The sequence below is a fragment of the Meles meles genome, chromosome 6 (assembly GCF_922984935.1).
Source record: "Meles meles chromosome 6, mMelMel3.1 paternal haplotype, whole genome shotgun sequence".
Lineage (NCBI taxonomy): Eukaryota > Metazoa > Chordata > Mammalia > Carnivora > Mustelidae > Meles > Meles meles.
The window spans coordinates 88,335,259-88,479,437 of NC_060071.1; the positions used below are offsets into that span (position 1 = coordinate 88,335,259).

General features: G+C 37.7%; 1 protein-coding gene across 2 annotated transcripts; it reads right to left on the reverse strand.

Moving 5' to 3' along the window:
* Positions 1-775: 775 nt before the first annotated feature.
* Positions 776-98,400, reverse strand: BAZ1A (bromodomain adjacent to zinc finger domain 1A). 2 transcript variants are annotated; one of them, XM_046008212.1, is made up of 27 exons: positions 98,194-98,400; positions 97,536-97,706; positions 85,173-85,451; positions 59,434-59,577; positions 49,704-49,805; positions 46,909-46,996; positions 43,578-43,712; positions 42,694-42,793; positions 41,834-42,000; positions 39,453-39,548; positions 38,445-38,583; positions 37,017-37,163; positions 31,861-31,956; positions 31,509-31,733; positions 29,553-29,718; positions 29,178-29,291; positions 25,899-26,023; positions 21,194-21,790; positions 19,420-19,583; positions 18,553-18,707; positions 17,442-17,590; positions 8,565-8,812; positions 8,246-8,472; positions 6,423-6,895; positions 4,268-4,410; positions 2,238-2,325; positions 776-1,790 (listed from the first exon to the last, which is right to left on the reverse strand). In XM_046008212.1, exons 2-27 carry the CDS (start codon positions 97,646-97,648, stop codon positions 1,594-1,596), a joined length of 4,677 nt encoding a protein of 1,558 aa, XP_045864168.1. In that variant the 5' UTR covers positions 97,649-97,706; positions 98,194-98,400; the 3' UTR covers positions 776-1,593. The 2 variants fall into 2 exon arrangements, with proteins under 2 accessions (XP_045864168.1, XP_045864167.1); XM_046008211.1 differs by lacking the exons at positions 31,861-31,956; positions 98,194-98,400 and having other exon boundaries at positions 97,536-97,663.
* Positions 98,401-144,179: the final 45,779 nt, after the last annotated feature.

The following is a 144,179-nucleotide window of genomic DNA, read 5'->3' on the forward strand; positions in this document are numbered from 1 at the left end:
CAAACTTACCAAAAGTTACAGTTGTGAACATATTCCTGCAAAGAATCCAGAGAGTTGATCATCTCAAAGATGTAAGAGAAAGACCTGAAAGAGGGGTAACTACCGAATAAACAAACCTAATTAAATGAGAATATGGTATTGTCAAGATTTAGATGAGCAAATAGAGGGATGACTCTACTGCCTCCCAAAAAGTCCTGGGGAAGACATTGCCTTCCTTCTGCATCCTAAAAAGGAAGAGCTATTCCTATGAAACTGGGGCCCCTGTATATCTTCCACACCTAAGAAATAGAAATTTCTATTTTATTTAAAAATGTCTGAGTGGTGGGAGCCTGGGTGGCTCAGTGGGTTAAGGCCTCTGCCTTCGGCTCAGGTCATGATCCCAGGGTCCTGGGATTGAGCCCCACATTGGCCTCTCTACTCAGCAGGGAGCCTGCTTCCCTTCCTCTCTCCTCTCTCTCTGCCTGCCTCTCTACCTGCTTGTGATCTCTGCCTGTCAAATAAATAAATAAAATCTTAAAAAAAAAAAAATGTCTGAGTGGTGTTTTTTTGACCAGGTAGGCATATTCCAAACCTCCTTTCTTCCATTTACTGAGAATCCCTGTCACAGGCTGTTACTGTTCCTAATGGGAGGAATCTTACTCCTCCAAGGGTTTGGGCCGAAAAAGATGCAAATCCCACTGCCATGGAGACTCAGGTACAATAAATTAGTTCCTATCGTCGGTATGTATCATATGTAATAGTTCAATTCCAATTTTTAAAAATTCTAGATTCAGAATACTTGAAAAACACGTATTATTTTATTTGTACATTTAAAAAGTTGTACATAGAAACTTGTAATACAGTTCTATAAAACTGGAAGAACTGTCAGGGAAGAGGGAGGGTGTTACCTTTTACTGATTGATCATGAAGGAAGTTAGAGAAATAAAACAAAAACACAGTAAAATGTTTAAAAAAATTAAAGAACATTTTCCAGGTACAAATTTTATAAATACAAAACAAATTCACAAATTATTTTGAATGCTAAATAAATATCTAGTTAATAAACTCAGACTTAATACCTCCGGCCAGCACTGGTACAGCACTGCAAGGATATAAAATTCGATTCATTCATGTGTAGTGTTGAAAGAATGTGTTCATTAAACAATTCTTAGACATATATACTTTTCTAAACTGTGCTATAATAGAAGATTTATCTGTATACAGAAGATTTATCTGTATACAGATAAATCTTCCTTCATATCACTTCTAAAAAAAATCAATGACAAAATAAATCACAGGTGAAAAAATATTTTCAAAGATATTGGGACACATGAATGATCTCAAAATGTACAAAAACCTCTGTAAACCAGTACTGTATCCAATACATCTATCAAACTTATTAGATACTGAACAAAACTGTAGCAAAGGAAATCTTTCCTACATTCTCCTGAGTGCTTAATATTAAAATTGAGAATATAGTGCAGGCCACACTTCAGTGTGGTCAATCAGTTGTTATTGCTTTATATATATATATGTCTGCTTTAGAGCATGATTTAATGTTCCATTTTCATGAACAATCTGTTTTCCTCAAATACATCCTTTAGAAGGACAAAATTAGATTCGTGACTTTTTTGCAGCTGGTGGTGTGCTAACTTGATCCACATTCCCAGGCGTGACATGGAGTCCAAGTTTTTGAGCCTGAATATGAAAAAATGCTTGCAGCCTAGTTCCAGCTTTTGCTTCACTTGTGTTACGAGGGTTGTACTCAAAGCAGTTTGAAAACATTAACTCAATATCATCGATAAATTCCGCTAGAAAGAAAAAACCAAATGAAATTAGAATAAAAATACATAATTTATAAATCTAATTTTTTGTTTATATGATATCTGGAAATGTCATTAAGAAAATATAAGCCCACTTTTTTGCTTTAGAAATTGAAGCCTCTGAAACAAGGTAGCAGATCTAAAGCTCAAAACTGTTTAACTACGAATGCTTTAACATTGTTCTACTGAAACTATGCAATTATGTAATTAGGAATGTTACATAATTACTCAGAACTTCTATTAAGGTCAGATTCTACAAAATATCTAACTCATTCAAATCCCTATTTCTTCCTTCATCTACACAGACAGCATTTTAGAGACCTCTTGGGATCCCATCTACATAATCACATTAATATACATCATTTAAATCACAAGAAAACAGCTGTTACCTCTTTAAACAAAAATAATTATCAGAGAAGAACATAAATTACTTACATGCTAATTTATATTCACATTTGTTCACTTTTTCACGAATTATATTTAAGGCAATGGGCTTTTTGATGATGTCATAATAGTCTGGGACCTGTAAAATAATTCAAATATATCTCTTGTACAGAAAATTTATCAGAATGTGCTATGGTGAGTGGTGGGAATTGTGTAAGACTGATGATTCACAGACCTGTACCCCTGAAGCAAATAATACATTATATGTAAATAAAAAAAAGAAAGAAAGAAAAAGGAAATTTAATCAGAGATAAGTGGTGAAATATGTGAAGGTTCTGCACTTAAAATCAACTGAATATTAATTTTTGAATACTATTATTCCATTAAAACCACTTAATATGTTTCAGTCACTATAATGTTATAGAAGCTTATTTGATACTATAAAAAATGACAGTTTATTGTGAAAAGAAAAAGCTTATGATTTTGCTTGTGTGCTCTCTATTTCTCTCCAAAGAGATACATATATGTATCTATAAAGTTATTTAATGAGCATTATTGCTTTTGTAATAAATAATAAAATGTATGTAACAAAACTTAGTTCAGCACAACAACTACTCAGGAAAAATAAGAGTCAAATGGAGATTTAATTTTGCAGGATGCTATCCAATGGTAATTAGTCCTTCACATTTAAAAAAAAATATATTTTATTATTTGACAGAGAGAGACACAGTGAGAGAGGGAACACAAGCAGGGGGAAGTGGGAGAGGGAGAAGCAAGCCTCCTGCCGAACAGGGAGCCCGATGCGGGGCTCCATCCTAGGACCCTGGAATCATGACCTGAGCTGAAGGCAGATGCTTAACAACTGAGCCACACAGGCTCCCCAATCCTTCACATTCTTCCTCTAGAAATCTCAAAGCAGAATTTGGAAGGTGTCACTTTTCATTCAGAAACCTTCACCTAACACACCTGACAAGTGAGACCCTTTATAATCTACTTGTGCCTCTCTAACGCACCTTTTATTCCATTCAAACTACCCATCACTTCCCATATTCTCACTTCTGGGACTTTAACTTATCATGCCCTTTTCATGAAATGTCCTTATTCCATTTCTCACTGTTGAAATTTCACCTATCTTTAATGACCAGACCAAACAGTTCTTCCATTAAAAACTTTCACATTCCTGCTATTCCCACCCTCTGAGATGCTCAAGTCAATCTCCTTTTCTTCTGTACTTCTGGAAGTCCATTAGAACTTTTATTACTGGGGGAGGGGGGAACTGGGTGATGGGTACTAAGGAGGGCACAGGTTGTGATGAGCACTGGGTGTTCTACGCAACTAATGAATCATTGAACACTACATCAAAAACTAAGGATGTACTGTATACTGGCTAATTGAACATAATGAAAAAAATAAAAAATTAAAATTAAAAAAATTAAAATATTAAAAAAATAAACTAATCTGATTCTATTAAAAAAAAAAGAACTTCTATTACAGCATTATCACACTGTCCTATCTGCTGCAGCTCATGACATTCTGCCCCACGTGTATCAATAACTCCAGCGCCATCTCAAATGCCTTAGTGTGAGGCCATCTCTGTTTCTACGAGTACCTATCTTTCACATCAGTGTTCTTACGCAGTGAGATCTCAGCATCAGCATCATCCCAGACCTAGTGAATTAAGAACTCTGGGGTGAGGCCTAGTAACCTGTGTTTTAAGAAGCTCCCTGCCCCCAGGTGATTCTGGTGTATGCTGAAGTTTGAGAACAGCTGTTTTATGTAACAGAAATACCAAGAATAGTACACAGTTGAATTCAATCTACTCATACTCCTTACACAGAATAAACACATTAGAGCCATGTCAACATACTGTCACCATGCATGAAAACTGGTCACAGGGTTAGAGGGGACTGAGGAGAGCATGCTCTCTAATGGCCTCTTTTTCAGTGTGGAAACTGACTTCCAAGTGTTTAAAAAAACAAAGTAAATAGTGACTAATGGGTGTTTTGGCTACCTCAAAGTTGCCATGCAGACTAAATCAGATCATACACACGACTACATTTGATCAAGTGTAATAATATTACCTGGATTTTGGAAACGAGTTTCAGAAAAGGCCAGCTATCATCATGGCGTACCAGTTCCACAACGAGCTGTTCAAAAGCAGACAATTCATGGACGCCTCCTTGTCGACCAGAACTCCTTCGATTCAGGGTCAGAGGAGAGGATTCTAAATAAATAATTAATTTTAGGTGATGACAAAGCAAAAATATTTGATCACTACAAGCTAAATGGGTATATAAATGCAACCTAAATGCAAACAGAAAATTGACATTCTATATATGCTGAAATAAACTAACATATTCTGAAACATGAAAATCTGAACCAAATATTCACTCTTTCCTGTTTTAAAAAAGACTTTATATTTATTTTATTATTTTTTATGATTATTGATTTTTTTAAAAAAAGTTTTTATTTAAGTAATCTTTACACCCAATGTGGGGCTTGAACTCATTACCCTGAGATGAAGAGTCGCAAGCTCTTCCAATGGAGCCAGCCAGGCACCCCTAAAGATTTTATTTTTAAGTCATCTTTACACCCAATGTGGGTTTCAACCTTACAACCCCAAGATCAAGAGTTGCATGCTCTACCAACTGAGCCAGCCAGGTACCTCACTATTTCCTTTTTTGATCATAAAATTTCCAAATTAATTAAACATTCATTGGGAACATGTTGTAATATGAAAGAAAATTCCTAGGACATAAAGTTTATTTTTTGCCTATTTCATTAAAAATATTTTTTCATTATTTTTTTCAATAAGCAAGCAAGCAATTCTCCAGAATTTCCTGAAACACATCCTCAGGAAAGCAAACTCTTCAGATCTAGCAAGTAGGCCTCTTTAAAATTATCTTGCATAATAGAAATGTAATGCTCAACAATGAAGTAAAAGATTATCTTAAAGATAATCTCCCTATTTATTTGGGGGGGGGGGAGAGCAAGTTGCGAGGGAGGGGGGAGCTGAGGTAGAGGGACAAGTAGACTCCATGCTGAGTGTGGAGCCTGAGGTGGGCCTCAGTCCTGTGACCCTGGAATCACAAACAGCCAAAATTAAGAGTCAGTCCCTCAACCGACTGAGCCACCCAGGTGTCCCTCTTATCTTAATTTTTTATGGCAACTTTGTTAAAGCAAAATGCTTTCTCACAAAACCTAAGGTATATATAATGAAATCTCAAGAGTATGAATTAGCATAGTTCATACTATGAATTCAGGTGTTTAAATTCTCTGCGTAAATGTAAATACATACATTTCCCCCTCCCCCTTTGTCATTGGAATCAGGTTAGCAATTTTATAAATTAATTAAAAACTTTTTTTCTTGACAGAGTTTTTGAGAATACAAATGTTTTAGGTATACTGTGTTTCCAAATAGCTTGAAGTTCAGGATTGGGCAAAAGCAAAACAGATAGATAAGGGGACAGGAAAAGCTAAATTAGATCTTGGTGCCAAGTTACCTGATACAACACCCTCCCACCATCCAGACAATCTGGTGATTGCATAACAGACTGTCTTCCATTCTTTCACCCGTGAACTCCTTAATCCTCTCAAGTATTTGAATAATGCAATACAACCTCTCTATAGTTCAAGGAACAGTATCATTTCTTATGTCTAATTTCATTTTTTGGAACTATCAAAGTTTTATTACTACTGATATTAAAGGAAAGAAATAATAGAATTGAAGAGATCAATATAGAGATTATTGTTTGGATAAAGATTACTATAAACAACAATTATCAGAATTAAAAAGCCGATGCTCACTCCCTAACAATATTACTCTCCCATTTTTCCCCTCCCCCAAATTCAGTATGATAGGAAACTTCCCAAATAACCCAACGTAGCTTGTCTAGATGATTTTGAGTATGTGTATTTTAAAGGAGGAAAAGAGAATGAAGTGTTATAATGTCTTCTACTGACACTACTGAAATGTTGGCCAAATTTCTCCATTAGAAACAGGATGCTGCAACTTTCTCACAACTACCTTACTAGAAAAATACTCGTATCATTTACCTTATTCCCCCAATTGCTGTCCTTTTGATGAATATTATGCTTCAGGCCACGTTACTCCCTAGTCACTTTGTCTACTTAAGTGACAGCCTTTAAGAAATGATGCAAAATGTCTCCATACTCAATCTCCCAAATGATTCTATTTTCTTAGGTAAGAATAATTTAAATTAGCCTTTTTCATACCTGTAGATTGTCTTTTCCTTCCTCTTCTCTTGGATTCACTATCTTGGAGCGAAAGTTTTGGAGTAACATTTAGAGATCTTGACTTGTCACCTGACTTTGTGGCAATGACTCTGAAGTTAGGGAAGTTGGGACTATTTTCTGGTGTATTATTAGCACTCTTCCTGCCTCTGCGTTTTCTACGAGGACTAAGTAGTTCCACAAATACATCTGCTTGCAGTGGGCCGTAACTCTGGCGAGTAGAACGACCGGCAATTCTTAAAGATTTAGTTTCTGTTGGAGGAGCAGACTTTATCTTTCTAAGGCTTCTACCACTGGTGGTTTTAGAGGAAACAGTTGTTTTGGGCGTACTCTGCTGACTCCTTGAAGTATATCTTCCAGGATCTTGTCGTTGGCCACGACTTGAGAAAGAAGAGCTAAGTCTCCCTCTTGTTTTAATTGGCAATCTAACCTGCGGTCTTCCTCGTTTTGGTGGGCTGTAAATATTGTTAGAAAATATAATTATTGTACAGAGAAACAATGCACGTAAGATTATTTCTATTCCCCTTGTTCTACTATTCAGCCAGTGAGTTCTACATACATTTCTTTGGTGTCCTTATGCTACAGGACACTATCACTTTTCACTACCATTGATGCTGAGGTAACCTACAGGTTTGGTCAAAGTAGGCCCTAAACCTGTCCTGAATACGAAGCTAAGAATTTCTTTGCCATCTTCTGATTCTCATGGTAAAATACAAAACTAGGTTCAACATTTTAGTAAACTCTACCTCCAACATGGGGCTAGAACTCATGACCCTGAGATCAAGAGTTACATGCTCCACTGACTGAGCCAGCCAGGCACCCCTAGGTTCATCCTTTAATTGCCTTTAAGTTGTAGACAAGGATGAAACAACCCCAGTAAGCCTCTTTTTATCCATCTGCCCACATACCTGGACTTCCAGTTTACCTAAAATATTTCCAAGAATTTTCTAAATTCTTTATCATCTTTATGTCTAACACAAATACTGCTCTTATCATCTATAGGGATGACGGCTCCTACTAGGTGGAGCTAGTAAAAAGTAACAACTTGCTTACAATAGATGGGGCAGCTCTCTCTACCTATCCTCCGCAGACTGGCCGTTCTGTATTTTCTGAGTTCAAAGCTGCCCTTGTTTTATATCCACTTTCCTGATCCACATGAATGGGGTTCAAATGTTAAAAAGGTGGAGAGGTCTTAGGGGCAAATAAGGGGGAGAAAGCTCTAGTGCTGCCATAGCAGGAATGACCAGGCCCCCACTCCACCCCATTCATTTGGCCTGGGTGCACAGCTTGCTAAATTGCAGAACACCTGGTTATAGGGTGGTATAGAGGTTGTTTCTGGGGGCTAATGTGGAAGGAATAGAAGAATACCATGTGCTTCCTGGCCTTTCTCTCTCTCTGTAGATGCCAAGACCACCAATATTTGAGGATAACTCCTTGAGAAAGCAAGAGAGGCACTGGGAAGCTGCATTCATCTTTATATCATGAATATCCTTTGGGACGCTTATTTGCTGCTTTAGGCATAAAATTAAGTAAAAATCAAACTCAGTGGGTCTGGATTGGGATTCCTGTCCAAACGTGAGCTCATATTTGATTTTATGACCTGGTTAACTCACATAGGTACTACATTCCCTTAGGAATAACTTCAAATTCTTAGAATACTAAAGCAAGGAAAACTTCGGGCCACCATATTACACACCAGTTTTAAAAAAGTTATGGGCCCCAATCATTCCATTTGTATTTGAGTAGTCAAGAGACTGTTTAGCTATGACTCACAAACTCTCATTCTGTTGCAGGTTAGGACTTACCTGACTTCTTCCTCTTCTTGAGAATCATCTTCATCTTGTTCTATCTCATACTCCTCCTCCTCACTTTGACCCTCTTCATCATCATCATCAACTTCATCATCCTCGTCTTCCATACTGCTTTCCATCTCTTCATCACTTTCCAAGGATGGTCTCTGTCTAGAGGAGAGTCTTCTAGAACGTTGCTTTGGCCGACACTCTGGACAAAACCAATCTCCTTCAGGCACAGTCTGACAAGTCACAGAAATGATCATTAGTCATCTGTCACTCAGAAGTCAATCACTCAATTCTAATCTAAGGCACAGAAGAGGAAAAAAACTACCTTGAGCTTTGGTCGAACACAGTAGGTGTGATGACCCCGATCACAGCCATCGCAGAGTACCATGTTTTCAGCATCACCCTTCTTTCGGCATATCTTGCAACGAGCATTCAATATAGATTTAGACCATATCACACTACGATCCAAGGTGGAGAGATGAAGAAAGACTTGGGATAGACTAGCAGAAGCAAGGAGAGACTCTCTCCAACGGTCCAGGACTGTTTTGTAAGAACGTCCACTGTCACTGGCATCTTAAATGACAAGGTAAAGTGATTTAAGTTTCTAGACAAACCTTCAGATATCTCCTAGAGTTATTTTCTTGGTATCTTAAACAGGTTAGACTTTGAAGTTCTAAAACTTAACAAAAAGATCATGTTGATATTAAAAACAAAAACCTCATGTTAAAGAAAATATTTGCTGAGCCACATCTTATTTGTGACATAAGGAATTACTTAAATCCATAATTCAAAACTTCAGGATTCCCATTGTTAAAAAAAGAAAAATAACTTAGTAATATGTTTTCAAACTTGTCTGACCTGACTTGAAGAACTAGCTAAATATGATTACAAGCCATTTACTATCCATTTGAGTCAAGAATATTGCTTCCTTTTTTTGGATAAAAGATGGACTGCTCTGGGGTGCCTGGGTGGCTCAGTGGGTTAAGCCTCTGCCTTCGGCTCAGGTTATGATCTCAGAGTCCTGGGATCAAGCCCCACACTGGGCTCTCTGCTCAGCAGGGATCCTGCTTCCCCCTCTCTCTCTGCCTGCCTCTCTGCCTACTTGTGATCTGTCAAATAAATAAATAAAATCTTAAAAAAAAAAAAAGATGGACAACTCTCTAAGTTAAATATCAATCATATATGATTTTTTTGGGAGGCTGATGAAAATTTTCTGAAATTAGATCGTGGTGAATGGCTGTACAACTGTGAATACACTAAAACCCACTAAATTATACACTTCTTAAAAGGATGGATTTTACATATGTGAACCACATCTCAATAAAGCTATTATTAAAAATATCAATTATGTAGAAATGCCAACTCTATTGTCTTCTATCTCTAAGAAAATATTTTTTTAAATGAGGTAAATTAAAAAATGCTAATATTCCATGTTTCCCAAAAGAACTTTCAGTACCAATATCTACATAAGAACATTTGAAACTTCCCTTCATTAATAACATCATTTTTTTGTCTTCTGGACTAAAAAATTTATTAAAAGTCATTTGATTAGGGGTGTCTGGGTGGCTCAGTTGGTTAAGCATCTGCTTTCAGTTTGGGTCATGATCTCGGGGTCCTGGGACTGAGCCCTGCATTAGGCTCCTGGCTTGGTGGGAGCCCGCTTCTCTCTCTGCCTCTGCCTGCTGCTCCCCCTGCTTGTTCTCTGTCAATGAATGAGTGAAATCTTAAAAAAAAAGTCATTTGATTAGATGGCATTAACTAGCCAGTCTATCATTTTACAGTAGCATGTGATTTCTCTCTTCAATTAATCTTCAATTATTGCTAACACATTAGTTTTCCTGACACTAAACTTAATTATGAAGGGACTACCACATGATGTCAAAATTCTATAAGGTATGTAGGACTTCATATATAGTTTGTTTCTATTATGACATATTTCCTACTATTATCCTCAAAAAAAATCCTTTTGGGCAGTAGCGTAATGGTTAAGGGAATATAGGCTCTGGAGTCAGTCTGCTTTGAGTTAAGTACTAGCTCCCCTACGTGGGTGAGCTGCGTCAAGTTACTTAACTCCTCTGTGCTTCAGGTTCCCCAACAGTAATATGTATATACCAACTACCTCTGAGGGCTGTTGGGAAGATTAAGTGGGGTAATATACACAAGACAAGTAAAATGCCTGTCATGGAGTAAATACTGTTACTGTTATCATTATTCCTACATTATACTGTTCCTCCTGTGTGCCACAATTTAGAAGATAGGAGAAGTCTATTCTATGGTCCCTATCTTTAAGAAATTTTTTATATAGCTGGGAGAACACAGGAGTTGAAGTCATAAAAGAGCAGACCTGCCAAACACTAGTAAGTCTTGAGCTCCTATTTCTTGGGCAGGATGAGAGAGAGGACGTGAAATCTAGGGCTCACCCAATGTCTTAAATCCTTTCTGAAAAGCTAGAACTCCAAAGCTATATCCTTAAGCATCAGGGTGGAAAAGGGTACCAGGAAGGAAAAAAGAAGTAGCTAGGAAATCTGCTTATCTGGACCTTGAAATTGGGTGGAAAGGGAAAGTAAATCTACCCGAGAACATGTAACTATAAGCAATGCACTGAACAGTTTAAAACCTGAAAAAAACATAAGATTTTTAAAGTGGTCCAGGTTGGTAGTGACCTCAGGTGAATGACAGGAACAAATACAAATCTTTGCAAATTCTCTCTGAAGAAATTTTCATAGATCAAGTTCTGAGGAATGAGAGCTAACAGTCACACCCACAATGCACATGTGGAAACAAAACACTACAGGCAAGAGCCAGCAGAATCAGACCCATAAAGACTTGAGAGATTCGAATTAGACACAGAATATCTTAAAACATATTTAAGAAATAAATGTTTTGAAAATATAAGTAACCAAGCAGTTTGAAAAAGCTTAAGAACCTCCAAAAATAACTGAGAGCAATAACTCAATGGGAGAGGGAAAAAATGAAAGGGTCAAAAGCTCTCCAGGCAAAGCTAAAAAGAAATATTAGCAAAGTAGTAGGAAATAAATACAGTAATACAGTCCATTTGATTTATTTCCACCCTCTCATTTTGTGTTTTCTATTTGCCATGGTTTTTTGATATAAGGCTTCATGAAAAGTTCTGGCCTGGGCAGGATCTCTAAGGAAGGAGGCAACAAAAACTGCTAGTTCAAAGATCTTGAAGAAATCTTCCTGGATAACTCAAGAGGACATTCTTATTAGTAAGCAAGAAATAAGGCTGCATACGGGCCAATGTGGAAGGGTGGAAGAAAAGCCAAACTGTGAAGAGCCTTTGGAACCTTGAAAGTCAGTATGAATGATTTTTTTTAATTTTTATTTTTTTAACAATAACCTTCTTTAATTTCCATTTCATGAATAATTTTGGTTTTTTTTTTTTTCCTGGAATGCTACTTTTATTTTTTTTTTCCATTTTATTTATTTTTTCAGCGTAACAGTATTCATTGTTTTTGCACAACACCCAGTGCTCCATGAAAAACGTGCCCTCCCCATTACCCACCACCTGTTCCCCCAACCTCCCACCCCTGACCCTTCAAAACCCTCAGGTTGTTTTTCAGAGTCCATAGTCTCTTATGGTTCGCCTCCCCTTCCAAATTTTTTTTTTTAATAAACATATAATGTATTTTTATCCCCAGGGGTACAGGTCTGTGAATCGCCAGGTTTACACACTTCACAGCACTCACGATAGCACATACCCTCCCCAATGTCCATAGCCCCCTCCCCCTCTCCCAATCCCACCTCCCCCCAGGAACCCCCAGTTTGTTTTGTGAGATTAAGAGTCATTTATGGTTTGTCTCCCTCCCGATTTTTAACTCAAAGGTTGGTGAAACATTAAGGGTTTTGATCAAAGAGTGTGCTTTAAGAAAATTAAACCAATAGTAGCCCAAGATCCAATTTTTATCCCACCTACTTTTATTTATCTATTATTATTATTATTATTTTAAAATTTATTTATTTGACAGAGAGAGACACAGCAAGAGAGGGAACACAAGCAGGGGGAGTGGGAGAGGGAGAAGCAGTCTTCCCGCTGAGCAGGGAGCCCAATGCTGCACTCAATCCCAGGACCCTGGGCTCATGACCTGAGCTGAAGGCAGACGCTTAACGACTGAGCCATCCAGGAGCCCCTCCCCGCTACTGTTAAATGGATGTTCACATTTTTTTTTTTTTTAAAGATTTTATTTTTATTTATTTGACAGAGAGAGATCACAAGTAGGCAGAGAGAGTGAGAGGGAAGCAGGTTCCCTGCTGAGCAAAGAGCCCGATGCGGGACTCGATCCCAGGACCCTGAGATCATGACCTGAGCCGAAGGCAGTGGCTTAAACCACTGAGCCACCCAGGCGCCCCGTATGTTCACATTTTTATATAGTACCTAAATAAGGATGAAAAAGAATGCATACAACTAATTCCATTTTTCTTTTAATTGTCTTGCTTCTTCTTCAGATTATAAAACTCTCAAGGGCAGAAATATCTTGTTTCTCTTTTATCTTTCATCATGCTAGCACAAATAAATTCCTCAAGAAATTAGGATTAGGATTTTACTAATATGAAATAATGGCAGAGTCATATGATCAAATATTACACTGGGAAATTTCATATTGTTAACTGCCACTACATAGTAATCCATGTGACCATGCTATGCAGGTTTTTCCCGGAGATAAAACAATACAAAAACTCCCACCCTATAACTCTCCCTACACTAATAAAAAGGAAGAAAAAAAAAAGCTGTACATAAATACTATATGCAAAATAAATAAACAAACCTCCATCACTGTTCCTCTTTTTCACTAATAACTTAAGTATATTAAGATTCACAGTGTCAAATTTTTATATACCAATTTTTAGAAAGTTTCATTAGCTGAGGTATGCAATGTAGAAGAAAAATGCTAGGAAGATGATATTGTTTTATAAGCTTGTTCCCAATCTCATTCCTTTCCAAAAAAATTAAATTCAAGGTTTTCTGTCAAAAGCTAAATATTCAAACTAGTACTCAGCAATACAGAGAATAAAACCATAATTCTTTAAAAAGACAGAATTCTTTAAAAAGTTAAGAATTTACCACCACTCACACTAGATTGATCTGCCTCTCTCTTTTTCTTATCCTTTTTTTCCTTTCTCCCCTTTGATCTTTATTAATTTGTTATCTAATTTCAAATTGATAAAGTTACAGGATTTTTTTCATAGCTTAAGGTTTTACCATAAGCATGAATTTATAAATGATGAAATTACCAACCTAAGCGAAGAGTTCTCACATATCTTATCTAAAATTATTCAAATATGCGTATCTTCAAATTAAAAAAAGCCTAGTTTTGGGGCGCCTGGGTGGCTCAGTGGGTTAAGGCTTCTGCCTTCAGCTCAGGTCATGATCCTAGGGTTCTGGGATCGAGCCCCGCATCGGGCTCTCTGCTCTGCGGACAGCCTGCTTCTTCTTCTCTCTCTCTGACTGCCTCTCTGCCTGCTTGTGATCTCTGTCTGTCAAATAAATAAATAAAATCTTTAAAAATAAATAAATAAATAAATAAATGCCTAGTTTTACTAATGTGATTAATTTCTAGAATAAAAGAGACATCCTGAGGAAGGTGGAATGTAAGTAGAATTCTTATTTCTTACTTGCTTCCTCAAGAAACTATAGTAATCTCTGAAACTAAACTGGGAAAATTCCTACCACCATTAATTTGCTATGCTGAAAAATAATAAAAAAATGGAGAATTTTAATATATATTCTATCTCAAACATTCATAAAGCAGAGTCCCCGTTTCTTTTCCAGATTAAGGATATTCTTGATTACCTTGCTCTAAATATTTAGATTATCTTGAAACTCCAGAGGCACCTCTATCTCTTGTCCCATTCAAAACAGATCCTCCAAAGGCTTAAACATAATACAAAAAGTGGGACGCCTGGGTGGCTCAGTTGGTTGAGCCACTGCCTTCGGCTCGGGTCATAATCCCAGAGTCCTGGCATCGAGTCCCATACCAGGATTCGCCTGCTTTGTGGGGAGCCTGTTTCTCCCTCTCCCTCTCCCCCTGCTTGTGCTCTCTTTCTTTCTGTCAAATAAATAAATAAAATCTTAAAAAAACAAATATAATATAAAAAGCTACAAACATCAATTATTCTATTAGCTTTTTATGGGGTAACAATGGTAGATGATAATATTCATATTATAAATGATCAACATCTAAACTTTGATCAACATTTACCACCAAAGTTAAGTTGAACTTTTCTTATTTCACCTTTTTTTAAGACCTCAAATTGAAATTGTTTATTTTATATCCCTTAGGATGAAATTAATGTTCCAACACTCCTGTATACAAACCAGTGTAAGGAACACTATAGCTCTCAGCTCTCATAGAACCTACTAAATGTAAATTGCAACATCTCCCAGCATTAATTTGTTCTCTTTATCTAGATATTTAATGAGATATACTCATGAAAATATGGACACACTAAACAATTTGATGTTTTCCCCTTGAATTTATAACCAACTTTAATCAATGGCAGTTTCAGAAATGGAAAAATCAGCAGAACTGTCTTTATCTCTTTTGGAATCACAGAATTAATGAATAGTAGTGAAATATTTGTAAGGGCTACCTAATTTACAAATAACTTTTTAAAAAGACTTCATTTATTTATTTGACAGAGAGACAGTGAGAAAGGGAACACAGCAGAGGGAGTGGGAGAGGGAGAAGCAGGCTCCTCACGGAGCAGGGAGCCCAATGCGGATCATGACTGAGCTGAAGGCAGACTCTTAACGACTGAGTCACCCAGGCGCCCCTACAAACAACTTTTAATTGAAATTTTAATTTTAGTAATTGTAGATTCACATATGGTTGTAAGAAATAATAGAGAGGGATCACTTGTATATGTAATTCGATTTAGACACAGAAAGTATTTTTTTTAAAAGACTTTACTTATTTGAGAGAGAGACACACAGATATTGATAAAGATGGAGAGAGTACAAGCAAGAAGAGGGAGAAGCAGGCTCCCTGCTCAGCAGGGAGCCTGACCTGAGGCTTAATCCCAGGACCCCAGGATCATGGCCTGAGTCCAAGGCAGACAGATGCTTAATCAACTGAGCTACCCATGCCCCAAGACACAGAAAATATTAAGAAATATTGAAGACTGCGAAGTAAGAGTGATATAGAAAATACAAACTAATATTTTTGTGAGCTATGACCATACATGTTTATTTCCACAATTGCTACTTCCAAATCTGAAAAGTGAGCTGTTGAGCTCATAGTGGAATTACCAATTTATAAAAATATGAATAGGTTTTTTGTTTTTTTAAGATTTTATTTATTTGACAGAGGGAGAGAGATCACAAGTAGGCAGAGAGGCAGCAAGAGAGAGGAGGGGAAGCTGGCTCCCTGCTGAGCAGAGCCCGATGCGGGGCTTGATCCCAGGATCCTGGGATCATGACCTGAGCCGAAGGCAGAGGCTTAACCCACTGAGCCACCTAGGCGCCCCAAAAATATGAATAGGTTTATTAGAACAATGAGATACTGGCCATAAACTTTTCAATTTTAAAACAGACATTTTACAAATATATTCATATTCTGACAGCACCATATATATATGACAACTGTTCTTACTATTCAAACAAGGTAATATTCAAATAATTTAAAAAACATTTTAGTCTATTTAAGTTGCTCTTAATGTGAGACCAAATGGATATGGTTTCATTTATTTATTTTTAAAGATTTTATTTATTTGAGAGTAAAAGAGAGCATAAGCAGGGGGAGGGGCAGAGGAAGAGGGAGAAGCAGACTCCCTGCTGAGTGGGGAGCCCAATGTGGTGCTTGATCCCAGGAACCTGGGATCATGACCTGAGCTGAAGGCAGATGCTTAACTGACTGAGCCACCCAGGTGCTGCAAGATAAGGTTTTAAAAACTTTCTTCTACCCCACTACTGAGATACAAATTAACTTGAATATGGCGGGTTATAAAGTAACATATCAGAAAGAGCACACAGAAATAGAAGCAGTTATGAGTTATGATATGAAAATTGATCTGGAACTCAAAACATATTTTCCTAAAGACACAATGATTATGTTCCTAGATTAGTACCTAAAAAGATATTTCATAAATTGCTAAAAACACGATCCAGATTGTATCCTCTAACATCCTACCATAAATTATAGAGCATTTCCTCATTTACGTACCTTTAACACTTGGTATTTCTGACTTATTGCTTCTTATACAGTACTCAGGTTCCAATCTGATTACTGTTATTATTATTTTAAAGATTTAGTTACCCATTTTAGAGAGAGAGAGCATGAGAGGAGGGAGAGGTAGAGGGAGAGAGGGAGAGAGAATCCTCGAGCAGACTCTCCGCTGAGCACGGAGCCTGAAGTGGGGCTCAATCCCATGACCCTGAGATCATGACCTGAGCTGAAATAAAGTAATCCGCTCAACCAACTGAGCCACTCAGGCACCCCAGTGACCCACGTTATTTAACCATACCCATAATGGTGGACATTTAAGTAGCTTCTTTGGGGTTCTGTTTTAGATAACAAATATTCATATATAATTTTTGATTATGCAGGATCTGGCTAGTCACAGGTTTCGATAATCTTTCTTTTGATAAAATACAAAAGAAAAGACTGACAGAAAATTAAAAAGACAGTCATTAAGATGAGTACTTAGACTAAAAAGTACTTAAGTACTAATTTTTTTTGCAATTAAAAAAAATTTTTTTTTAATTTTTTACCTTTTTTTTTTTTAAAGATTTTTATTTATGTATTTGACAGAGAGAGATCGCAAGTAGGCAGAGAGAGAGAGAGAGAGAGAGGAGGAAGCGGGCTCCCTACTGAGCAGAGAGCCCAATGTGGGGCTCGATCCCAGGACCCTGGGATCATGATCTGAGCGGAAGGCAGAGACTTTAACCCACTGAGCCACCCAGGCGCCCCAAAATTTTTTACTTTTTTAATAAACATATAATGTATTATTAGCCCCAGGGATACTGGTCTGTGAATCGCCAGGTTTATACACTTCACAGCTTAAGAACTATTAAAAAAAAAAAAAACTCACCTGAAACAACCTGTGTTTTGGAATGAAAATACAATCTCAAGTTTTTCAAATTAGCCAACTGTATTGTGTCAGCCTGTGAGTTTCTATTAAAGGGCAATTTTAGAATCCTTTAAAATAGAGCTAATATTTGGAAGTAGAAATTGGTACTTACCAAGTGGAGCTTTGAGAAAACGTCGCTCAATGCCCTGCTCTATCTGAAAAAGTGCCATTGCCAGATAATGAACCACGTTACTCACTGATTGCGGGGTACTTGCATTAGTTGAGACAGTACTTGGAGTTTCTGTTTTTATGCCCAAAAGTCTATAATGAAAACATGGAAGAGTTTATGATACTTAAAAACACTGTTAGGTAAATAAAGCTTGAGTCCATTCCTCTAAGTGCTTACTTACACGTGTGTAAGAAAGAGTTTCCTCCATCTCACAGATCACATAAGCCAGTAGGAAAAGGAGATATATACATGAATCAAGAGCTAAACTAAACACCAGCTCATTTACTGAGGTCAGAAGGGCAAATATTTGGAGGGAAGGCGGATGAGACAAAGCTTAGGGGAAAGGTTTTAGGCAGATGACCCAGTGACAGGCCTTTAAGATAAGTGTCCCAGGCAGCTGCAGCTCCCTCTTTCTTTTTCTCTTGCTTCAGCTTTTACTGGTTGGGACACTGATAGCTGCCTCCTTAGTTCCTTAGCCTCCCGTCTTATTCCCTTTGCAATAAATCTCCATGCTGCAGCTAAAATGATCATTTACATGTACAAACCTATTCGCTCAAAGCCTTCAGTACTACATCTTCCCTCCCAGGGTCGTATCTTCTTTTCTTTCCAGATAATAAACTCTTTAAGAGGAGTTACCCAAAAATAATTCTGAAAGTCAAAGTATCTGTCTATAGCTATAAAGATACAGATTCTGATTAATAATTCATAAAATATTTAAGCCTACCACAATTTACTGTTCTCCTACAGAAAAGAAAATGGATAGAATAAAGTTACTTTAAAACCTTAAGTTCAAAGATTTTTATTTTTGAACCTGAGAAATCACCATTATCTTAACTAGCTGTCTTTTGGCTGCACTAGCACAAAGTAGAGTAAAAGAGAGCCTGAGGTTGAGGAAAATGAAAATGTTCATTTCAGTGGTTACAAATATTAAGAGTCCTCATGGTAAGATTTTTAAAACAGTTTTTTAAAGAAAAAGAAAGATTTATTGAAAAGAATCATATAACTGAAGTAGCAAGGAAAAGTGACAGTTACTTTAGAAATATCCCTTTTGTACCTGTCTTTTACTATGACCTTCGCTTGCTCATCAATTTCCATCTCTTCTATGTTTTCATTCACAGTCTTAATGATCCCATTTTCCTTGTTTTCCTCACTTAACAGCTCATACCGTCCACTCTCTAATGCTGATCTCCAGATGTGTCGATCTGTAACCTGTAACAAAACCCAAATTTACCAACCTGGAAAAATGGCATATGTGGTTCCTAAGAAGTATGAGATTCAATGTACATATGAAAAATTCATGAATATTCTAGAACAGATTGTAAATCAAAAAGGGATCTAAAAAGAAGGTTACTAAGTGGCCAAAATGAAATACGTATCATTCATAGATGGAAGCTTTAGCACCTCACTCTCTATATAGGGAAATCATAAACAATTCTAAGATTGGTCACCTAACAGTAGCAAAAAAGTGACAGATGATAGCAAAGGAATGAACGGAACACACATATCAAGCATGAATTACTTACAGATTTTAAAAAGGTAACAAAGAAACCAATAAACAAACCAGACTCAGCAGAGCAGGCAGGAGCTAGTCAAGGAAGAAGAAAATATCCTTACACATTTTAATATCTTGGATGAAAATACCATAAAACAGATATTTAAAAAATACTAAAAATTAGTATTAAAAAGGTCAATTACATTCTATAAATTCTGTTTAAGAAAGCAGATAGCCATATAGTATGTTTAAGGAAGATCTCTACCCATATATAAGTATTTTGGTACAGGGGACAAACTTAATTTTCACAAAAAAATATAGCACTCCCATGTATTTATTCAAAACACACATGCTTTGCCTATACCAAATAAATTAATATGACCAAAACTTTGGTAATTAGGTAAACTAAAAATGGGAACAGGTACAAACCTTGATTGCTCCTAATGTTCCTTGGTAGATTCTGTCTTCAATATCCAAAAGAAAATCTCTCAGCCTCAATTCAAGCTGTCTTTCTGCAGACATCTGAGCTGAATCATATGCAGTGGAAGATCTTCCCCGACTATAAGTTGGTTTGCTATCAGTTTGAGGTTTGTCTGAAATAGTTATCAATACCTTTATTATGATTTTCTTACTAAAAAATATAATGTCCCCAATGTGATTGCTATGATCGTGAGATAACTGATATAAAAACACCTACTAAATCCTCAAGTGCAAAAAATAGGGGGGAGTGGAAATGTTTGCACATCAGGTATCTGATAAGGAACTCCTGTCTAGAATATCTGAAGAACTCTTACAGTTCAATAAAAAGACATTCCAATAAGAAGAATAGGCAATGAATGGATATGAATAGACTTTTAAGGAAGACATACAAACAGTCAATAAGGCCATAAAAGATGCTCGACATTATGAGTCTTTAGGAAAATTTACATCAAAACCACAATAAAGTACCACTTCATACCTCTAAAATGGCTAGAATCTAAAAATCAGACAATAACAAGTGTTGTGAGGACGTGGAAAAATTGTAACCCTCAGACACTACTGGCAGGAATACAGAACGGTGCAGTTGCTTTGGAAAACAGTATGGCCATTCAAGTGATTACACAGAATTATCCCATCACCCAGTAATTTCACTCTTAGGTATACACCCAAGAGAAATGAAAACTTATGTTGAGACAAACACCTGGACATAAATGTTGACAGCAGCATTATTCATAACTGCCAAAATATGGAAACAAAAGCAATATCCATCAACTAACATACGGTTAAATAAAATGTGTTACATATTTATATACTGGAGCATTATTTGGTTATAAAAAGGTATGAAGTACTGACGTGTTACAACTTGAATGCACCTTGAAAACATTATGCTAAGTGAAAGTCAGTCACAAAAAACCATATATTGTATGACCACATTCATACAGAATGTTCAGACAAGGAAATTTACAGAGACAGAAAACAAATTTGGGGTTTCTTTTTGAGGTGATAAAAATGTTCTACAATTGTTTGATGGCTGCACATCTGTATGTAATGAAAACCACTCAATTGTACACTTCAAATGAGTGAATAGTATGGTGTATGAACTAAACTCAATAAAGCTGTTAAAGAATTGTGATCTATACTTTTTGATCCTGAAGAGAACTAAAGTAGTCATGACAATATGTCCCTAAATTTAAAAGTTCTTTACCCAGAGACTCTCGTTTAGTAATAATGAAAACTTATACCCCAAAAATGCCTTACTGCTTTCTCTTATCTGTTATTAATGAACCGGCCATCATATAGGAGATGTTGCTGCCTGATCTGCCCTTGCAGCCAATCTCCAAAGAAGTGATCACTAAGGGAACCTGTCCCTAAACCCTTAGCCAAAACCCTCAGTGACTGCACTCTCACTATCATATCAAATGCCTAAAATTAAGGTTATCCTTAGTGCCTTGGTTATTGGGTCTACTGATCAGGGAATGAGATCAGGAAGAGTATGGATCTTTGTGCACTGCCTTTCCTCATAATCCAAATGGAACCCAGTGAAATCTAGAGAACCTTGTTTCTCTAACTGGTAAATATTCTTTAACTTGAAAACTGAGAGCACAGTCCAAGTGAAAGAGGAGGTGTTTTAAATATAGCTCTAAGACTTTGACAGATGTTTAAACCTAAACTGGAGATTATGGGGAGAAAGAAAGAAAAGAAACAATTTTCAATGAAAGTTTACCTGAGAAATGAAATTTCTCTTCAGAAAAATGGGCTAGCTGTGCACATATTCTGCTCTTCTCTTGCAACAAAGTTTCTTTTAAGGCACTTTCTCTATGTCCTCTAGAATTAAGAGCTTCGATGAGCTGGTCTAGTTGTTCACAAGAACTGTAAAAGCACCACCGATTTGGCTTATGCACTGGTTTTGGCAGCTGCACAGAAACATCACATGGACCCTGGTCAATGTTGGAGGTAGATTCAGACATCAAAGACTCTCCAGTTTTAGCGGATACCTGAGGATCTTGAGACTGTACACTATTCTGAAATGACGAAGGTCTAGGCAACAGCATGTCTTCAGTGAGACCGGAATAATCCTCTTCAATAAATAATCCAGGAATAGAAGGGAAAATCCAATATCGCCTATACATGCGGTCTCGCCCCAAGGGAAAGATATTGGTACATGCTATGGCACTTTGGATTTTTTCCAAGAGCTCTTTCTCTTTCCGTTGATGTTCCTGTTTTAAAGCTTCTTCCTCATCGGCAGTAAGAGGCTCTCTTGTTACACAGCTGACTTCTTCTTGTCTTGTAAATTCTTTAAATCCATTTTGTCCCCTTTTCCCTATGGTTTAAACATTTGGTCATCACCCATCATATTTTAAATTCTCATCAGAAAAATATCAAAAAATCCCAAGTTACTAAGTATTATGGACCAAACTGAATGCCCCCCAAATTCATAGGTTGAAATCCTAAACCCCAATGTGACATATTGGGAGACAGGGCCCTTGAGAAGGTTTTAAGGTCAAGTGAGTTCAAAGAGTGGGACCCTAATTCAGGACTGGTGTCCTTTTAAGAAGAGAGAGAGACCAGAGTGCTCATTCTGTTTGCTTGTGGGCACAGAAGAAAGGTTGTGTGAGGACACAAAATGAGAAAGGGTCATAGCAAGCCGAAAGACACCTCACCAGAAATCAACCCTGCTGGTACTTTGATCTTTCACTTCCAGCCTCCAGAACTGTGAGAAAATACATTTCTGTTGTTTAAGCCACCCAGTTTTGTTTGTTTGTTTTTTTATGGCAGCCTGAACAGACTAATACGCTATGCTGATAAGAAACTGGCACACTTAAATATGAGGGGACACACTTTAAACTGCAATCTCCATACCGGAGAGTGAGGCCGAGTCTGTTACTCGGCAACATACGTTCAGTCCTTTCTCTAAGGCAGGAGTATGCAAACTAACTATTATAAAGGGCTAGCTAGTAAATATTTTTAGGCTTTGTGGGCCATATGGTTTCTGTCACAGCTGCTCAATTGCGCCACTGTAGCATGAAAGCAGCCATAGACCATATGTAAATGAACAAGAGTGGCTGGGTTCAATTAAAACTATGGTTACTGAAATCCAAATTTCATATCATTTCATATTACAAAATATTCTTTTCCCCCCAACTATTTAAAAATGTAAAAATGTAAAAACCAGTTCAGCTGGATTATATAAAAACTGGCAGGGCAGATTTGGCCAATCGGCTATAGTTTACTAACCACTGATTTAAAGTAACAGAACCCCTAATGCTTAGTTGGGTACCTAGCAATTCAAAAGTAGGACATTTCCCAACAGGAAATGTCTCCCCCGGAGGTATAGCTATGAGAAACTTCTGATCAGAGATGGGAGTAGAAGTGTTATATGTAACCTCTGGGATAAATCATTTTGGAACATGAGGATAGCAGCAAAACCATAAGGATGGCAGTATGAACAAGGCAGAAAGAGCCTGGATTCCTGGTGGCCTGCCTGGTGTTGAAGAAGTAAACTTCTCCTGTTTCAATCACTGTCAGATTGCTTAGATGGTCGGGGATTTATTTCTTCTATCTCTTTTATTTGAAAGGGTCTGTATAGGATTAGAACTATCTGCTGCTTTAAAATTTGGGAAAATTGGGGCAGAGAGGCTCAGTTGTTAAGCGTCTGCCTTCGGTTCAGGTCATGATCCCAGGGTCCTGGGATCAAGCCCCACACTGGGCTCCCTATTCAGTGGTAAACCTGGTTCTCCCTCTCCCCACTCCCCCTACTTCTGTTCTCTTGTTCGCTGTGTCTCTCTCTGTCAAACAAATAAAATCTTTAAAAAAATAAAATAAAATTTGGGAAAATTAGAGCACCTGGATGGCTCAGTCTGTTAAGTGTCTTAGACTCAGGTCATGATAGCAGTGTCCTGGGATCAAGTCCCACATCGGGTTCCCTGCTTCTCCCTCTGCCTCTCTCTCTGGCTCTCATGAATAAATAAATTAAAAAAAAATCTTTAGGGGCGCCTGGGTGGCTCAGTGGATTAAGCCGCTGCCTTCGGCTCAGGTCATGATCTCAGGGTCCTGGGATGGAGCCCCGCATCGGGCTCTCTGCTCCACAGGGAGCCTGCTTCCTCCTCTCTCTCTGCCTGCCTCTCTGCCTACTTGTGATCTCTCTCTGTCAAATAAATAAATAAAATCTTTAAAAAAAAAAAAATCTTTAAAATTCGAGAAAATTCACCTATAAAGTTGTCTAGGACTAAAGTTTCCGCTGCAGGAAGATTTATTTTATTTTATTTTATTCAGAGAGAGAATGGTTGGAGGGGGACAGAACAGGGGATGGGCAGAGGGAGAGAGGGAGAAAGAATCTTTAGCAGGCTCCACGGCCAATGTGGAGAGGAGCCTAACACAGGGCTCAATCTCATGACCTGAGCCAAAACCAAGAGTTGGACACTTAGCAGACCGAGCCACCCAGGCGCCCCTCTAGAAAGATTTTTTTAAAAAAGATTTTTATTGGGGCGCCTGGGTGGCTCAGTGGATTAAGCCGCTGCCTTCAGCTCAGGTCATGATCTCAGGGTCCTGGGATCGAGCTCCGCATCGGGCTTTCTGCTCCGCAGGGAGCCTGCTTCCTCCTCTCTCTCTGCCTACGTGTGATCTCTCTCTCTGTCAAATAAATAAATAAAATCTTTAAAAAAAAAAATAAAAAAAATAAAAAAGATTATTATTTATTTATTCATTTGACAGGCAGAGATCACAAGTAGGCAGAGAGGCAGACAGAGAGAGAGAGAGAGGGAAGCAGGCCCCCTGCTGAGCAGAGAGCCCAATGCGGAACATGATCCCAGGGCTCTGGGATCATGACCCCAGCCGAAGGCAGAGGCTTAACCCACTGAGCCACCCAGGCACCCCTCTGGAAAGATTTTTTTTTTTTTTTTAAAGATTTTACTTATCTATTTGACAAACAGAGATCACAAGTAGGCAGAGAGGCAGGCAGAGAGAGGAAGGGAAGCAGGCTCCCCGCCAAGCAGAGAGCCCGACGTGGGGCTCGATCCCAGGACCCTGGGATCATGACCTGAGCCGAAGGCAGAGGCTTTAACCCACTGAGCCACCCAGGCGCCCCTCTGGAAAGATTTTTTAACACTGATTCAAGATCTAATGATTTAGGACCATTCACATTACATATTTTCTCATGATTCCATTTTTATAATGTGTATTTTCTAGGATTTTGCTTATTTTTTGCCTCCACTTTCAAAGTAATTGCCATAAAACTATATATGTTATCCCCTTTTCTTTAAATTTCTACTTAATCTGTAGTTACACTGCTTCCCTTTTGAGTCTTCACCTTATTGTGACTCCCCTCCCAAATCAGTTTCAAGAAAGATTTGTCTAGACTGTATCTTTTTCAAAGAACAAACTTTTGGCTTTGCTATTCTCTTCTATTACTTTCTATTAATTTCTACTTGTATCTTTTGTTTCCTTTCATCTGGAGGGATTATTCTGTTTTCTACCTCTAACTTCTTAAATGAATGACTAGCTCAATTTGCCTTTCTTCTTTCCCAATATGTATTAAAACTAGAAATTTTCCTCTAAGCAGAGGGACTGTATCCAACAAGTGTTAATGTACAATACTGATTAGTTTTTTTCAGTATAGATCAGTATTAAATATTTTCTAGTTTCCATTTATGGTTTCTACTTTGACCTATTATTTAACAGTGTGTCTTAAAATGAATCAAATGAGGCCTTTTGGCTTGGATTTCTAAATCAATTGCATTATAATCAGAAAATGTAGCCTCAATGATACAATTTTTTTTGTCTACTTATAATAACTACTTAGCAAATAATGTAGAAAAAAGATACGAAATTATAGGCACAGAATAAAGTTAAAAATCTTCAATAGTTGTCAAATGAAGATGGTTAAAATTACTTCTTCAGAAGTAATTTGCATCAACAACTTTTAAAAAATATATTCCCTTTGTCCAGCAATTCATGCAATTATTCTAAGGTAGCTAATTTTCATTCTCAGCCATATGGTACCAATTATAAGCATTACTGACCTTTGTATTTCTAGCAGCTAAATGGCACCTAATGCATGTTGAGTATGTTATAGAATAAAAATTTCTATTTGGCCTAGTATAAAATAGTAAACACAAAAACTCAACAAAACTTGCTAACCAAAAATTGAAGTTATGAGAAACTGACCTATTAAAACAATATGAGTATTGTTGCTCCTCCCTCAAGTATAAATGACATGAGAATAAAGACTGAATGTAACTTCTAAAACCATTTTTTAAGAAAATGGTCACCATTTAAAAACCTTACCACAGCTATGAGGCGGGCATTTAAAAAGCAAACACACCTTGGAATTACTAATGAAGTAATCTAACACATATTCAGGATAGCTGAATTACAAAGTGCCTTATAAATTAAAAACAGGCAAGCATGCCCCTAAGAAACTTCTGTATTACCCCTTCTGCCTCTTTTATGTGATCCTGGGTCATCTTCATCTTCAGTGACTGTGTCTTGATCAAGTTCCTTTTGCTCTATTTCTTTGCTCTCAGTGCTAGTATCAAAATCTTCCCTTTCTTCCTCCCTTAAGGAAAAAAACAAAGATTATTTTCATTAATGAACATATAATTCTATTCATGAGATATTTATTGCCTGCCTATGAAGCGCTAGCCATTATGTTTAGAAGTAATGGACAAAATGACATAGAGTTCATAGTCTCAGAGAGAAAAAGATAACACAATTATAAAATTAAAATATGTAATAACTATTAAAAGTGAGAGATTCAAGTTGCTATGAAAGCTTTTCAAGGATCAAGAAAACCTTGCTTGAAGAAGTGACATTTAAACTGTGAGACTAGAGAGACTGGGGAGGGGTAAGCTGGCAGGTAAGAAGAAATCTCCACTTCTAGGAGAGGAGGTAACGTGCAAAGGCAAAGCTGAAGAGAAAAGGAAGGAGCTTATCATTTTGAGAAAAATATAAAACAAAAAGAAGTAATCCAAGATATGGATGAGAAAAAGGCAGGGTTAGATCATACATACAAAAGGCTTTGTAAGGCATTATTTAAAAAGCAATGGGAAAAAAAAGTAGAAGAGTTTAGAAAAGGGAAATGATAAGATTAGAAAGCACTTTGGTTGCTATGTGGAAAATGATCTGGGAGAGAAAGCAGCTGAGGAGAGACAAGAGGCCACTGTAACAGCCCAGGTAGCTTGGCTGGGAGGTGATGGTTGGCTGAGTAGAAAGTAGACAAATAGTAGAGGAGAGTAGGCTGAATGAACACATCAGATGTTTCATCTAATCCACTACACTGTCCAAATTAAAACTAAAACTGTATGAATCTTGAAATAAGTTCCACCATTTATGTTCCTTATCCAGAGGTTTGCAAAATCTAATGTGTTTAAGAGCCAGAGAGATAATGTAAATGAGTGAGGCTAGATGAGGATTAAAAAAAAAAAAAAAAGAAAAAGAAATGGTAGAATCTATAATATGCTTATTTTCCTTTTTTTTCAAAATTTAAAGATCACAAGGAAAAAAATCTATAACTATAGGAGGTAATGAAGAGTAACTAAACTTATTGTAGTAATTATTTCACAACATATGCATATACCAAATCATTGTTATATACCCAAAATGATTAGTACAATGTTAGAAGTCAATTATATTTAAATAGAACTTGAAAAGATTTATAAAATACAAAAAGAATATTGAGCTAAAATCACCATTTTAAAGTGTACAAATTCAGTGGTTTTTAGTATATTAACAAGGTTGTGCAGTCATTACCCCTATCTAATTCCAGAACAGTTTCATCATCCCAAAAGAAAACCTCTGTAGTAGCCATTAGTAGTCACTTTCCATTTCCTCTTCCCCACCACCTTGGAAACCACTCATTTACTTTTTGCTGTGGATTTGCCCATTCTGGACTTTTTATATAAATGGAATCATACAACACATGGCCTTTGGTGACTAACTTCTTTTACTCAGATAATGTTTTCAAAGTTTATCCACACTGTAGCATGTATGAGAATTCTATTTCTTTTTATTGCTGAACAACATTGTGCTGTATGGGTATAGCACCAAAGAAATACATCGTTTTGTTTATCCATTCATCAACTGTTGGACATTTGGGTTATTATTTTTTTGGCTATTAAGAATAATGATGCTGTGAACTTTTGTATATACATTTTTGGGTGAACATTTGCTCTTAATTCTCTTCAGTATATACCTAAGAGTGAAATTGCTGGGTCATACGGTAGCAAATGGTTCAATTGTCTGAGAGACTGCCAAACTTATCCAAAGCAGCTGCACCATTTTACATCTCTACCCGCAATTCATGAGAGTTCCAATTTCTCCACATTTTCACCAATACTTCTTATTGTCTCTTAATTGGATTACAGCCATCCTATAGAATGTGAAGTAATATCTCATTGTGATTTCAATGTGCATTTCCCTAATGACTAGTGATGCTGAATGTCTTTCCAATGCTTCCTGTATATCTATTTTCTTTGGAGAGATGCCTATTAAAATCCTTTACCCATTTTTAAAATTGCGTTGTTCTTTTATTGTTGACTTATAGGAGTTCTTTATATTTACTGGATATTAAACCGTTATTAGATACATGATTTGCAAATATTTTTTCCCATTCACTGTGTTGTCTTTTTACTTTCTTGACAGTGTTTGTTGGAGCACAAAAGTTTTTAATTTTGAAGAAACCCAATTATCTATTTTCTTTCTTTGATTGCTTGTGCTTTAGGTATCAGATTAACTTTCCCAAGGTATCCAAATTCCATTTCTTTTTTTTTAAGATTTTATTTATTTATTTGACAGACAGAGAGATCACAAGTAGGCAGAGAGGCAGGCAGAGAGAGAGAGGAGGAAGCAGGCTCCCTGCAGAGCAGAGAGCCCGATGCGGGGCTCGATCCCAGGACCCGAGATCATGACCTGAGCCAAAGGCAGCGGCTTAATCCACTGAGCCACCCAGGCGCTCCCAAATTCCATTTCTTAAAGTACTGTTGATGGGCATATAAAATACAGCTGTTACAAGTTTTTGACCTATGACTCTAAGACTAATAGGCATTTTTATGTCAAGTTTAACTAAGAGTCAATATACGAATTTCAGAATACTGAGATTTTAAAACCTTCCTTTGCAGATTTCATAAAAAAATTATTTTTGCAAAATTTGAAGAGTTTGCCCTCTACAATATGCAAAAATTCCCAATTGTGTTCGTAGCCAATTTTCATCCCAAATATTTTCAAATGTAAGAGTACTTAAATCACTAAATTACTTAAGGTGCTTCCACCTTCTCTCTGTACCATCTACTAAAACCTTCAATTTCATCCCTATTCCTCAATAAAGTCAGAGGAACTTTGGGAAATACATCGTACAACTGTGATGGTGGTGGTAGTGGTGGTGGAGTGGGGGAGTTGCCACTATTAATACTAGAAATGTACTACTGGTAAAAATAGCCTATTGAAGGCTTTCTGGGCAATTATCATTTACAACATTAATTTTATGAGAAAATGAATTCTAGGTTCCCTGAAAGTATCTTTTAATGTAACACATGTATACGTGAGAACTGTATATATATGTAAATTTCATAGGTCCACTGGTATAATTATTATGTACCTATAAAAAAAAAACTAGAAAACTAGTTTTTAGAACTTTTAAAAATCATTTTAGAGGTTAAGGTGCTGATTTTTATTCTTTATGTAAAGCCCAGTGAGCACTGTAATTCAAACCATACCCAACAGATGTATCTGCGGCTGAGTTTCTCTGCTCATCTTCCTTCAGTTTCTCTTGTTTCTCTTTCATTTTTTGTTCTTGTTCCTTCAGTTTTTCTTCCTTCCTTTTACGAATTCTGAAAGTTAACATAAAATATTATAGTCTATTTGATGGAAGATAAACTTTTAACACTTTCAGCATACTGCTTTAATCATAAAATTACGGAAGTGCTCTAAATTTTATCACAAATTATAGTGTAGTAATTCATTTATAACCTTGTTAAGCCCTCAAACATCACTGTTGCCAATATCGCATTACAGCCCAATGTGAAATATCATTTTAGATGCAAAGAAATAAACAGCATTCATTAGCACAACTAACTATAATTATCTTTTACCTAGCAGCTGCTTCTTCCCTTTCTTTCCGATGTTGTTCTGCTTTTAACTCCCGGAACTCCTGCTTTGCCTGTCGTAATATATCAACATAATCTTCAATGAAATCCCTAGTAGAAACTAGGGTCAGTAGTTTCCCACAGAGAGCATGAAGTATCTTCATTTTTTCTCCTGTCAAAAATGGGGAAATAACTTATGTATCATCAATGACAAAAAGGAATTGTTTGAGAAATCTTAATTTGTGGCTCAGTGTGAAAAAGCTTAATAAAGAATGGAAAAAAGTCTCTGGACTGAACATGCCAATGGCATGTTTTCAGAAAAAGCACCTCTGAATCCAAATTTACAGATACATGACATACGAGGTATTTCAAATACAAATAATTACCATATAGACCACTTAAACAGACATGAAAAACTTTCTAATGACAAAGAATTTTTTTCAAGTTTTAATTTTTAGGCTCATTTAGGAAGTTCAAATAAAAACTAAATTATTACCATGTGAATTTAAAAAAGGGCAACAGGCAAATTGCTACTCTGAAAATACTGCACAAAAACACTACTATAGGGGCGCCTGGGTGGCTCAGTGGATTAAGCCGCTGCCTTCGGCTCAGGTCATGATCTCAGGGTCCTGGGATCGAGCCCCGCATCGGGCTCTCTGCTCCGCGGGGAGCCTGCTTCCTCCTCTCTCTCTGCCCGCCTCTCTGCCTACTTGTGATCTCTCTCTCTGTCAAATAAATAAATAAAAATCTTTAAAAAAAAAACAAAACAAAAAAACACAACACTACTATAAAGTATAAAACTATGTGAATGTTAGGAATGAAGGCACTCTACTTTTATAAATTATATGTTCTTGGGGCGCCTGGGTGGCTCAGTGGGTTAAGGCCTCTGCCTTCAGCTCAGGTCATGATCTCAGGGTCCTGGGATCGAGTCCCGCATCGGGCTCTCTGCTCAGCATGGAACCTGCTTCCCTTCCTCTCTCTCTGCCTGCCTCTCTGTCTACTTGTGATCTCTGTCTGTCAAGTAAATGAATAAAATATTAAAAAAATAAATAAATAAATTATATGTTCTCTTAAATAAGCATATTAAATTAAACTCTATAAATTTGTGCATTGTAATTTTTAATCTAAAAAAGGAAGTGAAAAGTAAGTTCATCTTAATTTTATACACCATTTCTCATACCTCAAACACTATTCAAGCAAATGTTAGAATTTAGCAGCTATAGCTTATATTGCTGATATACTGATGAATAAAAGTTCTGGCTAATTCTTACTTATCCTTCTAAATTTAGTAGATTTAGGGGCGCCTGGGTGGCTCAGTGGGTTAAGCTTCTGCCTTCGGCTCAGGTCATGATCTCAGGGTCCTGGGATCGAGCCCCGCATCGGGCTCTCTGCTCTGCGGGGAGCCTGCTTCCTCCTCTCTCTCTGCCTGCCTCTCTGCCTACTTGTGATCTCTGTCTGTCAAATAGATAAATAAAATCTTTAAAAAAATAAAAATAAAAACAAATTTAGTAGATTAACCACAAATTTTTAAAGTAACAGAAAACCCACATGAAGAGGAACAGAACATCAGAAACAGCTGATATGAATACCAAGAGTAGTCTCCACCTGGGTCACTCTTTGTATTCCAACAATTTTTTTTTAAAGATTTTATTTATTTATTTGACAGAGCACAATTAGGCAGAGAGGCAGGCAGAAGGGTAGGGGGAAGCAGGCTTCCTGCTGAGTAGGGAGCTCAATGCAGGGCTCGATCCAGGAGCCTGAGATCACGACCTGAGCCAAAGGCAGAGGCTTAACCCACTGAGCCACCCAGGCGCCCCTTCCAACAATTTTTTTTAAGGATGGTTCTCCTCTTTTAAAATGGCTATCTAAAATTTCTCAGCAGGACCTAGTTTTCCTGGGCTAAAGCGACAGAGTAGGGGAGGAAGTGGGCAGATTATACCGATTCCAACTTGCAAAGCTTACCTGGTGTCAAATCATACACTGAAGTGCTTGCCAGTTTCTTCACGAGACTGGGGTTGCTCAAACGCAGCTCCATACAGGCGTCATCTGTAGCATCAAATCCTCCTCGCTTCTGATATCTGTACTTTGCATTTGCTGATGTTACATCAGCACCTGAAGCTAAGATGTGCAGTCTGAGGATTTCAGAGAGAGTGCAGCTATCAAGATCCAAGCTTTTCAAACTGCAGCCTATAGTTGTTAAAAGACGAAGTCGTAATTTAGAATATCAGCAATAAACCCTCAGCAATGTAAAATGTACCTTTATAAAATTAAAAATAAAAAGCCAAACAACAAAAAAAATAAAACCCACACATACCCTGGTGCAACTGCGGCCACGCAGCTGCCAGAGATGCAACTGCAGACAGTGCAGATTTTGTGGGGTCTGCATCTTCATCCAAAGCCTCTGTTAAATCTTTAAGGAAATAAATACTTTATTCTAGTGAAAATCAGAACTGGAATCTTTGGGAATAATGCCTTTCTAAAATGATGAAAGAAACAGCAAACAACTTAACATGCGGAACCTCAAAAGAACCAACGCTAGGTACAACAAGCATCATTCACATGCTGCCTAGAGTCCACCTCCAACTAGAAATCCTGAGACACATACTGCATGCTCTTATTTCCTTAGTTAACATAGAAGACAATTTCCAAGTTTCCAACAAGATGCACGTATACATTCCCCCCCAAATGGTACAGTGCACTTTTAAAAACAAATCTCCTCACTCAATATAACTTTAGGAAAGTCTACTTTGAAAATCAGAATCTCTTTGAAGATCCCCAATCTTAATATAAATTTTTTAAGATCAAATCATAACAACGTATGGATTATAATCACAAAACCAGCACAGAAAAAGAACTAAAACAACTTTAAGGTAGAACTTCTGTCTCTTAACCACTGATTTATCCTCTTCATTTAAAGTTCCTATTTCTACTTTGAAAACTCTCCAATCTAAGACACAACAAGAGTTCCCTGCATTTTCTAGTAAACTGCTTTAACTCTGAAAGTAATGCCTGGCTTACAAACAAGACTACAGAGTAAATCTACTGACACAAATTGTATAACGCATTAGCATATGCAATTTTGCTAATTATAATACATAGATGATAAAAAAATTAAAGCGTCGACCATGAAAAAACTTTAAGCTTACGAGAAAACCTGTTGTCATATCACAGAATGGTGGGCATAACTTCAGACTGAGTCAGATAATACATATTCTAGGCTCAGCACTGCCAGTCCCCTAGTTCCTAGATGTGCAGCCTTTAGACAAATCACTTAATTGGCTTCATTCTTCTTAAAGGAGTGAGTCTCGATCAGCAGTTTTTAAATTTTTCCAACTACGCCTTGGGAATCCAATACAAAAGAGATAAAAGTTCCCTTGTTCAGTGGGATATGGAGATGATAACCCTGCCCAGGCATCTTTCCAACTATCCTGCAGGGGCCCCCAGGAATCCCTGTACAACTCACAGTACTCCATGGATTAGAGCTGGAAAATCGCCGGGCAAAACTCCATCTGTGGTTCCTTAGCCTCCTACTATGTTTCCCTTCCGAAAGTTCACAAGCTGACAAAATGAACCTCAGAGAACAGAACTACTGTCCTTTACTAAAAGGAAAAAGGCAGCTCTGGGATCATGTCTGATTACAATCATTGACAATTTCATGGCAATTAAAGCATAAACATTACTACTACACAGGAGAAGTTATCTGACTGAACATGGCATATATGCAGAAGTTTTCCTCCCAGGCCATGAATCCGGTCCAAATGACAGACATTCTCTTCCTTCTTACCAGGGAAATACGAGAGCTAAAACTTCCTCAATTTTCATTTTACATGGAAAGCCGAAGAAAATTAACAGGCACTCTAAAATTAGCAAGTCTTAGTTACAGAACTGTAAAAGTGGACTGGCCCTCTTCCTTTGCAGCAATCACCACATTCAACCTATTTTATCTGTAGTAACTTTTAACTTCCTAGGACAAAGTTATAAAAGACTTAGGAAATGGACAACCACCAAAATGACAGTTTACTTTTAGTTGTTTAATTGTAAACTAGCATGTTAAAATATGTGTTTTTTTTAAAAAAGATTTTATTTATTTGTCAGAGAAGGAGAAAGGAGGGAAAGAGAGCATGAGCAGGAGTAGCATCAGGCAGAGGCAAAGGGAGAAGCAGGCTCCTCACTGAGCGGGGAGTCTAATGTGGAGCTTGATCCCAGGATCCTGGGATCATGACCTGAGCCCAAGTCAGATGCTTAATGGCTGAGCCACCCAGGTGCCTCAAAATATGTATTATTTAGCTCAATTATCTACCAAATAGCACTTCTCAAGAAAGTGTATTATTACTCTAGGATTTGCTTGGAGACAGTCACTTGGGTACATCATACCAAGAGAATACAGTTGCCCTTGTACAACATGTGTTTGAACCATGTGGGACCACATATAAGTAGATCTTTTAAAAAAGACTTTTTAGGTATTTATTTATTTAAGAGAAAGAGAGAGAGATTTAGAGAGCAAGCAGGGGAAGGGGCAAAGGGAGAGGGAGAAAGACAATCTCAAGCAGACTCCATGCTCAGCACAGAGCCCGATGGGGGGATTGATCTCATGATCCTGAGATCATGACCTGAGCTGAAACCAAGAGTTGGAGGCTTAACTGACTGAACCACACAGGTGTCCCTATAAGTAGGTTCTTTCTCTCTCTCTCTTCTTTTTTTTACAATATAGTACTGTAAACGTATTTTCTCTATAACATCTTTTCTCTAACTTACTTTATTGTAAGAATACAGCCTATAATACATATAACATACAAAATATGTGCTATTCAACTGTTTATATTATCAGTAAGGCTGCCAGTCAACAGTAGGCTGCTAACAATTATTTTGGGGGAGTCAAAATTTATACTTGGATTTTGGGCTGGGGTAGGGAGGGTTGGCATTTCTAACCCCTATATTCTTCAAGGGTCACCTGTATGTTATGATTATCTGAAAGTTACATTTATCATCACAGAAACCTAGAATCTACAATTCTAACACTAACCAATGATATTTTAGCAAATACGTGAAACCATGCTGTATAAGGATACTCCTCTATACTTTGAAGGGCTTTTTTCATGATGTAAGACTAAAGAGAGGAACTGAAATTTTTTTTTTTAAGATTATTTATTTATTTATTTGACAGAGAGAAATCACAAGTAGGCAGAGAGAGAGGAGGAAGCAGGCTCCCCGCTGAGCAGAGAGCCCAATGCGGGGCTGGATCCCAGGACCCTGGGATCATGACCTGAGCTGAAGGCAGAAGCTTAACCCACTGAGCCACCCAGGCGCCCCGAGGAACTGAAATTTTTAATGTAAGATTTAAAAAATTGTTGGTCAAAATTTCCAAGATTTGATATAAAAAAAGGGAGATCAAAGGCCAAAGAATTTAGATTTTCTGAAGATGGATAATTTTATAGGCAATGCTAGGGAAACAAATATCCAAATTTTCAAAATCTTTGCCATATTATGAGGCAATATAGCATAGCCAGTATGAGGCTCCCGAGTAGGCTGCCTGAATCTGTATCCTATCACTTTTTTATCAGCCATGTGTCTTTGGGCAAGTAAATTAAACTCCTTAACTCTAAGTTTTTTTTGTAAGTAATGACAGAAAATAATTATTAACAACCTACTGATGTATTATACCTATCTATACCATAAGGATGGTATGACCATTAAATGAAATAATGTATATATAGTGTCTTATGTCACTTTCTTTCAGAAAGAACTGTAGGGAAGCTTTTTTGTAATGGAGATAGGTAAAATAACCTGGGAGAATAGCCTAGGTCCTTACTATAACTGAAATAACTATGTAAAATGTAGTCGATAGGACAGGGAAGTGGAGAAGATTGGAAAAATTCCAAAGCATTTTTCCCCCTAATACTTAAATAAATATCTTCAAAGGAGCATTAAAACCTTTATTTAATGACCAATACTCATTTAGAGGTAGACCTTGCATTAGCTTGTATAGATTAGTCCTCTATAGGATTAGAGCTATAAACATTACAGATCAAACCAATCATGAAAGGAAAATACAATGGCAATACAAACACCAATAGTTGCATATATTTTCTTTAGACTAGCTGATTTTTCCAACATAATTTCCTTGTCACTCCACTTTTTGTCATCTGTACAAAACTACAAAATTCATCCGCTTCAAATCCTGAATTAAATACAGATTTATGTCTTACATTAAGGTCAGAATTTGGTCCACAACCCTGTGATGTTATTGGTCATTAAGACAATCTAATCGCTATTTGCCACATTTTCTGTCTTAGATAATTCATCTTTAGTGCTGGTACTTGTTATCTTAGAAAATCTTTAGACTTTTATAAATTGTTTTCCCTTCTATCTTCCCTTTAGTAGAGTCTCATTTTATGGACTAAGTCATCTGAGATGACAAACGGGACAACACTGTTAAAATGACCTTGATAAGGGACCTACTACGGTGCTTAGCACTCGAGCTAAAGAATATATTTAGTTTGAACTCAGGCTGTAAAATAAAAAGAAAACCAACATTAGATGCGTAGTTATTATTATCCTGTTGCTTTAGGGAGCACGCATAAAAAAATAAGCTCACATTATCTGAGGTCAACAATACTATCTGAATGCAAGAATGTCCCATCTTTTTGTACTGAGACTGCTAACAAAATGTCTCCCAAAAGTTATTTCTTATTGTGAATTTTTATGCAATACACTGAAGTATTGTTTAATAAGGCTTCTAATAAGGCTTCTTCCATTTATCTCTCATGTGACAAGGTTCATGGAGAGTATAATTCAGGAAGCCAAATCAATCTCTTTTAACACATGTTTAACAATTCCTCTGATTAAGGTAAGCCCTAAACAAAATAGAGAACATACTCTGTTTTAAAAATAAAAAGGGTTTCTCCAAGAATTATTCCTATGTTAATATGTACCACACACTGACTTTAGATATTTAAGTGCATAGAATTTAAACAGCAAAATTTCTAGTTTGAATGGTTGGTAAAATAAAAAAATTAAATTTTACTTAACTCTGATCTATAAACTATCACATCTGAAACGAAATCAGCAGAGTATTTTCAATTTAAGTATTGGTAATAATAATTAAAGTACTTCCTTAGGTGGGGGCAAAAAAAAAAAAATCACTGCCATTTAGCAGAATCTCTTGGAACTAGATACTGGTCAGTGGCATCTGTAATGCTCCTAAATCACAGGTGAAATCTACAGGAATAAAAAGGAAGATAAATTGTGGGGGAGGGTAGATATTTTAAGGTCATCAGAAACAGGATGCATTAAAACAAAGTTTTTATAAAACAACTGATAATGTATTGTTCATACATGATTCCAGAACTGGGAGACTTGAACAGCTATATTTTATAACTGTAAAAGCGAGGTTAATTTTAAGATAACCTTCAAATATCAGTTCCAAAGCTACAAAGCTACTATCAATCAGCAATAATACTGAATTCTGACCTTTGGTGTCAGCATCCGTTATTTGCTCTTTGGCTACTTCCTCTTCTTCTTCAGCTATCGCCTGGAAGATGGCAGTCAGGAAGAAAAAAAGCAATTCACATAGTGGGCCTTCACTGTCATTTCCTACAAGAGCTTCCTCTAACACTTCTGTGAATAAAATGTTTAAAATGAATTTAAAGTTTTGTTCATGTACTGAAAAAACAACTCCATTGGAATAATAAACATTTTAATCAAACAACAGCCTATGTAATTATTTTAAGTGTCCATTTATCAAAGTAGAATATTATCCAAGGCCAAATCAAAAAACAATTTATAATGATTACAATAAAATACAACAAAATCATAAGCCAAAATCACTACATTCAGGAAAGTCAAATTAGCCTCAGCAGATCAATACCATATTTCATTTTAAGTTTAAATTTCAGGTATAAATTAAGGCACATATTAAAAACTATCATTTTATTCTAATTTGAATAACAACTCAAAGATTTGTTATTGTTGCCCCACTGTTCTCAAGAGCTATGTGAGACATTACTGTTAACAAAGTAGTGCAGAGGAGAGGTAATCATTAGTATCAGGGATAATCTTAATATTGTATCCAAGTCATAAATGTTATCTAATTTATCTTACCTAAACCAGCATTGTTTAGACCTTCTTGATCTGCAAGGCACAATGATTCATGCCTCACCCAGTTCATACAGAAACTGAGGGAATGTGAAGTGAAAGCCCTCCTAAAGAATACACTTTTATTAAAATAACAGTAGCATCATAATTCTGTCTTTGAGGGTCTTTATTTTGATTTTAAGAAAATTATTTTGCTATTTAACAATTAAAAATCCAAAATGAGACCCAAAGCCCCTCTCAATTAATGTAGTTCTTATAATGTTTGTACAAAGTACAAGTACAGAGTCAATACAGAATGACAGTGGTAGGCAGTAACTTGTCTCTAAATACAGCTGATGTCAATTCTTTCCTTCCCTGCATTTATGCAAACCATGACAATGTCAAGAAGAGGAATCTATTCCTTCACTCCCTTAAATCCCAGCAGGCCTGACCAATGGAATATGACAGAAATAAGGCTTGCCGGTTCCAACCTTAGCCTTAAAGAAGGCTGGCAGTTTCTGTCCTCTTCCTTCTTGGAGCCCTTAGCTGCCATATTACAAGTAAAGGCTACCCTGATGGAGTGGGATGCCACATGGACGAGCACTGAGGCACCAGGCATATGTGTGAGGAAGCCATCTTGAACATGCAGTCAGGTAAGCCTTCAGATGACTCCAGACCCAGCCCACTTCCTATTACCACATGAGAGACTCCAAGAAACGGGTGGACAGAGAGGTCCAGTGACTCTACAGAACTCTGAGAGATATTAATTTTTTATTTTAAACCACTAATATTAGGGCGAAGTATTAACACAGCAATAGCACTTGCCTAGGGTTACTCCCTCAGGAAACTCATCTTGAAGATCAAAAAGTTCCCCAAAAGCATTAAGAAACTCCAGAACCATCAGAGCATCACCAAAGATTTCAGGAGGTAGTCTAGTCTTCACTGGAGTTGGTTCTGGAAGTTCCTGAAAGATTAAACAATTTATATAACTATTTGAGTGAAGCGGAGAAAACTGTAAAAGGTAGATACATACTCTTCACTGAATAAGATTTCAGATAGACTAGTGGTTCGTAACCCTGGATGTTTATCACAATCACCTTTGGAACTTTAAAAATTATAGATGTCTTGGCCTTATTCCAGCTTTAGTAATTACAGTCACTACTGACTTTTTAAAAATCAAGCTAAGAACAACTTTGAGCTGATGTATACTTCCTGACTACATTTTCCAGTTAAGAGGAACTTTTTTTTTTTTTAACGATTTTATTTATTTATTTGACAGACAGATCACAAGTAGGCAGAGAGACAGGCAGAGAGAGAGAAGGGAGGAAGCAGGCTCCCTGCTGAGCAGAGAGCCTGATGCGGGGCTCAATCCCAGGACTCTGGGATCATGACCTGAGCTGAAGGCAGAGGCTTTAACCCACTGAGCCACCCAGGCGCCCCAAGAGGGACTTTTAACCTAGATTCTGAGATCAAGGCATTATTAGCTACATCAATATTATCCTCAATGCAGGATCTTAGGATATGGAATAGAATTAATCCACCATCTACTGAACTTGGAATTGGTTCCTTACAAACTGAGATGCATTATAATACTGGATTATTAACAACCACAGAAATGACAAATTATGTCTGCAGAATGAGAATCGTTTTTGAAGTCTGTTATAAAACTCTTAACAGTGCTGCTTTGGAACTCTAACTATAGCATCTGCTTAATTGACTATTTCCTCTCCATTCAATATGATTCTGCTGTTAAAAAGAAAGAAAAATTTAATTAGCAAAGCCACATAAGGCACGTAGAGCATAAGTATGAAACATCACATAACATACTTATACCTTAAGATCATCACATTCCATATCTTCTCTAGGTTTACTCCACTGTTTTAAGTATTCCATATATTTTCTCTTTTCTTCCCGTAGTTTTTCTCTTTCCTAAAACAAAAGATTAATAAATTTTTTAATAAGAATTTTGTAAGGCAGCATCAGCATCACCTGGGAACTTTTAAGAATTACAAATATTTGGGCCCTAACCCGGATCTACTGAACAAGGAACTCGGTTTGAGACCCAGGAGTTGATGTTTTAGTAAGTCCTTCCAGTGATTTTGATGCATGCTCAAGTTTTAGAACTACTGATTTAGAACTACTGATACAATGCCTGTCTAACACAACTGCTACACAGATGGAAAAGGTCTCATACATAGTAGCCCGTGGATAAATACTAATTCAATCTGACCCTGCCTACAGGGGCTCTCGCATTTCAAATCAATTAAATCCTGACAAAGTAATGTAACAAATTATTAGAGTACCTAAAATAAAACCTCCCCCTATATTTGTAGTATAATTGTTATTTTCAAGATTCATTTAAGTCTAGCAGCCTAGGGACAGAGGGACCAGGAAGTAAAAGCAGTATCAGAACACAGTTGGTAGATTTCTTTTTCTTTCAATCCAGGCCACTTCTCTTGCTCTCTTGGTCTTTTGATAGATAAACTTATTTCTTGGTTCTTGTATTTGACACTGGAAGATAAATAATGACCCTAAAAAGTCTCCAATAAAGCAGAGTGTAAAGGAAATATTTTAAATTGATTACAATTTATAATTACTTTCTAATAAATGTTTAACATATGTTAATATTACTCTCTTCCTTTGAAATTTAGGACCACTGGAGTAACAGATGGGCACTTATCAAATTTTCAACATAAAAAGATAGTTACAGAACTAATTCTGCTATAGTAAGTCTTCCCTTCCCTGCCCCAAATAATTCTTGTAGGTGTAATAAGATGGGTATTCTCATTCACTGTTAAAAGTGAAAATAAGCACATTTAGCAAACACATACCTATGTACATTTTAAAAAATGTTCCTAGCCTTTGACCTATTATTCTACTTCCTACAAATTTACCCAGGGACATCATCTAAAAACATTAAAAACTTTTATTCATAAATTTGAACAGGGTATCATCATTTATGAGCAAAAAATTATAAAGCACTTTACTTGTATCTATTTGATTAACTATTACACAGTCACTAAAAATCCCACCTTACTTAGTTTACTTAATAACATGAAGGGATTGCATGGAGCACTGGGTGTGATGCATAAACAATGAATCTTGGAACACTGAAAAAATAAAGTTAAAAAAAAGAAGAAAAAAATAACATGAAGGAATATTTAATCATTATTAATTATTTAACATTATTAGTAATGTTAAAACAAAAAAATTACAAAATTATAAATCCTGCATTTCTTTTTTTAAGGCCCAGAATTAAGATTAAATATAAACTGAAGTGCTAAAAGAAAAAAATGCTATCTTTAAGGGCACCTGGGTGGTGCATTTAGTTAATCATCTGACTCGGTTTTGGCTCAGGTCATGATCTCAGGGTTCTGGGAACAAGGCCTGTGTTGGGTTCCACACTCAGCGGGGAGTCTGCCTGAGATTCTCTCTCTCTCCCTGCTCCTCCCGTTAGTGCTGTATCTCTCTCCTTTTCAAATAAATAAATAAAATCTTTAAAAAAATGCTATCTCTAAATGTTAACACATTTAGGTTACAAGTGGTTTTCTTGTCCTCTACATTTTCTGGAGTGTATACGTATTAGAGAACTCCAGTCCCAGCCCAATGGCCTATTTGAAATAGTTCAAGAAACTACAGGCAATTTAAATGAACACAGGGTGTAACAGGATCAGCTAGGGCTGCTTGCGAATATCCGGGAAAACCAGGGACACTTCCTGACTCTGGAGGAAACCAGCTACAGAATTCTCTAAGAAATATCTACCACTAAAGACTGTAATAAAAGATTTGCTGAAAAACCCAATTTTTACAGATACTTTTTCCTTCAAGGAGAATAAGAACACTAATAATTCTTGTTATTTGTAGATTTTATTGTATTTTTCCAATTATATATTTTACAAGTTTTATGCGTATCATCTTCCCTAAATTTAGAAGTCTAAATAATGAAGAAAATCAACTTCAGAATTGTACTTAAGAGGCTTTGGGGTATAAAGACAGGTATGTGTACACACACACACACACACACACATGCTGAACCTTAAATTATTAAATTTTCCAAAGCAAAAGGGAGATAAAGCAATAACTGTTTTTCAGCAGTCTATGCACAACTAGAAATACGAATCAAAGTGTAAAAGCATTTGAAAATTAACCATGAATTTAAGTATGTAAAACCCACTACTTATTATATAAAGAGCATAGCTAATATAGTTGAATACCTTTTCTCTTTCTATTTTAAGTCTCTCTTTTTCCTCTTTTTTCTTCAGTCTCTCCTCTTCAACAATTTTCTTTAATTCTTCCCTCTTTTTCTCTTTATCTTCCTTTTCTTTTTTCTTTGCTTCTAGGGCATCTGCTTTTTCTCTTTTTAATTTAGCCTTTTCAAAAGCTGTGGATAAGGTCAAAGTTAGAAGTGTTCACAGACAGAAAACATTTTTTAAAGTAACAAAATAATCCCTAAAATAATTTATGGTTAAATGTGATCTGTAGAGGCTCACGGGGGTTGTAAATTGCTGGAGGGAGACAGCAGGTGATTAAAATGGGAAGGCAAGTTGGCTGGGTTTAAGACAAACTACTGCACTGGGACAAACCTGTACCTGCCTTTCAAAGCCCTGCTACTACTCCAAGTGTGGTCCTAAGATCAGCAGCAAAATATCACCTTGTTAGAAATGCAGAATCTCTTCTCCCACCCATACCTACTAATTTAGAATCTTCATAAGATTCCCAAATGATTCATTTGTATAGTCAAATCTGGAATGCAATGTTTTATAAAGCTGTGTGAATCAAGCAAATGGCCCCAAAGAGTCTGTAAGCCATAGAAACTCCAACATGTGCGTAATTTAGCATTAGGTTGGTTTTATAGGGGATATGCTATACCTTGAGATACTGTTTTAAGAGATGAACACAGGTCTCATTTATCATAAAAATCTACAGATACTTGAGGGGAGAAAACTATTTATGCTTAAAAAAAAAACAACAAAAACAAATAAAAGGAATATACCATTTCAGAAACACCCCTCACCAAGCATAGAGAAATATTCTTTCCTATACAAACAGTTTTTGGAGAGAATGTTAAACTCACCCAGTGACTTCATTTCTTCTTGTTTCAAAAGTTTGTCTCTTTCTTTAGTAGCTTTGTTCCTATAACCTGCAATAGTCTGTTTATTAGCAACGCTGTCCTCCTAAAAAAACAAACCAAGAAACTAAAGTTGTAGACCACCAAAACTTTTACAAATCGATGGTCTGGCCTTGTTCTTACAGTAATAAAAATTTTAAACTCTCATCAAGTATACTTTATACTACAGTAAGATTTTATTCTAAGCATAACTGAACTTTTAATAACTTTATTCAGTAGCAGAGAGAATATGAGTTAGTTCTATAGCTCTACAAATTAGTACAAAAACCTCCCAGGAAAAACAACCAGTGATTTACAAGAAGAGCCTTAAAAATATCCATTAGAAAAAAAAAATTTTTCCATGGTACCTTATAAACAAAATGGTGTAAACATCAAATGTGAAAGAGGCGTATGTCAAAAGCATTCTATGGCCAATGTCAAATAAAGTCAGAAGATTTTTTTACTGTACTTCTTGGGAGAATAATGGCCTGTAACCTGCGTAGTAGGATATTTTTATTATCTTTTATCTTTTAAATGCTCTTTATGTTTCAGTTCCATAATTTATCTCTGTATTTCTCCTGCTTTACATTTCAGTAACTGCTTATATGCTTGCTTCCACTTTGGTATAAAATCCCTGTGGCATTAAAGTTATGCCTAATTCACACTTGAAACTACTGCAAGTCTCTTTGCTAAGTAGTTATCAACATAGAGTACACACATTGTATACAAAGGAATGTGCCCCTTACTATGGCTACGTGCAGGAGGGGAGCCAAGGGGAGCCAAACACCATTCTTGATTTTGAACAGTTTTATTAAGAGCTACAATGTAGTTTTCATCTATTCTCTACTCACCTGACTAATAGATACTCGCTTGGGAGGTCTCCCTCTTCTTCTGCTAGTAGGACTAAAGATAAATGTGGGTGGATCATCAGGGAAGAAATAAGAAAAATCTTGTTCTGCTATTTTATATGTTGCAAGAGATGATGCCTTCATTAAAAAAAAAAGACACAGGGTACAGTAATAACACCATTAGGAAACCATATATAGATTGAAAATGTCTAAAATGTCATATGACTGCTATTAAAGACTAGCCCAAAAACATCAGATTTTCATGTGTTAATATACAGTAATAAACTTTTAAAAATTTTCTCTCCCATATGTTTTTTTAATTTTTAATTTTTTAAAAAAGATTTTATTTATTTATGAGAGAGAGAGAGAGAGAGGGAGAGAGAGAGAACAAGCAGGGGAGTGGCAGGCAGAGGGAGAGGGAGATGCAGGCTCCCCCCTGGAGCAGGGATTCCCCCCCACCATGAGGGACTCAACTCCAGGACCGTGGGATTGTGACCTGAGCCAAAGGTAGCCGTCTAACTAACGGATTCACCCAGATGCCCCTGTTTTTTGTTTGGTGTTTTTTTAGTTTCAGGGGTAGAATTTACTGATCTATTAGTTGCAGATAACACCCAGTACTCATTACCTCAAATGCCCTCCATCATTCCATCACCCAATTACCCCAACCAACTCTCCCTCCCCTCTCCTCCAGCAACCCTGTTTGTTTCCAAGAGTTAAGAGTCTCTTATGATTTGCCTCCCTGTTTTCATCTTATTTTACTTTTCCTTCCCTTCCCCTAGGTTCACCTGTTTTGTTTCTTAAATTCCACATGTGAGTGAAATCATGTATTTGTCTTTCTCTGACTGACTGACTTCACTTAGCATAAATACCCTTTAGTTTCATCCACATTGTTGCAAATGGCAAGATTTCATTCTTTTTGATGGTCGAGTAGTATTTCAGTGTGTGTGTGTGTGCATGCACGCAAAAATTCTTTATCCAGTAATACACACTTTAGCTGGTTTACTTAATCTGTCATTAATCAGCTTTACCAGAAAGAAAACTACAATTCAAAGGGTTTTCCCCCCATAAAATATGCAAGAATCCTGCAAACGTTTCCTAAATTCTAAAACTATTTCAAAATTATGTTTATATAATAATCTCTTTTGGATTGCATTGATTTTGACTTATTTTGTATGGAATTTTCTTTGTAAATAAATAATCCATATATTTAACATTACAAGTCCACTGTATTAGCCCAATTAATTTTTCTCAACCATTTCCTAAGTGCTGAACATTTAGATTTTCCCTCCAATTGGAGGTGATAAAGACTTTTTAACTTAAAGACTTTATGTATCAAATTTTAAAGTTGATCTGGCAAAAAGGAGAAATGCTGATAAATTCTTAAGTTTCAATTCAGCTTTAAGTTCAGAGAAGTCAACCTTTTTCTTTTCTTTTTTTTAACCAGAAGTTGTGCAGTTTTAGGATAACTGCTAAATCCAAAAGTTTCAAAACTTGTTCACCTTTCATCCATGTCCAACTCTAAACTTTTTATTTTTGGTCTAATAGCCAAGATTATCATTCTTTCTCTCCAAAAAAATCGAACACGCCCTTCATAGAAGTATCTTTCAGAAAATGTAAAAGAAAATAATGATAATAAATATTTAGGGGCACCTGGGTGGCTCAGTCAGTTAAGCATCTGCCTTTGGCTCAGGTCACGATCCCACGGTCCTGGAGTCGAGTCCCTCATGGTGGGGGGGAATCCCTGCTCCGGGGGGAGCCTGCATCTCCCTTTCCCTCTGCCTGCCACTCCCCTGCTTGTTCTCTCTCTCTCCCTCTCTCATCAGGCTCCCTGCTCAGTGGGGAGCCTGTTTCTCCCTCTCCCTCTGCCTACTTGTGCCCTCTCTCTCTCTTTCTCTGTGTCAAATAAATAAATAAAATCTTTTAAAAAATTTAATTTTGGGGGCGCCTGGGTGGCTCAGTGGGTTAAATCCTCTGCCTTCGGCTCAGGTCATGATCCCAGGGTCCTGGAATCGAGCCCCACATCAGGCTCTCTGCTCGGGAGGGGGCCTGCTTTCTCCTCTCTCTCTGCCTGCCTCTCTGCCTACTTGAGATCTCTGTCAAATAAATAAATAAAATCTTTAAAAAAATTTAATTTTTTTAACACTTCAACTGGGAATTAAATTTTCTGTGTAATAATTATAATCATGGTAGAACATAACTTTTAACATTTAAAACTCAATCAGTTCTAGGCATCATAATAAATCAAGAATCTATTAAGATTTTGTATCAAAGTCTATTAAGATGGTTGTTGACTATCCCACATAAATAACTCCTGAATATATAGAATTGCCCTTTAAAAATATGAATATAAAACATATGGTGGTTTCTTCTCAAATATATATGCTTTAAAAAGGCCAAAATAGGCTTTCATACATCAATTGCCAATGTTCCTTATTCATACACACATAACACAATAAACAAATACATCTGTGTTCTTGAGCACTCCTAACAGTGGACTATGCTCACATTGGGTATTAAACTTTGTTGTTTTGGGGTTTGTGAGCAAGTACACTAGACTAACCACTAATAACTTTCGTTATACTGTAAGAGAAAACTGTGTACTGTCGCTTTAATTTTCATTCATTTATTATTTTTTAAAGATTTTGTTTTTTTATCCGTCAGAAGGAGAGAGATTGAGAGCACAAGCATATAGTAGCTGATTTTTGACACATGCATACATCTCTCTACCCATTTTACTGCTTTTTTACTTAGTATTTCTTACTCAGTATTTCTTCCAATATGAGTTAAATATATCTCAGTTAAAAAAACTAGTCCCAGTTTTACCATTTAACTTTTTATTTACTTTACAATGTGAGGCTTCTAAACTTGATTTTCCCCCTCTTAATGATAATGAATAAAATAATCCATCTACTTAGTATTGGTCTCTGATGTTCTCTTTATTATGTGAACTGTTTTCCTATCTAGTAGGATTTATTTTAGCATTGTTCTTTGAATTTATTTTTGTGAGACAGGATCCCACTTAGAAATACATAGTTGTTCCCTTCCCCTATAACATTTTCTTTTTCCAAGTTTTCCATCTATTATTCTTAGCTGTCTTGGTTGATCTTTTTTACAAGGGGAAAAAAAGTGCAGTACCTGAGCCATCTAGCAATTCTAGCAATTGCAAAAATAGTATTTAATAAATAGAGAGAAAATTACTAAAAACTGGCTCCAGATAAAAAGAGCACTATTTTCAACCACTTTGAAATAACATTTCTGCAATGTTTCAACTTTATAACACAACCCATTTCTCTTTTTTCTTCCTTCCAATAAATAATTTCACTGTTCTGATTACCTTAATTTTAATGACTCCATCTTGTGGTTCACAGTGTTGCTTCAGAAAAAGCTTTAATTTATCACGAGAAAATAAGTGTTTTCTCCGGCTACCAGGGAAAGAGGAGGAAAAAGAGTAAAGTGTTAATATCAAAGAATTCAGTTTGAACTTCATAAGCTCTGTAAATCCATAACCTCTATTTCAAGCTTAGGAAAAGAAGGATATTTCATTTTCCAATAGCATTTATGTAGAAGTTATGAGAAACTTTATACAGAAGTATTTACGTAGAATGTTAAAAGATTAACGAGTGGATCTATTATAAATGTCTATTATGAACATAGTATATGCATTTGTTGCAGAAGAACCACTTAGAAACCAAGTAAACCTCAAGGAAAATATACTACAGAGTAAACCTAATTTTAGAAAATTTGATGATCATTCTTACAAATATCACTGTTGAAATTCTTTAAAAAATTAAAATCACTGGACTACAAGATTTCGTGTAACACTAAGTAGGTCAATATTCGAATGGATATTGTGAACATTCTTGAATATAGGTTGCTTCAAATTTTAAAATATTTCGTATTAAACTTCATATGGCAGCCAACAAATTCATGGGATTAAAATGAAAGAGAATCAGAATTAAGATTCCAAAAACATGCTATTTTTGATTTTCCCTTGCCCCCAAACTCAAAAACCACCACCACAATGGTAACAAACACCACCAAAACCAAATAAAAACAAATAAAAAAATCCACCAAAATACCCAAGTATTTCTAGAAAAGTTCTGGAAAGAAAGTAAATGTTTTAACTGAATTCTATGTATTTCTTTCAAGAAAAAGCCAACTTAAAGGCTTCTAAGAGTGAATAAACAATATAGGATTTTTAAAGTACTAGTCTCCTCAAAAATGTGTATTCTTTTCTTATAGAAAGGACTATATGAGAGAAAGGATTGGCTTACTGTGCGTACTTACTGACTTACTGTGCTATCCCAGTTTCTTAATAATAAGAAGGTTAATTATCTCTTGACTATTGAATAAATACACTAGTGCTCAAGAATTGTATTGTCCTACATGGCACTTACTAGCCTACTTAAAAAAAAATAGTTAAAAACAAGCGTGAATAATCTATGAGCGTTATTTTGGGAATACTATTTTTCGGCATATAATAAAATGCAGAATACTCCAGAGATCTTTTTTCAATTTTTATAAAAAAGGTTTTTACTTATTTATTTATTGTCAGAGGGAGAGAGAGAATGTGCACACAAGCAGGGAGAGAGGCAGGCAGAGGGAGAAAAGCAGGCTCCTCACTGGACAAGGAGGAGCCCAATGCAGGACTCAATCCCTGGATCATGACCTGAGTGAAGGCACACGCCCAACCGACTGAGCCAGCCAGGTGTTCCCACTCCAGAGATCTTAATTAATGATGTACCCCCAAAACCCAACCAAACAAACACTACACTCATCTCCTTATAGAAAGTAATATATCTGACTCAGGATTCATAACACTTAGATTTTCACTTTTCTTTGGACTCATATGAGTATATATGAGGCAAGAGGTATATGAGAATAAGTGAAACCTTTTTTTTTTTTTTTTAAGATTTTTATTTATTTATTTGAGCAAGAAAGCACACATGCACAAGCAGGAGGAATAGCAGGCAGAGGAAAGAGAGGGAGAAGTAGGCTCCCTGCTGAGCAGAGAGCCGGATGAGGAGCTGGATCCCAGGACCCTGGGATCATGAACTGAGCTGGAGACCCATGTGTAACTGACTAAGCCACCCAAGCATCCCAAGTAAAATCATTTTACATCAAATGAAATGTAGGATTGACTACTAGGTAGCAAGCTAATCAATGGCTGATAGTGTCAATTTACTTTCAGATGACTAAGGGCCTAACCTCAGCAGACAATAGGGATTTGTCCTAAAAATAGATCTGTGTCACCTAAAGTCAGTTCCTTGAAATATTAACCACTAATTATCCCTCTTTTATTTATTTAATTTTTTAAAAAAGATTTTATTTATTTACTTAGAGGGAGCACATGTGCAAGCAGCGGGAGGGACAGAGGGAAAGAGATAGAGAATCCCAAGCAGACTCCACACTGAGCACTGAGCCTGACTTGGGGTTCAATCTCATGACTCTGAGATCATGACTTGAGCTGAAATCAAGAGTCAGATGCTTAACTGACCGCACCACCCAAATGTCTCTCAAACAGGAGTTTTTAAGGATACTAATTTGCTATTATTAACTTGAAGGAATGGAAGAGACTGATCAGATGTTTGTGTCTAATAAATAAAATATTACAAATGTGACATATTTCTAAGTACCATTCAGACTTCTCAGCATTGAAAACTGAGTTCTCTCATGAGAAGTACCTCACAAATAGGATCCTTCATAATTTTTTAGACTGAAGACTCTCTGGGGTTAGTTACAAAGGGCTCATGGAGTCCATTAAGATTCACTTTATCAGTCTTTAAGTGTACATTTATTTTAAAAAGGGAAACAATCACAGGCAACACTGTTCTATAGCGAATCTTTTTTTTTATTTATTTTTTATTTTTTTAAGATTTTTTTTTATTTATTTGACAGAGAGAGAGATCACAAATAGGCAGAGAGGCAGGCAGAGAGAGAGGAGGAAGCAGGCTCCCTGCGGAGCAGAGAGCCCGATGCGGGGCTCGATCCCAGGACCCTGAGATCATGACCTGAGCCGAAGGCAGCGGCTTAATCCACTGAGCCACCCAGGCGCCCCATCTATAGCGAATCTTAATTGAACATGGTTATTCTATTTTTAACCAGCATGGATGAGATACTGAGTTTTACCTGATTTGTGTTGCTTTAACAATAGCACACTCATACAATTCTTTTTTAGTGGGTTGCACCTTATACTTGAATAATAAGGGATCGACTGCATCTTTTTTCTTCCTAAAAAAGAACAAAGTATAAATCAGTTAAAAATTTGTTTGAAAATCTGAGATTTTAAATAGAAATACAGTTTCTAAGAACACTGTAACAGAATCTAATGCATTTTTAGTTTAACTAGGATTTTATAAGTTACTGACATCCCTCACCATTCTATTAGCCAAAATAGTACAAAGCACTATTTTATGTTAGGTATGTATTTTAATCATTCAATAAATTTTCCTATGAAGAAATCAACTAAAGATGAAAAAGCACAAAGTACCCAGTTCAGGTAAGATAAATATTTTTTTTAAGATTTTATTTATTTGTTTGAGACAGAGACAGTGAGAGAGAGCATGAGAAGGTCAGAGGGAGAAGCAGACTCCTTGCTGAGCAGAGAGCCCAATGCAAGACTTAATCCCGGCATTCCGGGATCAGGACCTGAGCCCAAGGCAGTCGCTCAACCAACTGAGCCACCCAGGCGCCTTAGGTAAGATAAATTTGTAAGCAAACAAATAGCTTTGGGATTTGCTTTTAAGCTTTTTTCTTAATAGCTATGTAAAGCAAGAGCAAAAGTGGTGATAATACAGTTTACCCTGTTTTAAGAATTGGCAGAGGGTATACATTTAATCCTTGTCTCCACCAACTTCTCGTCTTTCCTTTGAGGATGCATTCATCTATCTGTCCAATAAATACTTAAGAGTGTATTATGTGCCCCAAACTAAACAATAAAGATTAAATAGTGAACAAAAAAGAAATACTGGGGACACAGAGGCAAGTGAAGAAACAAAAATCTGCAGCAGGGTAGGTGGTAAGCTATGAAAGGAATTCAGCGCTGCAGGGTGGAGGTACTCTCTGTTATATACGGACAGCCCTGATCAACTGACCGGATAGGCCTGATAAGAAGTTAACATTTAAGCAGAGATCTGAAAGAAAAGAGTGAACCGCTCAGGAGAAACTCTTGGGAAAATGAGTTTACAGAAGAGAGAAAAGAGTGTGCAAAGGCCCTTAGGTGGAAGTAGTCCTGGTTTTCACAAGAAGAATAAAAAAGTAGAATAAAAGAAGATCCAGTTAGAGAGGATGCAGAAGGGCCAGATTACAGGCCAATAATAAGGGTTTTGGATTTCACTCTGAAAAGACGCTAGAGGATACTGAATAATGGGGAGATAATGACTTAACTTACACTTCAGAAAGATTACCCTGGCTGCCAGACTGTGGGGCAAGTGTGCAAACAGGGACATTCTTTAGAAAGCTAGTGCAATGAACCAAGTGAGAACTGATGGCAATTACAGACCAGGGTGGTCGTGGTGGCAGTAGAAGACAAGTGGTTGGATTTTTGAAAAGCTGCCTCTGTGAATGCAAGTACATATATAACAGGGATGTGAGTATGGGTGACTGAGATGAAAATGATAGGAAAGGATAATAAAGGAAGCATTTAGCAATGAGGGTCAGATATAGCCAAAGTGTTATAAATATAGTACACACAAGGTGGGGGGAGGGGAGAGACTCAGCACAGCAGGGATGCACGAGACAATCACACAAATAAAACTGATATATTCACCTTTAACTGCATTAAAGTTCCAGTTGGAGAACAAAAGATTTTTACATTGAGACCCAGTATACAAAGGAAATATATTTAATCATTCAACCTGACTATATGGAATGCAGTCTAATATTTTCTATTCTGTTAAAATTCATTATTAAAGTAATTTCACAACCTACACAAAGCTATATAACCCGCAGTTTGAAAAGCACTGTCCCAAAAGAACAGATCAAAGAGAGAAGTCAAAGTGTTCAGAGAGTAATATTGATGTGAGTTTCCGATAAAGGAACTTCTTGGAATGAAGAGAGGGTGGAAAAAAAGGATCTTAATGAATCAGCAGCAGTTGTTCAAGAACAGACTTGATTTTTTATCTTGATATCATTTTTTGAATTAGTGCTAGCTTAGCAATTAATCACTACCATTTTATACATATAAGGGATTGATCAAGAATAATATAGATTGCACTTAAAAGATTACTGCCAGGAGCAGTATATAATTATATTTTAAGTCACAGTTATAATCCATAAATATATTTATTTTACTACATATTATTTGTTTATAGAAAACTTGTTTGGACTTTATCTTAATGGATTTAAGGCTATAAAAATGTGATTTTTTGTGTATATAAAAATTATTTTTTTCTTGCTATATCATGAAATTCATTTCTTTTTTTTAAAGATTTTTATTTATTTGACATACAAAGATCACAAGTAGGCAGAGAGGCAGGCAGAGAGAGAGGGGGAGAAGGGGAAGTAGTCTCTCTGCTGAGCAGAGAGCTCTATCCCAGGACCCTGAGATCATGACCTGAGCGGAAAGCAGAGGCTTTAACCCACTGATCCACCCAGGCGCCCCATGAAATTAATTTCTGAAGATAAAACATAACAGAACTAAAATCATTTTTTTCAATCAGTGAAAATATTCTTTTTTTTTTTTTAAAGATTTTATTTATTTATTTGACAGAGAGATCACAAGTAGGCAGAGAGGTAGGCAGAGAGAGAGAGAGAGAGGGAAGCAGGCTCCCTGCTGAGCAGAGAGCCCGATGCGGGACTCGATCCCAGGACCCCGAGATCATGACCTGAGCCGAAGGCAGCGGCTTAACCCACTGAGCCACCCAGGCGCGCAATCAGTGAAAATATTCTTACGGGAGTTTTGCTATAACTCTTACACAAAATTCTATGTAGAATAAAATCATAACTGGATTATTTCTAAGGAAGTACAGTTGTTGGAAACCAACAGAAACTGCTTATCATATGGATTCACCTATAAGACAGGAATTAAAAGATAATACTAAAAATAAACCCCATTTTAACAATTTTTCTCCCTTGCTTCCTAAAGCCTAGGCCTAAAGAGCTGGAATACTAAATTGAATGTAGTGATCTTAGCCATGACTGTAACTAAGAGACTGATTTTATTAGCAACAAGTACAGATCTATTACTAGCTCTACACTGGCACATTAACACCAAATATTATATTTATAGAAATTAGATCACATTCCAATGATTTATTTACAAAACTTTATCACCAATTTATTTTATAAATATACCATATTTCAATATGCCTAGTTATATGTATTTTTTAGGGGGGAGGGGTAGAGGCAGAGGGAGAAACTCCTAAGCAGGCAGGCTCTATTGTGGGACTCAGTCTCACAACCCCGAGGATCATGACCTGAGCCAAAATCAAGCATCAGACATTTAACTGACTAAGCCCACCCAGGTGCCCCAATACACCTAGTTACATAAATGTTATATATATAACATATGTATATTATGTATTATATATAATTTTAGTTCTACTTTTATTTTCTTATAAAGGGAATTGTTTTTGTTGCTATCCCATGGACAATATTTGACACTAAAAAGGCAGTTAAAATTTTTTTCTATAGCAATACAACAGAAATGACAAAAGATCAAATAATTAAGCTCTCAGCACTAACGGGGGTTACTTATGGTGGTGTTTTGTTTGTGTTAATTTTTGGAATTTAAAATGCTAACCTGACCTCATACATAAAAATTTCATATATGAACTACAATTATTTTTATTTTATTGTATAAAATAAGTGAGTAATTCTAAATAAAAAGTATTCCTTATTATACAATCTACACAAAGTATCCTAGTGGTACAAAAATTAGCCTCATTTCATTCTCAAGTATCTTTAGGGGCTGCCTGGGTGGCTCAGTTGGTTAAGCATCTGGCTCTTGGTTTCAGCTCAGGTCTATCTTGTGGTTATGGGACTGAGCCCCACTTCGGGCTCTGCGCTCAGAGTAGAATCTGCTTCAGAGTCTCTCTTCCTCTCCCTCCCACTTGTGCTTGCTCACTCCCTCTCAAATAAAAATTTTTAAAAAGCATATTTAGATTGGTATATCAAAGGCTCTGTCATAAATCCCATGGTAAACAGTGAGATAGGAGAAAATGACTTCATATTTTTACTCTGAACTAAGCTCTGCCAAGATACTGGAAAGTTCTGCAAGAATGAGAAGATGAGATTCAGATTGGTCTAAAATGTCCAAGGCTGCTACGTCCATGATTTTGTCCATGGCTCTGTGGTAAGAGAAAGAACTTTCTTGTAGTCTCTTTCGCAAACTTAGTTTAAGAAACACATGTTTAAGATGTTAATATCCATCCTTAAGATAAATAAGTGACCTGCTTCCTAAAACCTTGACTGCTGCCCACCAACAAAAACTGACCCACAAAGGTAAATGCGTAGTTACTGCTTAGTCCGGTCAGATTCTGCAGTCAGTGCCCAGACTGACAAGTAAGCTAATAATACGTTGTCCTGAGGGAATACACCTTTATAAAAAGTCAAGCCTTTAACTTCTTGCTTTTACTGATGTAAAACTGACTTTGAAAAAAATAATCAATATGCTCCCCCAAATGTATCAAAATACTCTATTTTAAAAATTCTGATGGCCAGAATATATAAAGAATTCTTACAACTGAACAAAAAGACAATCATATAAACTCAAGCATCTATCAACAGATGAATGGATAAACAAAATGTAGTATATACATACAATGGAATGTACAGCAATAAAAAGCAATGATTAGAAAAATTAGCCTCGGGGTGCCTGGGTGGCTCAGTGGGTTAAAGCCTCTGCCTTCAGCTCCGGTCATGATCCCAGGGTCCTGGGATCGAGCCCCATATCAGGCTCTCTGCTCAGCAAGGAGCCTGCTTCTCCCTTTCTCTCTCTCTCTGCCTGCCTCTTTGCCTGCTCTGTGATCTCAGTCTGTCAAATAAATAAACAAAATCTTAAAAAAAAAAAAAGAAAAATTAGCCTCATCTCTTTCTAAAGTATATTTAAGACAGGTGTATCAAAAACTCTATTATAAATCTCAACATACTACGACATGGCTGTACCTTGGAAAATAGTATTAAATGAAATAAGCAACACACAAAAGGACAAACGCAGTATGATTCCACTTATATGAAATATTTAGAATACGTAAATTCACAGAGACAGAAAGCAGATTAGAGGTTACCAGGTGACGGAGGGGGGAAAAGGGAATGTACCATTATTACCTAATGGGTATAGAGTTTCTGTGTGGGGTAAAGAAAAGGTTTTGGGAATAGTGGTGATAGTGGTATGACACTGTGAATGCAATTAATACCATTGAATTATACACTTAAAATGGCTAAAACAGAAAATATTATATATATTTTAACCCCCCCCCCGGAATGCTGGTGACCATTTTGAGCACCTAGGCTTAATTCTAAATATGCCGCCTTAGTATGTTTCACCAATATTTTTAACTAAGTGATGTGGAAACATTTTTTAACTCTGAACTTCCATTTCTCCTCAGTGATAAAAGAACAGGATCACCTACCCTTATAGAATGGTTCTGAGGAATAAAATAAATAAGAAAACAGATGTGGGTGCTGTTATACAGCTCAAGTAATGGAAAATGCCCAATAAATAACTGTTCCATTCTCATCCCTTCAACCCACCTACTGAAATGTAAGAAACTCCAGATTATGTTTTGTTGTCAGGGAGCAACCTAGAAGAAGTAAATTTCTTACTTGCTTAGGTCATAGAATTGATAGAAATAACAGAACAAAGGCCCAAAGATGATTATGTTTCACTCTTCCTGGTATATTAAAATACATGGGCATTTTATGATGTTGATGTATAGTGAAGGCTCAGATTCTTTTAGAATCACAAACAGGTTAAAATACCTATGAATAAAGTAATTAATTAGCTTACTCACTTTTTCTGTACCAAGTATACGCATGGAATAAGGCACAAGCTATTTAGGCAGGAAATTATGGTCAAACTAAATAATACTCTGTGATAAGCTTGTTATACGTGGCAGAAGTAGAACTGATGGGAATAAAGCCATATATGACAAGTAAAATATTTACTATTACTAATGGGGATTATGAATTAATTTGCTTTGTACTCAAGGTACCAAATTAGCTACAAACTATGCATGTACCTCATATTCAAAAAAGGAAGAGAAAGGACATTAATGAGCTGAATAATGGAGTGCTGAACCTGGGTCTAGACATTCCTCATCCTAAAGCACCTCACAGCATCTATAAGAATTAGAAAAATTAGGTTAAAAGTTACTACAAAATAGGGGTGTTTGGGTGGTTCAGTAGGTTTAGCGTCTATAGGTTCAGGTCATGATCTTAGGGTCCTGGGGTAGAGCCCCTGTACTGAGCTCCCTGCTTCTCCCTCTTTCTGCCCCTCCCTCTGCTTGTGCTTTCTTGCTTAAGCTCTCTCAAATAAATAAAATCTTAAAAAAAAGTTACTATAAAATAGCCTTAACTGATAAATCGTTTAAAATGAAAAAATTTAATGCTTACCATATTTAAACATCAATTTAAATAATGTCTTTTATATACAAATCTTTATTTAACTCTTCAAGACTCATATATAATTAACTCTATTTAAGGGCTATAATCTTTCATACACTCCAAACAAAACACATGAACTACTGTCAGGGCTGCTAAAGGACATACATTAACTTCCATAATACTCAATAATTTTGCATCATAAACTCTATATTCAATGAGGGATGCAAAATCTCTTTTTTGTCCTTAATAAAGTAGCAACTCAAGAAAAAAATGAGATGCATCAAAAGACTTAATACATAGAACCATGTCATGCTTCAGTCACTCACCTAAAAATTGTTTTTTCTGTCAGGCAGAATATATACTAGCTAGATGGTCTTGTTCAACACCAATTAATATTATTAAAGCTCAGGTTCTTCTTGTTTAACAAGGATAACAACACTCTTCCAGGAGTGACTGATATGCATATAAAGAACTTAGCACAGTGCCTGGACAGTAAATGCTCAAATGCTAGTTATAGATACAGTAAGTTCAAGTCAGATAAAACAAGAAGCTGAATTGAGTACAGAACTTGGTAGTTACTAATATTTCAGATGCAAAGGAGATAAAGGAAGTAGTTAAGAGTGGCCTCAGGGAGTTCATATCCACAATATATAAAAAACTGATACAATTCAACACCAAAAAACCCCCAAATAATCCAATTAAAAATGGGTAGAAGACCTGACTAGAAATTTTCCAAAGAACACAGACACACAGATGGCAAACACATGTTAAAAAACACTCAAGGCGGGGGTGCCTGGGTGACTCAGCGGTTTAAGCCTCTGCCTTTGGCTCAGGTCATGGTCTCAAGGTCCTGGGATTGAGCCCCGCATTGGGCTCTCTGCTCAGGAGGGAGCCTGTTTCCCCCTCTGTCTCTCTGCCTACTTGTGATCTCTGTCAAATAAATAAATAAAATCTTAAAAAAAAAAAACAACACACTCAGGGGGTACCTAGGCCTCTAACTCTTGATCTTGGCTCAGGTCATGACTTCATAGGTTGTGGGATCAAGCCCCGAATCAGGCTCCCTGCTTTGCAGGGCATCTGCTTGAGGTTCTTGCCCATGTCTCTCTTTGTCCCTCCCCCGACTCATGCATGCGCATGCTCTCTAAAAGTAAATAAATAATTCTTTTAAAAAGAATGCTCAACTACTGGAGCACCTGGGTGGCTCAGCTTGTTAAGCGCCTAACTCTTGATCTCAGCTCAGACCTTGATCTCAGGGTAATGAGTTCAAGCCCCACGACGGGCTCCACACTGGACATGGAGCCTACTTAAAAAAAAAAATGCTCCATATCACTATTAATCAGGGAAATGCAAATCAAAACCTTGCACCTGTCAGGATGGCAACAATCAAAAAGATAAAAAAACAAGTGTTGGTGAGGATGTGAAGAAAAAAGAACCCTTGTGTAGTACTGATAGGAATGTTAACTGGTATAGCCACTGTGGAAAACGGTATGGAAGTTTCTCAAAAAATTAAAAACAGAGATACCATATGATCTAAAAATCCCTGTGTTGGATATCTACCCAAAGAAAACAAAAACATAAATTAAATAAGATATATGCACCCCACCCCTATGTTTATTGCAGCATTATTTACAATCGCCAAGATATAGGAGCAATCCAAGTGTCCATCAATAGCAAGTCAATTTACTCAACTGAATGAGTAAAGACACACATACATACATATACAATGGAATATTAGGTAGCCATAAAAAGGATGAGATCTTGCCATTTGTGACAACATGGGTGAGACAAACACCATATGATTTCACTTATATGTGGAACCTAAAAAACAAGTGAACAAATAAACAAAAAGGAGAATCAGACCTAAGTATGGAGAGCAGATTGATGGTCAACGGAGGGGAGAGGGGTGAGGGATGGGCACAATGGGTGAAGGGGAGTGGAGGATACAGCCTTCCGGTTATGGAATGAATTAAGTAACAGAAATGCAAAGGCACAGCATAGGGAATATAGTTAATTGAATTATAATAGCATTGTAGGGTGACAGATGGTAGCTATACTTGTGGTGAGCATAAGTACAGAGAGAGATACTGAATCACTATGTCACATAGCTTAAGTACAGAGAGATATTGAATCACTATGTCTTCTTTTTTTTTTTAAAGTAAGCTTTATGCCCAACGTGGGGCTTGAACTCATTACCCTGAGATCAAGGGTCAATCGTATGCTCTACCGACTGAACCAGCCAGGAAACCTGAAACTAATGTAGCACTGTGTGCCAACTATGCTCCCCGCCACACACCAAAAAAAAAAAAAAAAAAGCAGCCTCAGGTTAGGTTTCTTATTAGAACAGAGGAGGGAGTGGAGCTAAAGAACATAAGAAGACTTTTTTTTCTGGATATATTTTAATTTTTAAAAAATTATTATTTTTTTTTATTATGTTAGTCACCATATAGTACATCATTAGTTTCTGATATAGTGTTCCATGATTCATTGTTTGTGTATAACACTGCTATGACCTAGCAACTCTATTTATCCCAAAGATACAGAGGTAGTGGAAAGAAGGGCCATATGTACCCCAATGTCCACAGCAGCAATGTCCACAATAGCCAAATTGAGAAAAGAGCTGAGATGCCCTTCAACAGATGAATGGATAAAGACGTGGTCCATATACACAATGGAATATTACTCAGCCATTAGAAAGGATAAATACCCAACTTTTCATCAACATGGATGGGATTGGAGATTATGCTGAGTGAAATAAGTCAAGCAGAGGAAGTCAATTACTATATGGTTTCACTTACTTGTGGAACATACAGAATAGCATTTAAGAAGACTTTCCATCAGTTGAAGACGTAGCTGGGATTTTAAATTTACTTGCGGACAATGCCAATCTATATTTGCCTGTGTGATTTTTTGTCCAGGAACACTCAGCTGACCCAGGCTGTCAAATAACCAATTTCCATATGCACCATAAAGTGACTAGGTATAATAATTAAAGTACAGAAAGAATTTTCCCAAGAAAACCAAATTGGAATGTGTACGTGTAACTGAATGAGGCAAACCTCAATTATTCCTAAGCAGCTGACTAGCGTTAACTAGGTACTTTCAATTTTGCAAATTCTAACACATGTTGTTGAATCACATCACTTGGATGGATTTTACACTGTACGCTTACAAAGGAAAAAGGGAAGGATTAAAGAGAAAATTGCACTTGATCTTAGTCAAAAGGCCGAGAAGCGATTTAAGGAGAAAATTGTATCAATAGGGTATCATTAGCCAATCTGATAATACATTTTAAAAATTAATAAAAATCACTTACCCATTTTGAAAAGAACTGTTTTGTGTTTCTGAATCATCACTATCACTGATGATAATAGTTTCTCCATCGACACTGCTGATGTGTCCGTTAGCAAAGCCATTTTGATGTGATGGAGGGAGGACTTCCAAAATCCTACACTGTAACCTGAAAGAAAAGGATACATTAAGGATAATTTATTAATTATTAATTATTTATTAATTAAGGATAAATTATTTGATATTTTATAATCAAACATTTCAGAACAATCTAATTATTCTGAACAACTGAAAAGATATTTCGTTTTGTAGAAACTATGACTCACTGATGTAACCAAGTTAATAGAAAATCCGTAACATCCAATTTAAGCAAAGGTTAGCTACAGTTTAAAATAATACGAAGGTCAATTTATCAAAATTCTTAGCAATTATATTCTTTTTTTTTAAAAGATTTTATTTTATTATTTATTTGTCAGAGGCAGAGAGAGAGGGAGAGAAATGGAGAGAGGCAGGCAGGAAGAGGGAGAAGCAGGCTTCCTGCTGACCAAGGTGCCTGATATGGAACTCAATCTCAGAATCCTGGGGCGGGGGGAGGGGGGTGGGAATCATGCCCTGAGCTGAAGGCAGATGCTCAACTCACTGAACCACCCAGGTGTCCCAGCAAGTATATACTTAACTAAAGTTACTGCTTAGAAAATAAAATACTGCATAATATGTCATTATACAGACTGGATCTTCAGTTTTTCAAAGCACCCAACATTTTAAATTCTGAAATTCTCCTGATCATAACCTTTTTTATTCTCACCATAGCTTTTGTTGGCATTTCTGATCCCTATAAAACTTCCTATTCACTAGTTCTATTGCCTCTATTTTTTTTACTAACATAATATATTACTGGTTTCAGAGGTACAGGTCTGTGATTCATCAGTGTTATATCACATCCAATGCTCATTACATCACATTCCCTCCTTAATAACCATCACGAGTTATCCTTCCCTCCATCCTCTCCCCTCCAGCAACCCTTAGTTTGTTTCCTGTAGTTAAAAGTCTCTTATGGCTTGTCTCCCTCTCTGGTTTCCTCTTATTTTATTTTTTCCTCTTTCTCTATGATCCTGTTTTTGTTTCTTAAATTCCCCACATCAGGGAGACCATATGATAACTGCCTTTCTCTGACTGACTTATTTTGTTTCGTATAATACTCTCTAGTTCCATGTTGGTACAAATGGCAAGATTTCTTTCTTTTTTGATGGCTGCATAATATTCCATTGTGATATATACACCCCATCTTCTTTTTTTTTAACACCCCATCTTCTTTATCCATTCATCCATCAATGGACATCTGGGCTCTTTCCATAGTTTGGCTATTGTGAACATTGTTGCTATATACACTGGGGTGCAGGTGCCCCTTCAGATCACTACATTTGTATCTTTGGGGTAAATACCCAATAGTATAATTGCTGGGTCATAGGGTAACTCTACTTTCAACTTTTTGGGTAGCCTCCATACTGTTTTCCAGAGTGGCTGCACCAGCTTGCATTCCCACTAATAGTGTAGGAGGGTTCCCCTTTCTCCACATCCTCGCCAGCATCTGTGGTTTCCAGACTTGTTAATTTTAGCCACTCTGACTGGTGTGAGGTGATATCTCATTGTGGTTTTGATTTGTATTTCCCTGATGCCAAGTGATGTGGAGCACTTTTTCATGTGTCTGTTGGCCATCTGGATGTCTTCTTTGGAGAAATATCTGTTCATGTCTTCTGCCCATTTCTTTATTGCCTCTATTTTGAATTCCTTAACCTTTGCCCACTCTATCTGGATTTTATGGGCTGCAATTCCAGACATATTCACAACTGAAATATTTCTCAATCCCATTTTTACTATGCCAATTTGCAACCAATAATGAAAATGTAGTATATCCATACAATGGAATATTATTCAGCACAAAAATTAAAATGAAGTATAGATGAACTTTGAACACATTATGCTAAATGAAAGAAACCAGACATATAAGGCCACATAGTGTATGACTCCATTTATAGGGAATATTCAGTAAAGGCAAATGCATAGACAAAAAGTAGATAAGTGGTTGCCAAGATCTTGGGGGCAGGAAAGGGAAAAGTGTGAGAGAAAACAACTTAGGCAATCCAAGGGGAGGTTTTATTATTAAGAATATCTTAAGTACATATATACCTACACTTACCAATGGGGTAAACCCCTTTTCTGAGAAAAAGTGGTTCAAGATTAGACAATTTGCTCACTATCATTCATTTGGTCATCCTACAAACCATAAACAAGCTTTGATATATTGTGGGCATTCATAAACTGTCCATCTAGTCACCACCACCATTCTCCTAGGAACTTCATTCTTCCTTTACCCCACCTCCCTCTACACGGCTACTAAGTAGAGCTGTCATGGTCCCACAAAGTCCTGGCCAGAGTTAGTTGATACTGGGTGGGCACCTTTTTGCTGAGCCAATAAATTTTTCCCAAGATTTTATTTATGTATTTATTTTAAAGATTTATTTACTTTTAGAGAGAGGGAGAGTGAGTGAGAGCACATGTGCACAAGGTGGGGTACGCAGGGAGAGAGGAGAGAGAGAATCTCAAGCAGACTCCCCACTGAGCATGATGTCCAACATGGTACTTGATCTCACAACCCATGAGATCATGACCTGAGCCAAAATCAAGAGACAGACACTTAACCAACTAAGCCACTCACGAATCTCATTCTTTTCCAAGATTTTAAAATTTGGAATCTAGAAAGCAAAGATCAGTCCCTTTCCCATCATGGAATTTATAAGATATAAAGTTCTGGTGCTGTTGGAGGCCATGTTTCCTGCCATGAAAAGCAGGTAATTGTGCAGTGAGAAGATGAAGCCAGGACGCCTGGGTGGCTCAGTCATTAGCCGTCTGCCTTCGGCTGGGGTCATGATCCCAGGGTTCTGGGACTGAGCCTCACACTGGGCTCCTAGTTCAGTGGGAAGCCTGTTTCTCCCTCACCCACTCCCCCCTGCTTGTGTTCCCTCTCTCTGTCAAATAAATAAATAAAATCTTAAAAAAAAAAAAAGATGAAGCCAACAAGAGAGGAAAGATGCCAAAGGTACTAAAGGCAATCAATTCTCTTATTTCTGTTTTCCTCAGACTTAAGCTGTGCTTTGCTTATCTAAGGTTTAGCTATTTAATCTTTCCTTTGATTCAATAAACTGATAACTGACTCTTTGCCCCTGTTTTTTAAAATTAATTTTTGTCACTTAGAGCCAAAATAAAGAGAATCATACAATTCCAGAAAGACCAACAGTATATTCAGAGTGGACTCATTTTGGGAAGCTGGTGGTTTTTTGTTTTTTTTTTGACAGAGAGATCACAAGTAGGCAGAGCAGCATGCCGGGGTGGGGGTGGGGGGGCGGGGAAGCAGGCTCCTCGCTGGGCAGAGAGCCCAATGTGGGGCTTAATATCAGGACCCTGAGGTCATGACCATAGCTGAGGGCAGAGGCTTAGCCCACTGAGCCACCCAGGTGCCCCGGAAAGCTGGTGAATTTTTATAATATAATAGCACATATTTTCAGTAGTGTACATTTTATTATGTGCTCATTAATTCTCCATTAGAAGAACATCTTTAGTATACCCTAAAATATCTAATAGTGCTGTTAGGCACAGAGAAAACCAGGACCAGGGATTTCCTGCTAGGAAATTTTTGCATCATTCCCAAATTGAAGAAATAATCAGTTTTACAGCACCCCAAAGTTTAAGAATCCTCAAAATGTAAACTATGTCGGTGAATCCAGCCCTCAAATCATCTCTCTTTGCTCATTTTCCCTCATTCTGAGTGTTATATAGGTTCAATTAAAAGTATCATATGTGACTCCTTTATAACTTGCTCTTAAAGAAGTGAGAACAAATGGAGAGGACTCAAATTACTAAAATGAGAAGTAAAGTGGGGGACATTACTAGTGATTTTACCAAAACTAAAAAAAGACTATAAGAAAAGATTATGGACAATTACTTATGCTGACAAATTGGATAGCTTAGACAAAATGGACAAATTCTTGAAAATACACAAACTATCAAAACTGACCCAGGAAGAAATAGAAAATTTGAATAGATTTATAAGTAGTAAGAAGACTGAATTAGTAATCAAAAACTTTCCAAAAAAGAAAGGCCCAGGACCAGATAGCTTCTTGGCAAATTCTATTAAACATTCAAAGAATTAATATCAACTCTTAAAATCTTCCAAAAAACTGAGGAGGATATAACACTTCTTAACTTATTTTATAATACCAACATTACCCTGATACACAAACCAGAAAAAGACATGGCAGAACATATAAAGAACACTTATTAACTCAACAAAAAAGAACCTGATTAAAAAATAGGCAAAGGACCAAATAGATACAAATGGCAATAAGCACATGAGAAGATGTTTAGCCATCATTAATCTTAAGTAAAGGAAATACAAAATCAAAACTGCAATGAGATACCACTTTATACCAAGATGGCTATTATTAAAAGAACAAAACATGAGAAATAATGAGTGTTAGTGAGGATATGGAGAAACTAGAACCCTTGTGCATTGCTGGTGGGAATATAAAAAGGGGTAGTTGCTGTGAAAATAATATGATGGTTCCTAAGAAAATTAAACACAGAATTATCACATGACCCAGGAATTCTATTTCTAGGTATATACCCAAAAGAACTGAAAACAGGAACTTGGGGTGCCTGGGTGGCTTAGTTGTTAAGCATCTGCCTTTGGCTCAGGTCATGATCTCAGTGTCCTAGGATAAAGTCCTGCATTGGGCTCCCTGCTCAGGGGGAAACCTGCTTCTCCCTCTCCCACTCCCACTGCTTGTGTTCCCTCGTTCACTGTGTCTCTGTCAAATAAATAAATAAAATCTTAAAAAAAAAAAAAAACAAACAGGAACTTAGCAGATACTTGTATACCAACCAAAAGGTGGAAAAAACTCTAATGTCTACCTATAGGTAAATGGGAAAACAAAATGTGGAATATTCAGCATCCATGAAAAGTGATGAAATTCTGATACAGGCTACAATATGGATGAACCCTGAAAACATTATGCTTAGTGAAATAAGCCAAACAAGTGACAAATATTATACAAACCCACTTATATTAAGTATCTAGAATAGGAAAATTCATGGAGACAGAAAGTAGAATAAAGGTTACCAGAGTCTGCAGGGAGGGAGAAATGGGGAGTTATTGCTTAATGGGTACAGAGTTTCTGTTTGGAATGATGAAAAAGTTCTAGAAATAGTAGTGATGGTTATGTAACACCGTGAATATACTTATGACACCACATTATACATTTAAAAATGATTACAATGGCAAATCTTATGTTTATTTTACCATTTTTTAAAAGAATTTTTTTCTGTTCTAACAATAAAGCTTAAGGCTCAATTATCAAGGCTAAATCAGTAGCAAACGTAAATGGTATAAAAAGAACTGCAGGCTGACTTTCACCATTGGCTGGCAGAAATAATCCAGTGTTTCTAAAGAGGAACAACTACAGGAAATCCTATCAAAAATGTTAGGTAATTATGTAGCCTAATAATACAAAGATTCTGTAAACTTAGTGACATGAACTGCACAAAAATATGCAAGGAATCAATTAAATGGACCCAGTTTTTAAAAATGTATTATTGAGGTATAGTTGGCATGCAATGTTATATTCATTTCAGGTGTACAACACAGTGATTCAACAATTCTGTACATTATGCAGTGCTCACCACGGTAAGTGTAGTCATCATCTGTTGCCATATAGCGCTATTACAACATGACTGACTATATTCTCTGTGCTGCACTTTTCATTTCCAGACTTATTTATAATTGGAAGTTTGTATCTCTTAACCCCCTTCACCTCAAACATACCCAGTTTTGAAGGGTCTGGGTATCATCCAGGGATGATTTGCTCAGAGTTCCCTTTGGTGATGAAGGAAGCTCTTCAGTGAACTTATGACAAGGTTCTTCAAGTTACATAAAGAGATGGTTTTTCACTGGCAGAGCCCAGATGAGTTTCCCTAAGTTGTGATGGTGGTGGTGGTGGTGGTGGTCATGAAGGAAAAACAAAGAAATGCGTCTGTGCCTGGCTCAGGTATGGCTGGTGTGGTGCCTGAAATAGTTCGACAGTCTACGGGAGGGAACAGTCTCTGATCCCCAGTAGGGCCCACAGAGCTATAATAATTCAACAACTAATTTATTCAAAACTAACAGAAAAATAACATAGAAGTATAATTCCCTGACACAATAAGGGAGAAGCAAACCAGTCCAGAGACATAGATGAGAATGTAGGAAATGTTTTACATATAAATTATATTACTTATTACCAACACTATTAACTTTGCACAAACTATGGGTTTAGCATTTCTTGCTAATCTAATCAAGGCCAGGCCTCTTGCTAGTGCTAAGCTAAACTTCAGTTAACTATTTAAGATGTTAAGTCAACACCTTCTAATAGATTGCTAAATAGGCTTATTAGTCTATGTCTTTCAAAACCACTTGCTACAATTTCTTGGTTCTAGTCCAAAGAAGGTGCGAAAGTAAAAAAGCTTAAAGAATCATGAGTCCACAAATACTAGTGGGTCTTTTAGGGTACAGAAACTTTCTAAATTAAAGTTATGCTCCATTATTTGAGAACAGAGTGGAGGCTGGCAATCAAAAGATGATCCTTACTATTAGAGTTTCTGTATGCCAGATAAGTACATGACTTACACATGTTTCTGTCTTCACATCAACTCCACAAGTTATACATTTTCCAGAAGATGAAAATTTAGGGTCAGAAAAGTTAAATCATTTGCTCATGCCCATAGAATCAGTAATAATACAGTCAAAACTTGAGCTTTGTCTCTGAAGCCCATATATTTTCTAATCTTCCATTCCATTACTGGAACAGAAACACCATACTGACCCAGGTGTATTTCAAAACTTTAAGCCCAGGCAGTCAAGAGGCTCCTAAGGTGCTAATGACTTAAACAATTTTAAGAGTGAAAGCAAGTCTGTGGAGCAGCAACAAGCACAGAATGAGGACACAGCAGAAATTAGCCATAAATCTGTGACAGTGAGAATGTAAAGAAGGAAATAGCCTTTTATAAGAATGTGGTATATACCTCTTCTCCCAAAAAGTTGGGTCTTGTTTCATTTATTTTTTATTTTTTTAAAAGATTATTTATTTATTTGTCAGAGAGACAAAGAGTAAGTGAGCACGAGCAGGGAGAGCAGCAGGCAGAAGGAGAAACAGGCTTGCCACTGAGCTGGGAGCCTGATGTGGGACTCGATCCCAGGACCCTAGGATCATACCTGAACCGAAGGCAGCTGCTTAACTGACTGAACCACTGAGGCACCCCTGGTTTTGTTTTGTTCATTCATCCATTCATTCATTCATTTATTTAAAAGATTTTATTTGAGAGAGAGACAGTGAGAGGAAGCATCAGAGGGGAGAAGATCAGAGGGAGAAGCAGACTCCTTGTGGATCAGGGAGCCCGAAGCAGGACTTGACCCTGAGATTCCGGGATCCCGACCTGAGCTGAAGGCAGATGCTCAGAGATCACAAGTAGGCAGAGAGAGGGGGGGAAGCAGGCTCTCCGCAGAGCAGAGAACCCAATGCGGGGCTTGATCCAAACACCCCGGGACCATGACCTGAGCTGAAGGCAGAGGCTTTAACCCACTGAGCCACCCAGGCGCCCCCAGTCTTCTTTTTTGAAATAGCAGACTTTTGAGTGGTCAGTCTACTTTCCTCCACTTAAGTACCACATAACCACCTTAATTTGAGGGTTTTTTTTTTAAACTCTGAACTTCAAATTAAGCACATACACTCTGTTTCTACCTAGAAAGTTGAAGTAAGTATCCAAGCACAGCATTTTTAAATAAATGTTCTTGACACCTGTATTACAAGAAAATAAAAGGTTAATGAGGCAGCACGGGGGAGCAGGTATAAAGTATGCCACAAATTCAACATATTCCATTTTTAGAGTCGCAAACAGAGAGACACAGTCTGTTATGTCAGGTAAGTCTCCCCAAGTTTCTAGTCTTCTTTCCTTCTGCTTTTGACTGTCTTCTACCCCAAATGACTTGGAAAAACTCTGCAAATGTTTCAATTCTAGAATGTTTTATGATTTTGCTTTAAAGAATTTGTATTTTGAGATATAAATCAAACACTGACTATTAAAACTACTTTTAAAACAAAACCAGGGACACCTGGGTGGCTCTGTGGGTTAAAGCCTCTGCCTTCAGCTCAGGTCATGGTCCCGGGGTGTTTGGATCAAGACCCGCATTGGGTTCTCTGCTCTGCGGAGAGCCTGCTTCCCCCCCCTCTCTGCCTACTTGTGATCTCTGTCAAGTAAATAAAAAAAAATCTTAAAAAAAAAAAAAAGACTGAATTATGTTGATTACTTGTCAGTGGGAAGAAGTCAGAAAATGATGCTTTGCTAACTCCTCAATTTTTAGACATACTGATCAGAGTAGTTCAAAGAGTGTTTCATTTTTAACTGTTCTGAGACTCTTTATGGATCAGAGAAGCAGGTCTTATTTCTCTAATCGGCATTTGATCTATTGTAAACCTAAATATCATAATAGGAATCATTAGATTCTTGGGGCGCCTGGGTGGCTCACTGGGTTAGGAGTCAGATTCCTGATCTCAGCTCAGGTCTCAATCTCATGGTCTCAAGTTCAAGCCCTGTGTTGAGTTCAAGCCCTGCTGGGTGTGGAGCCTACTTAAAAAAAAAAAAACAAAAAACATTATATTCTTACTAAAGGCTAAATTTATTATTAAAAGATACATAGTTCAAGTGAAAATCTTTGGAAATAAAATCCTAGATATAAGATATATGGGTTAAATCCTATATATTTCTAATAAGTATCAAATACCTGGATATTATGAGCATGCTACTGAAGCTCTTTAGTATTCAAAATTATCATCTTAAAACCCCAAGAGTTTAGTCAGGCTTAAGTATAAATCAAATTAATTAAAGCTTCACCAAAATACTTTGAAATTCGAACTACTGTATTCAAATTAATAGGCATTTAAAGCGTTTGTGTGGGGTGCCTGGGTGGCTCAGTGGATTAAGCCACTGCCTTCGGCTCAGGTCATGATCTCAGGATCCTGGGATCGAGCCCCGCATCGGGCTCTCTGCTCCGCAGGTGAGCCTGCTTCCTCCTCTCTCTCTGCCTGCCTCTCTGCCTACTTGTGATCTCTCTCTCTGTCAAATAAATAAATAAAATCTTTAAAAAAAAAAAAATAAAGCATTTTTGTGCTTAGCTTTATGTTAGCCTGGCATACTGACACCAACATGTAAAGAGACACGATAACTTTGTAAGAAGGCAAGACCAACATACGAAGATCAGAGACAAGTAAACACTAAATATAATGAAATGCCACCACAGATTTAGCAGCAAGTGACCTTTTGTTTTGACACTATTTTATTTATTTATTTATTTTAAAGATTTTATTTATTTATTTGACAGAGAGAGAACACCAAGTAACCAGAGCAGCAGGGAGAGAGAGAGTGGGAAGCCTGCTTCCCGCTGAGCAGAGAGCTCAATTCAGGGCTCGATCCCAGGATCCTGAGATGGCGACCTGAGCCGAAGGCAGAGGCTTAACCCACTGAGCCACCCAGGCGCTCTTTATTTATTTATTTTTAAAGATTTAATTATTTATTTGGGAGAAAGCGTGAGTGTGAGCTCGAGGCAGGGAGGGGCAGAGGGAAAGAATCTCAAGCTGACTTGGGGCTCAATTTCACGACCCTGAGATCGTGATCTGAGCCAAAACCGAGAGTCTGATACCCAAGAGCCACCTAGGCACCCCATCAACATTTAGTATTTCAGAATACTCAAATCAGCTACAATGTGAAGGACGGACATAGGAAGAGAAGCTTCCTGCAGTCCCTCTCTCTTGCTGCCATCCTGATCAATGAAAACAATGGTCACAGCCTCAGAAAGATGGAGCATAAAACAGGAGAAAACCTGAGTTCCTGACAACTTTACGGATGTGCATCCCACTTCCCCGCTGTAACGATGGTTACTTAATTTTACATGAAAAATTTTTATTTCCTTATGCCATTAAAATTCTTTCTGTCATATACACCCAAGTCAAATCCCAGTGGATAAGAAAAAACACTAAGCTATCTATTAGGGGTACTAGGTATTTTTATTAAAAACTAACCTGTCCATTTCTGCAAAGAAGACATCCAGATGGCCAACAGACACATGAAAAAGTGCTCCACATCACTCGGCATCAGGGAAATACAAATCAAAACCACAATGAGATATCACCTCACACCAGTCAGAATGGCTAAAATTAACAAGTCAGGAAATGACAGATGCTGGCGAGGATGCAGAGAAAGGGGAACCCTCCTACACTGTTGGTGGGAATGCAAGCTGGTGCAACCACTCTGGAAAACAGCATGGAGGTTCCTCAAAATGTTGAAAATAGAACTACCCTATGACCCAGGAATTGCACTACTGGGTATTTACCCTAAAGATATAAACGTAGCGATCTGAAGGGGCACATGCACCCAAATGTTTATAGCAGCAATGTCTACAATAGCCAAACTATGGAAAGAACCTAGATGTCCATCAACATGAATGGATAAAAAAGATGTGGTATATATACACAATGGAATACTATGCAGCCATCAAAAGAAATGAAATCTTGCCATTTGCGACAACGTGGATGGAACTAGAGGGTATCATGCTTAGTGAAATAAGTCAATCGGAGAAAGACAACTATCATATGATCTCCCTGATATGAGGACGTGGAGATGCAACATGGGGGGTTAGGGGGATAGGAGAAGAATAAATGAAACAAGATGGGATTGGGAGGGAGACAAACCATAAGTGACTCTTTCACAAAACAAACTGAGGGTTGCTGGGGGGAGGGGCGGTTGGGAGAGGGGGAGGGGGGTTTTGGACATTGGGGAGGGTATATGCTATGGTGAGTGCTGTGAAGTGTGTAAACCTGGCGATTCACAGACCTGTACCCCTGGGGATAAAAATACATTATATGTTTATAAAAAAATAAGAAATAAATAAAAAATTTAAAAAAAAAACTGACCGGTCTACAAACATTTTATCTGTTAAATTTACTTTGAGTCACAGCACTGTATTTTTCAATTCAACAAATAAAGCTGAATAAGACTCTCAAACTTGAAAGTAACTTTGTCACTTGAAATACAGAATTCAAGTCATAACTGTTTCAGAAAACTGAAATATGAAGAAGGAAAGAAAATAAATATAACAACCGGGGCGCCTGGGTGGCTCAGTGGGTTAAGCCTCTGCCTTCGGCTCAGGTCATGATCTCGGGGTCCTGGGATCCAGCCCCGCATCAGGCTCTCTGCTCAGCGGGGGGCCTGCTTCCTCCTCTCTCTCTGCCTGTCTGTGATCTCTCTCTCTCTGTCAAATAAATAAATAAAATCTTAAAAAAAAAAAGAAAAAAGAAAATAAATATAACAACCTACGATTTGTGGGTATGGCTATCAAAGAGCAATACAAGGGATCCTTGTAGTAATAGAAATGTTCTCTATCATGACTATATCAATGTCAATATTCTGGTTGGGATATAGTACAACTTTGCAAGGTAGTGCCACTGGGAGAAATTCTGTATTATTTTACAACTGCATGAAGATCTACAGTTATCTCAAAACATAAAGTTTATTTAAAAATACTAATGATAAACATTAGGAAATATTAACTCTAACTAAAAGCATTCATTTCACATCATGGGAAAAAATCAATAAAAGATACTAAAAAGCTACAGTAAATAAAGACAGTGTAGTATTGGCAGAAAGACATACAGATCAACAGGAAAAAAAAAAAAGTCAGACCCAAGATTCCATTTATATTTATATTCTGGAAAGGGCAAAATTATAAGCACAGAAAATAGATCAGTGGTTGCCATATAGGCTAGGTTAGGAGGTGGGGGCAAGGGTAGACTACAAGGAGGGGATGAAAGAACTTTTGGGGAATAGTAGAAATGTTCTCTGTTTTATTGTGGTGGGTTACTTAACTGTCAGAAGCCACAACTATATATTTAAAAATTAATTTTATCATAAGAAAATAAAGTAGTGCTTTAATAAAACTTTATTAGTTTAGACTACTTAGGATAAAGGCCTATCTGAATGTAAGTTATTCATTCTTCAGCTTAAAAAAAATTTGTTCTTTTAAAAATATTAATGCACATGAGAAAGGCTAATTGAAGTAGGTCTACTTTTTCGATCTCATTTAAGTATAGATTAGTCCTGTGATACTTATGAGAAGAAGGGTCAAAGAGTTCTGTGTAATGTGAAAACTGTGTCAAAGGAGTTTGTTTCTACCTCAACCATAATAAACATTATAAAAATTCACCTAAAAATCCATTCTTCATGAAAAAAAAAAGTTCAATATACGGTATCTCTCTTCCACCTTGAGTTAGTCAAATGACAGTCAGATGGCTTCTGCACATCAAAATACAGTGCATAAAAGTAAGAACTAGCAAAGATTATTATACACGCAACTAACAAATTAAGATGGCAGGATTATACCAAGTACTTCTTGCACTCTCAAATTCTAGCTGGAAGCTTAAAAGAAATAACCTGAACATTTTTTTACTATCCTTAAGGTCAATAACATTCTTTTAAAAAAATTATTATTTATTTGTCAGAGAGACAGAAAGAGAGAAAGAGCACGTAAAAGCAGATGGAGAGGCAGAGGGAAAAGGAGGCTCCCCACTGAGCAAGGATCCCACCAGACTCCACCCCATGACCCTGGGATCATGACCTGAGCTGAAGGCAGACACTCAACTGACTGAGCTACCCAGGCGTCCCAGGTCAGTAATATTCTTATTATGGTAAGAATGAAAACCAACACACTGACTGACTGACTGGAAGCAGATGAAGATGCAAGCATACCTTCATAAAGATTAATAACTAAAGGGTAAAACATGAGCCCATTTAATGACCAATCATAGCAAATTATTATCAGAGTGCTAAATTAATTTGGCATTACAGTATCTTTTATTCATTCTTTTTTTTTTTTTTAAAGATTTTATTTATTTATTCGACACAAAGAGAGACAGCAAGAGAGGGAATACAAGCGGGGGGAGTGGGAGAGGGAGAAGCAGGTTTTCTGGTGAGCAGGAAGCCTGATGCAGGGCTCGATCCCAGGACCCTGGGATCATGACCTGAGCTGAAGGCAGATGTTTAACGACTGAGCCACCTAGGCACCCCTATTTCATTCATTCTATTTGAATGTTAGTGATATATTCCCTAACAAAATAAAACTCAACTATGTCTCTTTTAGCCCAACTTTTGCTGAGGAATTACTGACATAAGTCACTGTAGAAGTTTAAAGCATACAGCATGATTTGATGTACGTATACTGTGAGTGATTATAATAGATTCAGCTAATATCCATCACCTCATACAAATACAACAAAAAGAACAAAAAAAACTTCTCCTTGAGAACTCTTAGGATTTATATATTCACTTAACAGCTTTCCTGTATTTCATACAGCAGTATTAGCTACAATCATGTTGTACATTATATCCCTAGTACTTATTTATCTTGTAACTAGAAGTTTCTACCCTTTAACTACTTTCCTCCAATTCTCCCTCCTCTCTATGCCCCTAGGGCATTTCTTATTCAATCCTTTGTCATTTATACTTATTTCACTTATCTTTGTCCTGCAAACTTTAGCCCTATTACCTATGTTCTGCTTGAGAACAATAAGTACTAATTCTTTACTCATACTGGACTACCCTGTAGCATCCAACAGTGGTTTATGGAGAAATTATTGGATTTAATTGGCTAACACAAAAAAAATATAACTCAAGATTCTATTCCATCAAGTTTTCTTTTCTTTTTTTTTTTTTTTTAAGATTTTTTTTATTTGACAGAGAGAGACAGTGAGAGAGAGAGGGAACACAGGCAGGGGGAGTGGGAGAGGGAGAAGCAGAGAGCAGGGAGCCTAATGTGGGACTTGATCCCAGTACCCTGGGAACATGACCTGAGTCGAAGGCAGATGCTTAATGACTGAGCCACCCAGGCATCCCAAGTTTTATTTTCTTTACAACACTGATGAGAATCTGAATTATCATGTTGATTTGTGTGTATCTCTCTCTTGCACTTGAACATAAGTCCCTAGTTTTTGCCTTAATCACTACCCTGTTTTCGAAACCTACAAGAGTAATAACCTAGCACACAATGCTTACTGAATGAACCATATAAAACCTGGCTTTGTTTCATACACAAAGTAGAGGACCTAGAATAGGTAATATTCCCTACTACCTCCAAGAAAAAAGACATAACTAATTGCATCGTTCATTCTGGCAACTCTGCCAAGATAGAAAATCAATAAATAAAATTTATATTCTTCCCCATGCTGCAGTCACCTTTTTTTTTTTTTTAAGGGATTTAAATTTATTTATTTGTCAGAGAGAGAGAGAGAGCACAAGCAGAGGGTGAGGCAGACATAGGGAGAAGCAGACTCCCCACTGAGTAAGGAGCCTGATGCAGGACTCGATCCCAGGACCCTGGGATGATGACCTGAGCCAAAGGCAGCAGCTTAACCAATTGAGCCACACAGGCATCCCTCCAGTCACCTTTTGTTGCTAGTAAATAGCACTCTTCAATCTGTGGGCAAAATATCTGAAGAGAAGAAAGCTTAAACAGGTCAGAATACAGAAGTAAAATAATTAAGGTACTCTGCGGGGCGCCTGGGTGGCTCAGTTGGTTGAGCATCTGCCTATGGCTCAGGTTGATCTCGGGGTCCTGGGACTGAGCTCCCAATCAGGCTCCCTGGTCAGTAGAGAGTCTGCTTCTCCTTCTCCCTCTGCCCCATCTCCCCACTTGTGCTCTCAGTCTGTCTCAAATAAATTAAAAGAAAAACCTTAAAAAAGAAAAATTAAGGTACCCTCTGATAGGAAAAATGATAAGAATTTAAAGGAAAAGGGAACCTGTTTAAATATTGAGTTTTTTTCCCCTTTGAGTGGCTCAGTGGGTTAAAGCCTCTGCCTTCGGCTCGGGTCATGATCCCAGGATCCTGGGATCGAGCCTCACATCAGGTTCTCTGCTCAGCATGGAGCCTGCTTCCTTCTCTCTGCCTGCCTCTCTGACTACTTGTGATCTCTGTCAAATAAATAAATAAAATCTTAAAAAAAAAATGAATCAATGATCAAAAGATGATGCTGACTTTCGGACACTCAACCTTATGACCTGTATCACTCTTCCTTAGAAAAATGATCAAAAGATAATCTAACCACATATGTATAATCCTATCTTTCTTCACACTTAGACAAATTATAAAATGCTTATGTAAAGGGAAGAGTAAATAGTGGGTGTTCAATGAGTATATTCAACTATAATTTTTTAATCCTGCTTAAGTGCTATCCTTTAATATATATATTTCTGAGTGTATTCTTCCCAAACAGAAGCAGTGATTCTGACAATGCCTTGTGCTTAGAAATCTCACTTGTGACTTTGATCAAATTTTAATTAATTAACTAGGTGTATGAGCTTCTCAACTGTAAAATGAGCAAATGAGCTCTTATTACAGAAGGTGTTGTGGGAATTAAATAAGATCATATAAAGAGCTTAGAACAGTGTGTGGCATATAGTAAGCTCTCAAAAGTTTACAGGTATTGGCATCATCTCCCTAAAATGATATGTGGCGAACTCTGAAGAACAGTGACTAGGACGTAAGAAAATTAGGAACTGACTTAAAAAAAGACGAGTCATCACAGCTGGCAGACTCTCCATTCATCTCTGACAAGTATAGGAAGGATCTGACACTGACTGAGTGCTTCATGTGCCTGGTACTCTGCTGGCCTACTAACAAATGGTAACTACTGTGGCAGATAATTGAAGGTATGGCCCCCATTGACTCACATCTCTTTGATTCCCTCCCACGGCAACTCTGGATTTGTTCATGTGACTTGCTCTGGTCAATGGAATACTAGTAAACACAAAGCATGCTGAGGCTTGCAATGTGCTTGCACAGTGGAGCTTGCCCTCTCTTGCTGCTAGGAACCCTGCTACTGCCTTGGGAACAAGTTTGGATTAGCTTCCTGTAGGATGAGAGGCCACGTCAAAGTAGCCACCCTAGTCTGAGGCCCCAGACATGTGAGGAAGGCTATTCTAAAGTAGAGGACCTAGGTAATCCAGTCCCAGACAGGACAACCCAGACCATAGGAACATTCCAGCCAACCTTTACTGATTTAGGCCACTAAATTTTGGGGGTGGTTGGTGATGCAGCAGAAGCTCATACAACCACCATATGAATATAGATATTATTTCAGCTTTATAGATTATGAAAGAAGATTCCCAGAAACAATAGTCAGTTGGCTCCACAGGCTTTTTCCACCCTCCCAAATCACTTCGGCAAGCCAAACTCTGAGGTTCTAAACATAAAGGGGACCTCTGCGGATTTTATTCGATAAACCTTTAAAGCAGGAACTCTTCCCTCCTTCCAGGTATCAGCACACTATGGCCTATAGGCCAGATCTAAATTACCTCCTGTTTTTTTTAATGTACGATCTGCAAGCTAAGAACAATTTATACATATTTAAGTGGCTTCAAATAAAAATCAGAAGACTACTCTGTGATATGTGAAAATAATAGGATATTCAAATTACAGTATTTATGAAGAAGGAACTACTAGAAAACAGCCATGCTCATTCATACACTATGGCTGCTTTTGCATTCTAACAGCAGAGTTCGGTGGCTGTGACTGAATCCACATGAATTACACAGTCTGTAATAGTTACTATCTGGCCATTTATTTTATTTATTTTATTTTTTAATATTTTATTTATTTGACAGAGAGAAATCACAACTAGGCAGAGAGGCAGGCAGAGATAGAGGAGGAAGCAGGCTCCCTGCAGAGCAGAAAGCCCCATGTGGGGCTCGATCCCAGGACCCTGGGATCATGGTCTGAGCCGAAGGCAGAGGCTTTAACCCACTGAGCCACCCAGGCGCCCCGTGGCCCTTTATTTTAAAAAAAAGTGTACCAAACTCTATCCAGAATTATTCTCTTGGCATACGTTTTTAATTTAATCAAAGGATTCTGCCTGGCCTTTAGTGATGAGTAGATTCTATTTGTACTTTTTTTTTTTTTTTTTTTAAAGTAGGCTCTATACCCACTGTGGAGACAAATGTGGAGCCTGAACTCACATCCCTGAGATGAGGGGTCAGGACACTTAACTGAATCATCCAGACACCCCTCTATTTGTATTTTTACCATTCCTTTTCCTTTCATCGAAAATTATTTTAACTTATGTCATTTCTCCTATTTCTCCTTTAACTTTTATGTTTGGATGGTCTCTGACTTTGTCTAAGATAGACAGATAACCCCATTTTAAAAACAGTAATTCAGAACCATAGGTCAAATGAATGCCACTTACATACCATATTATTGGTCTCTAAAACAGCATAGAAAATTAAAAAACTACAATTTTATCTTGTTCTCAGAAAAATTCAAAGCATCTACAAGATAAGTCATTCATCAAAAACTGATCTTATATTGGCCACATGAAACAGAGCATGAAGTAGGTAGGAAAAGATGAAAGAGAGATTTTATTCAGAAGAGGCTCAAATTTCTCAGACCTGAACATGTAACCATGTAGAAATGAACTTCCCTTTTATTTCTAACAGCGATCTCAGGACAGGAGTAGCTACACATAGTCTCCCCTCTTGTGATATTATTACCTCTAATATTCTCCTGCCACAGGGAACTAAGAACTTCAGAACTACTGTTCTACTTCACCATCCTGCTACTAGCAAGTTCAAGGAAATACAAATTGAAGCAAGCAAACATTTGATTTCCTTTTATGTTAGAAAAGAGGTGAACCTCAATTTATTTGCCAACTCCCCATTTTGATCATTTTTTCTCACCCCCATCATAAGGACTGTAAGTATTGGTAGAGATGCACCTGACTGTACTTGGTGTTAGTGCAAAGGATCAATAGAGAAGTTGCCACAGAGACTACCCACACCCGCAACTTTTAACACTCAAAGACTTTTGAAAGGCATTAGGCAGACGTTCCTAATGGCTAATGCAATTTGAAGCCCCTTAGAATACTGAAGAAAATGAGTTAAGTTTGTATGATCAGTCTAAATTTTACTGAACTATTTTAAGGTGAACTATTTTGTTGAGCCCATACAGAAATACAGCATAAGCTTTATAGATGATTTAAATTAAACTTGTTTAGGAAAAAAAAAAATCTTTTTCAGGGGTGCCTGGGTGGCTCAGTCAGTTAAGTGACTGCTTTCAGCTCAGGTCAAGATCTCAGGGTCCTGGGATGAGCTCCATTCTGGCTTCCTGCTCGGTGGGGGGGGGGGGCGGGGGGAGTCTGCTTCTCTTTCTCCCTCTTCTCCCTGCCCCCACTCACTCTTTCTCAAATAAATAAAATCTTTTTTAAAAATCATTTTCAGCGACATCTAGGTGGCTCAGTTGATAAGCATCTGCCTTCAGCTCAGATCATGATCCCAGGATCCTGGGATCCAGTCCATCAGGCTCCCTGCTCAGCGAGGAGCCTGCTTCTCCCTCTGCCTGGCTCCTCCTGCTTGTTCTTGCTCACCCTGACAAATAAATAATATCTTTTAAAAAATCGTTTTCATTTATTTTTGTGATTATTTAGGGATTTTTAGAGTATAAAAAGGTTTCCCTTGGGGCGCCTGGGTGGCTCAGTGGTTTAAGCCGCTGCCTTCGGCTCAGGTCATGATCTCAGGGTCCTGGGATCGAGTCCCACATCGGGCTCTCTTCTCAGCAGGGAGCCTGCTTCCCTCTCACTCTCTCTGCCTGCCTTTCTGTCTACTTATGATCTCTCTCTGCCAAATAAATAAATAAAATCTTAAAAAAAATAAAATAAAATAAAAAAAAAAAGGTTTCCCAGGATGTCCTCCTAATTTACTTATGCGAGTAAATAAGGATTCTAAATTTTAACTGTTGCACTTGCAATGACAATCTAGGAATCCAGCTTGTAAGTCGGGTCTTTGGTACATACAAGAAACACAACATACATCTAAAGAAGGCGGTTTCCACTTTAACTTAGAATTCCAAAGAACAGGGGCGCCTGGGTGGTTCAGCAGGTGAAGGCTTTGCCTTCGGCTCAGGTCATGATCTCAGGGTCCTGGGATGGAGTCCTGCATCAGGCTCTCTGCTTGGCAGGGAGCCTGCTTCCTCCTCTCTCTCTCTCTGCCTGCCTCTCTGCCTACTTGTGATCTCTGCCAAATAAAAAAAAATCTTAAAAAAAAAAAAATTCCAAAGAACAGTTGTCCCAAACAGCCCTTTTTTTTTTGGGTATTAAAAATTATATCAACATACTAGGCTCACTAAAAACAGTTTGGGGATGTTGCTAAGGACTCTCTTTGGCTGAGAACCAGAAATCTTTATCTTAAAAGATCAGTAGTGGGGCACCTGGCTGATTCAGTCAGTAGAGCATGAAACTCAATCTCGGGGTTCAGTTCCAGCCCCATGTTAGGGGTGGAGCCTACTTTAAAAAAAAGTTCAGTAGTGTAAGCTGAGTTACAGAAAGCCATCTTTCTGAAAAAGATTTGCAATACATGGGGAGCCAGGGTGGTTCTGTGAGTTAGGTGTCCAATTCTTGATCTTGGATCCTGGGATTGAGCCCAGAGTCTAGCTCCCCACTCAGTGCAGAGTCTGCTTGAGATTCTCTTTCCCTTCCCCCTCCCCCACTTTGTGTGCATACGTTTGCTCTCTCTCTCAAATAAACCTTAGGAAAAAAAGAGTTCTAATAATTCAAATTTGATTAATGCACATTGCTATAAGTTCTATACCATCTTTACACCTAAATAAGACTTTCTCCTTTAATCTTTTTCTACAAATTTATATTTTTCTCTCTCTGCCTTCAAATTTCTAGTCAACCCTTTCCCAAAACTTCTCTTTGATTAATCCCACCTGGATCAAGTCACTAACATTCAAGCATGTATGTTTAAATAAAAAAAAAAAACTAGATTTGGTCCTCAGTTAAATCTTTTATGTTCATCCTATCTTCTCAACATACTTAGCATTTCTCTTTGTCTTCAATATTAAAGCAGTTTAATTAAGATTCACTAATACCATTTAGGCCAGCAATATAAAAAAAGAACCCCAAAACTTAGAAGTTCATTTTCTTATTTCCACTTCTAATATATACTAAGTGCCTACTTTCTATATTATAGGTTTTGATACTAATTTTCTTTTACCTCATTACAGTAAAGTGCTTAAAAGCTCCACTAATGAAACATGAAAGCTACAGGGAATATACTTTAACAGCTGAATAACCAAAATCTCTAGTTCATTGGTTACTATTTAATGCCAAAACCAATATTCAAAGAATTCTGTAATCTTTATTTTACAGAACAATTCTAAAAATAATATTGAACTGTTATCTCTTATGCTTCTTAATTAGGTAACAATTTGTAAATTTTAAATGTAAGTAGTATGGGGATAATATTTGGGAAAATCTGGCCATAACTGAAACTCTTTGGTACAAATCCAATTCTGCTATTTCACCAATTTATTTTTATTTTTTTATTTCTTTAAGATTTTATTTATTTGACACAGAGAGAGACAGAGAGGGAACCCAGCAGGGGGAGTAGGAGAGGGAGAAGCAGGCCTCCTGCTGAGCAGGGAGCCTGATGTAGGGCTCCATCCCAGGACCCTAGGATCACGCCCCGAGCTGAAGGCAGACACTTAATGACTGAGCAACCCAGGTGCCCCTATTTCACTGATTTAAACTGCAGTGGGAAAAAAGGTCTGTCAGTCAAGGGTCAGAGATTATTTTTTTAAAAAAAGATTATTTATTTATTTGAGAGAGAGAGAGAGAAAACACAATGGGGGTTGCAGAAGGATGGGGAGAAGCAGAATCCCCACTGAGGAGGGAGCCAGACCTGGAGCTCTACAGGACCCCGAGCTGAAGGCAGATGCTTAACTAACTGAGCCACACAGGTACCCAGGTCAGAGATTATTGGAAAAAAATGCAGCTTTTTATTTTCAAAGGGAAAATTCACAAAAGACTAGTAAAAGAAGTAACTTTCTTCAGCCTCAGAAAAAGCAAGCTTTTTAGGAACAAATATTTTAATCAATTTATGCAAAACCAATTAGAAATGCCCATCTGTGTATTTTGATATAAGAAGATACCCAAACATTATTAAGTGAAAAGGCTGCTTGATATTTCTTTTAAATCTAGCATAGTATAGAAAAAAGAACAATATTTTATATTTTTTTAATGTACTAATTTTTTGACAATGATTATCTCTGAAATGAGCATTTGGGAAATACACCCTAGGCCTTCAATTTTCATAATTTTCTTTGATATAGATGAAACTTTATAGGAAAAAAACATAATTTAAAAAATTATGAACTTTAGTCTTAATAAACAGCACATAATTTTATTGTTAATCCAAAGACTTTAGTTTTTTAGAACAGTTTTAAGATTCATAGCAAAACTGAGAGGAAGATCTAGAGACTTCCTGTATACCTCTTGCTGCCCCACATTCACAGCCTCTCATCAATAGCCCCCCACCAGAGGTGATTTGTTACAATTCATGAGTCAACACTGAGACATCATCATTACTCCAAGTCTATAGCTTATGTGACAGTTCACTCCTGGTGTGTTCCACTATGGGTTTGGACAAATGTATAATGACATGTATCCACCACTATAGGATACACAGTATTTTCACTGCCCAAAACACCTCCTGTGCTCCACCTACTCACATCTCCCCAACTCTACCTCAACTACTGGCAACCACGGATCTCTTTACTGTCTCCATAGTTCTGCCTTTTATAGTTGGAACCACACATATGTACCTTTTTCAGATTGGCTTCTATCACACAGTAATATTCATTTAAGGTTCCTTATGTTTTTTCATGGCTTGACAGCTCATTTCTTTTTAAAACTGAATAATGTTTCCATTGCCCGGATGTACCAGCTTATTCATCCATTCACCTAGTAAAGGTCATTTTGGTTGCTTCCAAATTTTGGAAGTTAGTAATAAAGCTGCTATACACATTCATCTGCAGGTCTTTGTGTGGACATTAAGTTTTCAACTTTTGAGTAATACCAAGGAGCATACAACTTTTGGAAAATTCTGGGTTCCCAATCAATATCATGAGAATTAAAATGAAAGCATGTAGCACAGTGCCTAGAATACAGGAAAGGTTCAATAAATGCTACAATACTTTCAATTCTGCAATGTCCTCTAATGCTACCAAATTATATACTAACCCAAGCCAGTATACTTAACCATCAACAGTAGTTAATGGTGATTCCATCTCTTTCTTTCCTATCAGGTGCCACTTCTTGCTGTCAGTATACCTACTTTTTTAGAGGTACCTCTTCATATCTGTTGCTTCAAATCTCCTCTGAACTCCAAGAATATCTTGACTGTGCCTGTAAAATGTCTGAAAACAAGCTGCCCAAAGCCCATTTTAATTTAAAAAAATTACCAAATACACAATTATATTCTGATTCAGTTTTTCAGATTCTCTCAAATTCTAGCCCATCCTTCAACTGAAAGAGAACTCAACAATCCCAAATATGTATTTGTTGTGTGATTCCCACCTTCTTTTTCCTGATTTTATTCTCCAGTTCCAGGCCTGGGTTGAGGGTGGGCTGGGCAGGGAGTGCAGATGGGTTTATCACATGATAAACATGATTATCACGTGATAAACCCATCTGCACTTTGTGAGCACTGAGTTCTAGTTCACCATACTCCCAACCTTTCACTAAACAATGATGTTATAAAGAAGATAAAGTTACCGAAACTTATATGCCTTAAAATTGTTTGTGCAGTGGGGCGCCTGGGTGGCTCAGATGGTTAGGGATCTGCCCTTGGCTCAGGTCATGATCCCAGAGTCCTGGGATCGAGCCCCACACTGGGCTACCTCTCTCTCCTACTTGAGCTCTCTTGTTCTGTCAAATAATTAAATAAAATCTTTAAAAAAAACAACAACATTAACAATGTTAATGTAGATAATTTAATAATTTAATTTAATAATTTAATGTAAATAAAATCTTTAAAAAAAACAACATTAACAATGTTAATGTAGCATTTTTTAGACCACGTACAAAAGTGGGATGACCATCTTCAAAAACAAACTATGTCTTTCTTAGACAGTGAAATTGTTAACTGTGGGTCTCCTTTCACAGCTACAATAGAGAAATTTGATTCTTAGTTACAGTGGCCCAAGCAGTTATTGTAGTCATTTTGCTATTGATATCTCTCAAAAAACAAAAGCAATCTGTCAAACTGCATGGCCTCACTACACACATCCAGATACTAACAAAGCACGTGTATCAAATGCAATATTATAGAAAACAGCTTAAAAAAATTCACCTTCATTGTCTCATTTCATCCTGTGTGTCAAATCTGTAAGGCAGGGGTCCATTTAACAGACGAAAAAAGACTAAAGCTTAAAGAATTTGAATTTACTTGCTCAGAGCAAATAAATGGCAGAATCTGAAACTAAGGAGACAATGATACAGTGTAAGAAATGATTTTGTAAGTCAGCTCTACCTGAGTTTAAATCCTACCACTTACTACTTATAAGACTCAAATGGAAGCTCCATGACTTCCTTTTGTTCACTGCTCTATCTCCAGTGTCTAGAACAGTACAAGTAAATAGCAGGAGATCAGTAATAGATGACAAACATTACCAAAATTCTCTGGATCTGTTTCCTCATCTGTACATGGAAACAATGAGGTTGTATCTACAGATATAATGTAATGTAACGTAACGTAATGCAATATAATCCTAGTTTAGTGCTCTTTATATAGACCACTGATTCTCTCACTTCTCCAGTAGGTTCTAAGGAAGTAGCAGAGAACAAATGTCTGCACAACTGACAGGCAAGCTGGGTGGTAATCAGGATGGGGAGGATAAAGAGCTGAACTGTTTCCTCAAGTAGTCAGGTGTTATCTTTCCTATTCTGCCATAGCAATGACAAAGGATCTTCTAGAACAATCTGTTAGCTGATCGCATATTTCAAAACAGAAAGTCTTGGTAAGGAGGCAAGCACCTAATCTATACTTATAAATACAACAAGAAAGAGGGGAGGAATACCTAAAGGTAAATGAGACAGTGAGAAAAAAGTACTGAGGTGAGAAGATTCAGAGTACCTATACTGACTAATTCACCCCAAGAATGGCATCTACCCCATTTCTCTGTAATTTAGCATGCTCTTTCCAATAAAACTAATTCTGGTGATAAAGCGGTCTTTTAGGACCACTGGTAAGGTAAGTACTACCAGAGATCGAAACAAAAGGTATATGCTATTAGTAAGTAGAAACAAAAATGAAAAGCAAAGGGAGATGGTACTGCAAATGGTACCATCAAGAAAGTGAAAGGACAACTCATGGAATGGAAGTAAACAGCTGCAAATCATATAAGGGATTGTACCCAAAAAACACAAAGGACTCTTACAACTCAGTGATAAAAAAGATAAATAACCCAATTTAAAAATGGGCAAAGGACCAGAACAAACATTTCTCCAAAGAAGACATTTAATGATCAATAAGCACATGAAAGGATGCTTGACACAGTCATTAGGGAAATGCAAATGGGAATGACCACAAGATACCATTCCATAGCCACGAGGATGGCAAAGCAAAAAAAAAATGGACAGCAAATTGTCCATAGTCAGCACTTGGTGAGGATGCAGAGGAACTGCAACTCTCTTGCACCGCAGCAGGAATGTAAAATGATGCAGTTGCTCTAGAAGTCTGGAGGTTCTTCAAACGCTAAACATGATGTTACCATATGACTTAGCAATTCTACCTCTAGGTATATACCCAACAGAACTAAAAACATATGTTCACACAAAAACTTGTACATGATTGCCTGTTACAGCATTATTTATAATAGCCAAAAAGTGGGAACAACCTAAATGTCTGTCACAGAATGTTGACAGATCCATAAAGTAGAATTTATCAATTAAAAAAAAATAAAATCTCGATACATGGTACAATATGGATAAACTTTGAAACATTACAGTAAGTGAAAGAAGTGAGACACATGACACTACATATTACATGATTCCAAGAGGCTATAAAAAGTTTTAATGCAAATAAAAAAATATTATGGTAAGTATTAGCCAATCACAAATGCTTAAGACTTCAGGAAAGCAATAATAATTTTTAACTCAATGCCATAGATAATGTCATTTAAAATTTTTGCATATGAAAAATTCATTTTTTCTTGAAGAGCGGGGTAAAAGAGAACTCAGTGGAGTATATAAAACCCAGTCCTCGTATTATCAGAGGAACTACTAAAACCCAGTAAGAAATACATGCATATTTAAACTATCAAGTAGCATAATAACGACAAAATCGGTATCTTTAAGGGTTTTTTTTTTTTTCTTAACTTGGAAATAAAGATGCAACTTCCATACAATGGAACTTACTATACAATAAACAAAAAAGAGAAGAAAGGTGGTTCATAAAGCAATGGACAAGATATTTTCAAGATATTTTATATATTCAAGATTTAAAATATTCAAGATATTTTAAAAGAAAAGGGTATCAAGCATTAAAAGGGACAGAAGATTGTGTGTGTGCAAGTTCACATATATACACAAATACCTATGTGTATACATGTTTCTGGTGGTCTGTATAGACAAAAGCTTTGGAAAAATATACTAACATTATTAGGGCTATCTGTGGGGAGGGTAAGAGAGCAAGGAAGTAGAGAAGGGAAGCCTTCCTCAGTTCACCTTTTTGTGTACTTTGAATTGTGAGTAATGTGAATGTATGTGTAACAAAAGAAAAAATTAGAAGTACTTTACCTTGCACCATTGTTCCTAATGACTTCCACAGTTTCTTCAACAAAATATCGATCCTTGACATATGCAAAAATATCATCACAAATTTCATGTAAGCGTGAACGATGGGTAAGGTTGGTCAAGTATAAAACTGGAATTATTAGTGGTTCTGGAAAACTCTGAAGATTCTGTCTTGCTTTTTTTTCTGACTCAAGCGCTTCCTGATAGGTCAGTCCAGGTCTACCCGTCACAGCACAACTCCACACAAGGCTGTTGCACAGAATGGTTCGTTCAAAAAAGTCACTGATTAAAAAACAAAAACAAAAATCCATTCATTACCTGTCATTTCACAAATTTTACATTAAAAGCTGATAAAGGATTGTGCCTTCACTGCAAAATTTTACATAGAATCACAGAATAAGGAAGGGCTTACTAATTGGTCAACTTGCATATTAATACAAAGCTAACAAAAAGTATATTTAAACTAGACATTTATATTTTGCAATTTAAAGGTACATTCAGCTAAAATTGGACTTTGATTTCCATCACTTTTGAAATTAGGAGTGAAACTGAAAATAAACTCAACCTTTCTTTTTTCTTCTAATTTTAAAGCTTTTTGTTCCAAAGCAGCCAAAACACTAGGGACAATTTAAGCACTTAACTATGAACTTCAAAAAGCTCTAACATAATAGAGAAAAACTGGCGAATCTAAACATATAATGATGAGAAAATTTAAGTAAATTACAGTACTTCATATAATGAAAAATCATAGTCATTAAAACAGTATGAAGAGAGTTCTTAAATAACATGTTCACAGTGGGGGAAAAAAAAAACAACTTTCCAGTTTGATTTCCTCCTGTATCTTTTGAAGTAAAAGCTTACCAAAACAATACATATAATATGGTCCCACTTGAAAGAAAGAAAAAGGAAGGCAGAAAAAGAAAGACAGCTCAAGAAGCATGAAAAGATTTCTAGAATGTTATACAAAAACCAAGGCCAATAGCTACAGAGTAGGGATGGGCCGGGGGACCATTCTACTGAGTGCTTTTTCTGCACTGTTGGAATTTCTTAATATGAACATTTATTTCTTTTCAAAATTCTATCCAGTCACTTTTAAAATGCAAGAGATCCATAATATGGAAAGATTTCTAAGGCACACTAGGTAGAAAAAAACTCAAATCACTGAATATACAATCCCATATTCACTAACTAGAACAAAAAAAACGTGTACTTATACAAATACTATGGACAGATATTCCCTATGGAGAAAGGGAAGAACTGCGAAGGAAGGAAAAGGAAAATTTGTTATTCTAAGTATGTCTATGTTGCTTGAATTTGTATAATGAGCATGTACGTGTATTGTTATTACAATCAACAAATTTTAGAAAATATTAGACATACGCAAAAAAGGTAATAATGGTTGCCTCTAAGTGGTAAGGTATCGGTAAATACCTTTCCTTCCTCTATACTTTGATGTACTTTAACATAGCTTCATTTGTATATTTGTCTGTAGAAAGAACAACAACAAAAATGAAATTTATGGAAAAAAAGAGAAACTTATCATATCCTAATATATATATATACATGAGATCTAAAGAGGTAGATGCATTCACCAAGTTACATGAATCTAATTCAGTACAATGAAGATCCTTTTGAAGTATGTACCTTTTAGTACAGGTGATAATGGATGTGTATCATTAAAATTAAAACTACAAAGTGATTAAAAGATACCTATAAGATAAGTAGATATCCTTGGGAGGTGAGAGGAAGGGACGGAGGACAGGCAAAAATGGTCAAGAAATATTAGAACAGTTTTTTGGAGGAAGCGGTTAGGTTATAAAGGAAAAGTAGGGTTGAAGAAAGGAATGCCAGAGAGAGAAAAGATGAATGCAATATGGTTCTCATAAACAAGAAAATTTATGTATGTCAAAGAAGAACAACAGATATACCCAATAAGTGGTTATCAATGGTGCAGAATAAAATAAATAAATGGATGATCTTGAAAGAAGTCTTAAGTTTTACCACCTAAAACTGCAGTTCACTTAGAAAGTGTTACAAAAGTTTTAAATTTTTTATTATTGGAACAAACATATCTGGAAGACTTAGCTTAACAAGCCAATACATAATCAGCACATGATGTATGTGAGGTATACTTCTGATAGTTTAAACTATAATACTGTTTAAGAAAAATATATTTCAAATTTAGGTATCTAACATTAACTAGTCTCTAAACCAGTGCTAGCAAACAGAGAATGCTAGCCACACATATAATTTTAAATTTTCTAGTGGCCGCATTAAAAAAATTTTTAAAGAGAAACACTAACTTTATATATTAATTACTTCTACACATTTGATTTAACCCAGTACATTCCCAAATGCTTTATTTCAATATGTGATCGATTTTAAGTGTTTCAATATGTAAATATTTTAAATTGTTTTTGGGGGGGGGTACTAAGTATTCAAATTCCAGTATGTATCTTACTTTTATTGCCCATCTTAATTCTGATTAGTCATATTTCAATTTCTTTAAAACCCCCGGGCCAAGTAATGGCTCCTGATAGCTCTAACCAAAGTTATTTGGTATTTGGTCACTTAGAGTACTTCACGCCATGTCAGGGAGACAGATTTTATACTGAGTTGCAATAAACACTACTTAGATGTGTTGACATTGTTCAAAATACCAAAGAGCAATGGCACAAGTGCCACAAACCTCCATTAAACATGTGTTACTAGGCAGAAAAATAGGATAGTCAGTAACCATTGCTGTACATACAGCTCTCCTTTTACACCCAGGTTCCCACTTCCTCTTGCAAAGTGTTTGTATTGTGTTTCCCTTGTGTGTATCTACTCCGCAAAACTGTTATATTATAGCCCCACTGTGTACAAAGATCTACCCTCAGGAGGAGGCAGACACCGAGACTATCACCATGGCCTTTTTAAAGCAAGCAAGCAAGCAAAAAAAAAAAAAAAAAAGCCCAATTCTCCTGATTCATTACCTCCTACCAGCATGGTGCTTCTAACATTTTATACCTTCACTTTCTCACACTTCTGTAATTCTGCTCTTCATCCATTTGCCATACACATTCAAATATATAGAATTCTTCTAATAATAACTCTAGGGGGGTAGATAACAGTGCCTCCTCAATTTCTATATTATAAGAATTTAAGATCATGAAACTTTTACAAGAAGCACATTTTGCCACTGTGAACAAAATTCTTAAAAAACAAAATATTGTTTTGTATGAATATGTTTAGGCTAATATAGATTATGTGTCCGATTTATTACTACATTCCTTCAACCATCTTCTTCACCAGAGATGAGTATACTACTGGCCTGGAGGCCAAATCTAGCCTTCCACCTGTTTTTGTAGTTTTATTGGAACATAACCGTACCCATTCCTTTAGGTATTGCCTGTAATTGCTTTCTCACTATGTCCTGTGGAGTTGAGCAGGCACAGTAGACACCATTGCCTACAAAGCCTAAAATTTTTATTTTATCTGGCCCTTTAAGAAAAAGTTTGAGGACTTCTGCTCTTTATCATTATTTCTTAAGGAAAAAATTGTTTCTTAGTTATCAGCTCGACTGCCAGCAAGAAGACACCTTTAATTAATATAAAGTCAACCAACACTCTGGTGAACAAACTAAGGGACAAAGGGCAACATACTGTTAACTTACAGGGTTATTTGGAAAACTTAAAAACCTCTTGGAATAAGATTAAGAATGATGTAACATATAGAATGGCTAAAATTCACAACACAGGAAAACAACAGATGTTAGCAAGTACGTAAGAAAGTGGAACCCTCTTGCATTGTTAGTGGGAAGGCAAACTGGTGCAGCCACTCTGGAGAACAGTATGGAGGTTCCTTAAAAGCTACCCTATGATCCAGCAATTGTAATACTAGGTATTTACCCAAAGGGTACAAAAAATACTGATTTGAAGGGATACATGACTGATGTTTATAGCAGTCTTATCAGTAATAGCCAAATCATGGAACTGATGAATGGCTAAAGATGATGTTTTATTTACACACACACACACACACACACACACACACACACACAATGGAATATTAGTCATAAAAAGGAATGAAATCTTGCCATTTGCAACAATGTGGATGGAACTAGAGAATACTATGGTAGGCAAAATAAATCAGCAAAAGACAAATACCATGACTTCACTCATATGTGGAATTTAAGAAACAAAACAAATGAACATAGGGGTTAAAAAAAGACAAGCAGGAGCGCCTGGGTGGCTCAGTGGGTTGAGCCGCTGCCTTTGGCTCAGGTCATGATCTCAGGGTCCTGGGATCGAGTCCCGCATCGGGCTCTCTGCTCAGCAGTGAGCCTGCTTCCCTCTCTCTCTCTGCCTGCCTCTCTGTCTACTTGTGATTTCTCTCTGTCAAATAAATAAATAAATAAAATCTTAAAAAAAAAAAAAGACAAGCAAACCATAAAACTAACTCTTAACTATAGAGAACAAACTGAGAGGTTGCTGGAAGGGAGTTGGGGAGGGGGCTGGGTTATATGGGTGATGGGTATTAAGGAGGGCACTTGGGCTGAGCACTGGGTGTTGTACCTAAGTGATAAATCACTAAACTCTACACTTGAAACTAATATTCATGTTAACTATCTGGAATTTCAATAAAAACTTGGAACTAAAAAAACCAAACCAAAACCAAAACAGATAAACAAAAAGAATGAAGTGACATAAAAACCAGAAGCTAAATATAATTTAGAAAAGATAAATGCATATTTTCCTTAAGGGCCAAACTTTATAAATTAAACTTAAGATAAGAAGGACTCAGCACAGGGGCGCCTGGGTGGCTCAGTGGGTTGGGCCGCTGCCTTCGGCTCAGGTCATGATCTCAGGGTCCTGGGATTGAGTCCCGCATCGGGCTCTCTGCTCAGCAGGGAGCCTGCTTCCCTCTCTCTCTCTCTGCCTGCCTCTCTATCTACCTGTGATCTCTCTCTGTCAAATAAGTAAATAAAATATTTAAAAAAAAAAAAAAAAGAAGGACTCAGCACAATACTGCAGAAAAGATCTAAAGGATATAAACAAACTCCTCTGTCCGTAACATATTTAGTATAACTGAGAAATGCAGCCACAGGTTAAAAACTAACATAATTTCTGACCTTAAGCAGCATATGATACCAAGAGATGGAAAAGTATTTTATAAACTTAGAAAAGTAGTAGTTGCTATAAAACAGCATAGAGTGTTCTAATAATTTCCACCACTCAGAGTATTACAAAGCAGGAGATTAGGAGATCTTGGGCATGGCAGACTTAACATGCCTTATGTTATTTAGAGAAAAATCAGCTAGATGATAATTACATTTATTCATAAATGGCCAGAAGGAAAGTCAGATTAATTAAAAATATAATGTTTAGTTTTAAAAAACATTTAATGACATACTACTTTGTACTTTACTTAGTGCTGCCTCAAACTTATAATGACATATAAGGCAGGCTCCTAAAATCTGCAGATGACACTGAGATGGAGGATAGCAATAAAGTTTTTTTAAATCTAAAGACTAAAACCCTAAGTAGAAATCAACAAAAGTAAAACATTATAGTAGCTTAACAAAAGTCCTAGCTTAACAATAATGAATGTGAAAAAAGGCAAATTTTAAGTGAGACTGCAAATTCACACTTCCATGACTTTCTAAAGTTTCCTCAGCTTAAAAAGTATTTTTTAGCATATTTTCTGCTTAGAATGCCCTTTTTCTCCATTCTGTGTCTTGATAGCTCCATCTTTTCAGGACCCAACTCAGATGTTCTCTCCTTATGCAAGGGCTTCCTCAATTCCCCAGCAGTTATCAGCTCCATTTTCTATGGTCCCATTACACAGGCTCCATAGCACACGTGATTTATGCCATTGTGTTGTGACATTCTATTCTCACTAGAGGGACAAATTATCTCAGTATCTCCAGACTCTGCAAAGCATAGTGGCAAGGGTAATAAACATACTCTCCACTGGCAGCCCACATTTATTTTTATGTGTACACATAAAAGTACACACATGACTGTGAAGGAGAGGAAAAGTGTCTGAATTTCAGCTTACAACTTGTAGAATGTGGTAAGCTTTGGGTAAATTACACAACCTTATCAGACCTGGTTCCCCTCTATAAAATGGGGATATCTTCCATAAATAGTTAATATGAAAATTAAATAAGATAATAATAATGTATACCCAGCATACTGTATGTGTACTCAATAAATAGTTATCAATTCCAACTGTTCAGGTACCATATCTGCAAAGAGAGCCTAGAAAAATACATAAATAACCAGTGTAAGAGCAGAACAATGTCAGAAGAACTCATGAAGGACTTGAGCATCTTTGAAGAAAACGTTTGGCATCAGGTAGAAGGGTAGCAGGAGGGATTAACTGCAGAGAGATTACTGATAAACTCCCAAAATCCAATCAGGATGACCCAAGCATAAAATCTTACCAGCTGCTCAGTGGTAGACTGTCTCCAAGGAGAGTTGAAGGTAGGCAGGCTCCTTAGAAATATGACTGATACTTGTTTCTCACAAGAGAGAGAGTTTATTTTACCACCTCTTTAATGTGGGCTAGCCCTGAGACTGGCTTTGACCAACATTATACAGAAATGACATTGAGAAACTTCTGCTCTCACCCTCCTGGAACCCTGAGACCAGCGCCTAAAGCAGCCCATGTTAGTCTTTTGAGGATGAAAGACCACACGGTAAGAAAACGCATCTTGGTATTAATATGCCACATTGTACACTTTAAATATTTTACAAATCTATTGGTAAGTTACACTTCAATAAAGGTAGAAAAAAAATAAACACAAACACATAAAGAAAGAAAAGCCATCCCGGCTGAGTTCCCTGATGTGTTACTGAGGCTACCTCTTACTCTATCACAGCCTCACCCTCACCTCCAGCTGACCATAGCTAAATGAGTGAGCACACGGGCCAGGAGAAACCACACTGGCATTCTGCAGAAGAGTGAGCAAATAAAACAGATGATTATTTTGAGTCACTAAATTTTCGGATGGTTCGTTATACAGCAACTGGTAAGACCTGTTCTGTCTGAAGAAAGAATGTATTAACCCAAAACATGGTAGCCTCCTAAGTGGATAAAAAGTAAAGTAAAGGCATTTAGGAATCTCTGCTATACCACCTAAGAAAAAAAGGCCCATAGACCCAAGTATCAGGACCATGTAGCAGACTTATTCCTACAGAGGAGCTGAAAACCTAATTTGCAGACACTAGCTATGAAGATTATCCAATTTTCCTTAAAAATTCCATGCTCACCAAAAGGCCTTCAGATAATAATTAGACTTCAAACATACCTAATTATCAGTATGAGAACTAGTCTATGTGAAAGACATTTTTCCCCACTGTAAACTGATGGCATTCTAGTTCGTATATTTAACATCTCGAGCTTAATCACTGGGGATATAGTAAAGAAGCCAAATCTCTGGGCAGACAACAGAGTAGTGCCTACCCAAAGATCTAGGTAGCAAGCTTAAATTCAAAGCAGAGCCCTATGTTCTTGGTGCACACTTCTGCAATCTTCAACAAATACTAGGGAAAATTCTCCATAATAGGTACCATGTTGGGTAGTAAATAAGAACATAACCTCCAGAGTCTTAGGTATGTGAGTGAAACGTCTGGTGTCACCAACTGCTAGACAGGTGGCTTTTGACACTGATCTCAGACTTACTCTCTTTAACCCAAATCCAGTTTCCTTATCTGTAAAAGAGGGCTATTGAAAGGACTGAATTAACAAATAAGGAGCTGATGAACCATGAAAATCAGGTTAAACACCTTTCACTAGAAAGCCAGGTTGAAACATAAGCTGGCGTATAAGTAATGAAGAGGTCCCTACATTTTGTATGAAAAGCATAACTCACTCAGAGATGGTAAAAACATTCCAATTCCAAGGATCTAAATGGCTAAAGAAATAAGTTATTTTATTTAGGAAATTAAGTCATTTGGTAATATAACAAATCACCTTCCTCATCCCGCAACTCTAGAATTCCTAGTATTCAGACCTGACTGCTCCATTTTTTAACAATCCACAGTACTAAAAACATAAATAAAAACAAAACTGTCAGCTAACCAAATTACAGAATAAATTTTTATCTTATCTAAAAGATTAAAGTACATGCTTTATTCTGTTCTCTTTGCCCATGAGCTTAGTTGTGTGTGTGTGTCTGTGTGTGTGTGTGTGGTTTTGGAGGTGGAGGGGGAATAAAATCTTTTTTAAAGTACAGTTGGACACACAACATTAAATTAGTTTCAGGCGTACAACTTAGTGATTTGACAAGCTTAAACATTATGCTACATTCACTACAAGTGTAGCTACCATCTGTTCCATAACATTGTTCTTACAATATCACTGACTATAAAGTTGAAGGGTTGTGAACTTAGTATTTTTCTTAACTTTTTTTTTTCCCCCTAGATTCCACATATGAGAGAGATCATTGGTATTCTTCCTTTCTGTCTGACTTACTTCATTTAGCATTAAGGACCTCAAGGTCAATCCAGGTTGTCCCAAATGACAAGATTTCATTTTTTTTATGGCTGAGTAATATGCTTTTGTATATATACCACAATTTCTTTATCCATTCATCCACTGATGAAGACTTAGGGTGTTTCCATATCTTGGTTATTGTATGAATGCTGCAATGAACATGGGGGTGCATATATATTTTCAAATTAGTGGTTTTTAAAATTCGGATAAACACCCAGGAAGAGTTAAGGGATCAATTCGTAGTTCTATCTTTTTTAAGTTTTTGAGGCACTTCCATACTGTCTTCCAGAGTGGCTGCACCAATTTACATTTCTACCCACAGTGCAGAAGAGTTCACTTTTCTCCATATCTTAGGCAGCAACTGTCATGCGCTAGTCTTTTTGATAAAAGCCATTCCAACAAGTGTGAGGCGGGATCTCACGGGAGTCCTGATTTGCATTTCCCTGATGATTAAGGTTGTATAGCGTCTTCTCAAGTACCTGTGAGCCATCTATATGGATCCCTTAGAAAGACATCTATTCAGATCTTCTGCTCATGTTTTAGTCAGGTTTGTTTTTTTTTTTTTTTTTTTTTTTTTGCTGTTGAGTTGTATGAGTTCTTTATAACTTGAATATTAGCCCCTATTGGATGTATAATTTGCAAATATTTTCTCCCAAGTCAGTAGCTCACCTTTTTATTTTGATGTTTTCCCTTGTTTGCAGAAGCTTTTTAGTTTCACACAGCCCCACTTGTTTATATTTTTCTCCATGCTTCTGTTTTTAGTGTCAGATTAAAAAAATCATCACCAAGAACTGTATCAAGGAGCTTACCATTTAAGAGTTTTATGGTCTCAGGACTTCTGTTCAAGTCTTTAATTCATTTTGAGTTTATTTTTGTGTGTAACATAAAAATATTGGTCCAATTTATTCTTCTATACTTACTTTAGCTAATGCGTTTGCCTACAGTTAAAGGGCTACTTTTAACGAGTCTTCTTCACTTAAGGAAAGCAGGTCTAACAAGAGTTAGCAATTAGTTGAAGAGCATGTAGTTCAAACAAACAGAAAAAGGAGTTTGTACTGTATAATCGCTAAGGATCCATCCTGGTCACAATCCCTTTCTCAAAAAACTCGGGGTCTAGGAAAGAGAAAATTTGAGGCAACAAATGTACTGCATCACCCTGCAATAATAGCTGATCTTACACTAGATAAAAAGGAGAGATGGTCATCGATACCTAGGACAAGGGAGAAAGTGTTAGGCTATTATATCAAGCACGATAAAGACATAAAACTATTTAACAATTAAAAGGTCACAGGCAACTTCTACTAACCAGAGACAGAGGGAAAAGTTACTTTGCACTACTGTGTTGCAAAGGGAACAAGGTAGGGAGGTGTAGAAAATCTCTTTGAGATTAAGGTAGAAAAGGTTATATTCAAGAAATCAAAACCTGAGCAATTAGGTGAGCAGAGTAGTCTTCACACAATTACAAAAGACAAATATTCATATAATGCACTTAAAGGGTAATCTTCAAACAAATTCACATGAACCAACTGATGATTTAATGAATGAGTGAAAACAGAGGTTTCCTTCTCCAGATTTGTGCTAAGGGTCAGATTACCATAATACTAAGGATCACCATATACCATACACCATGAATGCAATTTTGGAAAGATGTCTCTGTAATCATCTAAGAGAGAGAAAATAACCCAAAATTTAACACAATCAAATGTCAGTCTTCTTCCATTTTTGCCAATTCAAAGTGACAAAAATTAATACCTAAGAACACAACACTAGCAGCTCTGCTTTGTTCAGGGTAGATGATCAAATATCTTTGCTCCCAAACCAAATGCCTTTCCTGAACTGCTTGTAAATTGCAAAAACCCAAATACTTCAGCACAAACAACAAAACCCAAAAAACTTATTAAGCTATTAAAATAAAAAATCTGTTAGTAAGACTACAAAGGAGTAAAAAATCTGTTAGTAAGACTACAAAGGAATTACAGTTCCTTAATATTAGTGGAAGGTAGTAGGTTTGGAATACCAAAAATCTCTTCCTCTATTTTGGCATTTCAGATATTTCAGATTTCTCTGAAATTATATAAATCATCCAGAACCAAAGTATACAAAAAATTTAATTCAAAAAGGACAGTCATATCCTGTTTCCTTCTAAAGCAAGAAAAGCCTTTCAAAAAGATAAGATTGCTTGTATCAAAGTGGAAAAGTTAAGCCCATTTTCTATTTCGTTGGCATTCTTAAATGCTATTTTTTAAAAAAATTTTGGTATTACCAAGGATTTTAACTTAAAAAAAAAAAAAAAGACGTCGTCGTTGTCAAGTTACCTAATCCAAATTCACTTAAGGAGTTACAAGAGTGAACTCTATTTGAGTAACAAAACAAGTCCGTACAGGAGCAGAGTTAAGATGTGCACTCCTACTTAAAAGCACAGTCTGCTGAAAACTTTTCCAGATATAACAAGTTTAGGTGTAACTCCTGCGGAGCTGAAGAAAAAGAAGCCTTACTTTAAAAGCTCAAAGGAACGGACTTCTCTAACCTCACTGCTCCTTTCTCGGACAGGTGCAGACTTTGCCTAAAGCCCTCCCTCGAGCAAGCCCCCACTCCGAAAAAGTGGCTCCTACACACAATTTATTTCGTTGCTCTAACATTTGGTTTCTAAGCCACAAAGGGATTCCTTCCGAGCGGAGACGATAAAGCACAAGAAAAAGGATCAGACTGTTTCCCCGATCGACCAATTCAGGTTCTCACTTGGAGATCCCGTTTCAACACCCATCTCTAAAACACCCCAGTGTTCGGTGTCACGGGACAAGGGGATCTCTGGGGACACACCAGGCGAGGCACTGAAAATTTAGTAGCCGAAACTACACACGCGGCAGCTCCGGGATTCTTATCAAAACAATAGCGAGTGGCACATGTCAGGCAGCCCACATGCGCAGCGGGATAAAAAGCGGAGACTGGCGGAGGCTGGAGTTGAACTTGTCTCAACCCCCTCCCCCAACAGCCACCGCCGCCCTTGGGGCCACGCGAAAGTGATAACTAAGGGCGCCCAGTGCCCCACTTTCTCCCCCTTCTCCTCCCCCGCCGGCACCCCCGCCCGAGCCCGACTTCTTCCTCACCGAGGTCTCCCGGAGGCGGAGACGCGGAGTTCTCCGGGGCCGGGAGTTAGTCACCGAGAAGAGGTGGTGACAGAGCACTCAGCTCGCGTCGCACACTGCGAGGCCTAGCCGCACGGGACGAGAAGCCGCCGCGGGAGGCTCTCGCGTCCCGGCCCCCCCCCCCGCCCCCCGCCCGCCGGGGAGCCCCTTCCTTCCCCGAGTCTCAGCTCCGCTCCCTCCCTTCCTCTCCTCCCCTCCCCTCCCCTGGGCAGCTCCGACGTCAGGCTCCACTCCCCACCGAGGAGGCCAGCCCAGCCCGGCCGTTTCCTGCCCCCGGGGGCGGGGATTCCCTCTCCGGGCCGGGGGACGACGGCCCCGGGCCGCTGACCCGAGCGGGGATCCCCTCGGCCGCCGGGCGGGGATCCCGGAACTGGCCCCGGAGTGCGCGTGTGGCCGAGGCGGGGAGGGGCGAGGCGGGGAGTTTCCGCTGCTCCGCGGCCCCGCGGCAGCCGTGGCTGGACGCGGTCCCCACGGCCGAGCGAGGACCCCAGCTCCTTCGGCCCCGGCCCGCTCTCCCCACGCGCGCCACGGCCGGCCGCGCAGCCCAGGGACTCCGTGCCGCCCCCGGGTCGGGGTTGGGGGGGGGGGGGACGGAGAAACGCGGGCCCGCAGCCAGCCGTCACTTCCAAGTCGCCCCGCCAGAAGCCCCAGGCGAGGAAAAGGAGAGAGACAAAAGGACGCTGGGGAGGGGGTCCCCGCACCCCCTCGCCGCCCCCGCGCCCGGCCCGGCCCTTACTCGTAGTGGCGGAAGATCTCGTTGGTGACTTTACAGTAGAAAACTTCCTCGTCCGGCCGCAGGTCCGCGGGCGGCTTCCGTCTCACAAACGGCTTTCGGTGTAGCAGCGGCATCTCCCGTCCGCCCGCGGGCTCACCCGCGCCCTCGGCCGCCCGCGTCGGCCCCGCTTCCCTATCAGAATTGGAGGGAAAGGAAAGCCGGTAAGGTGGGGAGCGCTCGGCGACGGCGTGGGCCGGTCCGCGCGCCCGGGGGGAGCTCCGCCGCCTTTTGTGTGACTGACGCGCCCGCGGCCGCCGCCGGAGCCGAGGTCGCTCCTGCCGCTCCTGGGGTCTGGAGTCCGCGGGGCCGCCGCCTCTGCCCTCCCGGCGCGCCCCACCTCCGCACGCCCGGCGGCCGGCTCACAATGGGGCCGCACGCCCCGCCGCGGGCGGGCGGTGCGGGAACGGCGGCGGCCCCCTCCCCCAGCGCCGGCTCCCAGCCCGCCGCCGCCGCCGCCGCCGCCTCGGGCTCGCAACGTGCTTGGCGCGCAGCCGGCCGGCCCGACGCCGCGAGAGCTCGCTGCGGGCGGACCCCGGCGCCGCTCCGCTTTGTTCCCCCGCTCGCCTGCACTCCCCGCCGGCGCCGGCCGGCTCCCGAGCGACCGCACGGAGCCCCTCACCTGCGAGCACGCCGGCTGCCACTTCTCCACCTTTTCAACTACAAAGGCAGCGCGGGGAGTCCCTGTCCACCCGGGGGGTCGCCTCTCGCCGGCCCCGCCGCGCCGCCGGCCGCCGCTGCTCCCGCTGCCACGGCCTGGCTCCGCGCGGGGGATCGCGTCCCACCGCCACTTCCCCGCCTCTCGGAGCTCCTGGGAAGTTTCTGATCTACTTTCGGCTCCGAAGGAGGAAGAGCTGCTGGGAGGAGCTTTTCACTTCTCGCTTCTACCTTTTTATTGGCTACTCGATGACTTTTACAGCCTGTCACTGATACAGGAAGAGACGGCGGAGAGCCTGGGAGAGTTACATTATTAATTAATGGAGCAACCCCTTGTGCAGAATCAGAAGCATCCTCCATGTTTGAGATTATCAGCCGAGAGATCTGGGGAAGGCTGGGGTTTCGTAAACACATGGCTAACAAAGTAAAGCCTTCATCTGCAAGTCTGGCACCGTCGCTGGGTTTCACGGTGGGGAAAGGATTCCAGTTAAGATTGAACTTTTATTTTAAAGATGGGAAGGAAAATGAGGAATAAAAAATAGAAAGGATTTTGGTATTTTCCTCCAAATTAGAACTTTCATGTCGAAAAAATACTTTGCTTGGGTAAACATCCTCCTTGAAGAGAAAATACCTTTCTTGACAGCAGTTCTCGTTAACATTTAAGAGGGTAAGTCAGTCAAAGACTTAGCAGAGGAAAAGACCAAAAACAGGTTAGAAAATGTCATCGTGTCTATAGGACCCCCCCCACATATTTAAAACTAAAAAACGCACCTTTAGAAAGTTGTTTTTTGTAATACGCCGCTGAAAATATTTTGCCAAGTATCGATATTCAATTCAATCATACAGAATTTTAAAGGTTATGGATTTACTAGTGAAATTTCCCCTAAAGCAACTTTCCCATATCCACAAGTCATTTGTGACACTAATTTTAATGCACATAATGCATGTGACTTTTGAACTGAAAGCAATTTTTGAAACTACAAATAATTTCAAATTTTTGCCAGCTTTGTATTAAATGGTCTTTTTTGCTATTGCTCTTGACATTTGCTTATTTCTGGATTAACATGTAAGAATGTGTCTATAAGATGGTTAAGTTTGAAGAACATTCAACCAAGGACATAAGTACCAATACTCTGATATGATCACAGTTATAGAAACAATGTGGAATTAAGTACACGTGTATGTAGGAGCAGGAAATGTAAGGAATCTATTCAAATAGCAAGAGTTATAATTTTTTAACTTCTTTCAAGATACTTTCATGGCAGCTGGCAAAATAAAATTTTGTGGAAGACACAATATACTTCAAGTGTTTTAAAAATCATTAAGAGGGGTGCCTGGGTGGCTCAGTGGGTTAAGCCTCTGCCTTTGGCTCAGGTCATGATCCCAGGGTCCTGGAATCGAGCCACAGAGGGGCTCTCTGCTCAGTGGGGAGCCTGCTTCCCCCACCCCCTGCCTGCCTCTCTGCCTACTTGTGATCTGTCTGTCAAATAAATAAATAAAATCTTTAAAAAAAAATCATTAAGAAAGTTAATGCACCTTATCGTACGAATATAGTGGTCACAGAGGCTTGGAATGTTCTCAGTACTAACTATATTCTTTAGTATGGATAAACTCTTCAAAAAATTATGCACTCATTTAAGCTGGCGTTGTACTTGCATGACAATTTAAAATTCCCTATCTAGAAAGTATTTAATATTCCAGGTGAAAATTTAGAACCCATAAAAGTAATCTCAAAAGCGGATCATGGAGGATGGATAAATTTATAAGTGCTAATGAAGCATCACTCTCACAAGTCAAAATCCCAACGTAACTATTAAGCTCAAAACAGGAATTCACAATTCTCTGAATTCACAATATTTGTATTTCTTAGAGCTCACTGTTTTTTTAAGTTTCTATTTAAATTCCAGTTAACATACAATGTAATATTACTTTCAAGTGTACAATATTGCGATTCAACACTTCCATACATCACCTGGAGTCTTAGAGTTCACTATCTGATAAAGTGTTAAAATTATGACCAAAGATACTGATTTTATTTTCATTAAATACAGATTTTTAAACAACTGGATTCTTTTTAGTACTAACTTAAAATTGAAATTTAATTCTATTTTATCATAATACCATTTCCCTACCACTATATACAGATTTCAGTACTATCATACCATAATAACTTAATTCTCTGAGTTATATACATAGCATTTATTTTAATGATTTGTGATATTTAATAATGTTATATAGTTGTTCATTGTTAATTCACAATAATGTAAGTATAATAAATTATAATTAACATATTAGTGTAATTTTTTTCTAAAAGATTTTATTTATTTATTTGACACAGAGAGAGAGATCACAAGTAGGCAGAGAGGCTTATGTTACCTCAAAATAGTACTTCTTTTAAAGTTATCCTACACATTTATTACTGAAAGCTTACCTAATGTATTTATTTTATATTTTGATATCATGATTGCTTCCTTATTACTACTTCTAGGCTTTTGAGAATGAAAACCTCATTGCTATTTTAGGAAGTAGTTAAGGATACAGTCATGAATTAAGAATTTGTATAAGAGAAAATTGGAAATACTGTAAACTGAAAAAGTATCACATAAAAAAGAGAAGCAATAAAATTAAAATCATTTAATTTTTTAACAGTTTTAACATTTATCAGGCTTTTCTTACATGCTAAGACACTACTTGCTCATGGGATACACTATAAATTTTCCTGGCCTTAAAAATTGTAAAGTCTGGGTGCCTGGCTGATTCAGTCGGTTAAGAGTCGCACTCTTAGTTTTAGCTCAGGTCATGATCTCCAGGTGGTGGGCCTGACCTTGCATCGGGGCTCCCGGCTCAGCATGGAGTCTGCTTGGGATTCTCTGCCTTTCCCTCTCCATTTGTTCCCCGCCCCCCTCACTGCTCACGATCTCTCTCTCAAATAAATCAAGTCTTTTTAAAAATGTACAATCTTGGGGCGCCTGGGTGGCTCAGTGGGTTAAAGCCTCTGCCTTCGGCCCAGGTCATGGTCCCAGGGTCCTGGGATCGAGCCCCGCATCAGGCTCTCTGCTCAGCAGAGAGCCTGCTTCCCCTCCTCTCTCTCTGGCTGACTCTCTGCCTACCTATGATCTCTGTCTGTCAAATAAATAAATAAAATCTTTAAAAAAAAAAATGTACAATCTTAAAAAAAAAAGTACAATCTTACAAAAAAGAGATAATGTAAAGACAACAAAAACAAGAATTGTGTGAGTACTAATGATCATGAGTAATACAATGCAAAAAGAGAAGTAGAAAAGATTACAAGAGAACATAGGAGGACCCATGATCTGTTCCAAGTGAAGTTATCCACAGGGTGGAGGGGCGGGGAGGAGGGGGATGATTTGAAAGGCAATAGAAAGCTCGAGTTCCAACATTTCTTCACAGGTTTCAGGATGCAGCCCCCCCACCCCCTACTCTCCATTAGTCACCAGTCTGGGTAAAGATACCAGCTGCCCCTGCTTGCTTAAATGTAAAATGTGTATCTGCAAGTTAGGCAGGACATATATTAGCCTAATAGCGTCAAGACCTAGTTTAGTATTTGAGAAAGCATACTGCCTTTTGTATGTAAAAAGACAAATCTATGGTATATGTATTTTAAAAGCTTGAGCTACAATACTTTTCCTGTCTTCTACTGATTGATTAAGAAAGGCTTTACCTGGGTGGCTTGGTGACATAGTAATTACTTAGAGCAGAAAGATATGTTTCGTATCTCTTTATTCTCTCATCTTATAGCTGAGGAAACAGGCTCAGGAACAAAAATCTAGGCCTCTTGACTCTTTGCCCAGTCTCTTTAGACCATACTAGTTTCCTCTTGGATTCGATAATATCTAATTTTCCTGTATACCCACCTCACACTTTACAAGTTAGCTAAAATACCTTTCCAAATCCTTCCTAACCTGCTAAAATGTATAAGGGGATAAGCTGTATTACTCATGATCAGAGATAATTTATTTTTGAGAATTATCCAGGAATTTATCTTGAAGAATGGAGATAATGAGAATCCTAAATTTGAAGAGCTGAGGAGTCCTATCTCCCTGCTTCGGCTAACACATCTAACAAATATAAATACTTTATATCTCTTATCTCTAAGGAGCAGTTAGTAACAGTACTTACGGATAGCAGCCCTAAACTCTTCTGAGAAAGAGGTCTTAGAAGTATATACAAAGAATATCTTCAACTTTGTAACTCCTTTTCTCAGTATCTGTATCTCACATCAGTCTCAACTCTTTATGTTCTCTTTTTAATGTCTTCCTCAATAATTCATGGCATCTAGGGGCACCTGGGTGGCTCAGTGGGTTAAAGCCTCTGCCTTCGGCTCAGGTCATAATCCCAGGGTCCTGGGATCGAGCCCCACATCAGGCTCTCTGCTCAGCAGGGAGCCTGCTTCCTGCTCTCTCTCTGCCTGCCTCTCTGCCTACTTGTGATCTGTCTGTCAAATAAATACATAGAATCTTTAAAAAAAATAATAATTCATGGCATTTGACCTAAAAAATGTCTACGTATTGTTCTTTAGAGGTAATGAACATGTTTTCCTTAATGTGTGAAACCACTGGCCACCTGTTAGGATAATGGTTCTAAACCTTAGCTGCTCACTGAAATCACCAGAGGGGTTTTTGAAAAATACTGATGCCAGAGCCATACATGAAACCAGTTAAAACAGTATCTGGGGTAGGGACCCAGGCAGTGGGAACTGACAAATCTACTCAGATGATTGTATACTGCCAAGGTTGAGAGCTATGCTTAGAGGCGATTGGATTGTTGATGCTAAAGTGGTAATGTTGGCAAATTTGGGATGCATTTTTTTAGTCAACCCTTTGTGATTAAAGTCATGAATTGTGGGATGGTCGTAGCAGTTGAAAGAATAGTCTATGGTCATCATCATTATCACAGTAGTTTACATTTAATGAATGATTCTAGCTTGTGAAGCATTGTGCTAAATAAGGGCTTTAAATGAATCATCCCATGATTCTCACAACAAACTAAGTACTATTTATCATTTCCATGTTACAACTGAAGCTGTTGAGGCTCAGAGAGGTTAATTAAGTAGCATACTCAAGATCATACAGCTCAGAAGCAGATTATCAACTCCAAAGTTCATGCTCCTTACTACTGTTCTGAATTTCATGGGACCAATTTGGTAATCTAGCTCAGATATAAATTGAAACAGGGAATTCGATCCTATGCACTGAACAGTTTAGAAGTTGTAATGATTAAGAATGTATGTTAATCATAAAAGTACTAGAGGGGAAAAAAAGTAAAAAATATTCTCAACCTCACTCATCATAAGAGAAATATACTGAGATGACATTTTCATCCTTTGGCTTTGTAAAGATTATTGTCTTTTGTTGGTAAGTCTATGGGGAAACAGGCACAACTTCTATGAAGGGCAAATTGGCAATATTTATTCAAAATTACAAATACATCTCTAGGAATGTATTACATTACAAGTAAATACTTGTAAGTACCTTACAAATTCCATCTCTAGGAAGATATCTACAAATATATTTGAATATAAGACTATTTGGCTTTGTTAGGAATAGACTAATACTAAAATTAAATTAAATATTTTAAAATCAATAGAAATGCCCATAATTAAGTAAATGATATGTCCATACAATAGAATAGTGTGCAGATGTAAGAAAGAATGAGACTGAAAAAAAAAAAGATAAGATGCAGAAAAATACTCATGGGGAGTTTAATATGTATATACATTTGCTTGATACATACAATGCATCTGGAAGGATATATAGAAAAATAGCACACTGGTTCCCTCTGGGAGAAGATTTCCTAGGGAACAGAAATAGAAGGAAGACTTCTCACAGTAGAAAGATTAATAAAAAATGTGTAAGATACAGAGATTAGATGGTAAAGAGGCAGGTCAGGACAGATAGCTGATGTAATAAAGTCTTTCACTCACAACTGGAAATAAATTTTGAACTGCAAATAAAAAGTACAAATGTCTATGTTAAATATTTTACAGGGCCTAGCATAGTGCCTTTCCCACGATAGGAGTTTAACACACTTTGTTGGATGAATGAATGGTTAGAAGGATATATAAAATACAAATTTAATTTGGTTACAGTGAAAGAAATGGAGTTAGATGGATGGCTGCTTTCATCTTAATGTGGAGATAGAATTTAGATTATATATTACCAAAAAAAAAGTCTCTAGAATGTTTATGATAATAATTGTTTATATATCAATTTATAGCCCAAATCATACTATGTTCAAATAGTTTATTATTGCTTTTAAAAAGACATTTAAGGAACAAGTAGAAGGTTTTAAAATGTGAAATGAGGGCTCTTTTTCTTATTTTTACCAACTGCAAAATTAATTTTTAAGTTTTAGTTTATTTGTAAGTTAAAACTAGCTATCTGTAAACTAGCCACCAGTTAAAAGTTAACACTAATATTTATCATCTCATTTACTAATTTCTGTTAATACTGGAGTATAAAATACTGCAATATATTTTGTTTCTCTTTTACCTTTCCTTTAGTGTTCAGGCTGTATAACCTACTCTCATATCATTTTAAGTATTGCCATATGATTTAAAAAATCTTTTTTTTAATCTTTTAAAAAATGTATACTACAATGCCTGGGACACAGCAGGCCCTCAAAACATAATAGTATAATAATAATGGTATATAGTAGCATATAGTACTATAGAAAAGTGTTATGATCTTTCATTTTTCTAATACTATTTCTTATAATATTTAAATAATATTTATAATTAGTCAATTTGTAATTTTTATAATTAGGACCATATCCATTTTTTTAGGACCAGTATCTTTTTTTTAACCAATTATCTTATGTGATTGAAGCATGGTATTAACATTGTAAATACTGCAAGTTTGACACCAAGAGCTAGCCCCATATTTCCTGTATCCATAGACTACCTGTCAATTATAGATGAAGAAAGGGGATTAAGACTTAAAATTTAGAATCCAGTTCTGAATAGATCGCTAAATTCAAATCTAAGAATTCCTGCTGAAGCCTATTCTATTCCTACAGTGCCTCCAAGTGAACATATTTAGGGTTTTCTCTCTTTTATTTCTGTCACCACCATTGTACCTCAGACCCTGGAGATAGGTTACTACCTTATTTTCTCTAGTCTAAATGTTTAGGTCAAAACGCCCAACTCTTATTTCCTCAGCATAACTGAAATTTCACTCTAAGCTACCAGCAATCTGTTTCTCAGTAACTTTTTAGCATCTAGACACTACATACTTGACATCTAGAAACCAGTTTATCTTCCAGAGCAAGCATTTTGCCTATTTTAAGAATAAAATACAACTACTGAACACCTTTCTTTTTCCCATTTCAAATTTCCCTCTTAAAATAAAGACCTCACTCTCAGTTCTAGTGTTGTAGGCAGAATAATACCTCCCAAAGAAGCCTGCAGCCCATTCCTCAGAAACTGTGAATGTTGTATCTTACAAGGCAAAAGAAATTCAGAGATGTGATTAAGGTTAAGGACCTTGAGGTGGGAAGTATGCCTGGATTATATATGTGGGCCCAATCAGATCACTTGAGTCCTTAAAAGTGAAGAAGTTTTTGTGAATGCAGTCAGAGACAGATGACATAAGTGAAGAAAGGATAGAGAGATGTTGCCGGTTCGGAATAGAAAAAAGGGGGCCACAAACCAAGGAACTCTGTGGTCTCTAGAAGCTGGAAGAGGGGAGGGAACAGATTTTCCCCTAGAGGCTTCCAGAAGGGAACCTACCCACCAACATCTATGTTTTGCCCCATGAGACCTGTGTTGGTCTTCTGACCTATACTAAGTTTCTGGTAATTTGTTAGGACGGCAATACAGAATGGATACATCAACTTCTCAGTCTGAAAACATTCTTAATTCCCAGCTGATTTTCAAGGCAATAGTGACTGACATCTTTGAACTTTAATGAATGATTGAGCTCTTTCAAGCTGAGGTTATTAGCAACTCCTTAAGTTTTCTGAAATGATTCATCTTGTTCTACCCCTTTAAGTTGCAAAAATTCATGTAGTTATTTCATAATGCCTCATTATCTTAACCATCAAAACCATAACATACACACAGTCAAGAGTTACCATGTATATAGCAAGAGGATGATTATAAATGGACAGATTTTTTTTCTCTTTGTTAGATTGGATCTCCCCAGATCTCCATGGGGGTCCTGCTCAATCAGTTGTCTTCCCTCTATCTAATACCAAGCTCTCCACTACAGAGACTGGTACCTTTAAGCTATAATCTAGTGCAAGTCTCTGCCCTGGGGAGGATATTTTTAAGTTCACCTCTCTTTATCTTCATTCAGCATGGTTTCTCATCTCTTCTTAACCAACAACATTTAAAAAGGAAACCTATGCTCCTCATTTCTACTTCTTTATTTCTCAACGCTCCATAGTCTCCCTAAATGCCCCTAAAGCTGCTCTTGATTCTGACACCCTAATTGCCAAATCCAATGGACTCTCACCAGGGAAAGATCCACGTTATTCACTCTGTTCCTTGACATCCTCTCCTACCTTGGTCTTTGTGATACACTCTCTCTGGTTCTCCTCCAACCCCTCCAACCCCTCTAACTAGTCTCCTTGGCATCTCCTCTTCCTCCTCAACTTACTTCCTAAACCCGGATGTATCTCTTCTTTCTTGCATCCATTCTCCTCTCTCATCACGCCTCAGGGAAGCCTCCTTTAAGTCCTCATCTCCTCCTGACCACATAAACTGCCCCATCCTCCTTAGAATACAATGTCCTCCAGGGTTGTCTTCTTTCCTCATGGACTCTACTATAGCTCCTTGTGGGTTTTTGAGATGAGGAATGACTCATCAAATTGACCTTTTATAAAGATTAATCTGGATGGGGTAAGTAGAACTGACTGGATTGAGTAGGCCTGGAGGCAGGGAAACCAGTTGAGAAGGCACAGAAGTACCCAGTATGGAATGACAACAGCCTGAATTATTGCCCTGGTAATGGAGAGGAAGACAAACCAGGAGAGATATTTCAGTGGAAGTATTTAAGGCTGGTACTTGATGACACATTAAGGAAGGAGAGGAAAAGTCAGAGATGACTTAGAAGTTTCAGGTCTGGGAGACTAGAAAGGTAACAGCATCATTAACAGAAATGGGGTAACTGGATATAGAAATAGGTTTGGGAGGAAGCTGAAGCAGTTAATCTTAGATATGGAATGTGATTCCACATCAGGGGAAGACTGGGCTCTGTAATCAAAAGAATCAAGGAACAGTTTCTAGAAATAGGATAACAAAAGCTACTAAAGTTGATGGATACAATAGTTCTCCCTCCCCTTTATTCACAGTTTTGCTCTCCACAGTTAACCGGGGCCCCCAGCAGATGATCCTACTGATGACTCATTAGAAGCTCTACAGTCGCCTAATGCCAACCTAGCTTTTCACCTGACCTCATCTCATCAAGCAGGCATTTTATCATCTCACAATATCACAAGATGGATGAGTACAGTATAATAAGATATTCTGAGGGAGAGAGATGATATACATGTAGTTTTATTATAGTACGTTGTTATTATAATTGTTCTATTTTATTATGACTTCTTACTGTTAATCTCTTACTGTGCCTAACTTATGAATTAAACTTTATCACAGGTATGTGTGTCTAGTGAAAAACATAGTATAGGTAGAGTCCAGTACGATCCATAGTCTCAGGCATCCATTGGGGGTCTTGGAACATATCCCCTGTGCGTGAGGGGGGGGCTACTATATGACTATATAATATTTGCATAGAAATGTTAATATGTAAATAATATTTGCTAAATAAATAAATCTCTTGATGTTATTCCTTCTATTCAAGTACCTACCCAAGATACCAGGACACCCAAGACACTAACCGGCACTCCGAAATATCTCACTGTCCCACCATGAGTAGCCCCCGGCATTTGCTTTTTCTGTTGCTTCTCTTGATTGATCATTGCAAGGTATTACAAAAACGTGGTGTTTGATCTTAGCGGCCTTCACAGACACACTAGATTCCTTGTAAGTCCTCTCATGTTAACATTCTATTGAACACCCTCAACAGGTTTTCTAAATCGTTTTTATTTTTCTCAAGATTCCAACCTGATCTTTCCTTTTTAGCCTTACCTTGCGCTTGGCACTCACTTTGCCTCCTAATTCAAATCTGGGCCATTCAATATGACTTCTGTTCTCAACCCCAACTTTCTTATGTTTTCACTCCAGCCTTCTTTCTTTCCCCATTGTCTCCTCCTTGCCAAGGCTGTATCTGTGCTTTTGATCACATTTCTTGCAATCTCCAGGACCTTATTCCCTGACTTCGTTCTTAAGATCTCCCTACCTCATTTGGTCCTTTCTTTTGGGTTGCTAACATATTCAAGCCCACCCTATCTTTAAAAATTTTTTTCTTGAGGCGCCTGGGTGGCTCAGTGGGTTAAAGCCTCTGCCTTCAGCTCAGGTCATGGTCCCAGGGTCCTGGGATTGAGCCCCTCATCTGTCTCTCTGCTCAGCGGGGATCTGCTTCCCTTCCTCTCTCTCTGTGCCTGCCACTCTACTAGTTGTGATCTTTTATCAAATAAATAAATAAAATCTTAAAAAAATAATAAAAATTTTTTTCTTTAATAACATGGAGGACATGGGGAGATGGAGAAGAGAAGGGAGTTGGGGGAAATTGGAGGGGGAGACGAACCATGAAAGACTATGGACTCTGAAAAATAATCTGAAGGTTTTGGAGGGGTGGGGGGTGGGAGGTTGGGGGAGCCTGGCAGTGGAGCACTGGGTGTGGTGCATAAACAATCAATTCTGGAACACTGAAAAGAAATAAAAAAAAATAAAAATTAAAAATTTTTTTTTCTTTAGCTTTGATTTCCTCAGAGCTTCCTATGACCTTATTACTTTTTTTTTTTGATGCTACTAAGTAATATAAACTTTACAACTATATATACATAAGTATATATACATATATAATACAAACTTTACAACTATATATATAGTATATATTATAAAGTAATATAAACTTTACAACTATATATATATATAGTCTTGATAGTGGCTTGAATTCTTGCTAGAGCTATTTGTGTATGTCCTATATGTTTATGTCAGAGTCTCGAAAATGTGAGTTTCTGTAGGGCAGAAGGCATGTAGTAATTTAATCAAAAATGTTTTCAGCTATGACTAATCAGGAAATAGTTGTGAGATTTGGGATGACCACTTCCCAGAAACAATGAATACTATAATACTACTTTGCCATTAGCTGTTTGCAAGGAGTTAAAATTGTAAAGGTACATAGAGTTTCATGTAATGGTCAGGATTTTTCTGATACCTATAACAAGAGCAATTACACTCATTTGAGGCCCTAAGTAAGGGTCTGGGGCAGTCCCTATGGCAATGAATGTAGATGTTCGCATGAGAAACAGGCAGTCAAGTTTTAAACTTAGAAGGCACCATGAGAGGGGCACCTGGGTGGCTCAGTCAGTTAAGCAGCTGCCCTCGGCTAGGGTCATGATCCCAGGGTTTTAGGTCAAACACCCATCTCTTATTTCCTTAGCATAACTGAAATTTCACTCTAAGCTACCAGCAAACTGTTTCTCAATAACTTTTTAGCATCTACACACTACATCCTTGACATCTAGAAACCAGTTTATAATTATAATTATAATTTTATAATTTACCTGCATCGGGCTCCCTGCTCTGCAGGGAGTCTGCATCTCCCTCTCCTTCTGCCTGCTACTCTGCCTACTTGTCCTCTCTATCTCTCAATCAAATAAATAAATAAAATCTTAAAAAAAAAAAAGAAGGAAGGCACCATGAAACACTACTTTTTCCCACTATTAATTTAGATAGAATCAATCTTCAGTGAAGTTATTTAGGTTTTAGAGCTTTCTAGCAGGAAAGTTGACAATGTTTCCCCTCTATATACATACACCTACGTTTCTCTTTCTATCCTAAAAAGCTAGTTTTTAGTCCTGATCCACCACTACAGCTGCCTTCTTAATTGATGAAGTTAGAGAAAATGCCAGAATGTGATGCTAGGTAGTTGGAGCTAAGAGCTAAAGGGCAAAATATTTTAAAAGTTATATTAATTTTTATAATCAACTTTTAGAAAAAGTTATTTTTATAATTTCACAAAAATAAAATATGCTTTTATGTCATCCTAACAAAAAGCCCCTAATAAAGCCCCACAACTAGAAAAATCTAAAGATTGAAATTTGCAGGTAAAGCAGAGTTTATTCCTCACAGTTAAGTGTAAAAATTCAATTAAAAATCATTTAGAGAGGTGCGCTTGGGTGTCACAGTCAGTTGAATGCCTCACTCTTCATTTTTGGCCACGGTGGTGATCTTAGGGTCGTGAGATCAAACCCCATGTCTGGCTCTGTGCTCAGCTTGGCATCTGCTTAAGGCTCTCTCTCCTTCTGTTGCCCCCGCCCCCCCCACTCTCTCTCTAAAATAAATAAATTATCTTTTTAAAAAATCACTTAGAGAGCAACTACTTGGTATAAAGCACTTTGCCAAGCACTGAGCTTAATATTTAAATATAAGAAAGTCATAATGGCTCAGCTTAAAAGTCTGTGTTACACACATGTCTAGAAATACATTCTCTGTTGTTATTCCTTGTTTATAGATAATCAGGTTGAGGTTTAGCAGGGTAAAGAAATTGTTCACGTTTCCACAGTATACCAGTGGAAGAGCCGGAATTCAAACTGAGATTGATTAGATGTCAAACTCTATTCATCCAACAAATATTTCTAAACCCTTTCTATATGCCGGCCGCTGTTCTAGAAACATAGGCTACTTTAGAGAAGAAAACAGAAGATCCCTGCACTCTTGGTGTTTATATTCATTAGCTGGCAACTCCTCCATCTTCTCTCCTGCCACCCACCTACACACACACACACACACACACACACACACACTTTTCGGAGACTAACCCTTCTAACTAGATTGTTGATTTTATCACTTGTATCCTAAATCTCCTTTGAAGCCTGGCTCAATCAGTTACTGCCTCTTCCACAGGATCCATTCAACTCCATTAACTATATACAGGTCTCATCTTGAAAAATGCCTCTACTTGTCCTTACTTCCATTCTTTTTTCTTGCTCCATACCATCCCCCACATTCCACAGCACTCATTCTCTCTAACCCTCTGCTACCTGGTTTCCTTCCACAAGTTGTTTGCAATCCTCACGCCTCTTGATTAGTCTATGACATTTAATGAGGCTGGCCACTCCTAAAAACTCCTTCCTTCGTTGCTGAGAAGTCAACTTATGCTGGCTTTGAATGAATGGTGTTTCTACATCCATAAAATTATCTTTAAGAAGAAATAACGTCTTCTCTGGTGAATAATGTCATCACAGTGATACACTGAGTAAGTCAGAAAATTGGTTAATTTTTTCTTGAAATCATCTAGAGGAATTTTTTCTTTTCGTTTTTTAAAAAGATTTTATTTACTTATTTGACAGAGAGAGAGAGACAGAGAGAGACAGAGAGAGCATGGGTGGGGTGAGGGGCAGAGGGAGAGGGAGAAGCAGATGCCCTCCTGAGCAGGGAGCCCAATGCAGGAATTGACCCCCAGACTCTGGATCATGACCTGAGCCGAAGGCAGATGTTTAACAGACTGAGCCACACTGTGTCCTTGTTTTCCTGTTTTTAAGATCTTTCTTTTCAAACTTCTAAAAATTATTTTTTATTTTTTTAGAGTGAAAGAGAGAGCACACACATGAGTTGGGGGAGAGGGGCAGAGGGAGAGAGCGCATCTTAAGTAGGCTCCACAGTCCAGAGCCAGAAATGGGGCTCACAACCCTGAGATCATGACCTGAGCCAAAACCAAGAGTCAGACGCTCAACTGCTCAACCCGCTGAGCCACGCAGCCGCCCTTAAGATCTTTCTAATGCAAACAAGATGATACATATTTATATTCATTGTATCATGTATTTCAGTAGAAAGCGGACATAACTCCAACTGACATAAAAGTCAGACACAATCTCTGCCACTCAGAAGATGACTCAGAACTACTTCATACTCAAGACACATTCAGAAGCAGATACAAGAATTTTAAAAGCCTGGATTTGAAGTTATTTAATGTTAGCACATAAAGTCCCACATACATTAATTGTATTATAGCCCCATAATAAGTGTTTGTTATAGTACCTCTGAATTATTATTATTATTATTACTATTTTAAAGATTTTGTTTTTATTTATTTGATACAGAGAGAGAGAGACAGCCAGAGAGGGAACACAAGCAGCGGGAGTGGAAGAGGGAGAAGCAGGCTTTCCCCTGAGCAGGGAGCCAGACTCAGGGCTTGATCCAGGATCCAGGAATCATGATCTGAGCCGAAGGCAAATGCTTAACGACTGAGCCACCCAGGTGCCCTGCACCTCTAAATTATTAAGAAAAGATAAAATTATGTTCAGTATACTATTAAGGAGTCTGAGAATACATACACTGTATTTTTATGTGTATATGTGTATGTATATGTATGTATACAACCACACACATTTTTACCCTTTCCATTGCAAAATACACAGAACAGTACACAAAAGAATACACAGCCTAAGGAATTATCACAGAAAACACTGCCTAGGTAAAGAAAGAGAGCATGGTGTATATCCCCAAATTTAGGAGATTCATCTAGGTTGTCACACATAGCTGTAGTTTATTCATTTTTGTTGCAATGTGCTATTCTATACATTCACCATAATTTACCCATTTTTCTGTTAATTAACATTGGGTTGTTCACAGTTTTTGCCTATGAATATTCTTATTCATGAGTCTTGGACATGTGAATGTACACATAGAAATAGAATTGTTGGGTCACAGGATATACATATACAATATGTATATTCACAGGATATACATATGTATATGTACATATACATATACATATTCTCAGCTTTAGTAAATAGTGAAACTGTCTTCTAAAGTGGTCATACTAGTTGGTACTCTCATCAACAACATTATGTAAGTTCCAGTAACTGTTTATCCTCACTAATAATTTGTGTTGCCTTTCTTTTTAGCCATTCTGGTGGCTTTGTAGTAATATCTCATTGTGGCTTAAGTTTGCATTTTCCTCATTGCTAATGAGGTTAATTATACTTTTATATGTTTATTGGCCCCTTGGATTTTTTTCTTTGGGGATTTACATTTTAAAGGATTTTGATATTAAGTGGTTAAAATAAACAGAACGAGTTTTGTTAAGTGGAACAGGGACAAAGAGCAGCTACTAAAGGCCTTTAATTAAGGGGCGCCTGGGTGGCTCAGTGGGTTAAGCCTCTGTCTTTGGCTCAGGTCATGGTCTCGGGGTCCTGGGATGGAGCACTGCATCAGGCTCTCTGCTCAGCAGGGAGCCTGCTTCCTGCACCCCCCACTTCTCTCTGCTTACTTGTGTCTGTCAAATAAATAAATAAAGCTTAAAAAAAAATAAAGCTCTTTAATTTTGCTCTTGGGCTGTCTGAGCAAGGCAAGACAAGACCAAAAGCTGCTGTCCAGAAATGGAGAGTTATTGTTTCCATGGAGTGAGCTTGAGGCCAGCAAATAGAGGAAGAATATTATTTTCTCAATAGGCTTTGGAGAAATTTATATTTCCAAACTATAACATTCAAGTTTTGTGGAGTCTAAAGGAGCAGGAAGGCTGAACCAGAGGGACCCTGCTCTGTCACCTTTTCTTTCTAGGCCTCAGGGTCCAGAAAGCATTTGTTCAAATAATGGACTTCAATCAGTTTATAGGGTGTCTAGTGGGTTTCAGTAGCAGCAAAGAGTCTCATAACAAGAAAGAATATTTTTGAGAGATTGTCAGCCTAACACTGGAAGCCTCCCCCTAGTCTAAAAGTGAAGCTGCAGTGGGGGCTGAAATGGGAGGGACGGCTAACCACTGGTTGATCATATATGGGAAATTCACAAACATAGAGGAGTTTCATTTCCCCTCCATGTCAGATTATTGAGGCTTTTTATAAATTCTATTCTATCAAAGGAGAAGAATCCCTTATTTGCAAGACATCTCTACAATAGTCAGGAATAATGAATCATGCTAGAGAGACAATAGGTTATCGCAGAAAGCAAATGTCTTTTATAACTGGTGCTTTAAATTTCCATCTGGCCTATAAAGCCTTGAGAAACAAAAAGTTTCCTCATCTATAAAGAATGGAGATAGATTCCTGGCTCATAACTTTAATACATAACCCATAGTATCTTATCCACTCTAGAAAATAGAATGCTACAGAAAGCTTTATTATTCATTTTACAAAGTTAGCATAACCCTGAGAACAAAATCTGAGACACATAGTACACAAAAAAAGAAAACCACAGACTAATATCATTTATGAAAACTGATGCCAAAAAAAAAAAAAAACCCAACTCAAAATATCAGCAGTCGAATCCAGTAGTATGTATTATTAAACACACCCTAACTGAGAAGGGCTTATTTTGAGAATGTATAGATGGTTCAACATTAAAAGATCAATAAATAAATTTCACCAAAAAATGCGTCAAAGGAGTAAAAATCCGAGAGCACTTTGAGAGAGAACAAAAGATAAAGATAAAAGATAAAAGATAAAAATCAACGTCTGTTCTCGGTTTGTAAAGTATGAGCAAAACCAAAATAAAACATAAGCAGCAAATTTCAAACCTAGCGTTAAAACTTCAGTTATGTTTTCATCAAAATCAGGAACGATAAAAAATCCCCGCTGTTGTTGCTCTTACTTGCATCTGTTCAGGAAGCTAGCTAGCAAGTGAGACATGACAAAGGAACAAGATCAAGCTATTTTATTTTTTTTAAGATTTTATTTATTTATTTGACAGAGAGAGAGAGATCACAAATAGGCCAAGAGGCAGGCAGAGAGAAGGTGAAGCAGGCTCCCCACTGACCCTGATTTGGGGCTCACTCCCAGGACCCCAAGACCCTGACCTGAGCCGAAAACCCACTGAGCCACCCAGGCACTCCAGATAAAGCTATTTTGAAATAAGAGAACTTTATCATTATGTATGGATGGTCTAATTGTCTGGAAAACCAAGGGTCAACTACAAAAACTATTACCACTAATAAGAGAGGTTCAGAAAGATGTTTGGTTACCAGATAACTTCCCTCTACAGTACCAATAGCTGTTTAGAAAATGGAAGAGAGATCCCATTCAAAAGAGCCCAGACTGAGGCCTTTACCTTGGTGCTTCTGCTTGAAATCTTTCCCCTCACCTCTGCTTGTCTGCCACTCTCTCATCATTCCATTCTCTTCTCAATTTCCTGTTCTTTATAAAGACTTCTCCCCATTCTAGGTCCTAACGCTCTTAATCATTTCCAGAGGCAGAGGCGGCTGCTCTGTGTGTTTGGATGTGTTTACGTCTTTTCCCGGGTGCACAGAACACATTTCCCAGCCTTCCTAGTAGTGATTTGGATCTATGTGACTGAATTTTGGCCAGTGTTGTGTGGGATAAAGTGCCACTTGTGGAGTAGGGGAAAAAAACCCAAACCTCTCAACCACTTCTCTGCTCCCTCTTCTCTTTTCCCACCACGAGATGAAAATACACCAAAGACCTAGAGATGGTGGAGCCTCAAGAAGGAAGTGAGAACTAAGGAGCCTGCGTCCTCGAGTCACAGTTTAGAAGAGAATTGCTCAAGGAAGTCACCTTATCAGGAACACCCACATTAGTTTGTTGCATGAGCAGGAAGTAAGTTTTTTTCTTTCACGTAAGAAGTCTTTGGGTTTTTTATTACAACATTGGACAACCAGACTAGTAATACATTGACCCTGTGTCAAACAGTATGGCACTCTGCAGGCGTTAAGCTTTTAGTTCCCCTGGCTCCATTTCCATTTCTTGCTTGCCTAAGATCCCATAGCTACTTGAGTGGTGAAGCCACTGTTTTGGGAGCCTAAGCTCTTTACCACTAGGCTACCCTGATCCACCAGAGCAAGGACATATTTGAAAAAGAAGAGGCATGAAGATGACCGTCCTTACAATGATACTTCCTTACTATGATACAAAGTGTATCATAAATCTCTAAAACTAAAAAAGAATAAACAGGGCAGGTAGACACACAGATTGGTGAAGTAGAGCTACAAATAATCCAAACAACGTGCCTGACGGATTTTTGACAACTGTGCAAAAACAAGTCAGTGGAAGAAAGGAGAGCTTTTTAAATAGATGGTGCTGGAATGATTGTGGACAGCTGTAGGCTATATTCCACCTAAAACTTACACTTTATATAAAAATTAACTGAAAGTGGGGGGCGCCTGGGTGGCTCAGTCATTAAGCATCAGCCTTTGGCTCAGGTCATGATCCCAGGGTCCTGGGATAGAGCCGGGCTCTTCGAGCCCCGCATCCATCTGGCTCCCTGCTCCGCAGGAAGCCTGCTTCTCCCTCTCCAACTACCCCTGCTTGTGTTCCCTCTCTCACTGTGTTTCTCTCTGTGTCAGATAAATGAATAAAATCTTAAAAAAAAAAAGAACTCAAAATGGTCATGGACTTAAATTTAAAACAAAAACTATAAAACCTTTAGAAAAAAGAAAAGTTTCAAATCCTCCGCAATTTTTCAATCAGATTGGTTTTTGTTATTGAGTTGTATGAGTTCTTTAAATATTTTGGACTGTAACCCCTTGTGAGATATATGATTGGCAAATATTTTCTCCCATTCAGAAGGTTGCCTTTTCATTTTGTTGATGATTTTCTTTACTTTGCAGAAGCTTTTTAATTTTATGTATGTGTGTGTGTTACATATATATAACATAAAGAACTCTTAAAATTCAACAGTTAAAAAAGTTATCCAGGGGCGCCTGGGTGGCTCAGTGGGTTAAGCCGCTGCCTTCAGTTCAGGTCATGATCTCAGGGTCCTGGGATCGAATCCCACATCGGGCTCTCTGCTTGGCAGGGAGCCTGCTTCCCTCTCTCTCTCTCTCTCTCTCTGCCTGCCTCTCTGCTTACTTGTGATCTCTCTCTCCGTCAAATAAATAAATGAAAAATCTTAAAAAAAAAAAAAAGTTATCCAATTAGAAAAATGGGCAAAAGACAGGAACAGACATTTCACTAAAGAGGATAGACAGTTTTACACATGAAAAGATGTTCAATATCATTAGCCATCAGGGAAATTAGAATTAAAACCATAATGAAATATTGTTACCCACCTATAAGAGTGGCTAAAATAATGAAAAATGATAAGACCAAATGCGGGCAAAGAAGTGGAAAATTGAAACATTCATACATTGCTGGTGGGAATGTAAAATAGTACAGTCATTCTGGAAAATAGTTTGGCAATTTCTTATAAAACTAAAAATGCATTCCAGCAATTGCACTCCTGGGCATTTATCCCAGAGACATGAAAAGTTAAGTTTATACAAAAACCTATAACAGCTTTCTTTGTAACAGGCCCAAACTAGAAACAACCCAGACGTCCTTCAATGGGTGAATGGCTAAACAAACTGTGGCATATCCATACCACTAAATATTACTCAACGATAAAAAGGAACAAACCATTGGTATAACAACGTGGATGGATCCAAAGGGAGTTATATGGAGCAAAAAAAAACCCCAAAAACTCATAAGTTTATATACTGTGTGATTCCATTCATGTAACCATCTTGAAATAACAAAATTATAGAGATGGCGACTGTTTTAGTGGTCGCCAAGAGTTAGAAATGGGGGAACAGAGGTGTGAGCTTTGTGGTGATGGGACAGTTCTGTATTTTGATTGTGGCTGTGATTACATTAACCTACATATGATAAAATTGCATAGAACTTTATACATATGCACACACACATGAGTGCATATCTGAATAAACTCTATGGATTATACTAATGTCATTTCCTTACAAAGAAAAGGAAAAAAAAAACCAATAGAAAAATGGGCAAAAGACATGAAGCTCCTTATAAAAGAAGAAATACAAAACTAACTAACTAAATAAATAAAATAAAAGAAGAAATACAAATGACCAGTTGTTTAGAGAAAGATGTTGTCACATTAGACATTAGAGATGTGGACATGAGTTTTCATTTATTAATCTTCAAGGAATAAATTTCACTCATTTTTTTTTTCACTAGAATTATATTCCCCGGAAATTTTGGGTATTGTAGGCAAAGATTTATATGTAAGGCTGTCTGTCAAAGTTCTATATCTATTAGTAAAAAAAGAAGAAAAAAGTGAAAAAGAAGAAAATTCCAATAGTTAGCAGAAAGGGATTAAATAAATTATGGTATATCCAAACAATTAACTACTGTGCTGCCTGCGATTAGACATGACATTGTAGAGTGTGTTTTATTCCCATGGAAAGATATTTAGATATTTTTAATGTATGGTTCAAATGAAAAAAAGAAGTTACAAAATAGTATGTATGATAGGTCTTAAACATGTATCGAAATTCTAACACTGGCCAGCGTTTATTTCTGGATCGATGGGTTAATTGGTGTTTTTAATTTTTATTTTAAATATTTTCATTGCTGTTTTGACTTCGTTGCAATCGGCATAGATTGTTTTTATAATAAGAATAAATACTAAAGGGAGGTGCCTGGATGGCTTAGTGGGTTGAGTGTCTGACCTTGGCTCAGGTCATGACCTCGGCTCAGGTCATGACCTCAAGGTCTTGGGATAGAGTCCCACCTCTGGCTTCGCCCCCAGAGGGTAGCCAACTTCTCCCTCTGCTCGCCCCCACACAAGCGCGAAGGCTTGCTTTCTCTCTCAAATAAATAAGATCTTTAAAAAAGAGAATAAAAAGTAAGGTTAGGGGCGCCTGGGTGGCTCAGTGGATTAAGCCGCTGCCTTCGGCTCAGGTCATGATCTCAGGGTCCTGGGATCGAGCCCTGCATCGGACTCTCTGCTCCGCAGGGAGCCTGCTTCCTCCTCTCTCTCTGCCTGCCTTCTTGCCTACTTGTGATCTCTCTCTCTGTCAAATAAATAAAAAATAAAATCTTAAAAAAAAAAAAGGTTAGCTGGGGTTTGCTGGGTTTTTGGTCTTTAAGTACTGCAACTCAGTAATTTTTATTACTGAGTTAGTAATAACTCAAGACAATACATCACAAAAACTTTATGGTGGGTCTGTGAAAAAATGTTTACAATACACAATGAAATAGTTTGTCTTTGATAATACTATTACATATGAAGAATACAAAAGGCAAGTAGGGATGCCCCCCAAGCAACACCATCCCAGTCCCTAAAGTTTACTTGATCGCACCTGCCTCCGCACTGCTCTTTTAGGTGGCAGAACACAACTCAATATCACTTTCTTTCTCTTTCCAATTCTCTCTGTTGATGATACTGGCACTTTTATGACAAAAACAAAAGGAAAAATGTATTTTGAAAAATTATTGCTCTAGTAAATTAATTTGACCATTAAGTCCATTGGCTAGCAAAGGTCAGATGACCCTATGGATTGGTAATTTCTCAGTCTTCTAATTGCTTGTTTATGCTGAGAGAGTTAATTGTTACCTTTCGGAGAAAGTACTAAGCACAGTGTCTGCCCATAACAACATTTAGTATTGTTCTCTCTTCTCCTTAAGCAATACTTGTATTTATAACAAGAGTCTTTCTAAACAGCAGCAAAATCAACATGGTCAAAGTCGTCATCACCCTCCCACCAAGAGTGGGACTGATCACGCCTAATCCGAGTAACCTGAGGACCACGTTTCTACTTTTAGGTGTTGATGTTCATTTTAACTTGATTTGCATTTTAAAAAATGCTGGGTGGGCACCCAGTATAATGTGATCTGGGGCCCATCTCTCTATAAAATTGTCCTGGAGGCCTCCCGTCAATGCTACAACCCCACCCACACATTTCATCTCAATTCCTATGTTTTGCTCTTCCCCAGAGCTCATGTAGGACTTCTGACCAAACTCATTGAAATAACCCCCGTTGATGCTTATATGCTACAGCAACAGCAACACTGGGGCAGCACTCAGCTTTTCTAGAAAGGTCCCTGGGTCATATGGTGGCTCCATCCCACTCACTTTGAGAGGAAGACTCTTTGGGACTTGCTATCTATGGAGTGTTTAGTCTCTGTCCCTCCAAGGACTTAGCCTCCCAGCAAAAAAAAAAATAAATAAATAAAAAATAAATAAATAAAAAATCTTTTTTTTACCAAAAAAAAAAAAATAGGCATTTTAAATAGGCTAGAGGAAAAAAAAAGTATAGTCTCTCTGTTCTAACAAAGTAGCGAGTTTTGTTTTAGTCTGAATATTGCTTCTCTGTGTTTTGAATGGCTTCAGGCTTACAAATTGTCTGTTAGTAACATGTAACTTTCTATGCATGTTTCCAAAGATAGCCTAAAATCTAATTATGCTGTAATTTTGTTCTTCACAATAATGGGGATACACAACTAGGTCGACCGCTGTACCTTCTGGAGTCTACCCAGTTGCATGATTGGACCTTGGGAATGTTAAGATTCCCAAGAGACAGTCAGCACAAAGTTTTCTGCAACTTGCACTTATCTGTTTCTTGAATTATCTGTGTACAATTTAAAGCGAAGTAGCAGATCTAATAAAAAGCAAATTCTGAACTGTAGCATTTTGTGGTTTTGCTTATCTTTTAATTTTGCAAACACATTCCAAGACTGTTGCAACCAGTCCGTTCAAGAACAAAAGCTCATTACTGTGTCTCAACAGTCAGAGAAAACAAATTGCAACAAGTAGTGCTAAAATTTCTAAAATAAGCAGGACCCGGGAAAAACTTAAGGGGTCCAAAAATTCTTATGTAACTCTAATTGGCCAGAATAAAGACTTCTATTTTGTACAAGTCAGATAGAATTATGTAGACCAAGGCATTGTTTTTGCAAGATCAAGACTAGTAATCTTAAAACTTATTAGATGAAGCACATATCTTCTCAAGGAAGCACTTCCTGTTATCCACCCCCCCACCACCCTGCACCCAAACACCAAACGCTGAACACTTCGTTCTTGGTTCCCTTATTCTCCTACATAGCTCTTACAACACACTGTACCCATTTGTTTATATGTTAATAGTACTGGGATGTAGGAGGGCAGGGATATCCCCTTCCTCCCCTAAAAAAATACACGTCACAAATGTCCCCTTATTTAATATATCCTAAATGAATGAATATGAATATGATTGACATTAGGAAGAATTTGGATTGTATTTGTTTGTTTTTAGATTTTATTTATTTATTTATTTCAGAGGAAGAGAGAGAGTGCAAGAATGAGGAGGGGGCAGGGGCAGAGGGAGAAGTAGACTCTCCGCTAAGCAGAGAGCCCTGGTGAGCAGAGAGCAGGACCCTGGGATTGTGACTTGAGGAGAAGGCAGATGCTTAACCGACTGAGCCACCCAGGAGGTCCTGGACTATATTTTTTTCAACTCCATTGTATAAACTTAAAGAGATGGAAAATGGTTTCTCCTTTTTTGGATCTTGAGTAAGGCTGAAATAAAATCATGTTAAAAGTGAGATGGAGGGGTGCCTGGGTGGCTCAGTGGGTTAAACCCTCTGCCTTCAGCTCAGGTCATAATCCCAGGGTCCTGGGATCGAGCCCTGCATCCGGCTCTCTGCTCAGCAGGGAGCCTGCTTCCTCCTCTCTCTCTGCCTGCCTCTCTGCCTACTTGTGATCTCTCTCTCTGTCAAATAAATAAATAAAATCTTAAAAAAAAAAAAGAGTAATGCGTCACTGTCAGTAGTGCTGCCACCAGCTACGCACACAAATTTAAAAGTACATCTAAATACCATTTCAGATTCTGTAAGGACATGCAAATGTGCCATATTGTGCTGCAAACAAAATTAGAAATCATTTAGATTTTTATTAGTGCTCATTTTAGTCTATTATCTCTAGCTAAAATGTTTCATTTTATTTTTAAAGATTTTACTTATTGGGGCGCCTGGGTGGCTCAGTGGGTTAAGCCGCTGCCTTCGGCTCGGGTCATGATCTCAGGGTCCTGGGATCGAGTCCCGCGTCGGGCTCTCTGCTCAGCGGAGAGCCTGCTTCCCTTCCTCTCTCTCTGCCTGCCTCTCTTGTAATTTCTCTCTGTCAAATGGGTAAAATCTTAAAAAAAAAAAAAAAAAAAAGATTTTACTTATTTATTTGAGAGAGAGATAGAGAGAGAGAGAGAAAGAGAGCATGAGCAGGGGGTTGGGGCAGAAGGAGAAGGAGAAGAAGGCTCTCCACTGAGCGGGGATCCCTATGTGGGGCTCACTCAGGACTCCAGGATCATGACCTGAGCTGAAGGCAGTTGCTTAACCAACGGAGCGACATAGGCATACCTTCCTCTTTGTTAATAAAGCTTAATCTTCAACTACATTTTAAGAGGGTCTTTATTTTGTTTCATTGTTGTGGTGGTTGTTAACCTAATTAACTCTTAAATTACTTTATCTTTAAAATATGACTATATTTCATTGTAAAACCACTTAATTCTTAATTCCCATTATCTAATTCATAAAATTCATAAAATTCAAAATAATCCCTTTTAAAAAATCACTCAAATCAGTTCAATTTTCCTGCTATCCCGGCAAGCATACAAATCTATAGTTTGTTGTTGCTGTTGTTTAATAAGATCTATTTTCAACTCGAAAACCTTCAATGTCTTCCCATTGTTTTTTGTTGTTTTTTTTTAAGATTTATTTATTTGACAGAGAGAAATCACAAGAGAGGCAGGCAGAGAGAGAGGAAGGGAAGCAGGCTCCCCACCGAGCAGAGAGCCCGATGTGGGACTCGATCCCAGGACCCCGAGATCATGACCTGAGCTGAAGGCAGCGGCTTAACCCACTGAGCCACCCAGGCACCCTCTTCCCATTGTTCTTAAAGCCCAAACTCCTTAGCACCGCCCTCAAAACCCTGAACGTTCTGATCTCTCATCTACTCTCAGGTTTTTACTACAATACTGTCTTCTGGCCTTCTCCAGCCAACTCCCCTTCTTTCTTTCTTTCTTTTCTTTTCTTTTCTTTTTTAAATTTGTTTATTTTCAGCGTAACAGTGTTCATTGTTTTTTGCACCACACCCAGTGCTCCATGCAGTATGTGCCCTCCCTATTCAACTCCCCTTCTTTATTCCTCTTGTCTCCTGGAGCTGTTTTCTCTGCCAGGAATGTTCTTCCCATTGTTACTGGTTACTTGTATTTGTACTTCAAAGATCATCCCTGCCTTCCTCTGGGAAGCCTCATGAGACTTCCTTGACTCAGTTAAATACCTATTTGCTATAACCTCTCATGGCACTATGTACATCTCTCATATAGCCCTTACCACAAGCACAGCTTTACATTTATTTGTGTAATTATTTGATTATTTTGCTTCTTTCATGAGTACACAGTTTTTGCTCACTATTAGACCCCCTGCTCTTAGAACAGTGCCTGGAACATAGATGCTCAATAAACACATGTTAATTCTGTTCTTCTAAGTCTTTGTCCAGATTTACCATAGGCACCAAAATACTAAAGGTTTAAAAGAGGGAATTTTAAGTAGAATCATAAAAAATGAAATCACTATTCAGAAATTATTTTTTTTAATTTTTAAAAAAGATTTTATTTATTTATTTGACAGAGAGACAGTGAGAGCAGGAACACAAGCAGGGGGAGTAGGAGAGGAAGAAGCAGGGTTCCTGCCAAGCAGGGAGCCCAATGTCAGACTCCATCCCAGGACCCTGGGATCATGAACTGAGCTGAAGCAGATGCTTAACCAACTGAGCCACCTAGGCACCCCAGAAATTATTTTTATTAGTAAAATTATTAAATCTGATAATGGAGAAGTACATAAAATCAGAAGATATATTTCATAAAAATTTGCACCAACAATAACATTTTTACTAGTATGTATCAACGTCACTCTCTCTTTTGAACTGTCACTGTGAAATAATAATAAAAATAACATGGCATTTATTGAGTGCTTACCTTGTATAGGCACTATGTTAAGTACTATACATGCGTGATCTCACTCAATCCTCACAAACCCTTGAGATAGGTATTACTAAACCCATTTTACTTATGAGAAAAATCAAGGCTTAGAGAAGTTAAGATGACTTGCTTAAAGTCCTACAACTACTAAGTGATAGAGACAATACAGCCAATAGTCAACCCAGATCTGTCTGACTCCTGACTCCCTTCCTCATCCTTTCTTAACCACGAATATCTATGCTAAGAGATACTAGATCATCATAGGCTTTGATGTTAGACCAGCTCTGAGTCTGAGACCCAGCTCTAGTGCACACCAGCCATTTGATCTTAGACAAGTTACGTAACCACTTCGTTTCCACCCTAAACCTCAGCAAAGTTCTGTAAATAGAAAATGGAAATAATAACACCTATCTTTGCCAGTTGCTGTAAAAATTAGGTACACTGTAGATAAATGCCTGACACACAGTATGCATTCAATAAATCACTTTTTATTGTTATTTTATATGATGTTTCTTTGTTTCAAGTAACTTGTATTTGGCAACATAGTGTTTTAGATTGTTCAGGATAGTCCTCTTTCTGTAATTCAAAAACACTGTCGCCAAAGATACATTTGTCAGAGCACTTATCCTATTTTTTTGGTCTAGAAAATAGGATCATTATACTCAAGTATCATTTAGTTGTGTACCAAACCTATTAAAGATAGCTAACCTATCTATGTTAAATAACTGAATGATTATTATATAGCAAATACATGAAGAATTCACAGGGAAACAGGAAAAACTAACTTAAGACAGTTCAGAAAGAATAAACAGGTTCACAAATTATCTCTGAGTTTTATCTCTCATTCAGTTCTAAAAATATGGTCCAATTTAACTTTTGCAATTTGATGTGATAATGAAAAAGCAACATCATTGTCTGTACATTTAAGTCTATAGTTACTGATCAGTCAAAAAGTTATGATTCACCACTCATACAACCAAAATAAATGAGCAAATATAATGTTTGTTAAATGATGTATAATATTGAATCACATTCATGTGAAAATAAAGATAATTAATTAAAAGAAATACAGGTGATTCAGATTGTCCACAAAAATATTGAAAATTAATTGAGCTCTTTGGGTGATAGTAGACATATATAAGGACCTTTCAGCATAATTACTAAAAACAATTTTGCTTTTAAAGCTATGCCAGTTCTTTTTCCCAATTCTAAAACCTCAGGGAGAAATCCAAATTAAGTAGTATAATTTAAAAATAGAATCTGTGAGATCTACAACTGAAATAGTATATGGTTTATATACTGTACAAATTAAAAATTATAACTCAGTTTATATTAATCAGCAGTATTGATTTAGAACCTATAATCAGCACTGATGTAAAGTGTCAGTAGTTTTCTTATTTTATTCTGACTTGCTCATTAGGGACAAATTTCCAACACAAAAATTAAAGTCTATATTTTATCTATTTTGAATGTTTAATGCTTCCAAACATCTAGATTTAATGTTTGTGTGAATTAACATTTCACACACTTTTTAGATTATTAATTTCTAATTCTATGTTTATACCTGAATAATTTTATAAATGGTAATATTATAGAAAACCAAAGATTGTAACTTTAAATATCATAATTATTATTTACTTCTTTATACTTATAATGTAGTAAATAACCATGGAGTTCTGTGACATTCCTATAAAATATGACATTTCATTCCTATTTATAAATGATTCGTATAGGAACGCATATAGGATTTGTAGTAGCAACAAAGTCAGGAAAAAGATGAGTTTCTGATATGTGATTTCGGAATTAGTCTCCTAATTCTTACTTTAACTTTAGATGTCGAAAAAGATAAAATCCTCACATTCCCAGACACAATTAAGCAGTAGCTCCCTAAATAAACAACTATCTTGTATTTAGTATATGTGTCCCTGAATCGAGCACAGAACTATTTTATATTTAAACAATACATTTAGTTTCCAAATGTACCCCAGGACATGGTGATTAATTTGTTTAGGGAAAATACCACACTTGTAGATAAGCTCATTAATCTGTTGTCCAGGTGGGATTTGAAAGCCCCAGGGTGAGGCCTTTCTCAAACCTCTTCCCCAAATTCCCAAGACTGCTATCAATCATTAATATGTTAGTTTGAATGAGTTTAGTGGTTACCAACCTGCACAAGACTTGTAGGAAATAGGAGCTCAGTGCTGAAAGGAAAAGAAAGGACAACTGCCAGGCTAGTGCGTCTGCGGCGGAGCCTGTAGGCCGTTAGGGGAGCAGCTGCAGGACACCAGGCCCTGGAAGAATGGAGAACGCAGAAAGATGGCACAGAAAAGGAGATAAAGGACTCATGGAGGAAAACTTCACATATTCCACAGTTTCTCAAATAATCAAAACTATTAATTTATACAGTTGATCCCAAGCAGTATTCAAACAAAATGGTCAGATCTTAAATACTAAATAAAGATAATAAAAGTTCTAAATGGCTAAGAAATACTTAAATAATTACCTTTTCTTCTGGAGTTGAAAAGTTATAGGCTGAATTTCATATTGCTATGAATGTATTCTATTTATTCTACTGGTTTTCTCCTCCTAGCAGTTAAAAACCAGTAACCTACAGGAAAACAGTAAGATAATCTCAACATTCCATGAAAGTTGACCGTAATCAGGAGTTAGGCCAATACTGGAGTGGTCAGGTCATTTATTGTAATTTATAGTGAAGTAAAGATACATGTGTGTGTTTTTTAATCTCTTTTATTGGAAATAAGAGATGACAGAACATTTACATGATTGAAAAAAACACCCATATTTTTATCCTCCTTTTTTATTCTTTATGCACAGTTCTAATAGATGGGCTATGAACAGGTGTTGAGTTCAAAATCTGAAAATGTAATATAAGGTAAAATATTTGGGGAAGCATGTGTGTCCATGTTTCTGGCTGTTTCGGATATGTCTAGAGGTGTGAAAGACAGAAAAGAAAGCAAATATTCAAATGGGCCCCGTGGGCACCACTGAGTCCATAAACTTCTTACAAAGTAGGGTGGAGGAGCCAGAAAAGCACCATTTATATTTTTGTTGTTTTTGTTTTGTTTTCATATGTCACTGAAGGAAAGCAGAATGTTTCATTAAAAAACAAACACAGTGGAGCACCTGCGTGGCTCAGTCAGTTAAGCATCTGCTTTGGCTCAGGTCATGATCCCCGGGACCTTGGATCGAGACCTTCATTGGGCTTCCTGCTTGGCGGGAAGCCTGCTTGTCCCTTTCCCTCTGCCCCTTCCACATTCTTCCCCTCCCCCGTGTGTTCTCTGTCAAATAAATAATAAATAAAATCTTTTAAAAAATACATAAAAGCACAAGTAAACTAAAAAACCATGCATTGCCACAGATACATAATAGGGTTGGCATTAAGAGATGAAATTGCTGGGGCGCCTGGGTGGCTCAGTGGGTTAAAGCCTCTGCCTTCGGCTCCTGTCATGATCCCAGGGTCCTGAGATCGAGCCCCACATCGAGCCCCACATCGGGCTCTCTGCTCGGCAGGGAGCCTGCTTCCTCCTCTCTCTGCCTGCCTCTCTGCCTACTTGTGATCTCTGTCTGTCAAATAAATAAATAAAATCTTAAAAAAAAAGAGAGAGAGAAGAAATTGCTTAGTAGTGTCTTCCAAAAACCATCTCAAGTCTGAGGCTACGATATCCCACTGACAGCTTGAAGGAAGGCAGGGAGGCAAGCTTTACCCAGTAATGCAGAGGGAACAGCAGCAGACAAGAGAGCAGTTTGTATGGTGGTTCCTCACTTAAGCCTTGGTGTCAGGTGGGCTTGGGTTTGAATCCTACCACTGGCACTTAAGAGCTACCACTAAACCATGTGTTAGTGTCTATTTCCTGATCCTGTGCCTATTTCCTGATCTGTAAATGGAGTTAATAATAGTGCCTACCTCAGAGGCTTGTTGTGAAGATCAAATAAAATAGGTGCCTGTATTAAATGAGCTAAGGAGTCATCATTATTAATGCTCTTCTCTATACTGTTCTGAAGTTGGGAAGGACAGATTCTGAGGCAGATCATAAAATATGTTTTGAGTGACTTGTTGCAATTGTTGAGCCAAGTCTGCATTAACACTCTGACTGTATGCCCAAAATACCAAACATTTTAAATCTTTATTTTGATAAAATTAAAGAAAATCTTTCACCTGTAGATTTTTAGACGTTTGTGAGGAAATACGTCAAAACAAAAAATAGGCCCACTGCTTAAGAGAAATGGTATGATTGTAATAGCTAAAAAAAAGAAAAAAGAAAAAAGAAAAGAAAAGAAAAAAAAGAGAGAGTTGGGTTATTTGATTATTTCATAGAGTAATCAAGTTAAAAAAAATGTTCTAAAATGCAACAAGATGAGATCGGGAGGGAGACAAACCATAAGAGACTCTTAATCTCACAAAACAAAGTGAGGGTTGACAGGGAGGTGGGGGTAGGGAGAGGGTGGCTGGGTTATGGACATTGGAGAAGGTATGTGCTATGGTGAGAGCTGTGAAATGTGTAAACCCGGTGATTCACAGACCTGTACCCCTGGGGCTAATAATACATTATATGATAATAAAATTTTTTAAAAAATATTCTAAACAAAAATATTTCCAAGCTGGAAAGAAAAATCAAAATACTACTTGGAAACTGGTCTCTAGTCCCTCCAAGATAAAATCCTTAACATAATCCACACCCCCGGGACAAGCTTCAGAATCTGCAATCCATAATATCAGCATTCAAAATTCAGAACTTTAAGACCAGCTACTTTCACGTACAGAATTTCATCTACCGCATTCAACCCACTTCTTTCACACAAGAGTATGTTGAACATATACATATTACCTTTTCCAAACGGAGAGTAAAATCCTTGATTATTCAACTTTGTCCAAGTTCAGCACATCGTGGTTCTCATTCATGTATGTGAGATAAACAAAACTAAGGGTAGATGAAAGATGCCTACAATACGTGAAGAAATAATGACTATTCTTCTATTCTTACTTCTGCAGAATTCAAGATTCCAGGACTCCTGAGAAGCATACCCTGAGATGCTGAAAGCATTGACCCATTGACTTCAGAGTCAGTGTTAGTAATCTCTGAGAAATAATGTTAAAAAGGGGGTAAGGGGAAGCAGGTTTCTAGAAGCTGTAGACTGATAGCTTTATAAATTTTCGATAGTGTATATTCTAATAATTTCATGGTGGAAAGCTTGCTTCTGATAGCTTGCAACATTCTGTAGCAGTTTATTCAACATTGGCTCATGAGCGTTAATGGAAGTACAGTGATTATTACAAGCAGCACATGTTCTCTCAGAATGTCATTCAAGAGGAATCCTCTTTTCCTCTTTTGCTAAAGTTACAGGGATGGTATATCAGGGGAATTCTATAGCCTGTTTTGCTAATCACCATGGCTCCACAGTAAGGTGAATTGGCCAGAGTGAGAGCTATTTATGGTTATAAGACTCTAACTGTACAAAACCCCTAAAATCTCTCCAAGCATGCTAGAGCTAGAAGGCAGGGATGAAATTAAATCAGGTTCGTGAACTGGAATATTTAAGGCAAGACAGAAACAGGCTGGAATCCACTTATGGCTTCTTGTTAGCGTAAGCAGACAAGTCAGAGGCTTTCATTGGGCATCACAACAGAAAGATGAAGAGATGGTTAAGGAAGCAAGAGTCATGTGTCAAGGAAACCAAAGAAATGGTGGGAGAAAAGGTCAAGCCCAGCTGGTGCAACAGCTAAGAAATACCGGGGATGCAAGTTGTGCAGGTAATGCTTATGGATCATGGTTGTTTTCTAATGACACCCCATCAGATGATAATGGCATCCTTCATGGTTTTCGAGTAACCGGGACCTTAACAATGGCAAGCTGTAACTCTAGAGCACTGTTTCTCAAACCTGGCTGCAATTATAGGTTTTTAAAGATACAGTGCCAAGGGTCCCAACCCCAGACCAATTAAATCAATCTCTAGGGGTGTAGCCCAGTCCTCCGTATTTTTTAAAAGCTCCCCCAGATGAATTTCATGTGCAGTGAAGGTTGTGGATTACTAGTCTAGAGGGAAATCTCTATTGTATATTGCTCTTGAACTTTTAACATGCATACAAATCACTTGGGGGGATCTTGTTAAAATGCAGATTTTGAATTAGTTAAATCTGGGTTGGGGCCTCAGATTCAAAATTTATAACAAGCTCTCAGGTAGTATTGGTGGGGTTGGTTCATAGACCATACTTAGAGTAATGAGGCTCTAGGACAATGCTACAGGCATTTATTTCTAGCCCTTTTCTGTTGAAAATTTTTTCTGTTGAAAATTTTATTTTGGATTAAGATCTATAGGCAATGTTATAAAATATGATAATTAAATAGAGAGAGCAAACAGTTTACCTCAGAATTAAGATTTTAAAATATTTTCACAGGTTGAAATAAACACTCCTTAACAGGGTCCATTTAAAGTCTGTCATCTCGGGGCACCTGGGTGGCTCAGTGGGTTAAGCCTCTGCCTTCGGCTCAGGTCATGATCTTAGGGTCCTGGGTCCGAGCCCCACATCGGGCTCTCTGCTCCGCGGGGAGCCTGCTTCCTCCTCTCTCTCTGCCTGCCTCTCTGCTTACTCGTGATCTCTCTCTGTCAAATAAATAAATCTTTAAAAATAAATAAATAAAATCTGTCATCTCAAAAAATAAAATAATAAAATAAAGTCTGTCATCCAAGCTAATTCAAAAAAAAAAAAAAAAAGGAGGAGATATTAAAATACATTAGAGGGGTACCGGGGTGGCTCAGTTGGTTGGGCATCTGCCTTCAGCTTAGGACATGGTCCCAGGGTCCTGGGATCAAGCCCTGCATCGGTCTCTCTGCTCAGCAGGGAGCCTGCTTCTCAACTTCTGCTGCTCCCCCTACTTGTGCTCTCTAGATCGCTCTCTGTTAAATGAATGAACAAAATCTTAAAATAAATAAACAAATAAAAAATAAACAAATAAATAAAATACATTAGAAAGCAATACTAATTTCACAGTGTGGAAATAGCTTATGAATAGACTAATTAAACTGAATAGTAAGCAGAGAAATGCACCTTAAAACATGAGCATTTGGAATACGATAAAAGTGGTTATTTAAATTGGGAGATGATTATGCAATTACATGTAATCGAAATGACACAAGAGAAAAAAAGAGTCATCCAGAAAAAAAAATTAAGATCCATATTTCACACCTAACGCTCGGACAAGTTTCACATAAATCAAGGATTTAAGTGTAAAAAACCAAACCCTTGAAACTGTGAGACAAAACCATGGAAGTATTTTTATTTTTGCTGTCAATGTCTGAATGGGGGAAGCCTTTTTAAATATGATATAAAGCCAGAATGCCATAGAAAAACTAATAAATTAACAACAACAAAAAAAATGCATGGTAAAAGACCTTCATAGGAAACTCAAAAGGCTAGGAACACTCATAGCAGAGACAATTAATTTTTCTTTTTCTTTTTTTTTAACATTTTATTTATTTATTTGACAGACAGAGATCACAAGTAGGCAGAGAGGCAGGCAGAGAGAGAGAGGGAAGCAGGCCCCCCGCCGAGCAGAGAGCCCGATGCGGGACTCTATCCCAGGACCCTGGGATCATGACCTGAGCCAAAGGCAGAGGCTCAACCTACTGAGCCACCCAGGCAACCCATAGACAATTAATTTTTCTAATATTAAAGAGTTCCTACAAAAGAATAATAATAAAAACCCACAACCCCAAGAAAGATGAACAAAGTAGATGACCAAGCTGTTCACAGAAAACGTTACAACTGCATCTCATAATTCCTCTACTAAAGTACTTATTCAGCTAAGACATACTGGTGCCCAAGTAGTTATCTGTAGATACTTATCTATCTCTCTAAGCTTTGTATTATACATAAAGCAGGCAAATTCCCATGCTGCCTGCTAATTGGGCTGTCATAGAAAAAGAGCATCTTCAAAAGGAGGGAGTGATCACCAGTAAGAGTCAATGCTGATGAGAGGTCATGTGTGAAAAGTGCCCATTAAACCCATACATCTATGGTCAATTGATTTCAACAAGGGTGCCAAGAAAATTCAATGGGGGAAAGAGTAGTCTTTTCAACAAATGGTGCTGCAACAGTTGATATCCACATGCACAATAATGAATTTGGACCCACATCACACTATACATAAAAATTTACTCAAAATACATCAAAGACCTCAATGTAAGAGCTAAGACTATAAAGTCATAGAATATACAAGAGGTATAAACCTTCGTGACCTTGGCTTAGGCAATGGTTTCTAAGATATGGCACCTAAGACACAAGCAACCAAAGGACAAATAAATAAATGAGACTTTATCATAATTAAAAGTTGTGGGTTGGGGTGACTGGGTGGTTCAGTCGTTTAAGTGTCTGACTCTTGATATCAGTTCAGGTCATAATCTCAGGCTTGTGAGATTGAGCCCCACATTGGACTCCTTACTGGGCATGGAGCCTGCTCAAGATTCTCTCTCTATCTCTCTCCCTCTGCTCCTCCTACCTCTTGCTCACATGTTTTCTCTCTCTCTCTCAAAAAAAAAAAGAAAGAAAAGAAAAGAAAAAAAAAGCTTTTGTGTGTCAAAGGACACTATCAAGAAAGTGAAAAAACAGGCCACAGAAAGAGAGAAATAGGTATAAATCATGTATCTGATAATGGTCTAGTATCTAGATATATTAAGAACTTTCACAACTCAGTAATAAAAAGATAACCCAATTTAAAAATGAGCAAAGGGTTTGAATAGACATTTCTCTAAAGATAAATACATGGCCAATAAGCACAAAGAAAGATGCTCAATGTTTTTAGTCACTAGGGAAATGTAAATCAAAACTCCAACGAGTATCACTTCACACCCACTAGGAAGGCTAGAATCAAAAAATCAAATAATAACAAGAGTCAATGAAATTGGAGCCCTCATCTAGTGCTGGTGGGAATGTGAAACGGTGCAGCTGCTTTGGGAAACAGTTTGGCAGTTCCTCAAAAGGTTAAACAGTTATCATAGGACCCAGTAATTCCACTCACATATTTACTCAAGAGAACTGACACATATGATCACACAAAAACTTGTACACGAAGGTTCATAGAAACATTATTCATAAGAGCCAAAAGTAGAAACAACACAAATGCCCATTAACTGATGAACTGATAAACAAAATGATAGATCTGTTCTGTGGCATACAACACAATATTATTCATCAATAAAAGGAAGGAAGTATTGATACATGCTCCAGCATGGAGGAACCTGGAAAACATGATGGTAAATGAAAGAAGCCAGTCCTAAAATGTCACATATTATATGATTTCATTCATAGTAAATGTCCAGAATGGGCAAATCCATAGAGACAGGAAGTAGACAAGTGGTTGTCAGGGCCAGCGGGGAAGAGGAAATGGAAAGTGACTACTAATGGCTATGGGGTTTTTATATGGGGGTAAAAAAAATATTCTGGATTTAGATAGGGGCAATGGTCACACAACCTTGTGAATATACTAAAAATCGCTGAATTGTACACTTTAAACTTGTGATTTTTCTGGTATCTTAATTATATCTCTTTTAAAAAGCATTTATTGGATTTTTGAGACTAGGATATCACTGATGTCCTTTGCAAGCATAGTTTTACAAAGGTTGATGGTCCCAGACAGATTGCAGTGGACCAAAGAATGAGTGGGAAATGAAGTGTAGTTAGTAAGTATATGCAACTCTTGGAAGGTTAGGTGAGTGAGAAGAGGATAAGAAGGGCAATAGCTGAGCGAGCAGCAGGAGGGCCTGACGGGGAGGCAGAGGGATGGGCACACTCCATGTTGAGTGCGGCATCATCATGGGCTCCATCCCAGGACCAGAGATAACAACTTGAGCCAAAATCAGGAGTTGGACATCCAACCAACCGAGCCACCCAGGGGCCCCTCTACTTTTTACTTTTTAATCTATCTGAGCCACACATCTGCATTCTCATTCTTCTTTTGGTGTTTTATAAAAAGAAAACTCTCTCTGCAAGACTTTTGCAGCTGACATATACAATTTCCTGAAAACATACAAAATTATTTGTTGACTAATTGTATGTGGATATGCATGCATACAGGCCCTGAATCCAACTTATTTAGAAAGAGCACCTAATTTTCTCCTAGTCTTAGAACCAGGTAAGATTTACTTTAAACATCCATATTTGATAAAATGATCGCAGTGGCATGAACAGCAGAGTACAGTGGTGAAGAGTTGGAACACTAGAGTCACACAGCCTGGGTTTAAATCCCAGATCTATGTAACTTCATATAAATTATGGAACATATCTGAACCTTAATTTCCTCAAATGTAAATGTTTGCCATTAATTAATTATAAAACATTTAGGATAGAAAAAAAGTCTGTATCTGAATCTGATACTAGGACCAGAAATCTCAGTCATAAGTACATCTAATACTGCTGGCAAACCCAGAAATTCAGTCTCTAGTCCCTGATGATTTAGGAGGTTTAGGGCACTTGATGTGGTCAGCTGCCTCTCTAATGTATCATTGGGGTTGTTCTTTTTTTTTTTTTTTTTAGATTATTTATTTATTTATTTGACAGACAGAGATCACAAGTAGGCAGAGAGGCAGGCAGAGAGAGAGGAGGAAGCAGGCTCCCTGCGGAGCAGAGAGCCCAATGCGGGGCTCGATCCCAGGACTCTGGGATCATGACCTGAGCCGAAGGCAGAGGTTTTAACCCACTGACCCACCCAGGCGTCCCGGGTTGTTCTTAACTTCCAGAAAAATCCCCAGACAGAATAATTCTAGTGACCCCAAACAACCCGGTTTGGTCCTGTTACTGATTATGCTTATGTTAACTGGAATCCCCTGGTAGCACACACTTTCTGAAACTGATCAGAACTCCTTGGAAAATCTATAGTGCTTCCGACCTTTTGGGCATATGGTCCCTCCACTTCCACTCCCTTGAGTTAGGTCCCTTACCCGTATTCTAATTTTACTCTAAACCCCAGAGCAACCGAGGAGCCTGAAAAAAAATAGCTGGTAGTTTCTCATTAGTTTAGTGAAACTGTGGGTTAAGCTATAGCTGTCAGCTACTTTCCACTAAAGTGGGACTAAGCCACAGGAAACTATTCTTGTAATTAAAATTCCTTGGTTATTTTATTTTCGTATCTCCATCTTGTGTTAGGCATGTATACGTATGTATGTATGTATCTATCTATCTTTATCTCCCTCTTCACTGTTGTTGTTTAAAACAGTCTTTATAATAAACATCACCATGATTTATAAATGACTAATACTCTCCAACTTCCCAAAAACAATGATCGAAGTGATATATTTTAATCACATGAGGGGCACTAGTTTTAATATACGTCTATACCACTTTATTGAGTGCTGACTAAACAAATTTCCTTTTGCCAAGCATGATGAAAGTTTTGTGTGGAATTATTGCTCAAGGTCAACCGTCTACAATAAACCTCAGTATATGCCAAAACTCACCAGGAACAAATAATCCATTTTGTTGAGTCTTCAAACATTGAAAGCTAAACTTTGAGGGGGAAATGGTGCTTAGAGTACCCATAAACAATGTGGTTGTGGGGCACCTCTGACCCTGGGAGGAATTAAATGGCTGAGAAGCATGGCCAGCAGAGCCCCTGTCACATTTCTTCTTCCTTCAACCAATCTCTGGGTGAGAAGGGGAAGGAAGTTGCTTGCAGCATCACTAACAATTTCCTTTCCACCTCTCCCTGTAAAAACTGAAGCACAATAGACTGGAGAAAAGAAGCAGAGAAGCTGTGACACTTCTGACAAGTCAGAAGAATCATATCTAATGTAGACAAAAACCTATTGTCTACACCCACATAGTTTCTTAACTAAATTCACGTTTGCTTCCGGTGTTCCCATGGTGTGGTGGCTTTCCATTCACTCTATAGCAAATACATGGAGGTCACAAAGGCTTTCGGTAATAAAGCTAAGGGCTCATGTTTCCTGTTCTTAAAACTAGATTTTTTATTGTGATAAGATACACATAATGTAAAATTTACCATTTTAATCATTCTTAAGTATACAATTCGTGGTAGTAATTACATTCATAATGTTGTACAACTATCACAACGCATTCCAGAACCTCTTCATCACCCCAAATAAAAACCCTGTACCCAGTGCTTGCTTCGGCAGCACATATACTAAAAAAAAACCTGTACCCATTACATAACTCCCCATTCCTTCCTCACCAACATCCACCTCTCCCCTCCCCCGCTCCTGGTGAACTAGTCTACTTTCTTTCTCTATGAATTTGCCTACTCTAGGTACTTCATATGAGTGGGATCATATAATATTTGTCCTTTTGTGTCTGGTTTATTGTACTTTGCATGAGGCTTTCAAGGTTCATCCATGCCGTACCATGTATCAGAATTTCATTCCTTTTTGAGACTGAATAGTATTTCATTGAGACTGAATAGTATTCATAGTATTTCATTGGATTGAATAGTATTTCATTTGAGACTGAATAGTATTCCTTTTTGAGACTGAATAAACACATTTTGCTTATTCATCTGTTGATGGACGTTTGGGTTGTTTCCACCTTTTGACTGTTGTGAATAATTCTACTATGAAAATTGATATACAAGTATCTGTTTGAGTTCCTGGTTTCACATTTTTTTTAGGTATATACCCAGAGGGGGAAATGTTGTATTATATGGCAATTCTCTTTCTGCCTTCTTTCCTTCCTTCTTTCTTTCCTTCTTCCTTCCCTCCCTCCCTCTCTCTTTCCTTTTTTTTTTCTTTTTTCTTTTCTTTCCTTCTTTCTTTTTTCTTTTTTTTTGAGGAACTGCCATATTGTTTTCCAGTGTGCACCATTTTATAGTCCCAATGGTATAAACCATTTTGTATTGGAGGGCTCCAATTTCTCCATATCTTCACCAACACTTATTACCATTTCAATTTTTATTATTATTTTAAAATATTTTATTTATTTATTTGTCAGGGAGCAAGAGATGCAGAGAGAGAGCACAAGCAAGAGGAGCAGCAGAGGCAGAGGGAGAAGCAGTCTCTCCTCTGAGCAAGGAGTCCAACTTGGGAGTCAATCCCAGGACCCTGGGATTGTGACCCGAGCTGAAGGCAAATGCTTAACTGACTGGGCCACCCAGGCATCCCTATAATTTTTATTTTTTATAATAACTATCCTAATGGGTGGTGGTTTGGGTTTGTGTTTCTCTAGTGACTAGTGATGTTGAACATCTTTTCATGTGCTATTGGCCATGCCTATATCTTCTTTGGAGAAATGTCTATTAAGTCCTTTGTCCACCCATTTTTAAATTAGGTTTTTTTGTTGTTGTTGTTACTGAGTTATAGGAGTTCCTTATATATTCTGGATGTTAATCCCTTTTCAGATATGTGATTAGCAAATATTTTCTTTCTGTCAATGTGTTGTCTTTTCACTCTCTTGATAGTGTCCTTTGATGAATAAAAGGCTTTAATTTTTATAAAGTACAATTTACCTTTTTCCTTTGTTGCTTGTGCTTTTGGTGTCATATTTGAGACAACCTCTCCAAATTTAATGTCATAAAAATTTCCTTCTATATTTTCTTCTGAGCGTTCCATACTTTTAGTTCTTACATGTAAGGCTTTGATCCATTTTGAGTTGATTTTTGTACATGCTGTAAGTTTAAAAACCCAACTTCATTCTTTTGCATATGAATTTTCCTATGCCTTTTGGATTACATTTATTCTTCTCATTTATAAACTTAAGATTGTACTAGCTACATCCTATATTTGTCTTTAAAATTATTATATATATTATTATATTGTTATAAGATAACTACAATGTGGACAATTTAAAAAGTATATTTAATTCAATAAAACACTTTTTTTTTGTTGTTGATTGCATTTCATAGGCTGAGTAAACTCTACATCACAACGTTTTAGGGACCTATGAAGAAAGACATCAATGTAGGAAAGAAAACTAGAATGGGGGGTTGAATTTCAAAAAAGTTGATGTTATTCAAAGGAGCCAGCTCTAAAGATGAGCGCCCTTCTTCAGCAATGGGTTTGGGGACAACTGGTGTCAAGGGACTCGCCTTGGGTGATAACATTAAGGACTTCTACCATTAGAAACTTGAGTCTAGAAGGGTCTTCTGAAGCTCTGTGGAATAAAGGCATTTCAGAGATTATTTTTGTTTTCTGTCCAGTGTTAACCTTGGGTCCCTGACTACTCACCCAAGGTAGATGACCACCTTCTCACCGGCGGGGCGCATCCCTTGAGTCAATGTGGCTCTGACCTGGGCCCACTCATTCTCGCATTCTTGCATATTCCCTGGTGGCCTCCTGCTCTTCCCCAACAGTGCAGAGATCCTCATCATGCTTCCAGCAGCGTTAAAAGCCACCCAACTCACCTAGGGCAAGCACCCCACCCCCACCCCGGGGTTGTACCCCTACCCCGAAGGATGGCTGCCGGCCTGAACAAACCTTCGGATCTCTTGAGATCACTGTGTATGTTTCAGGACAGAATTTCTGCAGGAAACATGTTGAATGGCTCTCACCAAAACCAAAACCAAAACCAAGGCTTAAGTTTGCCTTTCCCACCAGCAGAGCTTCAGAAGGGGGCAAGTTGTTGGGTGAGCAAGGGGAGGCTGGGTCCCTGCGGGCTTGCTCGCGGGAGGGGGTGTGGCTGAGCAGGAAGCAGAAGAGACCTGAAACATTTACAAACCCAGACTCAAGTGAGATTATGAATGGAGCTTTGGTCAGACAGTAGTGACAGAGAGAGACAATTAACTGTCTGGTCACCTATCCACTACTGATTTTGAATGAATGGTACTTTTCCAAAGCAGACACTCTGGCTACTTCTGTAAACACGTTCCTCACATGTGGGGTAGATACAAGTCCTAAACCTAAGTGAGAAGTGGGCTGATAGTAATTAAAATTTTAGAAAAGTGGAAAATAACCTCAAAATGATTATGCCTAAAAGTCTCCTTACAGACTGGCTAAGATTATTCAAAACGGATTATCTTCTTGAAAATTCCTAAGGATGGAGATTCTAAAAGTCTATTTAGATGGTTATTATATACATTTAAATGGAGCCCATGTACTAGTGGGGCAGCAGGATATAATGGGAAGAATCCAAGACTTGGAATTAGGGTTCTGCCTCTATTTTCTTTTGTTCTTTTCTTTCTTCTTCTTCTTTTTTTAATGTGAGTCAGTGTGGGGCTTGCACTCACCACCCTGAGATCAAGACCTGAGCTGAGATCAAGAGTCAGATACTTAGTGGACTGAGCCACCCGGGCATCTGTCTGCTGTTTTTAAATGTGTGAACCTAACTTAGGGCAAGTAACCTAAACTTTCTCACCCTTAATTTACACCCAGTGTAATAGTGTTACAAGAAATAAATGAGGTAGAGTATGTGAAAAGTATATTGTAAAGCGCTATACAAATGTTAATCTTTCAATAAATTTGTGTTTTGTAAACAACTTGTACAAAAGGTCATCCCTTCAATGGCCATTTATTTCTATTTTTTATCTTTATGGTCAATATTGACATCTTTCTTTTTCTTTACATCATTATATTGGTTACCAGACACCACTTTAAAAATGGCCATTTGTTGGGGCACCTGGGTGGCTCAGTGGGTTAAAGCCTCTGCCTTCGGCTCAGGTCATGATCCCAGAGTCCTGGGATCGAGCCCCGCATTGGGCTCTCTGCTCCGCAGGGAGCCTGCTTCCTCCTCTCTCTCTGCCTGCCTCTCTGCCTAGTTGTGATTTCTCTCTGTCAAATAAATAAAATATTTTTAAAAAAGGCCATTTCTTGTCATGTTATAGATTAAATCTTGGTAAGACCAACCTTATGAAAATGTATTACTTTCTGTGAGCCATTATATTTATAATTCAGATGCCACCAAGTGGATGGTGGTGCCTGGTTAATGGTTGCATAGGCTTATTGTTTAGTCTATTCTCTGATTTAGATAAGAGAATATAGAGTAGTCTGTAACCCAGTTAATTTTTTTAATCATACCTATTTGTTAAGAATAATAGCCTTAACATGAACAGACATTTCTCCACAGAAGATACACAGCTGGCCAACAGACTCATGAAAAGATGCTCAACATCATTCATCATCAAGGAAATGTAAATCAAAACTATAATGACGTATCAACTCACACCTCATATCAGAATGGCTAAAATAAAAAATATAAGAAAAAACGAGTGTTAGCAAGGATGTGGAGAAAAAGGAATGCTCATGCACTTTGATGGGAATGCAAACTGGTGTGGCCACTGTGGAAAACAGTATGGTGTTTCCTCAAAAAGCTAAAAATTAAGCTACCCTATGATCCAGCAATCACAGTACTGGGTATTTACCCCTAAAATACAAAAACACTAATTCAAAGGGATACATGCACCCCTATGTCTATTGCAGTATGATTTACTATAGACAAACTATGGACATAGCCCAAGTATTCATCAACAGAAGAATGGATAAGGAAGTAATACACACACACACACACACACACACACACACACACACACAATGGAAGAACAAAATCTTGCTATTTACAACAATGTAGATGGAGCTAGAGAGCATAATGATAAGCAAAATAAGTAAGAGAAAGACAAATACCATATGATTTCACTCATGTGGAATTTAAGAAATAATATAGAAAGAAGAAATAAAATAAATGAACCAAGGAAAAATAAAAAGGGGAGAGAAAAATCAAGAACAGACTCTTCTTTTTTTTTAAAGATTTTATTTGTTTATTTGACAGACAGAGATCTGTAGGCAGAGAGGGAGACAGAAAGAGAGAGGGGGAAGTAGGCTCCCTGCTGAGCAGAGAGCCTGATATGGGGCTTGATCCCAGGACCCTGAGATCATGACCTCAGCCAAAGGCAGAGGCTTAACCCACTGAGCCACCCAAGGACCCCCAAAAACAGACTCTTAACTATAGAGAACAAACTGATTGATGCTTCCAGAGGGGAGGTGGGTAGGGGATGGGAGAAATAGAAAAGGGAGATTAAGAGTACAACAGAATTGTTGAATCACTGTATTGTACACCTGAAATTAATACAACATTATATGTTGACTGTACTGGAATTGGAATTTTAAAAACTCAATAAATAAGAAGAATGTTCTTCAAGTATGACCTCTCTAATGACCAATGATATATGGTGAGCATCATATTCAATAATATTTAGAGAAGCATAAGCACTCATCTACAAAAACCCTCCCTCAGTCAATTTCAACTCTTTAATAACACCTTGCCAAAACCACCAAAGTTTCTTTTGGAGCTAAAGTCAGAGCTGGAATGTTGCACCTATTAGGATGGGTGAAAGGTAAAGGTGGCAGAGGGCTGCTGGAGTGGTGCATTCTTGAAGAACAGGTGGGTCAAGTTGCCAATGTAGAGCAGGTAGGGTGGGAACCAGAAAGGAGTTGTGGTGTGCTCTGAATTAGTCACTGAGATGACAGGGAGAATATTGACATTAAGTCAGAACCGAAATGATCCAAGAATTAGGAAACCACAGATGTCTTACCAGGGCAGGAATTAGGGACTAAGCTGAGTCAGGCTGCCATGAGGAAAAGCCTTGGATTGAATTTTGTATGAAACATATCCCTCTTGGAAACCAGAATTTCCCTTTGGGTTGATGGTCAAGAACTTTCCTGGTTATCTTCTTTTTTAAAGAAATCTGGTATTTATTAAGCACATGCTATGTACCATCGCTGTTCTAAGCACTTTGCTTGTGTTACCTCTTTTAATTTTTACAACACCTCTATGGAGTAAGTAATCTTTTCTATGCCTTTTATAGAAGAAGAAACTGAGGCAAAGAAGGTCAACCAGCTTGTCCAAGGTTGCTCATCTAATGCTGAGTGTAGCTGTGACTCCATTCTAGGCAGCCTGACTCCAGAGCCTGCTCTCCAAACCATCATAGTACATGGCTCATTGCCATTTGAACTCATATTTATCATTTTGCCATTTCACTGGGCTCAGCCTAGAATTGTGAGAGATGGCTGAAGACATGCATATCAGGTCCAGGTGTTAGTCTAATTTTTCCTGTTAAGAACAAAACTTTTAAGAAAAAACTCAAAGAAGTACAACTTAAGGAAGAACATCTTTATAACTCAATTTAATATATATATTAACTCAATCTATATATATATATATCAATATATATATATTATTGATATATATATCAATATATATATATTAACTCAATATATATTAACTCAATATATATATAACTCAATCAAATTTATTTATAGAGGTTAAAAAACCTCTAGTTGGCTGCACAAAGCTCTTGACATTTTGTCATCAGAAGTCTTCATGACTGATTTTTCTCGATTTTGGGTTTGTTCATTTATAGAAGAGAATTTGGCCTTATTTTTCCTCCTTCAAAGAAAGACAACATTTATCTCCTTGCATCCTAAACTCTCAATCCCTACATTTTTCCCTCCCTGGGGGCATATTGAATTTAAAGGGGATTTCAGTATGTCCAAATGAATATGTCAGCTAATACATGTAATTAGAACTCAAGAGAAATTAAACTAGAAATACGAATTTGGGTGTTAATAATAAAGAGGTGATAGTTGAAGTTATGGGAAATAATGAAGATCTCCAAGGAAAAATATTCAAAAAATGAAAAAAGAGAGCTCAGTTCAGGTAGAAAAGACTTTGTAGATCATTCTAGCCCAATACTTTACACAAATCTCAATTCGCTAGAATAAAATGATCCCAGTTTGCTACCATACCTGTGATAACATAAACTCATTAAACTCCTACATTAGTTTCCTATCACTGTAACAAATTACTACAGTTTAGTGGCTTAAATAGCACAAAAATATAATCTTACAGTCCTGGAGGTCAAACGTCCAAAACGAGTTTCACTAGGCCAAATTCAAGGAGTTGATAGGCTGAATTACCTCCAGAGACTAGAAAGTAGAATCTGTTTCCTTATTTTTCCAGGTTCCAGAGGCTTCCTGCATTCCTTGGTTTATGGCCTCTTCCTCCATCTTCAAAGCCAGCAATATAACATTTTCATATCTCCGTTTCATTCTGGCCCTCTGCTTCCATCATCACTTCTCCTTCTCCGATTCTTCTGCTTCCCTCTTCCATCTTTTAAAGACCACTGGTGTTACATTGGGCTCATCAGGTAATCTCCCTAAATTAAGGTTCTTAAATTAATCACGTCTACAAAGTCCCTTTTGCCATATACAAAATCACATGTAGGGGTCCCGGGAATTAAGATAGAGACATCATTAGTATGTCTACCACACCCCCAAGGTAGCCCACAACCCTAATGGCTAGAAAGCTTATATTGAGCTAAGCTTTGTCTACATGTAGTTTCTATAGATTGATCCTGGTTTTGTTCTCTGAAGTCACAAATACTAAGCTTAATATCTGCCACATAACTCTCCTTCAGGTATCTGAAAATATGCCATTTCTTCAGCAGTTTCATAAAACATAGGTTTAAATTCCTATTACCCTTGTTGGTCTCTTGTGATACTTTTGGTTTATCAATACTTTTTTTGAAACTATGATGTTTTCTAATCAGCCAAGAGTAGGTAGGGCCAATGTTTCTCTGGTTCTACACACTGAATTTCAATTAATGAAGCCCAAGAGTATAGTCTACCAAAATTCTTGTCAGGACGTGTTTACCTGAATTATAGTTGTAGAGTTGACTTTTAACTGAAATGCTGGCCTTTACAACAGTTTATCAAGTAACTCTTTAGTGTCAATGAACAAATTAGTAATCCTTAACTATATGTGATCTACAAATTTAATTACATGTGAGTTTCTATCAAGCCACTAATAAAAATGTGAAGTACAGTAGAGTCCACGGCAGACCCTTGCAATATAACAGCAGGACTTGTCCAAGAGAACATTTACTTACTTTTTCTGGGCCAAAGTCATCCAAAACTAGATCTAACCACACTATAATCTGATCCATAGTTTTTCGTCTTGTCCACAAGGAGCTCAATGTTTTTCACCCTTCATATAGCATTTTCCTTTACTACCAATCTACCACTATTATCTGAAGAGGAAATAAAGTTCGTGTGGCTTACCCTGTTTTTGGTAAACTCAGGCCAGCTCCAAGTGATCAGTGTCCTCTCCTTTAAGGGTGCTCAAATCATTGAAGAAAATCCATCCTCACCTTTTTCCTTTTTCTTAACGTTTTAAATGTGAAGTTTGCCAGAATACAGTACACAGAATCTATCTTTCTTC

Bases quoted from the DNA above. Each gene is read 5' to 3' on its own strand.
- BAZ1A (XM_046008212.1), bottom strand. From the start codon at position 97,648: ATGCCGCTGCTACACCGAAAGCCGTTTGTGAGACGGAAGCCGCCCGCG. The intron at 42,794-43,577 runs GTGAGTAGAGAA...TTGTTTTTTTAG, and splicing joins AGCGAGTATCTATTAGTCAG to GAGGACAGCGTTGCTAATAA. The intron at 21,791-25,898 runs GTAATACAGAAG...TTTAAACCATAG, and splicing joins ACATAAAAGAGGCAGAAGGG to GGAAAAGGGGACAAAATGGA.